Source organism: Podarcis raffonei, chromosome 13 (assembly GCF_027172205.1).
Source record: "Podarcis raffonei isolate rPodRaf1 chromosome 13, rPodRaf1.pri, whole genome shotgun sequence".
NCBI lineage: Eukaryota > Metazoa > Chordata > Lepidosauria > Squamata > Lacertidae > Podarcis > Podarcis raffonei.
Genome location: NC_070614.1, coordinates 53,156,660 through 53,280,964, shown reverse-complemented (window position 1 = coordinate 53,280,964; position 124,305 = coordinate 53,156,660). Strand labels below are relative to the sequence as shown.

The following is a 124,305-nucleotide window of genomic DNA, read 5'->3' as shown; positions in this document are numbered from 1 at the left end:
ATAAATGTTGGAAATGTAAAGAGACTGAAGGTACATTCTTTCACCTTTGGTGGACGTGCCCAAAGATTAAGGCTTTCTGGGAAATGATATATAATGAACTGAAAAAGGTATTTAAATATACCTTCTTGAAGAAACCAGAGGCCTTTCTCTTGGGCATGGTCGGCCAAGTGGTGCCAAAGAAGGACAGAACTTTTTTTATGTATGCTACAACAGCAGCAAGGATACTCATCGCAAAGTATTGGAAGACGCAAGATCTACCCACTCTGGAAGAATGGCAGATGAAAATGATTGACTGTATGGGACTGGCAGAATTGACGAGCAGAATCCGTGACCAGGGAGAAGAGTCGGCTGAAGAAGATTGGAAAAAATTCAAGGACTATTTACAGAAACATTGTAAAATTTAAGAAAGTTAGATGGTGTTGGATTGAAACTGAGAGGTTTCTAGCTGCAATAATATATAAGAACATAGATGGGGAAAAGAAAGGGTTTGAAAAATAAGGTAATGTTATAAGCTGTAATGCTTTAAATGAAGGATTTGCTGAACAAATAATCTTAATTGGGATACAAGAAGGAGAAGTATGAGGAGGTCTGAGAAATTTGTTATTTAAAAGTATGGTTTATGAATTTTATGCCTGTGTTTAATGTTTCTGTTTGTTTTGTTTGTTTGTTTGTTTAAAAAATTGGAAAATTTAATAAATATTCTTTAAAAAAAACAAATAATAAATTATTATTATTATTATTATCAGTATTAGTATTAGTATTAGTATTATTATCATTATTATTATTTTCGTCTTACGAAGCAACCCCATTAGCGGCTAAGAGGATTAGCGCTATTCGCGATTTAGCGGCTTAGCGGCTATTAAAGGATTAGCGGCTAAGCTGCTAAAAGACTATTAGTGGCTTAGAGGCTTTGAAAAAGGGGGGGGGAAAGCGGGGAAAAAATGGCGAGACTCGCAAGACCTTTTCGTCTTGCGAAGCAAGCCCATAGGGAAATTCGTCTTGCGAAGCGCCTCCGAAACGGAAAACCCTTTCGTCTAGCAGGTTTTCCGTCTTGCAAGGCATTCATCTTGCGGGGCACCACTGTACAGTGGTACCTCAAGTTACATACGCTTCAGGTTACAGACTAACCCAGAAATAGTGCTTCAGGTTAAGAACTTTGCTTCAGGATGAGAACAGAAATTCGGCTCTGGTGGCGCGGCAGCGGCGGGAGGCCCCATTAGCTAAAGTGGTGCTTCAGGTTAAGAACAGTTTCAGGTTAAGTACGGACCTCGGGAACGAATTAAGTACTTAACCTGAGGTACCACTGTATAAATTTAATAAATAATATAAATATAAATATCCAGTCTGACCCCCTGCAAAACACACACACACACAAAGCCGGTTGCAGGCTTAAGCCCTGCAGGAGCTACCTGCGAATCATAGCACAGCCAGACTGGGAGATCTGCCTTTTTCTGTTCTCTTCTCCTAATTAACCTCCGTCTCCAAGACCGGTCCTGTGACATCACCCGGTCCAGCTGTCCTGTTTCTACTGGGACATCCCAGAATTACAGAAGCCGCCTCGATTTCTGATTCCGTCCCGGGATGTCCCAGAATTTCAGCCACGGGGTGTGTGTGTGTGTGTGGCGCAAAAAAAGCGCTGCATCTTCCCTGTGTAGGCGGATTGGGGGCAAAGACAAAAGGAGAGCCGAGCATGTGCAGAGTGCCTTTGTCCACCTCAGAGGTAACAGGTGGACATCTATCCTTAGCTGTGGTTCCTGCATTGCGGCGGGTTGGGCTAGATGACCTTTGGAGGGTCCCTTCCGCTGAGTAACCAGGAGCGTCCGACGGAAAGGGAATAATTAAGTGCTCAGTTAATTAACCTTTTCTCAGGTCTCTCGGCCAACCTTGCCCTCGAAGGGAAAAGCTGCGATCAGCAGCTGCCAATGCGGTTTAGTCTTTAACTAGGTAGTGGTGGCAACTCTGAACCCCCCACTAATCTTTAACCTGGATCCGTCCCTTTGGCATCTAGATTTCTCCTTGCGATGCTCCCCCCAAGGCCAAGCCCAGGTGTCCTTCAAGCCGGGAGGGGGGCAGGGGGTAATGGGCAGGCCCCGTCCCCCAGTCTCTTAAATTCCTCTTGAGTCTCAGGACAGAGTTTTATTATTCATTTCTTTATTTGATGCATTTATATCCCCCCGTTTCCCTGCAAGGAGCTCAAGGTTCTCCCTCCCCTCCTCATTTAATCCCCACAACAATCTTGCGAGGTAGGCTAGGCTGAGAAAGGCAGCGGCTGGACAAAGGTCACCCAGTGAGAGTCCCAGTGGAGGTGTGGCTTGAGGAGAGGGCGGGGCCTGTGAAATCTGAGTGGGGGTGGCTTGAGGAGAGGGTGTGGCTTTTGGAATCCCAGTGGGTGTGGCTTGAGGAAGGGCGGGGCCTGTGAAATCCGAGTGGGAGTGGCTTGAGGAGAGGGCGGGGCCTTGTAGAGTCCTAGTGGGTGTGGCTTGAGGAGAGGGCGGGGCCTTGTAGAGTCCCAGTAGGTGTGGCTTGAGGAGAGGGTGGGGCCTTGTAGAGTCCTAGTGGGTGTGGCTTGAGGAGAGGGCGGGGCCTTGTAGAGTCCCAGTGGGTGTGGCTTGAGGAGAGGGTGGGGCCTTGTAGAGTCCCAGTGGGCGTGGCTTGAGGAGAGGGCGGGGCCTTGTAGAGTCCCAGTGGGCATGGCTTGAGGAGAGGGCGGGGCCTTGTAGTCCCAGTGGGTGTGGCTTGAGGAGAGGGCGGGGCCTTGTAGAGTCCCAGTGGGCGTGGCTTGAGGAGAGGGTGTGCCCTTGTGGAATCCCATTGAGGGCGTGGCTTGAGGAGAGGGTGTGGCCTTCTGGAATTCCCGTGGGTGCGGCTTAAGAGGGTGTGCCCTTGTACAGTCTGTGTAGGGGTGTGGCTTGAGGAGAGGGCGTGGCCCTGTAGAGTCCCAGCGGGTGTGGCTTGCAGAGAGGGTGTGGCCTTGTAGAGTCCTAGTGGGTGTGGCTTGAGGAGAGGGTGTGGCCTTGTAGAGTCCCAGTAGGTGTGGCTTGAGGAGAGGGCGTGGCCCTGTAGAGTCCCAGTGGGTGTGGCTTGAGGAGAGGGTGTGGCCTTGTAGAGTCCCAGTGGGCGTGGCTTGAGGAGAGGGTGTGGCCTTGTAGAGTCCCAGTAGGTGTGGCTTGAGGAGAGGGCGGGGCCTTGTAGAGTCCCAGTAGGTGTGGCTTGAGGAGAGGGCGGGGCCTTGTAGAGTCCCAGTGGGCGTGGCTTGAGGAGAGGGTGTGCCCTTGTGGAATCCCATTGAGGGCGTGGCTTGAGGAGAGGGTGTGGCCTTTGGAATTCCCGTGGGTGCGGCTTAAGAGGGTGTGCCCTTGTACAGTCTGTGTAGGGGTGTGGCTTGAGGAGAGGGCGTGGCCTTGTAGAGTCCCAGTGGGTGTGGCTTGCAGAGAGGGTGTGGCCTAGGGTCTGAATAGAGAGGCTTAGAGGGCTGTATTTGACCCACAGGCCTGAGGTTCCCCAGACCACCCCACAGGGATGTGGGCACGAGCTTGTTCCTCACATCCTGTCGCCGTGTCGGCGGAAGTCAACAGTTCACAGGCCTTCCCTGTGGAAGGACCACCCGACACATTATTCCGGTTGGGCGAAGGAGGCCGTGGGCTCAGGGGAAGGGCTGGTCGGGGGGCAGGTGGAAACTGGCGTCCAGGAAGATGCTGAAGGTACCCAGCGTGGTGAAGATGATGAAGGTCCAGAAGAAGAGCCGGTCCACCACAATGGCGACGTACTCCCAGTCCTTCTTCAGCTGCAAGGGAAGGAGGAAGCAGGTCACAGAACAGTCAAATTGGGAGAGACCCCCAAAGGTCATCCAGCCCAACCCCCTGCGAAACAGGAGTCGGAGCTGCTTGACAGGTGTCCATCCAACCTCTGCATAAAAACTTCCAATGAAGGAGAACCCCTCACCTGCGGAGGGCATGTGTTCCACAGCCAAACAGCTCGGACCCTCAGAAGGTTCTTCCTAGTTTTAATAATTTAATAATAATTTATTATTTGTACCCCGCCCATCTGGCTGGGTTTCCCCAGCCACTCTGGGCGGCTTCCAACAAAACACTAAAATACAATAATGCATCAAACGTTAAAAGTTTCCCTAAACAGGGCTGCCTTAAGATGTCTTCTGAATGTCAGGTAGTTGTTTATCTCTTTGACATCTGGTGGGAGGGCGTTCCACAGGGCGGGCACCACTACCGAGAAGGCCCTCTGCTTGGTTTCCTATAATTTGGCATCACGCAGCGAGGGAACCACCAGAAGGCCCTCGGAGCTGGACCTCAGTGTCTGGACTGGACGATGGGGGTGGAGACGCACCTTCAGGTCTACTGGGCCTTTGAGGCTGTTTAGGGCTTTCAAGGTCAGCACCAACACTTTGATTTGTGCTCGGAAACATACTGGGAGCCAATGTAGGTCTTTCAAGACCGGTGTTATGTGGTCTCGGCGGCCGCTCCCAGTCCCCAGTCTAGCTGCCGCATTCTGGATTAGTTGTAGTTTCCGGGTCACCTTCAAAGGTAGCCCCAAGTAGAGCGCATGGCAGTAGTCCAAGCAGGAGATAACAAGAGCATGCACCACTCTGGAGAGACAGTCTGTGGGCAGGGAGGGTCTCATCCTGCGCACCAGATGGAGCTGGTAGACAGCCGCCCTGGACACAGAACTGACCTGCACTTCCATGGACAGCGGTGAGTCCAAAATGACTCCCAGGCTGCGCACCTGGTCCTTCAGGGGCACAGTTGCCCCATTCAGAACCAGGGAGTCCTCCACACCTGCCCGCCTCCCGTACTTCTGTCTTGTCAGGATTCAACCTCAATCCATTAGCCACCATCCATCCTCCAAGTGCCTGGAATCTCTTCCCTTGTAACTTGAATCTGTTGGTTTTGGGGGTTCTGTCTCCAGAAACACCTTTGTTCCCTCTTCCATGTGGAAGATATTTGAAGGTGGCTATTGCATCTCATGATGCAATAGAGAGTCCCATGAACTGCCAAAAGATCAAACTGATCCATTCTGAAGGAAATCAGCCCTGAGTGCTCACTGGAAGGACAGATCCTGAAGCTGAGGCTCCAAGACTTTGGCTACCTCATGAGAAGAGAAGACTCCCTGGAAAAGACCCTGATGTTGGGAAAGATGGAGGGCACAAGGAGAAGGGGGCGACGGAGGACAGTGTCCTCGAAGCTACCAGCATGAGTTTGACCAAACTGCGGGAGGCAGTGGAAGACAGGAGGGCCTGGCGTGCTCTGGTCCAGGGGGTCACAAAGAGGCGGACACGACTAAACGACTCAACAACAACAACAAATTGCATCGCATCTCGGTCTCCCTTTATCCAGGCAAAACACGCCCAGATCCTTCCATCCTTCCCCAGAATGCTTGGTTTCTTCCACAAGAACTCACCTCATCATAGTCATCCTGTTCCTGGAGCTGCTCTGCTATGTAGGTGATGGCGTCCATGGCGGCCTTCAAGTCTGGCGGGAGCGCGATGAAGTGACTGGGGCCGTCAATATACTTCTTCATATCCGTGGGGAATGCCTCTGGCTGGAACCTGCGGGAGATTTGCCGTCAAACCTAACAATGCATATTCTCGTTAATTAGCAAGTCTAGCAGCGGTTCTCAAGCTGTGCGTCCCCGGATGTTGTTGGACTACAACTCCCATCATCTCTGGCCACTGCTCGTGCTGGCTAGGAATGATGGGAGTTGTAGTCCAACAACATCTGGGGACCCGCAGGTTGAGAACCATTGGTCTAGGGCATGGGTAGGCAAACGAAGGCCCGGGGGCCAGATCCGGCCCAATCGCCTTCTAAATCCGGCCCGCAGACGGTCTGGGAATCAGTTTGTTTTTTACATGAATGGAATGTGTGCTTTTATTTAAAATGCATCTCTGGGTTATTTCTGGGGCATAGGAATTCGTTCATTTCCCCCCAAAAAATATAGTCCGGCCCCCCACATGGTCTGAGGGACAGTGGACCGGCCCCCTGCTGAAAAAGTTTGCTGACCTCTGGTCTAGGGGCTAACAACCACAGAGAAGCAAATTCCTAGATAGGCAGACTCAGACCATAGGAATGCGATTGATGGAGAGAGAGAGAGAACTCTGTGTGATGTCATTTCCCCTGTTTCCAGTGGCTGGAAGAAACGAGAGATATAAACCCTTATCCTCTCTCTCTTTGTCCTTTTGCACCATATTTTTGATCGGGATGGATGTCTGTCTCAACTCTCCCTGAGCACAGACACAATTTTACTATTCAACTATGTATTTTGTAACCTAGAAGTATATTTTTGCATTGTATTGTGTCTGCTGCTGTTTGGTGCTGAAAATTAGTGCAAGTCTTTAAGTAAGTAAACCCCAATTTAAACTTAGTTTATGGTCATTCTTTTACCAAGCATGGTAAATTAAAAGTGGCAGCTTTCAGCCTTTCCTAAGCTTCTATTTTCCTGCCAAAGGGTGGTCATCTAAAGCTCTGTCCAGCTCACCTTCCAAATGCAAACATCAAGCTGATTATTCAAGCTGATCCCACACATGTGAGAGTCTGGAAGGATATTTGTAATTAATATATCCTCTCCCACGTAAATCAATTAGTTAGCAGAGCATGAGACTCTGAATTTCAGGCTCGAGGGTTCGAGCCCCACGTTGGGCAAAAGACCCCTGCACTGCGGATGACCCTCCTATGAAAACCTTGAAAGGGTGAGAATGGAAGAAGGAGTCCACCATTGATTAAACAAGCTGAGACCGCCATCTTCCCCTCGCTCAGGCCTACTATTTAAGGGAGCTATTCAAGAGTAAGGGACGCGGGTGGCGCTGTGGGGTTAAACCACAGAGCCTAGGACTTGCCGATCAGAAGGTTGGCGGTTCGAGTCCCCGAGACGGGGTGAGCACCCATTGCTCGGTCCCTGCTCCTGCCAACCTAGCAGTTCAAAAGCACATCAAAGTGCAAGTAAATAAATAGGTGCCGCTCTGGCGGGAAGGTAAACGGCGTTTCCGTGCGCTGCTCTGGTTTGCCAGAAGCAGCTTAGTCATGCCGACCACATGACCCGGAAGCTGTACGCTGGCTCCGTCGGCCAATAAAGCGAGATGAGCGCCGCAACCCCAGAGTTGGCCACGACTGTACCTAATGGTCAGGGGTCCCTTTACCTTTTACCTTTATTCAAGAGTAGCAAATATTTCTGAAATGGGGAGGGCCCTCCTTTGGCAAAAAACCCCAATTAGTCCTGAAAAGTGCCAGGGCGAAGATATTTCCCCATTTGGAGTGACGACAACACTGAACCGGAAAGGGTAGCCCTCGCTCTCAACGGGCTTTGAAAACCTCTTAACTGGCTTTACTGTCAACATGACCAAATCGTATTTGCAATTTGCGAGGTAATCGGGAATGCTCTTTGGACTCTACCTGGCGACGCAATCCTGAATAAAGTCTCACCGACTGGGAGTCTGGGGCGATTCTCCGTACTCGAACCCATAAAGGGAATCCCGCCCCCCAATTCCCACCGCCACAATTTCAGAACTACCTAGCAACAGCCTCTCTCTTGTTCATCCCACCAGTGTCAAATTGCCTGGCACCGGGTCAGGGCCTCTTCACCTGTTGGGTTTGGGGAACAGGAAGTCGTAGGCAGGGGTGCGGATAAAATATTCGTCCGTCCGGCGGTTGCTTTTCACCACGGTCTCTTGTTTGGGGTGTGGGGGCGCAGGTTTCAAGAGCGTCTCTGTCTTGGGGCGCCGCAAGCCCAAATACCGGGGGAGCGTGTGGATGAAGGTCTAGAGAAGGAGGGAGAGAGGAAGAGAGAGTACATTTCCTCCCATTTCCCCCCACATTTCTGCTTAAGGGATGCCAGCAAGGCAGAAGGTATTGGTAAGAAGGTAGTTGTGTCTATAATAATAATAAATTATATTTATACCCCGCCCTCCCTGGCCAGAGCTGGGCTCAGGGTGGCTAACACCAGTAAAAATTACAGTAAGGACATCATACGGGGAGGGGGGAAACCAATTTAAAATACAGGTTAAAATGCAATTTAAAATGCAGCCTCGTTTTAAAAGTAGCCCGTAGATCAAAACCATAAGGGGAGGGAAACATAAGGGTTAGACTGAATCCAAACCAAAGGCCAGAAAACAGAACTATATAGATGCTTTTATATACAGTGGTACCTCGGGTTAAGTACTTCATTCGTTCCGGAGGTCCGTTCTTAACCTGAAACTGTTCTTAACCTGAAGCACCACTTTAGCTAATGGGGCCTCCTGCTGCTGCTGGAGCACGATTTCTGTTCTCATCCTGAAGCAAAGTTCTTAACCTGAGGTAATATTTCTGGGTTAGCAGAGTCTGTAACCTGAAGCGTATATAACCTGAAGTGTATGTAACCCGTGGTACCACTGTAATCGTGCCTGCGGAAACCCAGCCAGATGGGCGGGGAATAAATAAAAAATTATTAGTATTATTTAGTAATCTGACAGCTGATGGTAGTCCCTATGGCCTTTAATGGCTGTGAATCTCTCCCTGGCCTTTTGGCATCTCACACTCATTGCAGTCTGAAAGGCATAAGAATGTAATATGAAGCTTGCTGGATCTGGCCAAGGATCTACTGGATCTACTCCAGCATGCTGCCATCACAGATGCCTCTGGGAAGCCTGCGAGCAGGACCCGAGTGCGAGAGCCACTCCTGCAGTTTCCAGCTACTGTTCTTCAGAAGCATTGCTGCCTCTGACCGTCTTCCAAAGCAACTACTTTATTCTGAACTTAGAAATGGAAAGCGTAATGCTGGTGGTCAACAAAAGAGGTTGAAAGACTCTCTCGAGGCAATTTCAAAAAATGTAGTATAAACACCAACAATTGGGAAACACTGGCCTGTCAGCGCTCCAGTTGGAGAACAGCCTTTATCAAAGGTGTCATGGGCTTTGAAGACACTCGAACTCAGGACGCAAGGGAGAAACGTGCTAAGAGGAAGGCACGCTTGGCAAATCCACACCGTGATGGACTCCCGCCCAGAAACCAACGTCCCCACTGTGGAAGGACGTGTGGATCCAGAATTGGCTTCCACAGTCACTTACAGACTCACTGTTAAAACCGTGTTTATGGGAGACCATCTTACTCGGCTACGAGGGGTCGCCAAAGAAGAAGAAATGTTAGTGTCAATCTTCCCCACATACCTGTCGCACCCAGAAGGGCATCTCATGGGTGTTGGGTGAGCGATGGTGCAAGTTGAGGACGACGACACTGAGGATGACGGACAAAGTCACGAGGCTCATGGTGAACATGAGGTATTTCACGATGATGGGCACCGCCAAGGATGTTTCCGGAACCTTGTCGGCCAGCAGGAGGAGGAAGACGGTGAGAGTGAGGAGAGCAAAGATGGAGAGGGTCATCTTCTCGCCTGAGGAAGGGAGGTGAAGGAGAACATGAGCAGTACTGTTCTTGGGGGACAGGAGGCGGGCAGGTGTGGGGGACTCCCTGGTCCTGAATGGGGCAACTGTGCCCCCAAAGGACCAGGTGCGCAGCCTGGGAGTCATTCTGGACTCACTGCTGTCCATGGAGGCGCAGGTCAGTTCTGTGTCCAGGGCAGCTGTCTACCAGCTCCATCTGGTACGCAGGATGAGACCCTCCCTGCCCGCAGACTGTCTGGCCAGAGTGGCGCATGCTTTGGTTATCTCCCGCTTGGACTACTGCAATGCGTTCTACGTGGGGCTACCTTTGAAGGTGACCCAGAAACTGCAACTAATCCAGAATGCGGCAGCCAGACTGGGGACTGGGAGACCATATAACACCAGTCTTGAAAGACTTACATTGGCTCCCAGTACGTTTCTGAGCACAATTCAAAGTGTTGGTGCTGACCTTGAAAGCCCTAAACAGCCTCAAAGGCCCAGTAGACCTGAAGGAGCGTCTCCACCCCCATCGTCCAGCCTGGACACTGAGGTCCAGCTCTGAGGGCCTTCTGGCGGTTCCCTCCCTGAGAGAAGTGAAGTTACAGGGAACCAGGCAGAGGGCCTTCTCGGTGGTGGCCCCTGCCTTGTGGAATGCCCTCCCTTCAGATGTCAAGGAAATAAACAACTATCTGACTTTTAGAAGACATCTGAAGGCAGCCCTGTTTAGGGAGGCTTTTAAAATTTGGTGAATTATTGTATTTTAATATTTTGCTGGAAGCCACCCAGAGTGGCTGGGGAAACCTAGCCAGATGGGAAAGGCAAAGGGACCCCTGACCGTTAGGTCCAGTCATGACCAACTCTGGGGTTGCGGCGCTCATCTCGCTTTATTGGCCGAGGGAGCCGGCGTACAGCTTCCGGGTCATGTGGCCAGCATGACTAAGCCACTTCTGGCGAACCAGAGCAGTGCATGGAAACACCGTTTACCTTCCCGCTAGAGTGGTACCTATTTATCTATTTGCACTTTGACGTGTTTTCGAACTGCTAGTTTGGCAGGAGCCAACCAGATGGGAGGGGTATAAATAACAACTTCTTCTTCTTCTTCTTCTTCTTCTTCTTCTTCTTCTTCTTCTTCTTCTTCTTCTTCTTCTTCTTCTTCCTCTTCTTCTTCTTCTTCTTCTTCTTCTTCTTCTTCTTCTTCTTCTTCTTCTTCTTCAACACAATCCTCTCCCTTCTTCTGTTTTCCTGCAACCAGCACTGCTGACCCCAGTGGCGGAGGCAGGGCATAGCCATTGTGGCTCATAGCCGCTGGATAGCCTGAAACCTCCATTAATTCATCTCATCCTCTTTTGAAGCCAATTGGGTTGGTGAGCATTGCTGCCTCCTGTGTCAGGGAGTTCCCCAGTTTAACCACACACTGCGTTAAAAAAAAGGTCCTCCGTTTTATCCATACCAAACCTCCCTCTCCCTCGCCTTTTCTCTAAAGAGTCCCCTATGCGAAGGTGTGTTCAACTGTAGAGCTTTCAAATTCCAAAAATGAGGGCTGCTCAAAAGTTGCAGCGCGACTTGGGAAGTCAAAATATATTCCGGATATCATTTAGTTTTGCTTGGGAAGTAAAATGTCTGCAAGGCTGCACAGAAATCATTAAAAATGACCGACAAACTCTTGCAGTTACTAATAGTATTTAAAATTAATATTAATCGTCATTATTATTTAGCATTACCTGACATTTTCAGAAGGTAAGATTAAAACTCGTCGGTTTTCTGAAAGCAGTTTATGTGCTTCTTACTCAGACATAGACTGAGTATTGTCCAATCACAAAAATAATAGCAGATTTGAATTCCTCACACCCACACACATACTTTTAAGGACCCCGCCCCCTGAAGAAATTTGCAAAAATTTAGTTTCACCTCCCAAAATGGCACACCCTGCCCAAACCTTTCCTCCTAGCGGAATCACTCAATTTTTCTCGCCTTTTTCCGAATGCTTTCCCCAGCTTTGCAATATCCCTCTTTGAGGAGGGTGTCAGGCTCATAGCTGTCAACTTACAGATTTGAAAATAAGGGACCAGCAGCCTTGAAAATAAGGGATCAGCAGCCAAAATAAGGGATTTTCAGGGCACAGGTGTGTTCAGCTTCTGAGCCCCTCCAAGCCAAAGGCAGAAAGCCCAGCCAGCAGCCAAACGAAGCCTCACGCGGTGGTTCCCACAGCGCAGCAACCCGGCAAAGGGGACGCAGCAAGGAAAACCACCGTCCCCTCTCCGCTGGGAAGCGCTGAGCAAAGGCGAGTCCCCAGGCAACGCGGCCGATTTGATTGGCACAAGGCATGCAAGCTCCACCCCCCAGTCGTTCTTACTCCTTATTGGGTGAGCAAGGCAGCCAAGCAACCCAGTTGGAGCCTCTCTCCTCCCTGGCCGGCAGGGAGGGAGGGAGAGGAGCTGCTTCCTTTGAAACCCGGGAAATTTAAGGGACATCATCAATAAGGGACAGCAGCGGGACACGGCGCTGGAATAAGGGACTGTCCCGCCAAATAAGGGACGGTTGACAGCTATGGTCAGGCTCAGCTAAGACGCCCATCCCGCAGGGTGTAATAACACCTAACAGCCTGAAGGTGTCGCTCAAGAGTGGCTCTTTTTTTCCTGGCTACCCACCAGCATCCGGCGGGAGATAGAAGACAAAGATGGCCAGGATGGTAATCAAGATGCAAGGGATAATGACGTTGATGAGGTAGAAGAGGGGCTTCCTTCGAATGATGAGGTAGAAAGTGATGTCCTCATACAGGGGGTCTCCCGGGAGGGTGTTCTTGCGGGACGGTTTGTGCCGGATCTCCCACTGCCCATTGTCTGCAGAAGGAAAAGACAGAAGCGGAGTTTACTTGGAGGAAATTGCAGTCAAACATAACGATGCGTGATTCCTACTTGAAGGGGTTAAGACAATAGAGCTGTGTTCCTAGACTCAGTTAGGTCACACCCACTCTTCCACCTGGCGAGGGAGGAAGTGAAGCCTCCTCTTCCTGTTCCTGTCTCGCTCTCTCCTAACTAACCAAGGATGATGTGCCTAAGCAAGCTTTCTGTATTCTCTGCAATTAATACAATTTGTACAATTAATACAAATACAATTCTCAGTGTATCATCTGACCCGTCTACTGCAATTATTAAGTTGGCAGATGACACCACCATAATGGCTTTAATAGCAGGTGGAGACAAATCAGCGTATAGAGGGGAGGTCCAGAAAATATCTACATGGTGCCTAGGGAACAACTTGCACCTTGATATCAGCAAGACAAAGGAGATGGTGTTGGACTTTTGGAGGAAGAGAGGAGAACTAGCCCCGCTGTACATCAGGGAGGGCTGTGTGGAGAGAGTCTCTTCCTTTGAATTCCTAGGAGTTTATCTCAGTGAAGACCTTACTTGGAAAATCAATACAACCCAGGTGGTTAAGAAAGCCCAACAGAGACTCCATCTCCTCAGAGTATTGTGAAAGAAGGATGTCAATCAACATTTGATTATCTCCTTCTAATGGTCCACAATAGAAAGTGTCCTTTCATACTGCGTCACGGTGTGATACGCTGGTTTGACATCAACTGATAGGAAGTGCCGACAGAGGGTGGTGAATACAGCACAACATATTATGGGCTGTCCCAAAGAACGTTGCCTCAGGAGAGTGAGGAAGATTCTCAGGGATGATTCACACCCTGGCCGGCACATTCTTGATCTCCTGCCCTCGGGCAGAAGATATATAGAAGCATGATTGGTCGCACCAACAGGGTAAAGAACGGCTTCTATCCGTGGGCTGCTGAATGAAAAGATAACAACAGGGCAACTGACTTTCAGGTTTGATGGGTGTGCGTCAGTAAACGAGGGGAATTAAGACTAAGACAGCTGAGTGGAGGGTGCTCGTGTAATCTCACTGTATACAAGTTCTACAAGTGACAATAAAGTATTTCAATTTTTTCCAATTTCAATTCCAAGAGTATTCTGCCTATGTTCTCCTTTGCTGCTGCTTGGATAAATGCATGAATCTTACCTTTGGAACTTTTGTAAGTAAAGCATTTTAAACTTACTTAACAGCTTGTTGTCTCTTCATTAGAAGAGGGCTAGAAAGAGGGGAGTGCAGCATGCAACTAAACGGGACAAAAGGATCCCAACCACCTATATTCTCGACACTATACTACTGCTTGACTTTTGCGAATCTAAACTCTGCTACCGGGCATTCTCTGCCGGATCCGGCCCAATCGCCTTCTCAATCGGCCCACGGACGGTATGGGAATCAGCGTGTTTTTACATGAGTAGAATGTGTTCTTTTATTTAAAATGCATCTCTGGGTTATTTGTGGGGCATAGGAATTTGTTCATTTTCATTTCCCCCCAAATATAGTCCGGCCCCCCACAAGGTCTGAAGGACAGTGGACCGGCCCCCTGCTGAAAAAGTTTGCTGACCCCAGGTCTAAGTTGTCTTTTGGGCATCCCTTGGGAGGGTCTAGGGCTGGTTTTACCCTTCCTCGTCTAGCCAGCCCCCGCCACACGCATTTCCCCAGAATCCACCATTCCTCACCGATAAACGTGTTTTCGTAGATGATAATTTCCTTCACCTCCAACCCGTCCTCACCGACCGGGTGGAGAAGGGTGATTTCTGAGGTGTCGTAAGTGTATGAGCGGAAAACCATCGTGCAGTTCTGCCAGTCGAAGGGGAAGTAGGTTACCTGCCGCACAAATACACCACCACCCCAAAAAAATGAGAGAGAAAAAGGCTGTCATTTTTTAAATTTACAGTTCTGTCATGCTCTGTATATTTGTATTTTCTTTTCCCCCCGAGTCGGACACAACTAAACAACAACAACAACAAAAACTAAATTTGGGGGCACTGGGCAGATCTTTGCACCCCGGCAGCGCATATTCATTTTATAGTACAGTGGTACCTCGGGTTAAGTACTTAATTCGTTCCGGAGGTCCGTTCTTAACCTGAAACTGTTCTTAACCTAAAGCACCACTTTAGCTAATGGGGCCTCCCGCCGCCGCCGCGCCGCTGGAGCACGATTTCTGTTCTCATCCTGAAGCAAAGTTCTTAACCTGAAGCACTATTTCTGGCTTAGCGGAGTGTGCAGCCTGACGCGTCTGTAACCCGAGGTACCACTGTATTTGTAACCACATCTCATTTACCGTATTTTCCCACTCTATTACACGCAGATTTTTTCTCCTAAAAAGTAAGGGGAAATGTCTGTGCGTGTTATTGAGCGAATGTGTGGTCCCTGGAGCTGACAAGCGCGAGTGAAGGCAAAAATCAGGCAAATATCAAATCGTCCGGAGAAGGGAAGCCTTGAAAGGAGGAAGCTCTGCCTCAGGGTCTTACTGCCCACCTGCTTCTGTTTCCTTACTGTGTTTGCTCAAACGGAACAAAGAGCAGAGAAAACCCCTCCCCTCCAGGCAAGCAGAGTGGAAAGCAGAGCGTCCTTCCTTCTAATTCCTCTCCGTGCGTCTGGGACTCGAAGGCAACATGCAGGTTGGGGGGGGGGGAGAGAGAGAGCTGGCTGGCTTGTGGGGGGGGGGACTTTTGCCTTCCTTTCCTCCCTCCGGTAAAACCCCTCTCCTGCATTCTTAGCCAGCTGCTTCTCTGCACACCCCTCTCCTTGTCGCTTCTATGTTTTTCCTTCCCTCCCTACTTAAAACGTGGTTCCAATCACGGATCCACATGGATCCTCAGGATCTTTGCATTGAGTCACCCCAAATTCACCATCAGATCACATAGCAATGATCTGATGCAAAAACAGGGCTGCAATGGTGCAAAAACATGGTTACAAAGCACGGATCCACATGGATCCTCAGGATCTTTGCATTGGGTCACCCCAAATTCACCATCAGATCACATAGCATGTCCATGGCTACAGCCTGCACCAAAAAAATCACGCACCCACTGTTGCCTGGGGCTGCAATGGTGCAAAAACGTGGTTACAAAGCACGGATCCACATGGATCCTCAGGATCTTTGCATTGGGCTACCCCAAACTCACCGTCAAATCACATGTCTGTGGCCGCAGCATGAAGCACAAAAATGATACATCCACTGTTTCATTCAGAATTTTTTTTTCTTGTTTTCCTCCTCTAAAAACTATGTGCGTGTTATGGTCAGGTGCGTGTTATCGAGCGAAAAATACGGTATTTATTTTTTATAAAGAAAATCTCACGCACCTGGATACTGCAACTGCTCTTGTAAATGGCTGGCGGCTGCCACCGGACGACGCCTTTGTGGTTCACCAGGACGTTGATTGACAGCGCAATGTCAAAGTTGCCGTCGTTGCTGGACAGGGTGAATAAGGGACAAAAACAAGGTTAAGCCGGTGCTTCAGGCCAATAGCCCTTCTAGTCCGGCCTCCTTTTCACACAGCCACACGCCTGTATGGGAAACCCGCGAGCTGGATCCGAGTGCGAGAGCTCTCCCCCCTATTGTGGTTTAGAGAACATTTCGGTTTCGAGGAAAGGCGAGGAGGAGGTACATCTCCAAGCACAATTCCAAGTGTTGGTGCTGACCTTGAAAGCCCTAAATGGCCTCAAAGGCCCAGTAGACCTGAAGGAGCGTCTCCACCCCCATCGTTCTACCCAGATACTGAGGTCCAGCTCCGAGGGCCTTCTGGCGGTTCCCTCCCTGCGAGAAGTTATGTCACAGGGAACCAGGCAGAGGGCCTTCTCGGTGGTGGCACCCGCACAGTGGAACACCCTCCATCAGATGTCAAAGAGATAAACAACTACCAGACTTTTAGAAGACATCTGAAGGCAGCCCTGTTCAGGGAAGTTTGTAATGTTTGATGTTTTATCGTGTTTTTAATATTTTGCTGGAAGCCGCCCAGAGTGGCTGGGGAAACCCAGCCAGATAGGCGGGGTATAAATAATAAATTATTCTTATAGAAGTCTATACAAAAGTGCCTGGCATGGAGAAAGAGGGCAGAGACATGTTTTTCTCCCTCTCCTCCCGTAACGCTTGAACTTGTGTGGAAGCTGAATGATGGGAGATTCAGGACAGGACTTTTTCACTTTTAATCTGCGGTACTCCCTGCCACAGAGATGGGCACCGACGAGAATGGCTTTAGAAAACGATTGGACCAGTTCATGGAGGAAAAGGTTTGTCAATGGCTTGAGAGCCGAAGAAGAGGCTGCTGATTCAGGCCAGTGGCCCATAATAATAATTTAATAACATTTTATTATTTATAACCTGCCCATCTGGCTGGATCTCCCCAGACGACCATTATGAGAAGGCCGTATTATGGCATTATATGGGAAGGCAAGGGATCCCTGCTGGGAGCAGCTCCTCCCTTCCCCGCAGGTCTCTTCCTTTTGACAGCGCCAAGGTTCCTAGTCCTCATCGCCACTCACTTGTTCATTAGGACGATATCCGGGAGCCAGACCTCGTCCGAGAAAAGCCTGACGGAGGTGATGCCGTCATAGTCGTCGGGGTCCCAGACGAGGCGGTAGTCGGTCCATGTCTGGTACCCACAGAGAGAGAAAAAGATGTGTTTTATCTCGAGAGGGTCATTGGAGGAAAGGTAAGAGGAAGGTTATTGTTGGTGCTGACCTTGAAAGCCCTAAACGGCCTCAAAGGCCCTGTAGACCTGAAGGAGCGTCTCCACCCCCATCGTCCAGCCCAGACACTGAGGTCCAGCTCTGAGGGCCTTCTGGCGGTTCCCTCCCTGCGAGAAGTGAGGTTACAGGGAACCAGGCAGAGGGCCTTCTCGGTGGTGGCGCCTGCCCTGTGGAATGCCCTCCCAGCAGATGTCAAGGAAATAAACAGCTATCTGACTTTTAGAAGGCATCTGAAGGCAGCCCTGTTTAGGGAAGCTTTTAACGTTTAATAGGTTATTGTATTTTAGTGTTTTGTTGGAAGCCGCCCAGAGTGGCTGGGGAAACCCAGCCAGATGGGCAGGGTATAAATAAATTATTATTATTATTATTAATCGCTCCTGGAAAAGTTCCAGTAGACAAAGCATTGCCCGATGGTTTCTGAACATCCTCTCAAGCAGGCAAGTCCAAAGTCTGTTCCGGGGGCCTAATCCAGCCCGCTGGTCGATTAAATCTGGCCCCTTGGGGTAAAATTGTAGCTCAACAACTTCAATCCTAAAAAAAGATCAGAAATCTGGCCCTGTTTGAAAAAGTTTGGGCACCCCTGGGAGAATTCTGTGCCTTTGGAAATGCAGTCGGAGGAGAAACCCCTTGGAACAAAACTGAATTTGGATCCCTTTCTGGCGCTTACCCCAAAAGGGGAGAAGTGTTCGTTTGTCAGGGAGGCAAAGAGAGAGAGAGAGATTTCATTTCCACCTACCAGATCCAAATAGACTTTGGTTGTGAGTTCCTCGTCTTTCTCTGCCTGAAGAAACAAAGAAGAAAAGAAAAGGATTGTCTGATTTTTCAGAGCACTAACGGTTGGCCCAGTCGGAGGGACCACGTTTGCAAGAAACCAATCTTTCAGTATGGCGGCAGCTACACTCGGAACTCCCTGCCACTTGACCCCTTCACGGTACTCTATTTGGCACCTGCTAAAAATATTCTCATTCAGGCAAGTTTTTAACCTTTTAACTTTGCGCATATTTTAAACCAGAGGTGAGAACTTTTGCAGCAGGGGGCCGGTCCACTGTCCCTCGGACCTTGTGGGGGGCCGGACTATATTTTTTTGGGGGGGGGGAATGAATGACTTCCTATGCCCCACAAATAACCCTGAAATGGAATTTACATAAAAGGACACATTCTACTCATGTAAAAACACGCTGATTCCTGGACCGTCCGCATCGTGCAGTGTATAAACGAAATCATATAAATGAAACCCACCCACCCTGACAATCTATGCAATAATTTGCAGCCAGTTCCTGCTGCACTGATGCTTGCAAGCTTGCAAGCATACTCATCATCGTCGTCATCAAAATAAATTAATTCTTGCCCATCTGGAGATTGAAGGTGTTATAAGAATTCTAAGGTCTCAAATATATAAAGTAAATGTTTACAAAGGTACAAGGCAAACACATACATAAGTATATAAACCACGTGTCTGAAATAGTACAGGAGAGCAAGACTCTCCTGTGACACACTATTTAATTGGGGTACGCGGCAGCTAAAAAAGCCAATGCAATTCTGGGCTGCATCAATAGGAGTATAGCATCTAGATCAAGGGAAGTAATAGTGCCACTGTATTCTGCTCTGGTCAGACCTCACCTGGAGTACTGTGTCCAGTTCTGGGCACCACAGTTCAAGAAGGACACTGACAAACTGGAACGTGTCCAAAGGAGGGCAACCAAAATGGTCAAAGGCCTGGAAACGATGCCTTATGAGGAACGGCTAAGGGAGCTGGGCATGTTTAGCCTGGAGAAGAGGAGGCTAAGGGGTGATATGACAGCCATGTTCAAATATATAAAAGGATGTCACATAGAGGAGGGAGAAAGGTTGTTTTCTGCTGCTCCAGAGAAGCGGACACGGAGCAATGGATCCAAACTGCAGGAAAGAAGATTCCACCTAAACATTAGGAAGAACTTCCTGACAGTAAGAGCTGTTTGACAGTGGAATTTGCTGCCAAGGAGTGTGGTGGAGTCTCCTTCTTTGGAGGTCTTTAAGCAGAGGCTTGACAACCATATGTCAGGAGTGCTCTGATGGTGTTTCCTGCTTGGCAGGGGGTTGGACTCGATGGCCCTTGTGGTCTCTTCCAACTCTATGATTCTATGATTATGGGATAGACCGAGTTGCAGAGATAAACAGTCGTGGGGGAGGCGAGCTCTTAATTTGTTATTATATCTGTACTTCAAGTCCGATTTGGCAAATCTCCCCTGAAAGACGAATGTTTGATGCAACCTGTCTGAGAAAATGAATGAGCAAACGCCTAGATTTTATTTCATCGGAACTGAGAGAAGATGGCGTCTGCCACCAGAGAAGGACTTTTGGATTGATTCGGCATAAACACCAGCGTGTGAGGACATATTGCAAACAGTAGACTTATCAGCTGTCAAAAAAGAAAAAAAAAAGGGAGAGTCATACAAACTTCACACAGAAGCATATCACTGCTCACTTCAGCTCACCTGTGGAAACAGCTCAGAGGCCATGAAAGAAGGATGACAACAGGAAGATTTAAAGAAGGACCTATTGGAAACTCATGGCAGTAGAAGCGTGAGATGATTGGAACCCCACTGAACTTAGAATCATAGAATCATAGAGTTGGAAGAGACCACAAGGGCCATCGAGTCCAACCCCCTGCCAAGCAGGAAACACCATCAGAGCACTCCTGACATATGGTTGTCAAGCCTCTGCTTAAAGCCCTCCAAAGAAGGAGACTCCACCACACTCCTTGGCAGCAAATTCCACTCTCGAACAGCTCTTACTGTCAGGAAGTTCTTCCTAATGTTTAGGTGGAATCTTCTTTCTTGTACTTTGGATCCATTGCTCCGTGTCCGCTTCTCTGGAGCAGCAGAAAACAACCTTTCTCCCTCCTCTATGTGACATCCTTTTATATATTTGAACATGGCTATCATATCACCCCTTAGCCTCCTCTTCTCCAGGCTAAACATGCCCAGCTCCCTTAGCCGTTCCTCATAAGGCATCGTTTCCAGGCCTTTGACCATTTTGGTTGCCCTCCTCTGGACACGTTCCAGTTTGTCAGTGTCCTTCTTGAACTGTGGTGCCCAGAACTGGACACAGTACTCCAGGTGAGTAGCATGGGAAGCCGCAACAAAAAATTATAATTTGGCAAAATATTTGGACTTTATGTATTTGTATAATTTGGAATATTTAATGTGATCTGATTGGATTGTTAAAATGGAAAACTCAATAAAAATTATTATTGTTAAAAAAAAGAAATACTACAGGAGAGCAATCCTGAAGCCATTTTGACTCTCCCAATGACCATTGTCTTTTCGCTTGCAAATCCTGTCTTAAGGGTGCGTTTGTGTAGGAATAGGGTGAGCCTGTGACCTGGACTCAGGAACTAAAGTATTTACCATCACAAAAGAATGGCCAGGCTGCCCAGGTAAAGCAATCAGGGACCATTATCAGGTACCCTGGCAGACAGGATTTCCGCTGTAGACCACCTCCTTCTGTGATGTATGCATAATGTTTTGGGCTACAGGGTGGGCAATTTCAAGAGTCTATATAAGGGCTTGCACACCATTGTTCTGGGTTCTCCTCCCTCCTGCGTGTGGGGGACCCTGTTGCAACAGTTCAACTAAGATTAGACTTACTAGCTGCTTTGCTTCTCAATATTCTCTGTTATTTTCTCCTACCAATAGGGAACCCACTTAAGGACTCTATACGGGCTCTTGGAGACCCCATAAGGGAATCGGAGCAGGTTTTTTCCCCTTATAAGAAGACTAAGTTTTGGTGTTTTTTTTACCAAAGACTAGGTTTTTAAAAATAAGACTAGGGTTTTTTTAATCAAAAAATTAGGTTTAAAATTGAGGCTCGTCTTATATACTGAGGGATGTTTTCTTAATTTGGAGTCCCCCAAAACATGGGGGCGTCTTATACACGGAAAAACAAGGTAAATTATAATTTGAATTTGCTGGTGTGTGACTCTATCCCATGGGTAGGCAAACTAAGGCCCGGGGGCCGGATCCGGCCCAATCGCCTTCTCAATCCGGCCAGCGGACAGTCCAGGAATCAGCGTGTTTTTACATGAGTTGAATGTGTCCTTTTATTTAAAATGCATCTCTGGGTTATTTGTGGGGCATAGGAATTCGTCCGTTATTATTTTTTCCAAAATATAGTCTGCTGTCCGCCCCCAAAGTCTGAGGGACAGTGGACCGGCCCCCTGTTGAAAAAGTTTGCTGACCCCTGCTCTATCCCAACTAGAAGTAACGGAATAACGGAAGTCTGGAACGGCAGCAGAAACTGCTTTTATTCTATCTCGCTGTTTCTTGGGAAGGAAATTGGGACCATTCTTGGAGGGAGGATGAGCTAAGAGGGACAGGAAGACCTGCCTTCCTTTGTCCTGGGTGGCTGCAGGATTCGGCTATTAATAGCCAGGATCTTCAGCTGTCGAGCTGCCGCCGTTAACTCTTTCCTGGCCCAAGCCCAGAGGAGACATCGAATCACAGGATTGTAAAATTGGAGGGGACCCAAAGGTCATCTATCCCAACCACTCTGGCCAGACCCCGCCTGGAGTCCTGTTGCGTCCAGTTCTGGGCGCCTTAATTTTAGACGGGTGTCGACAAGCTGGAAGGTGCGCAGAAGAGGGTGACCAAAATGATGAAGGGTCTGGAAACTGAATTTTAGGAGGAGCGGTTGAGGGAATTGGGTGATGTTTAGCCCAGAGAAGAGAGGATATAAGAGCCATCTTCAAAAATCTGAAAGTCTCCTGAAATATACTCGGAGTTGAGTGTGGATTTCATGCTCTTTATTCAGCTCATAGTGGTGAGGAGGAATGGAAGTTCCCCCAGAATGTCTGCTTTATATACATTATATACACAATGGGCCCCACGTGATTGGCTACCGGGATTCTCCTGTAGGCCAATCAGGTTGCGGATTCACTTCCACCTGGAGCTGGATTGGGTGGCTCCTGTGGACCAATCAGACTGCTGCATTCTGAATCCTATTGTTCTAGGACCAATCAGACTGCTGCATTCTGGATCCTATTGTTCTAGGACCAATCAGACTGCTGCATTCTGAATCCTATTGTTCTAGGACCAATCAGACTGCTGCATTCTGGATCCTATTGTTCTAGGACCAATCAGACTGCTGCATTCTGGATCCTATTGTTCTAGGACCAATCAGACTGCTGCATTTTGGATGCTATTCAACTCAGTACATAACAGCTCGCTTCTTTTTTCTTACACTTCCAACATACATTTGTCCCAGTTTTATACATTCTTGCAATCTGTACATCATTTTCATCTAATTTCCTTTCCAAAGAGAGCAGTCTGTAAATTGTAAGTCTGTTTTCCACAATCTTCCCCAGTCTTCAGACAGTATATTATGGCCTATATCTTGTGCCATAATATTTTATCATAAGTGGTGGGAATGTAGAGGGGGAAAAAGAAGAAAATGTTCAAATTAACATTTGCAAAAAACAACAACACCAGAAGCATTTCTGTTAGGTATTGTAGGAAAAGACCTGCCAAGGAAAATGAAGAACATATTTTACGTATGCGACAATGGCGGCCAGAGTCTTAATAGCACAAGGATGGAAGAATGAAGAAACCCCGACAAAAGATCGGGGCAAGGGAAATTGATGGACTATGCAGAACTGGCAAAATTGACGTATAAATTGCGTGACAAGGACAACTGTGACTTTAAAGGCGGTTGGAGGATGGATGGCAGCTAACAGATTGAGGTTGAATCCTGACAAGACAGAAGTACTGTTTTTGGGGGACAGGGAGCGGGTTGGTGTGGGGGATTCCCTGGTCTTGAATGGGGTAACTGTGCCCCTGAAGGACCAGGTGCGCAGCCTGGGAGTCATTCTGGACTCACCGCTGTCCATGGAGACTCAGGTCAACTCTGTGTCCAGGGCAGCTGTCTACCAGCTCCATCTGGTACGCAGGCTAAGACCCTAGCTGCCCGCGAACTGTCTCGCCAGAGTGGTGCATGCTCTGGTTATCTCCCGCTTGGACTACAGCAATGCGCTCTATGTGGGGCTACCTTTGAAGGTGACCCGGAAACTGCAATTAATCCAGAATGCGGCAGCTAGACTGGTGACTGGGAGCGGCCGCCGGGACCACATAACACCGGTTCTGAGAGATCTGCATTGGCTCCCAGTACGTTTCTGAGCACAATTCAAAGTGTTGGTGCTGACCTTGAAAGCCCTAAACGGCCTCAGTCCTGTATACCTGAAGGAGCGTCTCCACCTCCATCGTTCAGCCCGGACACTGAGGTCCATCGCCAAGGGCCTTCTGGCGGTTCCCTCCCTGCAAGAAGCCATGTTACAGGGAACCAGGCAGAGGGCCTTCTCGGTGGTGGCACCCGCCCTGTGGAACGCCCTCCCATCAGATGTCAAAGAGATAAATAATTACCTGACATTCAGAAGACATCTGAAGGCAGCCCTGTTCAGGGAAGTTTTTAATATGTAACGCTGTACTGTTTTTAACACTGATTGGGAGCCGCCCAGAGTGGCTGGGGAAACTCAGCCAGATGGGCGGGGTATAAATAATAAATTATTATTATTATTATTATTATTATTATTATTATTATTATTATTTAAAGAGGAATGGGAACCTTTTACAAACTACTTAAAAAAGAACAACAAATGAACTAGACTCCTTGGAACTTACTGTTGCTAGTTGGGATAGCTCAGTCAGCAGAGAATGAGACTCAAATCCTTAGGGTCCTGTGTTCGAGTCCCATGTTGGGCAAAAGTTTGGTTGGGCAAAAGTCCAACTCTACAATTCCATGACCAAACATTAGGAAGAAATTTATCGTTTCTCTTTATACTTTTCAAGTTTATACATTTCATTACTTTTACAATTGAACATCTCAAAGTTTGACTTCCTTCCACCTCTTTCTGCGGCTCCTGAAATTTATTTTTTTAATATCTTCTGCATGTCCACATTCAGTTAATTTGCTCATTTAATTATCTGCTTTAAATATATACTCTTATGAACCTGCAGGTTATTACAAACATCCTGCCAATGTTTTCATCTCTTTGCAATTTATCTGTAAATATTCAATAAACCGTTTCCATTCTTTTATAAAAAGTTTATCTTGATTTCTTATTCTTCCGGTAAGTTTCGCCATTTCTGCATATTCCATAAGTTTTTGTATCCATTCTTCCTTTGCTGGGACTTCTGCTTCTTCCAACTTTGGGGCAAGTAGCATTTTTGCCGCCGCAGTATAGCATACATAAATAAATCCCTATACAATTTAGGTAGTTCTGCCCCTATAATACCCCAAAGAAAAGCTTCTGGTTTTTGTTTTGCAAAAGTTATTTTGAACATCCTTTTCAATTCATTGTACAGTCATACCTCGGGTTACAGACACTTCAGGTTGCGCGTTTTCGGGTTACGGACGCACTGAAACCCGGAAGTACTCAAACAGGTTACTTCCGGGTTTTGGCGCTCGCACGTGCGCAGAAGCACTAAATTGCACTTTGTGCATGCGCAGAAGCGCTGAATCGCGACCCGTGCATGTTGTGGACGCTGCAGGTTGCGAACATGCCTCCCGCATGGATCACGTTTGCAACCCGAGCGTCCACTGTACAGTGGTACCTCGGGTTACATACGCTTCAGGTTACAGACTCCGGTAACCCAGAAATAGTGCTTCAGGTTAAGAACTTTGCTTCAGGTTGAGAACAGAAATCGTGCTCCAGTGGCGCGGCGGCAGTGGGAGGCCCCATTAGCTAAAGTGGTGCTTCAGGTTAAGAACAGTTTCAGGTTAAGAACGGACCTCCAGAACGAATTAAGTACTTAACCCGAGGTACCACTGTATATCATTTCCTGGTAAGCTTTAACCTTGCTACAAGACCACCACATATGATAAAAAGAACCTTCTTTCTCTTTACATTTCCAACACTTGTTTGATTTAGTAGATTTTTGCCAGTTTACTTGGTGTTAGGTAAAGGTAAAGGGACCCCTGACTATTAGGTCCAGTCGCGGACGACTCTGGGGTTGTGGCGCTCATCTCGCTTTACTGGCCGAGGGAGTACAGCTTCCGGGTCATGCGGCCAGCAGGACTAAGCCGCTTCTGGCGAAAAGGAGCAGCGCACGGAAACACCGTTTACCTTCCCGCCGGAGCGGTACCTATTTATTTACTTGCACTTGATGTGCTTTTGAACTGCTAGGTTGGCAGGAGCAGGGACCGAGCAACGGGAGCTCACCCCGTCGTGGGGATTCGAACCGCCGACCTTCTGATCAGCAAGTCCTAGGCTCTGTGGTTTAGACCACAGCGCCACCCGCATCCCTTACTCAGTGTTAGATACCAGCAATATACCATTTTCACACAATTTAGGAAGAACTTTCTGATGGCAAGAGTCATTTGACTGCGGAACGGACTCCCTAAGAGGTTTGGAGGTTTCGAAGCAGCGATTCGATGGCCACCTGCCAGGGATTCTTTAGCAGTGATTCCTGGTTGGATTGGATGACCTTTGGGGGTCCCGACTCTACAATTCCAGATTCTACGAACCGCCTGCAATGCAGGAATCCGCCCCATATTTTGAACATCCGGACAGGTTCCGTTTAAAGGAAAACCCGGGTTGAATCTAAAGAGACCGACTCTCTGCGTCACTGTGACATCCACCAGATTTGCACAGCGCCCCTTCTGCACTGTCGCCCCCTGCTGTTCCCCCACGGTATTGCGCCAACATGAAAAGGAAGCCAGGCTGCCCTCTGCAGGCAAGAGCAGCAGGGTTCTGATTGGCTGCCGTGCCGCCACACCTCCCCCTGCTGGCAGCTCCAAGTCCTGCACCCTCTCCAAGCTGCAAGGTCCAAAAGACCCTTCGCTCACCAGGCTGATCAGCTGCGAGAGTGACATCCCGATGCGGACGGGGACTCTTTCATTGACGCTGCGGACGGGCAGGACCGTTGTGGAGTAGTTCTGGGTGAGTTTATCCACCAGGCGGCCCTCGACTTCTGAGCAGCTCACAACTGGAGACAGAGAGAGAGAGAGAGAGAGAGAGAGAGAGAGAGAGAGTCTCAGTTTGTCTTCTGCAACCGGGCAGATCACAGCCCATTGGGAAAGTCCAACGTTGGAACGGAACTGAGGAGTTGTAAGGGACCCCCAAAGGCCATCTAGCCGAACCCCCCGCAACGCAGGGATTGCATCTGAAGTATCCCCACTGGACATCCAGCAGACCTCTCTTTAAAATCCTCCGACGAAGCCCAGATTTGTGGCATTGGAAGCAATTTTTTTAAAAAGGTTGTTTTTTAAATTAAATTTCAGTTTTAGAATATTCACTTGAACCGCCTTAAACTATCAACGGCTTCCCTTTCCGTGGTTCATTTTGCACAACAGAAATCCCTGCGTATTTTACATAAACTGAACCATTCGGTACTCCATCCCTCAAAATTTATTTGCACTGTTGAATTTATCTTCACGCGGCCGGCGTTTTCAAACGGAAGGGATCTCCGAGGATCATCCAGCTGAACCCCCTGCAATGCAGAAATCACTTCTTCTTTTTATTGACTTAAAAAAAAAATTATACAGACAGCAAAACAAAGAGGGGTAAATTAACATTGCCTTCTACCGATAAGAAATAATAATAACTATTACAATAATGAAAATACTAAAAATACATTTACTTCCCCTTTGGAACTTCTGTTCTGGTTACAATATATTGCTGTTCTATAAGGATCTATTATATCCTTTGCTGTCCTATATATTATTTTATTTCCCAAATTCAACCTAACCCTCCCCTCCTCCCCACGGCCTCTCTTCACCTGTGTGAGCAGAAATCACTTCTATTTAGTGCCGACGGCGTTGTCTTGTCTCTCCACCATTTCTGCATCCTGGATCTGCTAACAGTTATTAGGATCCTCGTATAATAGTTATTTTACATTTATCCTGGTGTCGAAACGGCTAACTTACCTTACTTCTGGCCTAAAATGTGGAATTTGCATTGTATTATTTGCACCTGAGCCTATCCGCAATTTATTTATTTATTTGCTTGCTAAATTCATACCCCAACTGCTCCTCCAAGAAGCTGATGTTCACGGTTCTTCCCCTCCTCATTTAATCCTCACAAGCCCTGTGAGGTAGGCCAGTGAGCGGGGATTCGAACCCAGCTCTCTCGCGGGTCACGGTGCGGCACTCTAACCACTGCACCGCACTGCCTCTCTTTAGGCATGCTGTAAACCATTCGGAGGTTTGTTTGAAAGAAGCAGCAGAATCGTTATAATAATATTTTGGATGAAATATAATAATAATAATTAATAATAATAATAATAATATAATCGTTATAATAATATTTTTGACCGCCATTTAAAATGACACTCTTTGGCGCTGAATTACCCAACAGCAAGATAGAGAACAGGGTTAGGGCACCGTCAAAGCACAGAAAAAACCCAAGATTTTCCAAATAAAATAATAACAATTTGGCATTTGGTAATTCAAGAAAAGCATCGATGCAGTTGTAGAAACTTTGTAGGACTTCATTATTCTCCATGCAACGCTTCCCTGAGATATTTCGTTCTCCCTTTATTACTCATCCATCATGTCAGGAAATCAGATCGGGTGCACTGCCACGAATCCCTTTCATTTCATTCCCCGAATTTCTCAACTTTATATTCTTTTTATGACATGTTAAGGAAGGCGCAGAGATCTTTCCAGGGCCTCTGGAAACCCCGAATCAATAAACAAGCCTGCTCTCAATTCTCCAGGTTGCAAATATATATATATATTGAGCAAGGGGGGAGTTTCCACAATGATCCGAACGGAGGTTCTTTCGCTCCCTTCTCACACTTAAATATTTCTTTTCATTCTCCTCCTCCCCATTTTCTCCTCACCCTGTGGCGGGAGGCAATTTTGAATTTATTGCCATTCACGTTTTATGCTGCATTTTACGCCGTGTTTTTCGTTGCATCCATTGTTTTAAATTTGTGGTGGGGGAAAGGAATTATCTGTGGGGCTGAATGTAGGTATGTTTGTATATATTTAAGGATTGTATGAAATGTATGCTTGTATATTCGCAATATGTGTGTATTAATGCTGAATTATTTTCACAATAAAAACTTATTGAAAAAATAAGTAAATTTGTTGTTCGCCGCCCTGAGCCCGGTTTTCTGAACCGGGAAGGGCGGGGTACAAATAAAAATTTATTATTCTTATGGGCTAGGGTGGGGGATTCGAATCCAGGCCCTGACACCCTAACCATTGCACCAGCTGCCCCAAACCCCTCTCCCACATCTCAGGCTGAACTTTATTAGGAGGAAAAAGCAAAACACTCACCCAGGGCGCAAAGAGACCACAGGAGACCCCAAAGGATGGCTCGGCCGGCCATGATATCCCTTGTTTATCGGCAAGGTCCCAGAAGATGTGACCCCCACCTAGCCACCCCCCAGCCCCTTCCCCCAAAGCCATACAAGAGCATCTTATTGGCGTTGGCACCTGTCAGTCAACGGGGAACTGGAACGGACAGCAGGGTTTGTCCGGCCAGCGAAGATTGTGTTACGGGTTGGCATCTCACAGCTGTCGTGGGATTTCCGGCCCGGCCACCTGTTCCCAAAAAGGCCCTCCAGAAAAGGCCTTTATTTCATGTATTTATTTAAAAGCCTCTCCGGCTGCAAGAATCGCAAACCAGACCGTATAACCAGCTCGGCCGAACTTTGAGACCAAGTTGCCAGACTCTGGCAGGCAGCATTTATGAACCCGGTTCCAAAATGTGGAAGTGAATCGTTGGAGAAACTGGAGCCGGAAGAAGAGAGCAGCAGGGATTGGGGAAACCGGGAGCCGGATCCTGTTTTGGGAGTTTGGAATGGGGAGGGAGGGCCAGAGATGGAGTCACACTGGACTGGAGCCAAAACTATATATATACCGTATATATGGAAGAGGCGATAGGTTCCAGCCCAGCTTTGCGTCGGAAAAGGACTCCGGTTCAATCACTAGGAGCAGATATAAGCAGCTCAGGAGAGGCCTGCTGGATCTCAATAGCCCACCTAATCACAGAATCGTAGGGAACCCCAAAGGTCATCCATCCCAACCCCGCTGCAATGCAGGAATCTTTTGCCCAATGTGGGATTTGCACCCACATCCCTGAGGTTAAAAGTCTCACGCTCTACCAACTGAGCTAGTCTCTCTCCAGCATCTCGCCCTCAGAGTGGCCAAGCAGACGCCCATTATGTGAAACCAGGATTCGAACCCAAGTCCAGCTCTCCCCTCCCGTGGCCCCTAACAACTGCCCTTCAAAAGCAGAGCCATCGCGGCTAGTAGCCGCCCCATAGCCTTTATCCTCACTGGGTTTCTCCAGTCCTCTTTTAATGCAGTTAGTTTGGTAGCCGTTGCCGCCTCAAGTGGCAGGGAGTTCCGCAGTTTAACAACGCGCAAAGAACTCTTCCAGCATTCAGCTGCGTGGGACGCCCACGAGTCCGAGCAAAGGAGGGAACCTTAAAAAGGTGGCCAGGGAGGAAATCCCCAGCATGTCTGGATTGTAGAATGGTCGAGTTCAGAGGGGCACCCAGGGGTCATCCAGCCGAACCCCTGCAATGCTGAAATGACGGCTGACGAATCCCCAACAGGCGGCCACCCAAACCTCTGACGGAGGAGAGACGTCACAGAGTCGTACAGTTGTAGTGGGCCCTCCAAAGGTCATCCATCCCAGCCCTGCCTCCAGATACTCACAGAGACAAGCCAGGTAGAATAATAGAAACTTTCTTTTTATTATTATTTCCAGAGTGCAGGACAAAAGGGGTGGGGGGCAAGGAGACTCTCGGCCCATTGCACCAGGTTTATGGAAAGGGGAGGTTTTTAATTTATTGCTGAGAGGGAGCCGGTTTCTCATGCAAGGGAGTCGGGGCCAAAGGCAGAGAGGATTCCTGCAATTATTGCTTTTCTGTGCTGGTTAAAGGGGAGGGGGGAGGAGAAGGGGGGAGTGGGGGCGGAGCCAAGGAGGCCAAGCCCCGCCTCCTCCAGCGGTTGTGAAGCATCCATGGTTTGTAGCAGAACAGTGGCACACATCTGGGAGCCAAAAGGTGGGGACTTTCTGATCCCAAAATTAAACATTCCCCAAAATGCACTTTTTCTGATTTCCGATCGAGACGGCCCAACTCAAACTCCCAAACAGGGAGATCTGAAATTGGGAGGGGAATTTATTTCCAAAATATTGGTTCTTCTGCAAAGAGATTTGAAATCCCATTTTTCCATTTCAGAGCTGGAAGCAAAATGAAAAGGGTTTTGAAATATGGGAATCGGTGACTTTGCTTTTCATCAGTGCTTTTTTGGGGGGGCAGAGGGTTACGCAAACCCCTAAACGTTTTGTTAATCATCGCACTTTTGTCCACATATAGTCTTTTTATTTCCCCCGATTTGAACTATAAAACGGTGGTTTTCTTGAGTCAAAACGAGAGGAACTTCAGTAATCGTTGCAAGTTAGCCACAAGAGTGAAGATATATTGAGAAAAAGTTAAATGATGATAAAAGTGTGTATTGGCAATAATTAATATGAAATTGAAATAAGGAATATATGGGGGGGTCGGGTCTATAGTGTTAAGAGCAACTTATGTTTTATGGTTTGCTAAGAAAATTTTGTGTTTATTGTTATTCCTGTGTGTAATCCCGTATCTGTGTTTTTTCTTTTTTTTGCTGTATCAATTAAAAAGAGAGAGATTGTGAGCAACCTGAACATTTTTTAAAGAAAAAAAAGCACTCCTTTTCAGAACATCCCGGTTCCTTAGCCAGATTCAAAATGAGAGGGGTTCTTTGGGTTAATTTTAGCTTTATAACTTCTCCCCTAAATTTGATTTTTGTACTGGGCCAAGGAATTAGGATGTTGCGGAAAGCGAACACTCACATTCCCAGATTTCAAAATGCTTTTGTTCCCCCCCCCCACGACAAAAAAAGGGGGGCGCAGATTTCAAATCCAGCTCAGAAATCAGAGTGGAGTTTGGAATGATTTTTCATTCTGGAATCCCTTCACAACATGGAAGGGACACCGAGGGTCATCCAGACCAACCCCCTTGCAAGGCAGGAATCGAACTCGGAACCACGGAACCACGTTTGGGCCTGGCAACCTCTGGAGAAGTTGGAGAACGGAGGGGGAGGAGAGGCGGAGGGAGGGAGGGAGAAAGGAGGCTGTGCGGAGAGAAGGGAGTGGGGAAGACGCAGGGAACCCCACAGATGGGTAGGCAGGAGAGGGGTGTTTAATGCCAAAGGAGACCAGGCAGAGTTGGACTCCGAACCCTCCCTCTCCCATGGCCCTGTCCTTCGGCTGAGGCATTAAGGTGGCTGGGAGGAAGGAGATTATACAGAATTATATACACAGTACAGCCTTCAGATATAAAGTTTGCACGCACAAAAAAAAGTGGGGGGGAAAGAGGTTAGATTTCGAACCCGCAACCTTTCATGCCAGCCAGTTGCTCTGAACCGCTTGCTTGGTACTGGTGCAATCGCGACGTCTGTACGTGCAAACACACACACACACACACTTGTTCAAGAAATGTGTTGCAGGAAGGTGAAGGCAAGAATTCATCACTCAGCAGTGAAATGGTTAAAGCCGCTGCAGGAAATGGGGCGTTATAGAGTTGGAAAGGAGACCCCCCCCGGGTCCAACCCCCCCTGCATTGCAGGCTGAAGAATCCCAAATAGGTGGACCTCCAACCTCTGCTTAAAAACCTCACGTGAATCATAGACGTAAGAGTTCCTGCAATTCCAGAATCGCAACTAAAGAAATGTAATCATAATAACAACCATCGTTGGGATTTTTTTTCTTGTCGTTCGAATCACTCGGTTTGGGTCCTTCTCTCCGGATTATCAGAAAGCAAGCTCGCTCCCTCTCCCGTGATGGGACAGCCTTTCAGATACAGTGGTACCTCAGGTTACATATGCTTCAGGTTACATAAGCTTCAGGTTACAGACTCCACTAACCCAGAAATATTACCTTGGGTTAAGAACTTTGCTTCAGGATGAGAACAGAAATCGTGCTCCAGCGGTGCGGCAGCAGCAGGAGGCCCCATTAGCTAAAGTGGTGCTTCAGGTTAAGAACAGTTTCAGGTTAAGTACGGACCTCCGGAACAAATTAAGTACTTAACCCGAGGTACCACTATATTTGATGACGGCTGCCACACGTCTGAATCTACACAACTCCATTTGGTCAGGAGGAGAAAAGAGATGCTGCGATGTGTTGTGTGTGTGTGTTTGCGCATGGAAGAGATCATTTGCGCACAACCCCCCGAAAGAGAAAACCAAGCAGCTCACTCAAAACATTGCACCAGTCGATCGATCCATGCGCTTCCCACTGGCCCTACACACCGCCCACTGGTGGCCGGGCGGAGAATTGCTCCCCTGTGGGCCTTTTCCTTTTTCCGGGCAGCTGTCGCCCCCTTGTGGCCGCACCTTGCAAAGACACCGTTGCGCCCCTGCTGGATCCTCAGCAGAGAAATTCCTGAGTTCTCTTGAACCCTGTAGCCAGTGGACAGGAGGGGATAAGGAGAGGGGTCGGCCTGGTTTCAGACTCGAGGGCGGCAGCGGGTGCCCGGGACACCTATGGCTCTGGCTGGGCGCGGTCACCACCAGGAGGAAGACGAGATAGGTAGTCACTGCCGCATATGGCTCATTAAAGCGTCGGGCCTGATCATGGAATCGTAGGGTTGGGACACCCCGAAGGGCATCTAGCAGGTCCCGCGTGCAAAGAATCCCCTGGATATCCCGTTTGTTGGTCCCTTCCTGCTCTCTGTTGGCTGGACAGAGATCGGATCTCTCTTTCAAACATGGCTCGGTAAGGGTGGAGCAGGGCGAGGCGAATTTGGAACCCGGGGCCAAGGGGTGTGGTGGGTGGGGAAGGCATTGCGGAACCCAGGCCCGGCTTTCTGGAAGAGGGTCTAATGCAGCCTGGCGCCCCAGATGTTTTCGGACTATTCCCATGGGAGTTGTAGTCCAAAAAGGACCTGGGGGCGCCAGGTTGGAGGAGGACGGTCTAGTGGTTTCTGAGATTTGAACCTGAGACCCCAGGGCTTTTTTGTGGTGTGGGGGGCAGCTTAGCTCAGTGGCTGTGTGGAATTAGAACATGTGTCCATGGATGGGCAGGAAGGATGGGGGAATGGGGAACAGGAAACAACCCCCCTCCATTCTTTAGCTGGGATTGGGATTGGGATTGGGACACCCCAAAGGTCATCCAGCCCAACCCCATGCAACGGTCCCAGGTTCATTTTCTGGAAGACAAACGCAGGGCAATGCAAGATGCATTTTAAAAAAACTATTCCACATCCATCCACTCCCCACCCTAGAGACCCCTCCGAACCCCACAATAAACCCTATCCCCACCCCCTCGCAGAACACGGGTTCGAATTGGCTTATTCCCCCCAAACCCCGCTCAGTCTCGTTCATTTATGGCCTGATGAAATCCTGAAATCGGATTGGAGTATGGCGAATCTGGGCTCTGGGATGCAGGAAGAAGAGACAGGGTTGGGGTGTCAAAATGGTGGTGGGTTTTTTTGGGGGGGCGGGCGCAGAGTTTTATGGCATGCACCCTCCCCCGAGTTATTGGCTATTCGTTCCCCAATAAGGTCCATGCGCCAGGAAGATCATCGAGATGTTGCAAATCATGTTTTTTGGGGGGTGTCCAGATTGCGACCTCCACCCCCGCAGGCCAGTATGACAGTGTCGCCACTCAGTGGCCAAATATGGTTATTGCATTTTCTTCTTTTGCAGTGGAAGCTGGGAAAACGCCCCTTGGCGTGAACGCAATGCTGCCACCCGGTGGCCGGAGGGGGGTATGACACTTGTTAGTTTCGCAGGCTGCAAAATGTTCTTGGTTCCTGATAGCGCAATGTCGGCCCCCGGTGGCTGAAATCAGAAATACAGTCTTCTTGCTGCAGAACACGGGGTAGTCCTTTGCATCACGAGTGTCCGGAACTGGCATTGCAATTTTTATTTTTTGTTTTTGTGGGGGACTGACAGTCATTACGTTTTTCATTTTAAAAAAGTGCCCACAAACGAAGAAAAAGATTCCACTTATATATTTTTTTCAATTGCTCCAAGAGAACAGTGTTTAGATGGTTTCGCTTTGAAGGTTCCTCCCCAGTTTTTACATCCTGGGACCTTCTGGAGGCAGAAGACAGTCTCAGCTACCTGAGCTGGTTAAACCAAGAGTCAACTCGCCCCCCCATATAACCACCTGCCGCTGTTATTCACAAATCCTAAAAGACCAGCATCGAAATTATATACACCCTGCAACGATTCCAGATTGGAGAATGTCGCCCTCCAGTGGCGGAAAAGGGGATAGCACAGTTGTCACGAAATCGAAAAATCCCCCCCCTCCAAACCCCACCCCCCGAGTAGGAAACTGTTGTTTTCCATTGGCTGTTAGAAGAACGTCGACACGCTTCTTTTAAAAACACTTCCTGCAATCCTTCTCCCTGAAGTTGTGCCGTCGGCCTTGGCGAAGACGCCCTCGTCTCGCCGTTTTGGAAGACTGTTATGGATCGGTTGGGTTGCAAAAAACGCCGCTTTTATCCCTGACGAGACGCAACAACTTCTGCAATAGGGAAGCCGGAAGCCCCATACACAGTGGATTTGTCACAGTTTGGAAGAAGAAGAAAAATCCCGGCGTTGCAATGTCGCCCCCGTGTGGCCGGAGGCCGTATTGCACCTGTAAGCGCAAAACGGAAGACTTATTTTTTTCCCCCTCGTCCAAGTTGGCGGCCGACGACGGACCTCCTCCTTTCCCGGCCGGATCCTGTCCCGGTCCAAAGTCCCGCGGAGGCGGAAGACAGCGAGAGAGAAGGGGAAACACATCCTGAGAGAAGATGGAAGATCCGTGAAGGTGTGTTTGGGAAGGTGTTTCTCAGCCGGCAGCCGTCTCGGAGGTGTGTGGGGGGTTTGTGTGTGCAGGCGGCTTGCACGGGGGAAGTGGGGGGCGAAGGAGAAGGGGCACCCCCCCATTCCTCGGGGCTACGTGGCTTCCGCCTTGGAGATCTCTTTGACGGGCGCGGCGGCGGCGGCCTCCTCTGCCTTCTTTGCCAAGCCTGGCTCGACCACGTTGTGTAAGGAAGGCTCTCGATACAAGGCCACTGCGGAGGGAAAAAGGGGGAAGGGGTTAAAATGGCGCCGGACTACAATTCCCATCAGCTCCCAGTCGCGGGGGACCAGAGTGGCTCCCCCCCCCCCCCGTGAAGGAAGACCTCGCCTGGGCTCCAGGAATTTCTCTAAGCCGCGTGCCTCTTTGGGCAAAGGCGGCAGAGCTGTGCGGCGCGCAGTTGCCATATTTTTCGCCCCATAGGGCGCACCTAGTTTTTTGGGGGAAAATAAAGAAAAAAAATGTATTTCCCCCCAGGCGCGGGGCTGGGGCGGGGGAAGCCCGAGCTTCCTCAGCCCCCAGAACAGGCTGCTCTCCGCAAGCCGTGGGAGCCCGGCGGGAACTCCCGCGGGCTCCCATGCGGATAGCTTACTGAAGCCTGGAGAGCGAGAGGGGTCGGTGCGCACCGACCCCTCTCGCTCTCCAGGCTTCAGCGAAAGCCTGCATTCGCCCCATAGGACGCACACACATTTCCCCTTCATTTTTGGAGGGGAAAAGGTGCGTCCTATAGGGCGAAAAATACAGTAAACGGCGGAACTCCCTGCCACAGGAGGCGGCCACCAAAATTGGCAACTTCCCTTTAGATATTTGAAGATGGCTCTCCGATCTCCTCTTTTCCAGGCTAAACACCCTCAACTGTTCCTTTTTCAAGCCCCGGTCATCCTTCCAGCTTGCCAGTTTCCTCCTTCGTACAATAAACCTGTGGCTCAAAAACCGGACTAATCCTAGCTTATTTGGCACGCTGCGGTAATTCTGGTTTGCTCACGAGTCAGCAGCGAGGTTGGCTGGCTTCGGAGAAAGTCTAGACTGGATCCCTAATGGAAGGAGGAAATGGGCCAGATTTAGGTTTGATGCATAGCTGTCAACTTTTCTCTTTTCTTGCGAGGCATCCTATTCGGAATAAGGGAATTTCCCTTTTAAAAAAAGGGAAACGTTGACAGCTATGGTTTGATGAGGCCTGAGCCACTGAAGGTAACGGGGCCCTTGATATGTTCAGCTGTCCTTTGTCAACAACAAATGGTCGCTGTTTTTATTTTGTGCTGAATATATGCTATATGGTCATTTATGGACCTCATAGGTATCTCAAGCCATTTGCCCATGTTGCCCTGCAACCAGTCCATGCAGAATGGAGGCACCCTATATATAGAAAGGAGCAAACCAGGGATATTTTAGGGAGCAGGCGGGGCCATGACTTACACCATAGGAGCCTACACAACACAGGTTTTATTTTATTTGTTTTGTATCTTACATTTGGGGACGCGGGTGGCGCTGTGGGTTAAACCACAGAGCCTAGGACTTGCCAATCAGAAGGTCGGTGGTTCGAATCACCATGATGGGGTGAGCTCCTGTTTCTCGGTCCCTGCTCCTGCCAACCTAGCAGTTTGAAAGCACGTCAAAGAGCAAGTAGATAAATAGGAAGGTAAACGGCGTTTCCGTGCGCTGCTCTGGTTCGCCAGAAGCAGCTTAGTCATGCTGGCCACGTGACCTGGAAGCTGTACGCCGGCTCCCTCGGCCAGTAAAGCGAGATGAGCGCTGCAACCCCAGAGTCGTCCGCGACTGGACCTAATGGTCAGGGGTCCCTTTACCTTTTTATCTTATATTTTGGAAACGTACATTCAGTTTCCCCCCCTTTAAATTTCTTGGGGGCCCCGAGAGAGTGGGGCCCTAAGCTATGGCTTGCTTTGCTTATACAGTGGTACCTCAGGTTACATACGCTTCAGGTTACAAATGCTTCAGGTTACAGACTTCGCTAACCCAGAAATATTACCTCGGGCTAAGAACTTTGCTTCAGGATGAGGACAGAAATCGTGCTCCGGCGGCAGGAGGCCCTATTAGCTAAAGTGGTGCTTCAGGTTAAGAACAGTTTCAGGTTAAGAACAGACCTCCAGAACGAATTAAGTACTTAACCTGAGGTACCACTGTACGTAAATCCGGCACTGGCCCTCTGCCCTGTCCATCGTCTTTTCCTGACAAATAAAATTCAGAGTCCGTTTCTCAGGACTCTCTCAGCTAGGCATCTAAAATAGCCTTTCCCCCCCGCATCTGAAGCAACTAGGAGGAAGATGGAAGGACAGACCGGCTCAGAGGAAGGCTGGGAGCGGATCGGAGCTTTCCTTCTCAGCTGTGCAAGAGATCATGTGCACCGGGAGAAGAGGCGACGCCAGAGATCACTCGCACGGCATTGAGACCCGGGGCTTTCTCTCCCAAACGCCCCCCCGCCTCTGCTCACCTTCCAGCAGTTTGGGCAGGAAGTGGGCGGCGGCTTTGGTCTTCTTGACTCGGTTTCCCTTCATCACCTGCCCGTCTTTGTTGATGCCCAGGTACCACGACCGCCCAGACTCCCTCTGGCGGTAGAGCGTGGAGGAATACATGACGTAATAGTTCTCAAAGACGCACTCCTTGAAACGGCACTCGGCGGTGAAGTGAGTCTGGAGCGGGGAGAGGTTTGTTAGATTCATTGATTTTAAAAAAGACATTTATATACTGCTCTCTATAAATGTGCCTGCACTGGTGGTTCAGTGGTAGAATTCTCGCCTGCCACGTGGGAGGCCTGGGTTCGATTCCCGGACAATGCAACAGTGTTTTAGGAACGCAGTTTGTGCTGTGGGTTAAACCACAGAGCCTAGGACTTGCCGATCAGAAGGTCGGCGGTTCGAATCCCCGCAATGATGGGGTGAGCTCCCGTTGCTCGGTCCCTGCTCCTACCAACCTAGCAGTTCGAAAGCACGTCAAAGTGCAAGTAGATAAATAGGTACCACTCTGGCGGGAAGGTGAACGACGTTTCCGTGCACTGCTCTAGTTCGCCAGAAGCAGCTTAGTCCTGCTGGCCACATGACCCGGAAAAACTGTCTGCGGACAAACGCCGGCTCCCTCGGCCAATGAAGCGAGATGAGCGCCGCAACCCCAGAGTCGGTCACGACTGGGCCTAATGGTCAGGGGTCCCTTTACCTTTACCTTTACTCTATAAATATGTGCAGGGGTTAAGAGAGAGACTAGGGTTCGAATCTCGCTACAAATCTTGCTGTGTGACCCTGGGCCAGCCTGAGATACATCACGGGGATGCTGTGGCTGGGGCAAACCACATGGAAGGGCGGGGTACAAATAATAATAATAATAATAATAATAATAATAATAATAATAATAATAATCTCCATCGTTCTACCTGGACACTGAGGTCCAGCTCCGAGGGCCTTCTGGCAGTTCCCTCCCTGCGAGAAGTGAAGTTACAGGGAACCAGGCAGAGGGCCTTCTCGGTGGTGGCGCCCGCCCTGTGGAATGCCCTCCCACCAGATGTCAAAGAGAAAAATAACTACCAAACTTTTAGAAGACATCTGAAGGCAGCCCTGTTTAGGGAAGCTTTTAATGTTTAATAGGTTATTGTATTTTAGTGTTCTATTGGAAGCCGCCCAGAGTGGCTGGGGAAACCCAACCAGATGGGTGGGGTATAAATAATAAATTATATTATTATTATTATTTTGGGAACTATTTATGCCCACTTGAACTCCGTGGAAAAAAGGTGGCCGACAAATGATATGAACAAATAAAGGAAATCACAGCTGCTTCCAACAATTGTACAGAAAACCGTATGATAAAAACCATATCAAATGTTAAAACCAGAAATCAGCTAGCCATTGTGCCAATACAGTGGTCCCTTGGTTCTCAAACGTCTTGGTTCTCAAACAACTTGGAACCCAAATGCTGCAAACCCGGAAGTAAGTGTTTTGGTTTGCGAACTTTTTCCGGAAGCCGAAAGTGCTCCGTTTTGAGTGTTACGCTTCCGATTTGAGTGTTACGCTGAAGTCTGCCTGTTTTTGCTATTTATTTTGCGTTTTTGTGGCTTTTTTGTTTTGTTTTTGTGACTGTGTGGAACCCGGTTCAGCTACTGATCAGTTGTGTGACTGCAGTACATTGTTTATTGCTTTCATTTTATGGATCAATGGCCTTGTTAGATAGTAAAATTCATGTTAAATTACTGTTTTAGGGGTTGTTTTCCAAAGTGTGGAACGGATTAATCCATTTTGCATTACTTTCTATGGGAAATCACGCCTTCGTTTTGGAACGTTTTGGTTTTGGAACTTTTGGAACGGATTAAGTTTGAGAACCAAGGTACCACTGTATTTATTCTTAACCGCTTACATAGGCCTGGCAGAACAGAAAAGTTTTCAGCGGGCCTTTAAAAGTTGGCCCTGACCTTGGCTGCTGAATTGCTATTGACAGGGAGTTCCACAGGCTGATGACACTAAAGGCTTGGTTTTTTGCTGTGATTCCTGCATTGGACTAGAGTACGCCTTTCAGCTCTAAAACTCTATGTACACAGATTGTGCTGCATAAGAAAACACTTTATTTCATTGCTGAGAACAATCAAACAAAATGCAATGTATCTATATACAACAGATCAACCATTAAAATGTATATATATATAAAAAATCAACTATTTTGAAACCATTATAAACCCCTCCGGCTCTCTTGGAGGGAAAGCTGGAAATGTAATAAAATACCACTCCAAAAAGAGGGGGGGGAACCATTTAGACCAGGGGTGTCAAACTCAAATTCATTGGGGGGCCGCATCAGCAGTTTGGTCACCCTCAAAGGGCCGGTTGTTCAGGCAGCCGTTGGATCTGTCACATCACAGGATGGCATGCGCTCAATATAAAAACAAGTGGAGGTTTCCTGAATGCATGTAAAGTGTAGGTTTCCTGTGTAGAACGGCCGGCGCCGCTAGAGGGCAGACGTTCTCTGGCTTGTAGGCTGCCGCGCATGTGCTGAAGAGGCGGCTTTCTTGTGTCAAAAAAAAAAAAAGCGCGAGAATAAAAGGTGAAGGCCGGCGGCGGCTACACGGGCCACATGACGAGGTCTGGCGGGCCGGATTCGGCCCGCGGGCCTTGTGTTTGACACCCGTGATTTAGACAAACACTGGCTTGTTTTGACAGCTGCCTGCCACTAGGTGACGCTGCCCAACACCAGATGGACACCCTTATTAGCTCACCCACAGGGGACTGTGGGCCTCTCCAGGACACCTGGGTCCCCATCCCAGAATCGTGAGGCCGAAGGCGCCAACAGATCCATAACGTTAATGAGAGCAAAGTGTCCCGGCCGATAAAGCACCCCAGCTACTTTTATTCCCCCCCCCCAAGCGGCCAGCCGCCATCATTTTCACTGCCAAATTTCTTCAAAGCTGTTTAATTGGCATTAAACGGGCGTCTTAAGACTCGCCAAGAGATCTGTGGGGAGGAAAAGTCCCTCCCAAGAGATTTCCGCAGGGATAAGGAGATGGGGAGGTTATTTCACCCCACAGATCCCTGGCCTATCTCCTTTAGCAGGCGTGAAAGTTCAGTTTTTGCAGCCTTTTCTAGCATTTTTCTCTCCCCCCACAAATTAAATAATTTAAACAAATTAATACAAATTTAAAAGCTGACATCCCAACCCCTTTTGCCCCTCTAGTTTCCTTCCCCTTGTGCTGCTCCCAGTTTTGAATGCCTGACGTGGATTTTTTTCAATTTCGTTGTTCCGTATGGGGCAACAACAATAAAGATTGTCGTATCGTATAAGATTTCCAACCTTCAACCCCTCTCCCTACATGTCACCTGTTTGACTATCAACTTCGGCTGAGGCTTTTATACATTATACATTTTATACATTTCCTGTGATGAGGCTGCATTTTAATGTTGTATTTTAATCTTGTTTTTAAGTTGTATTCATTCAACTTGTTTTTATTATTGCTTGTTAGCCGCCCTGAGCCCGGCCTTGGCTGGGGAGGGCAGGGTATAAATAAAATTTATTATTATTACTATTATTGTTATTATTATTATCACCTGCCCTCAAAGCAGTCAAGCAGATTAAATCTTCCTTTATGCATCTGTAATAATCATTAATCAATTTTAAAATATCCCTTTTCCGGTAGCTCTTGAATAATCCTATTCCCTCCCAGGCAGCCTTATTGTAGCATATAGGACGGTGGTTGGGAACCTCAGTCCTGGGTGCAGAATGTGGCCCTTCAAGCATTGCTTTCTGGCCCCGGGGAGCCTCCCCTGGCCACGCCCCCTGCCCCAAGCCACACCCCTCTCTGCTCCTGATTGGCACCTCCCTTTAGTGCCCCCCTAGCTGTGCTTAATCTCTGATCCCAGGACCGAGAGGGGTGTGTCGAGAGAGATTTCATATTCATGGCTCCACCCACTTTTGTCGCTGGCTCCGCCCAACACAGGCAAACGGCCCTCACGAGCCTTCCGGGAAGGGAATGTGGCTCTCTGGCTGAAAGGTCCCCGAGGCGTCGGGAGAGCTACTGCTGCGCTCAGGTCCTGTTTGGGGAAACCTGTGAAAATCGGACGCTGGACTGGTTGGGCCTCTTTGGTGCGCAGTTAAACGGTGGAACTCCCTGGCACTGGAAGCAGTGACAGCCACCAGCCTGGGCGGCTTTAAGAAAGGACAGGGCAAGAAGGAATAACGTAAAAGGGAAGATTAAGAAATGCTAGGATGCGAAGATACAAACCGGGAAACCAGGAAGCGGGAGGGAGGGAAGTCGACGCTTGGAGGAGCAATGTATAAAGTGAATTTCAAGAGTACAGTGGGCACTCGGGTTGCGAACGTAATCCAGGAGGGATGCACGTTCGCAACCCTCAGCGACACGTCTGTGCATGTGCGGGTTGCGATTCGGCGCTTCTGCGCATGCGCAAAGTGCGATTTAGGGCTTCTGCGCGTGCGCGACCACCAAAACCGGGTTTCGGCGGGTCCGTAACCTGAAAAAACGCAACCTGAAGGGTCTGTAACCCGAGGTATGACTGTATGTTGAAACGGAAGAAATGGAAAAGCAATAAAAATATTATAAAAAAGGAAGGAAGGAAGGAAGGAAGGAAGGAAGGAAGGAAGGCAGGAAGGAAGGAAGGCCTCTTCGTGACCCCCTGGACCAGAGCACGCCAGGCTCTCCTGTCTTCCACTGCCTCCCGCAGTTTGGTCAGACTCATGTTCATAGCTTCGAGAACACTGTCCCACCATCTCGTCCTCCGTCGTCCCCTTCTCCTTGGGCCCTCCATCTTTCCCAACATCAGGGTCTTTTCCAGGGAGTCTTCTCTTCTCATGAGGTGGCCAAAGTCTTGGAGCCTCAGCTTCAGGATCTGTCCTTCCAGTGAGCACTCAGGGCTGATTTCCTTCAGAATGGAGAGGTTGGATCTTCTTGCAGTCCATGGGACTCTCCAGAGTCTCCTCCAGCACCAGAATTCAAAAGCATCTAAAACCCCTTAAATTCTGGCCTTGAAATGCACAGTGCATACAGAAGAATGGAGGATATTTGCCGCCATGCCTTTGTGCATTGCCTTCCCTCGCCTCTCCTTATGCACTGATTTTCCTCTTCTTTTTGGGGGTGTCCCGAGAGCCTCTTTCTCCCTCTCCCCAGCTGTGCCACCCCCCTTCTCCTGCCCCCTCGTGGCTGTGCTGCCCCCCTTCTCCTGCCCCCTCGCCTGCCCGCTCTCCGTCCCTCCCTCCGCCTCTCTCCCTCGCTCTCACAAACCCAGGCAGCCAGACATCACTTTCTGCCACGTTCATCCTTTCTGACAGGCACCATCTTCCCAGGGAAAACTCCCTCCCTGTCAGCTGTTCCACGCTCCCCACCGGATCGGGGTCACCTCTCCAGGCGGCGGATAAATGATTCATCACGGCCCCCCCAACCCTTGCCGCCTCCCCCGGCCCCCAGCCTGCACCCAGTGCCTCCCAATCCAACCTCCCTCTCCGTTTTCGGAACGGGGACCCCCCCAAAAAACGCCACCCCTCCGAGGCGGTCGCTGCCAGGACTTTGCCCACAGATGTGTCGCTCGGCCACGGGCCACACTGCTGCAGGCAGGGCGCTTCCCGGTGGGGAGAGCAAATGGTGGGGGGTCAGGGCGCCTTGGCATCTGCCGGGCTGGGGGACGAGGAAGGGGCACCCAGAGGAAGGTCGGCTGAGCCTGGCAACCGGCCGCCTTTTAGAAAAGACACTATTTTATCTCAGACAGTGAGCGCACGGGCCTTTGAAGCACATTCCAAGCGCATGATTTGCTCTCTCCAGTGAATTCTGGGAACTGTAGTTTCCCGGGAACTGTAGTTTCCTGGCGCCCTTGGCCAACGGTGGCTCCTCCTGGGGGGATTGTTGTTTTTGTAGGAATGCCCTGTGCTTTGCAGCCAAGATTGGGGGCAGATGGAAGGAAGCGCTGGCACGTTGTTAAACTGCGGAACTCCCTGCCACAGGAAGTTGTGCTGCCCCCCCCGCCAGGTGTGAATATCTTGGTCCATTACGGTTGGTACGGATGACGGACGGGGGCTGCGCTGTCTTCTTCTGCCTGTTCCCGTTCCCAGCAGCCCTCTTGGGTGCTCAGTCGGAAGAGCACGATACTCTTCGACGCCGGGTTCTGGGTTCGAGTTCCACATTGGGCAAAAGATTGCTGCATTGCAACGGGTTGGACTAGATGAACCTCGGGGGTCCCTTCCGACGCTGCCGTTCTGCGATCATGGGTCGATTTGCAGACGGATCTCCGGGTTTTAAGGCAGGGAGGGGGGGTTGCACAGGCACCCGTGAAACGAATCATGTACAGTAATTATTTCCCTGGGAGGGGAATACTTTCCCTCTCTCTCTCTCTCTCTGAACTGCAATTAGCAGCTGCCCTCTTTAACGAGGCCTCTGGAGAGAGAATTCCCTGACCCCAATTGGAAGGGAGAGCATCGCTTCCCCAAGCCCACATCTGACCCCCTCGCCACTTGCCTGGGCCCATCAAGCTCTCTCTCGGTCGGCCGCCCCAGCCCTTGAGCTCTGACAACCTTCTTGACCCCCACTAAGCACACAGCGAAAAAATTCAGAGTGTGTGGGGCCGCTTGAGGCTGCTGGAGCCATTCCTAGCTGTGGGGTTTTTTGTGGGGGGACTCTCAGAGGGAGCGGCGCCTACCATGCAGACTCCATCTGCAGACATCAGTAGCTCCTTCTGGAATCGCAGAAGTGTTGAGTTCGAAGGGACCCCCAGCGGTCATCCAGCCCAACCCCGGCAATGCGGGAATCTCAGCTAAAGCATCCATGACAGATGGCCGTCCAACCTCGGATGAAAAACCTCCAAGGAAGGGGAGTCTGCCAGCTCCCGAGGGAGACCATTCTGGCTCTCACGGCCAGGAAATTCGTCCTGAGGTTTAGTGGGGAGGGACGCGGGTGGTTAAACCACAGAGCCTAGAACTTGCCGGTCAGAAGGTCGGCGGTTCGAATCCCCGCAACGGGGTGAGCTCCCGTTGCTCGGTTCCTGCTCCTGCCAACCTAGCAGTTCAAAAGCACGTCAAAGTGCAAGTAGATAAATAGGTACCGCTCTGGCGGGAAGGTAAACGGCGTTTCCGTGCGCTGCTCTGGTTCGCCAGAGGCGGTTTAGTCATGCTGGCCACATGACCCGGAAGCTGTACGCCGGCTCCCTGGGCCAATAAAGCGAGATGAGCGCCGCAACCCCAGAGTTGGCCACGACTGGACGTAACGGTCAGGGGTCCCTTTACCTTTACCTAACGTATTGGAGCAAACTCATGCATCTGGGGGCACTTTTCGGGATGTGAGAAGAGCTTGCTGGATCAAACCAGTGGCCCCTCTAGCCCAGCAAACTAGTGGCCAATGAAAAAAACCTGCAAGCAGGATTCGAACGTAGGACCGGCACTCTCCCCTTCTGCGCGTTCTAGCAACTGGCATTCGGAAGAATTGCTTTCTTCGGACCGCAGAGGACGTCAACAGCCCTCTCCTCCTTCTCTGCAAATTTGCCCCGTCCTCTTTTAAAGCGGCCCACCGCCTTCTCCTGTTGCGGTGAGTTCCGCAGGTTCAGCTGCACAAAAAAGGTACTTTCTTCCCCCCCCGTCCCGAATTTTCCAGCACCCGTCGGCAGGAGGAATCGAACCCCCCGGATACTCACAGAGGTATAGAGGTAGCCCTCAGCGTTCATGGCGACGTACTGCCCCGATTTGGTGCTCTGGATAGCGACCACGCGTAGTCCCACCGGGATCAGGTTGAAGAGGGCTGCGGGGAGAGAGGCAGAAAGGAGGTCGCTGTCAACACCCAATGAGGAACAGGAAGAGGGTTTTGGGGGGGTCAAGAATAGGGGTCAGCAAACAGATTTAGTCCACCCCCGCCCCCTAGTTGTCAGAAGGCTTTTCTAACTGGGGAGGGGGGTTTCCCCCCAAAAAACTGCCCATTTCAATTTCTAACGCTTCTCAAGGTCCGTTCTTCTCACATGAACTTTGAAAGGTGCTACTAGCCCTTGTGAAAATTCGCCGGCATCCGAGTGCGAATGCAACCTTCCGAATGCAATTTTCAAAAATTCGCTTCATTATGCTTCCTAAAAAAATCTACGCGTTGCTCGATTGCGAGGAACCGAGCCGGAAACTTTGCAGCAGTTTCCCAAAAAGATAAAATAATACAATCGCTGGTAAAAAATGAGACAGTATATGAAAGCTCTCAAAAGAGTTAAAATAAAAACGGATCAAAACCTTGCCTAATATTTGCTTTTTTTGCAAGGCTTTCCCCGCAACTTAATGATCCTTTCCTCGTTTATTTTCGCAGATATCCACCTTTCCAAACACCTCCTTAGTTTGGAGAGGTTTGTTGCGGACGTCGCAGGAGTGCCGAATTCAAAACACGGTTTTGGTTCGAGAAGCGAGGATCTGGGTCGTTTCTCAGAGAAACCGAATTCTTCCCCCTATCCTAGTTGGGACCCTGGACCCATGTGCCCTTTAGAGAGAATCCTAGAACCACAGAACCGTGCAGCTGGAAGGGGACCCCCTGAGGTCATCCAGCCCAACCCGCTGCACCGCAGGAACCACGGCTTAGGAATCCTAGAACGGCAGGTGGCCAACATCTGCTTAAAAACCTCTGAGGAAGGAGAGAGGAAATATTGGGGGGCAGAGAAGGAACCCCATGGGCAGAACTTGTGAATTCTGCTGGCGGCAGCGGCAGCAGGAGGAGGAACGAGAAGAAGGGTTGCTTTGGAAAGGGACTCAGACCACGGGGAGCGAGTTCAAGGTGGGCGGCAGGCGGACCTTCCGAGAGCCTCGGCTTCCTTTAAACGCTCACTTAAATGCGAGAGCATGAGGGGGCGAGGGGGGTGGCGAGATTTGCTGCGGCCGTGGCTGCCGCTAGCCTCCCCACGGTTTTGTATTCGGGTCTAGCGCAGGGTGGAGGGGAGCGATGTGCTGGAAGCAGCCCAGGACGGGATGAAATGCAAGGAGCAGGGATCATCAATCATGTGTCCTCTGAGGACGGGCTGGCTCAATTATGCTCAGATAGAAAGCCAGGAATGGACAGGAAGAGAAGGCGGGAGGAAGGGAAGACAGATGGCGCAAGCCAGCGAGGGAATGAGCCAGGGAGGCCGCGGCTGCAGATGGGGGGGCCGTGTGGTCAGGCGAGGATGCCCCCAGATCCAGCCCCCTGGGGGAAAGAACAGGCAGGCTTAAATTCACAAATGGCCCGGGAATATATCCCAGGTCTTGTCCCAAACCGGGGCCAGCATAGGCCATGACACCCCCTGCCCCAAAAAAGGACCCAACCGGCAGGTGGAGGGCCCAAATATTTCTGAGTCGTTGGCTGACCCCCTGCGCGGTTGCGTTACACGGGGTTGGGCTGGATGCCCTTTGGGGTTCCCTTCCGGCGGTACGGTTCTGAGGCGGCCTCCTCCTTCTCTGACTCTGCGAACTCGGCAAGGAAGCGCCCTGAGATCTTGCGATGAAAAAGGTATATGATTCTAATAAATAAAAGGAATAAGGCGCTGGCTCTTCGGCGCCACCTGCTGTCTGGCTCCCTGCTGCCCGCCCTACCCCTGCTGTAAAGGGACTAAGCAGAAGCCTCCTGCCCCGATCCGTTCTGGGATGCGCAGGTGGAGGGTCAGAGCTTTCTCCAGATCTCCTGCCGGGGCTTTGGGCGACGGACGTGGGTCAGGCGAGGGGTTCCCCCGGCCCCGCCAGCTGCCCTTACTGAAGCCGTTGGTGTCCTCTCTGGTGCCGTCAATACTGCCGTCGGGGTGGACCTGGAGATAATAGCCGTGCCTGCAGAAGAGTTTGGTGACGATGCCTTTCAGCTGCGGCTCTGCACCGGAAGGGAGGTGGAAAAGCAAGCGAGACATGGTAAGAAACAACACTTCCGCCTTCCAATGTGAACCGACGCAGACCCTCCAATCGCCGTCTAAGGCCTTTCTCTGCGTGCCCCCAAACTCCACAGCAAAACCCGGAGGGTGGCAGCAAGAGAGCGGGGCCTTTTCTGTGGTGGCTCCCTATTTGCGGGATGTTTTCCCCAGAGAGGCTCGCCGGCCACCATCCTCACATATTCATTTATTCATTCTTTTATTCATATGCTGCCTTTCCCTAGTTCAAACAATGCTCAAAGCGGCTTACAACAGGACAAGATTTACACAATCAGCAACATAACAAAAGTCATAAACCATAAATAAAACACATCAAAAAGAATACACAACCAAATGGAAAACAATTTCCACATAAATCATAAAATCTAAAACGAAGAATATAGCATTAATATCAACCGCAATTTAAAATGACGTAGATGAAAAAATAAAAGCAATTAAACAACAACAACAATAATAATTTATTATTTGTACCCCGCCCATCTGGCTGGGTTTCCCCAGCCACTCTGGGCGGCTTCCAACAAACATTAAAAATACATCAAAAACAAAACAAACCAAACACAAAAACATATCTTTTGGCACTGGTCAAAAACGTTTATTTTCCACTAGGCTTACTCTTCAGCCCCGCTGAGATTTGAACCCAGGCCTTTGCAGCCTGAAACACGAAGCATTGTGTTGCAGAAGCCTCCCCTCCTTCGCTCAGAAAACTGCAGAGGTGGAGGGCATTTGTGAAAACACAACGAAAAACTGTACAGCACCTAGCACGGCGCATCGCAATTCCTGCCATGCGCATTCGGACAAACGATTAAGGCTACTGCCTGATGCAGGCCAAATCTTGTCTAATGTCCTTAGCAGCCCTAAACGTTTTGCAATGGTGCAATCATGTCAGTTTTTCATTTTTCAAGCTGCACGTCCGTCCCCCTTCCTTTAGTCTCATTCACCCTACCACTGTGCTCCTCCGAAACCCACTTCAATATGCCAACACGAGGCATCCAGAACCGGACACGGCCAACTCCAGACGGTCAGCCCTGCTCCCGTTAAAGTGTGGAGAAACTGGGATTTCATTAACGCGGCCTGGAATCGTGTTAGGCTTTTTGGCTGCCGCATCACGCCGGTGGCTCAAGCTTAGAATCCTAAAAATTGCACTACAAGTCGTAGTTTAATGGTGAATTCCAGACATAATGGTTTGGATTATCGTAAAAGACGCAGGAGGAAATGATTAACAACAGGACCCACAAAGGGGAGCAAGGGAGGTCCAGGAGATTCTTTCGAATCTTGTTTCTCTGTTGCATGTTCGATATGTGACTGTAAAGTTTTAATCTGAAAAACCAGCCAACCAACCAAACAAAAATGCCGTATTTTTTGATCCATAAGACGCACCTAGTTTTTAGAGGGGGAAAGCCCCAGTTTTTTGAGGATCAGCTCAAAGTTATGCAGCTTCTTTTGCAAAGCGGAAACCCCCAGTTTTTTGAGGATCAGCTCAAAGTTGTTGAGCTTACTTTGCAAAGGGGAAAAAATCCTGTTTTTATGGGGTTCGACTCACAGTTCTGCAGCTTCTTTAGGAAAGGAAAAGGAGCCGTTTCTACAGTTTCTAGACAGATAATCTAATCAGCCAGTCCCACATCGCTGGGGAAAAAAGCAGCCTCCATCTGCAGAACATTCAGCAATGGAGGCCTGGGCAAGGGGCCGGAAAGGGAGCCAGCGATCGACCACATACTTGCTCCCTAAGACGCACAGACATTTCCCCTTACTTCTTAGGAGGAAAAAAGTGCGTCTTATGAAGCGAAAAACACAGTGGTTTATTTATTTATTTATTTATTTATTTATTTATTTATTTATTTATACCCCGCCCATCTGGCTCGGCTTCCCCAGCCACTCTGGGTGGCTTTCAAAAAAATATTAAAATACTGTAATATATCAAACATTAAAAGCTTCCCTAAACAGGCCTGCCTTCAGATGTCTTCTAAAAGTCTGGTAGTTGTTGCTCTCTTTGACATCTGGTGGGAGGGAGTTCCACAGGGAGGGCGCCACCACTGAGAAGGCCCTCTGCCTGGTTCGCTGTGACTTGGCTTCTCGCAGGGAGGGAACCGCCAGAAGGCCCTCAAAGCTGGACCTCAGTGTCCGGTCAGAACGATGGGAGTGGAGATGCTCCTTCAGGTATACAGGGCCTTTGAGGCCGTTAGGGCTTGAAAGGTCAGCCCCAACGCTTTGAATTGTGCTTGGAAACGTACTGGGAGCCGATGTAGGTCTTTCAAGACCGGTGTTATGTGGTCCCAGTCACCAGTCTGGCTGCCACGTAATAAAAACAGGCACATTGCAACCTCACATCCGACCCCCTCGCCACTTGCCTGGGCCCATCAAGCTCTCTCTTGGTCGGCCGCCCCAGCCCTTGAGCTCTGACAACCTTCTTGACCCCCACTAAGCACACAGCGAAAAAAGTCAGAGTGTGTGGGGCCGCTTGAGGTTTTTCTTTTGTGGGGGGACTCCCAGAGCGAGCGGGAGATGGCATTTTTCCATCTCCGCCGTGCTAAGCAGTTGGTCCCTTCCCTTTCTCGCCCCGACCTGGCCACAGTGATCCATGCGATGGTCACCTCCAGGCTTGACTACTGTAATTCGCTCTACGCGGGGCTGCCCTTGAAGGATTAGTTGTCTCCTGCATTCCTGCACATGCCCCCCCCTCCCTCTAGGGAGCAGACCTCCCTAGACCCCATCCCAGGCTGCGAAAGGACCCAGGAGCCCTGGCTCATGTGCTCTGACCATTCAGCCAGACTTCCCCAACCTTTATGCCTTCCAGTTTTGGACTACAACTCCCATCAGCTTCCAGTGAGCACAAATGTGTTGGGACTAATAGTTCCTGTCAGTGACATTTCCCCCCACCAGCCAGTAGGAATGTTTTGGACTACAATTGTGTTTTATTCTGTGAACAGCACTGAGATCGTACGATGAAGGCTGGTATATAAATCTAGTTAATAACAATAATACTATGTTAAGGGACGCGGGTGGCGCTGTGGGTTAAACCACAGAGCCTAGGACTTGCCGATCAGAAGGTCGGCGTTCGAATCCCTGCGACAGGGAGAGTTCCCGTTGCTTGGTCCCTGCTCCTGCCAACCTAGCAGTTCGAAATCATAACAAAGTGCAAGTAGATAAATAGGTACCGCTCCAGCGGGAAGGTAAACGGCGTTTCCGTGCGCTGCTCTGGTTCGCCAGAAGCAGCTTAGTCATGCTGGCCATATGACCCAGAAAAACTGTCTGCGGACAAACACCGGCTCCCTTGGCCAGTAAAGCGAGATGAACACTGCAACCCCAGAGTTGTTCACAACTGGACTTAACTGTCAGGGGTCCTTTACCTTTTGAGGGGGGAAATTTCAGGGTGAGATCCTATTCCACAGCCCAGCTTGTTGGGGTGGAAGTCCCCTGAGGGTCCATGTGGTCAGTAAAAGAAAGAAGTTTCAGCAAAGTAATTTGGAGCAAAACAGCGGTTAGTAGATTCAGGTAGGTAGCCATGTTGGTCTGACGCAGTCAAAATATATAAAAAATTAAAAAATTGTCCAGTACCACCTTAGAGACTAACTAATTAGAGAGCCAGTGTGGTGTAGTGGTTAAGAGCGGTAGTCTCGTAATCTGGGGAACCGGGTTCGCGTCTCCGCTCCTCCACATGCAGCTGCTGGGTGACCTTGGGCCAGTCACACTTCTCTGAAGTCTCTCAGCCCCACTCACCTCACAGAGTGTTTGTTGTGGGGGAGGAAGGGAAAGGAGAATGTTAGCCGCTTTGAGACTCCTTAAAGGGAGTGAAAGGCGGGATATCAAATCCAAACTCTTCTTCTTCTTCTTCTTCTTCTTCTAAGTTTGTTCTTGGTATAAGCTTTTGTGTGCATGCACACTTCTTCAGATACCATGCACACAAAAACATATACCAAGAACAAAGTTAGTTGGTCTCTAAGGTGCTAGTGGTCAGTAGACCATGATCTTTATTGTTGCACAACAGGTCCCCACAGGAGTAAAAAAACCTGAGAATGGGGTGACATCCTGTTTTAAAACTTCACTCTTCCTCCCAGAATACCCTTTGAGAGGCATCATTGATACATCATCACTACATCACTAGCATGTCACAAAAAGTGAGGAGGAATTAAAGAACCTTTTATTGAGGGTGAAAGAGGAGAGCGCAAAATATGGTCTGAGGCTCAACATCAAAAAAACCTGAAGATCATGGCCACTGGGCCCATCACCTCCTGGCAAACAGAAGGGGAAGAAATGGAGGCAGTGAGAGATTTTACTTTCTTGGGCTCCATGATCACTGCAGATGGTGACAGCAGCCACGAAATTAAAAGATGCCTGCTCCTTGGGAGAAAAGCGATGACAAACCTAGACAGCATCTTAAAAAGCAGAGACATCACCTTGCCAACAAAGGTCCGTATAGTTTTCCCAGTAGTGATGTATGGAAGTGAGAGCTGGACCATAAAGAAGGCTGATCGCCGAAGAATGGATGCTTTTGAATTCTGGTGCTGGAGGAGACTCTTGAGAGTCCCATGGACTGCAAGAAGATCAAACCTCTCCATTCTGAAGGAAATCAGCCCTGAGTGCTCACTGGAAGGACAGATCCTGAAGCTGAGGCTCCAAGACTTTGGCCACCTCGTGAGAAGAGAAGACTCCCTGGAAAAGACCCTGATGTTGGGAGAGATGGAGGGCACAAGGAGAAGGGGATGACAGAGGACGAGATGGTGGGACAGTGTTCTCGAAGCGACCAGCCTGAGTTTGACCAAACTGCGGGAGGCAGTGGAAGACAGGAGTGCCTGGCGTGCTCTGGTCCAGGGGGTCACGAAGAGGCGGACACGACTAAACAACAACAAATATAAGGGTTACGCAAGTTCAACATTAGGTCACTTTATCAGACACCTTTCCCAACACCTCTTAATTCCCCATCACCCAAAAGAACAGTCAAACTCTTGACATCTCCTTGCCCTCAGGACTTTTCTGGAGATGGGCTTTCAGAACACCTGACTTGCTCAACTGCCTCTGGGGATGTCTAATGTTGCCCCCCTGGTCACTCCCTGGGTGGGGGGCCGTGAATGCCCTCTCACGCTTGGGGAATTATGGCGGGATGTCCTGTTCCTGCTTCTTGGTTCATGGAGGGAGGTGGAGCCCAAATTCACCTTTCTTTCAGGGTAAAAATGGTCTTGGAATGAGGAGAGTTGGTTAAAGTATGGATTTTCTACGAACTTATAAACCTAGATTTCTTCCCTGCACTGTTAAATTGAAAGGATACATTCAGGCATAATATCTGGAACATTGTGACACCTATACATTGGTACCTCGGGTTACAAACACTTCTGGTTACAGACTCTGCTAACCCAGAAATAGTGCTTTAGGTTAAGAACTTTGCTTCAGGATGAGAACAGAAATCGTGCTCCGGCGGCGCAGCAGCAGCAGGAGGCCCCATTAGCTAAAGTGGTGCTTCAGGTTAAGAACAGTTTCAGGTTAAGAACGGACCTCCGGAATGAATTAAGTACTTAACCCGAGGTACCACTGTAAAGATGTGCGCCCCTCCATGTCATTTCCATAACAACTATAATAATACAATGGATGCTTGGGTTGTGAACGTGATCCGTGCAGGATGCACATTCACAAGCCACAGTGTTCACAACCAGCAGCGGCGCGTCTGCGCACGCGCGGATTGCAATTCGGCGCGTCTGCGCATACGCAAAGTGCAATTTGGCGTTTCTGCGCATGCACGACCCCCGAAACCCGGAAGTAACCCGTTCGGGTACTTCTGGGTTTCGGCGGGTCTGTAACCCGGAAAAACGCAACCTGAAGCATCTGTAACCCGAGGTATGACTAATATAACTCCAATCAGACAGCAGGAATGTGTTGGGCTACAACGCCCAGCGGGAATTTTCTGGGAACTGCAACTCTCATCAGCCCCCAGCCCTGAGGTCCCTGGGCAGGTTGCGACAATTAAAATGCAGCAATGCTATTGAAACACAATAGTGTGCGATACAAAGTTCAAAACCATTTAGAGCCATAAAAGGTAAAGGGAAAGGGACCCCTGACCATTAGGTCCAGTTGTGGCTGACTCTGGGGTTGCGGTGCTCATCTCGCTTTACTGGCCGAGGGAGCCGGCGTACAGCTTCTGGGTATGTGGCCAGCATGACTAAGCCACTTCTGGCGAACCAGAGCAGCGCACGGAAACGCCGTTTACCTCCCTGCTGGAGCAGTACCTATTTATCTGCTTGCACTTTGATGTGCTTTCGAATTGCTAGGTTGGCAGGAGCAGGGACCGAGCGACGGGAGCTCACCCCGTCGTGGGGATTCGAACTGCCAACCTTCTGATCGGCAAGCCCTAGGCTCTGTGGTTTAACCCACAGCGCCACCCGCGTCCCTTAGAGCCATAAAAACGACTGCTCAAAACATCCCCTCGAATGTCTCTGAGGGTGGAGGAACTGCCAAAAGGGCCCCCTCTGCTGATCTCAGCACCCTGTTCTCACAGTGGCCAACCAGACGCGCATTATAGGAAACCCACAACCAGGATTCGAACACAAGACCAACACTGTTCCCCTCCAGTGTTTTCCAGCAACTGGGATACAAAAGCATCGTTGTCTCTCTGACCATTGTGGCAGAGCTGAGCCGTTAGAATTTGTCTAACTCTCTTTTAAAGCCGGTGGCCTCTTGTGGCGGAGAGTTCCACGGTTTAACTCTGAGCTGGCTTCCTTTTATCTGCCCTGAATCTTCTGAGGAGAATTGGGCTGCGAGAAATTCCCCTTTAGGAGAGGTTCCCTTGGTCCTCTGGCTAATTTAATGTTGAGGTTTAACATACACACCAAAAAAAACCACACACCCAAAAAGCTACAGACCCGAGGCGTGACTTTTGCACAAAACAAAACACACATTTAAGACACGCACGGAGCGCACATCTTAGGACATCTCTATTCCAAACAGATCTCTCTCCCCCCCCCCCATTCTTGGCCTGCTTCAAGCTCAGAAAATCACTCTTTTTGTTCCTCCGGCGCTCCCTCCCTCCCTCTCCGCCTTTTGACAGGCCTTGGAAATAATTCACGAGCCATTACAGAGCGAAAGGGGTATATTCTGGGCGCCGGCATCTGGGATATGACAACGCAGGGGAAAGACTCTTAAGCAAATTATACTTAGGGAAGAAAAATGGGTCCCTTTTAACGAGACGCAGCGAGAGATTTCCCGTTTCATCAACGTCGGGGGAGATTTGAGCATTTTAATTCTGCTGTTTCCCTTAAGGAAAAGGGGGAGGGCGAGAACTCTGGGAAGGGGCTCAGATCTCCCCAGATCAAGATGGAAAGGGGAAGGGACTGGCGTTGAGTTTTAGGGGGGTTGGTTCATGCATTTTTTGGGGTGTGTGTGTGCAAAACCAGGCTTGTTCCAAAATAAATAAATCACAATTTATTTGGGGTTAGGGCAAGGGGTGCAGGACGCCTGGGTTCCCAGGAGAAAAGTGCAACGTATTTTTTTTACTGGGGGCAAACAATTGGATTTTGCCTCCCACGGTCATTTAGTTTCCCCCCCTCGCTCTATTTCCCGCAGGCAAACGTCCCATCGCAGTGATGAATCAGTCTAGTTGTATATGAATGTAATCTTTTTAAGTGGTGAGGTGTCCACACTTCTCAGAGGCACTTGGCCCAGCAAAGGATGAACTGCAGATTTCCAGCAAAACATCTCCTTCCCTCTCCCTTCTCTATCCATGACTCTGGGTTTTTTCTCGCCTGCGGCTGATAGTGCCTTTAAGGGGGGGTGGCTGGCGATTCTCCCTCCAACCCCCCCACCAAAAAAAGATAATTAGCAAAGCAACTCAGACAGCTCCTTATTCATCATCTTCTGCAGCCTTCACCTCCAGGTCTCCTGACCGGTGTGACGTGCCCATTTCACACACGGGGACAACCGAGGCCGAGAAAGAATAACAGAGCGGTGGAGTTCGAAGGGACCTCTGAGGGTCATCCAGTCTGACCCCCCAGCCATGCAGCAATCACAGCGAAAGAATCTCCAGCAGGCGGCCAACCTCTGTTGAAAAATGGAGTCCATCAGCTTCCATCTAGCCGACCATCCTGTTCTCAAAGTGAGAAACCAGATTCACACGCCCCCCGCCAAAAGAAGCCCATATTCAGGACCCAATAACAATGGCCATCAATAGCTTTCTCCCCCTCCAACAATTTGTCCAATCCTCTTTTAAAGCTTCCAAGCTGGTGGAACATTGCTGCCTCTTGTGGCAGGGAGTTCTGCGGTATAACTGCGTGAAGGAGGACTTTCTCTAATCTGCCCTGAAATCTCCCATCCTTCAGCTACATTGGGCAGCCCTGAGTTCCAGCACGACGAGAGAGAGGGATAAAAACTTTTCCTCTCTGCTTTCTCCTCGCCAGGTATAATTTTATACGCCGCTCCTCTTCCGTGCGTTTTTTAGCTAAAGGAAAGAGTTCTGAACGCCGTCACCTTTCCTCCTCTCCACCTTTTCCAAATCTTTTCCAGCTCTGCAAGAACTTTTTAGCGCCAGAACTGTACTCCAAGTATAGTCGCACTGTAAATTTGCAGAAAAAAAGGCAGCGTGATATTTTCTTTTTCTCTTCCCGATTCTTTTTTGAAAAGGAGCTTGTGATAAGCCCTGAGCTGTGGTAGGACTGGAACTCGGAACTTTAGAAGAGCCCAGCTGCTAGATCAGGCCAACCAGATGCGCCGCAGAATTGTGGCGTTGGCAGGGAACCCCAAAGGTCATCCAGTCCAACCCCCTGCCACGCAGGACTCGGGGAAGTCCGCAAGCAGAACTCTTTCTACTTGGGTCCCCCTAACGACTGACATGTTCAAGGCCGCAACGTGAGAACCCAGCAACGACCTCTGGTGATGTCCCGGGGCAGGCCCTGGCGATGTCAACCAGCGCAATGCGTTGAGCATTAACCTCCGTTGCCGAGAGTGTGGCATTCAATTCCTTCCTACCATTGAGCCCTGGAGACGGAGGTTAATGGGGAGGACACCCCCAATGCAATCATTTCCAACCTCGGCTGAAGCTTGCAAGATGCAACCCCCAGTCTGCTGAATAATAACGTTGTGGGATTTTGGGGGGTCAGTCTGGATGATGCCCCAGGGTCCCGTACCCAGCAAAGGTTGGAATCCCAGAGGGCATTCTACTGCTGAACTAGCCAGACAATATTCTTAGCTGCAATGTTTGAAACTCAGATATATGGCCGCCAAACGGCGCCTTAATCCTAGGTGCTTTTCCCCCCCTTTACAATGAAATTTATTATCATTGTTGTTTGTTTGTTCCATTTCTTTACTGTTCTATATTTCCAAGAAAACAACTCAAAGTGGTTTACAACACAATAAAACATCAACTAAAACAAATTATAGCTTCAAGGAAAATATTTCAGATCCTTCTCTCCGAATTTCAAATCCTTCTCCCCAAATTGATTCACCTACTTAATTTATAGGGCTGCCCCATAATAGAAGGACTCTAGGAAACCAGGGTGGTGTGGCGGCTGGAGTGTTGGACCTGGGAGATCTGGGTTCAAATCCCCACTCAGTCAGGAAATTCACTGGGTGATCTGAGGCCAGTCACGGCCCCTTCACCCACCTCACAGGGTTTGGCTACCCGATGGAGAGGTCCGTCGCCTGGCAACCAGAGATCTCCACATGGTCGCCACGGGAACCGCGGCAGCCGCAAGATGCGCCTGGGGGATTTCTACCCCCTGGTGATGTCGCAGCGACGTTATTCAGCGTGATGTGTTGACCATTTACCCCCATCGCTGAAAGTGTGCCATTCAATTCCTTACCACTATGGAGCTTTGGAGACGGAGGTTAATTGGGAAAAGGGGAAGACACCCCAGAGATGCTATAATTTTCAACCTGGGCTGAAGCTTGCAAGATGCACCCCCAGTCTGCTGAACTGTTGTTGGTTTGAGGCGGGGTGAGTCTGGATGATGCCCAGAGTCCCTTTTCTGTACCCAGCAAAGGTTAGAATCCAAGAGAGGATTCTATCGCTGATCTACCGTATTTTTCGCTCTATAAGACGCACCAGACCACAAGACGCACCTAGTTTTTGGAGGAGGAAAACAAGAAAAAAAATATTCTGAATCTCAGAAGCCAGAACAGCAAGAGGGATCGCTGCGCAGTGAAAGCAGCGATCCCTCTTGCTGTTCTGGCTTCTGGGATAGCTGCACAGCCTGCACTCGCTCCGTAAGACGCACACACATTTCCCTTTACTTTTTAGGACGGACAAAGTGAGTCTTATAGACCAAAAAATACGGTAGTTTCTTTGTAAGATGACACTCAGGTACTCTCCTCAGCACCCAAAAAGAACGACCCAGCTTGCCAGAGCTGCAAATACGTGCGGGGTCCCGCCAGGCCTTTTCCCCAGCCCCCTCTCCCAGAGCAACAGCCTGAGTTCTGAGTGCGAATTGAGCCAGAAACCAGGCTGGGAGCTGGCGACACAGAGACCTGCTTGCTCTGTGCTGGACCTAAAACTGCGAATGACAGAGAGGCGAGATCTTTTTTGGGGGTGCAAACGCCAGGAACCCCTGCACCTTAGGCTTGGGTTGTATATATGTGCCGATGCACAAACCGTATAGCCTACAGACACTACGGTCTCCATTGACCTTCGTCCCGAGGGAAACCGAACCCCAGGAAAGCGGGATTCGCTCAGAGATTGGTGCTGCGTGGGAGAACGATAGTGGTCAAAAAATTAAAGATAATCTCATGGCCTCTTCTGGAGAATCGAGCCCCTCAGCCTTGGAGGGGGGCAGGTGAAACCCCCAGCCCTGGGGTGTCTGTTTGGCAAGCCTTTTCCGTTGCCACCGACATTGTGGGTGCAGAATATTGGGACCACGCACACCCAGGCGGTTCCTGCTTGCCTGTCTCACATCTTCTCTCCTTCCTTCCTCTCCCTTGTCACACTCCCTCGCTCTCCCTCCGCATCTGCAGAGAGAGGGAGAGGGAGAGAGAGGAGGAATTTACAAGGTTACGCAGATGCAGAGGTGCTCCTGATCACAGGAGGCAGGAGGGAGAAATCCCTAGGCGGTTTGGGGGGAGGCGGAAAAGGGAGCAAGGGTATTTTCCGGGGGAAGCAAAAGGACGGGGGTCTGAGATTTGGCCTGGGATAGGGGGCTGCTATTGCGACGGGCTGCAAATTCAGGGTGCGGGGGAAAGCTTAGCAGTCCCGGTGGGTGGGTGTATGTGTCATATGGTTTCGGGGCTGGTAGCGGGCCCCCCAAAGGTCATCCAGCCCAACCCGCTACAATGCAGGAAGCACAGACAGAGATTGCCCGGAGGACGACTGTCCGGCTCCTGCATAAAAGAGGGGCTGTAGGGACCCTCGATCGCAGAATCCTAGAATTGTAGGGCCCCCCAAAGGTCATCCAGCCCAACCCGCTGCAATACAGGAAGTACAGCCATAGAATCCCCGGCAAATGGTTGTCCAGCTTCTGCATAACAGAGGGGCTGTGGGGATCCTCGATCGCTGGATCCTAGAATTGTAGGGCCCCCCAAAGGTCATCCAGCCGATGCAGGGAAATGCCACGGAAAAGGGAGCTAGCGGGGTTTGGGGGGAGGCGTGATTGGCACCGGGGAGATTGGTTTCTTGGGGGGCCAGCAAGGCGGAACCAGGCGGGGGGCGTTGTGGGCGGACACATCAAGCAGGATGTGGTTTGGGGGAGCAGGGCGTGTCATTCAAAGCTGAGAATTTAGGAATCAGATGAGATGCTGGAAATAATTGGGGGAACAGTGGCAGGAAGAAGTAAGGTTCTGTGATGTTAGGATGTAAAATCGAGGGATTCAGAAGGGTTTGTGGGGTTTTGGGGGGGCACAGATTCAGGGAGCAGGGTGGGACCAGAGAGGCCCATGCGGACTAGAATATTGGGCGATCTGGGAGCACGGCTATCACATTCAGGACATTAAGGGAAGAGATGGGGTGTTCCTATAGAGATTTGGGACGGAGCCTGAGCCCCACATCCAGGACGTTGCGTTGGGGGCAGAGATCTTTTCCAATCAGGACTGAGGACAGAAATATATAGCGTGCAGTAGAAAGGAAGGAAGAAACCAGGGGAATAAATTTATCCGGATAATTATTCCCTTCCGCCCTTCCTACAAGCAGACGGTTCTTAAATACACAGACGCGGGGTCGTCTCTCTCCCCCCCCCACGCTTCTTCCAACAGCTTTGCAAAGCTCCCTTCCTCCCATAATGTATGCAGATATATTTAAATGGATTTAATTTATTATAATAGCCCCGGCTGCCTTTGCAGCTAGCCTGGAGCATGCAAGGATAGAGAAATGGGAGGATGAAGAAATAAGAGGTTCCCATGGCCTGTTTCAGGGATGAGGGGGGTGAGTTTGTTGCTAAGGCGAGAGGGGGGCAGGAGAGGCGTCTGGGCTGACCTTGTGGGGATGGCAGTGGGGTGTGTGTGCCCCCAATGGGAAGATAAAGAGGGAAGCCTTTTGCAATGGGGTAGGGCAGCCCAGCCACGGCTGGTGGGCCACGCCTAAGCCACACCGTCCGGGAAATTTGGCACCCGCCGCCTAGAGAGGCATCCATCATGTTTATATCCCAATCTCCGAATAAGTTCCCAAATAAAAACCCGGCGAGGGAGCGCCGCGGCGGTTCCCTCCAAGCCTCCATAAATATATTTATTCCTGGCAATAAAAACCGCGTCCCTTTTTTTAGACGCCTCCAAACGGATCGCTTTCCCCGATGAGGAAGCCGGGAAAGTGCCCGCGAGGTGGAAACGGATACCCTCTCGGGGAGGCCTCGGGCCTGGAGGGTGGTTCCCCCAGCCTGACCGCAGAGCAGGGAAGGAACCGCAGGCAAAGGGGGGTTTTTCCTCCTCCCCACCCCAGACGGGACCCGCCCTACTCTTTGGACGTGCTTTTGCGGCACTTCCACCCACTCGAAGGCCTGGGGTTTTTCAGAAGCCACCCTTGCCCGACACGGGGCCGGCTCACCTGTTGGGCAATGAAAAATGGGGGACATTTGTCCCACGCTTGGTTGCGAGGTACAGTGGTACCTTGGGTTAAGTACTTAATTCGTTCCGGAGGTCTGTTCTTAACCTGAAACTGTTCTTAACCTGAAGCACCACGTTAGCTAATGGGGCCTCCTGCTGCTGCCGTGCCGCCGGAGCACGATTTCTGTTCTCATCCTGAAGCAAAATTCTTAACCTGAAGCACTCTTTCTGGGTTAGCGGAGTCTGTAACCTGAAGAGTATGTAACCTGAAGTGTATGTAACCCAGGGTACCAATGTAAAGGTAAAGGGTCCCCTGACCATTAGGTCCAGTCGTGGCTGACTCTGGGGTTGCGGCGCTCATCTCACTTTACTGGCCGAGGGAGCCGGCATGCAGATTCCAGGTCATGAGGCCAGCATGACTAAGCCGCTTCTGGAGAACCAGAGCAGCGCACGGAAACGCCGTTTACCTTCCCGCCGGAGCGCTACCTATTTATCTACTTGCGCTGGTGTGCTTTCGAACTGCTAGGTTGGCAGGAGCAGGGGCCGAGCAACGGGAGCTCACCCCGTCGTGGGGATTCGAACCGCCGACCTTCCGATCGGCAAGTCCTAGGCTCTGTGGTTTAACCCACAGCGCCACCCGCGTCCCTACGGGGGCTGGGAGAGCCACCGTCAAAGATCTGGAGGGCTTCCCCACGGAAAGAGGAGAGAGATGGTTTCCTACTGTCCCAGGAGAACCCAAACTTTAAGGGGTTCAAATGACAAAGAAGGAGATTCTGAATGAACATGGCGGTGACCGTGGAAGATGGCACGCTCTCCTTTAAGCAGAGATTGGGTGGCCATTTGTCAGGGGCTTCTCAGGCTGTGGCTCCTGTACTGGAGGGGGCTGGACTGGATGACCTCTGGAGGCCCCTTTCAACTCTAAAATTCTTTGAAAAGGAGACAGGGGCTGTGGGTATGTTGAGAAGGGCAGAACCAAGAAATTGTGCCCCCCAAGGAAGAGTAGAAGAAGGGAGAATGGGGGTTTCACCTGCGTGGAGACAGCTTGGAGATTCTCCTTTCCAACCCAGCTGAACACCATATATGCAGTAGGCGGCTGGCGGCTGGCAAATGCTTGTGGAATCCTAGAATTGTACAGTTGGTAGGGGCTCCTGAGGGTCATCCAGACCAACCCCGTGTATTCAGGAATCGCAGCAAACGAATCCCAGGCAGGACAAACCATCCAGTTTCTATTGAACCCTTTTGCCTGCTTAGCTCAGTGTTGTTCACACTGGCCCCCAGGGTTTCACGCTGCTGGAGAGATGACCACTAGGCATGATGGCCACGCTCCGCCCTCACGGCCGGGGGCAAACCATGCTTCCAAATCCCAGTTGCTGGAAACCGCAGGAGTTGGGTCCTGTGTTCGAATCCAGGTTTCCCTTTCGGATGCTGGGCTAGAAGGGTGACTGGCCTGATCTGACAGGGAACTCAACCGGGCGCCTTCTACACTCCAAGCAGCTGTCCTTCCCCACCCCACTGAGCCACAGATGATCGCTTCGGCGGATGACCCCAACAACCCCAGAGAACGGACACAAAATCGGATACCCGCGTGCTGAATGAACCCGGGTCTGATCCGGTGACGGTCGTACCGATGCGAGAACGCCAAAGTCTCTGCCCCAGGGAGCTTACAATGCGCAGGAAGGAGGCTTCAAAACAGTTGCTCTCCATTTGCCGGGAAATCAGGTTTTGGGGGGCTTGGTTTTAGGTTGCTATGGGGTTGGGTTTTTGGGGTGTAATATGCAGAGGGAAAATCTGGGTGTTGTGGGCTGAGGGTGGCAGAGAGAGAGTCTGTGGGGCTGAGTTTTTGGCCGGCTCCCACGGCCAACGTTGTTCTGCCAGCTGCAAGGACACCACAGGGTAATGAGGTGCCGGCTGGGCGCCAAGAAATCAGGAAGGGAGAGGAGGCGAGGCGAGGTGAGAGATGTTCTGGATGCCAGCTTGAAGCTGGCACGTGCCGCAGGCCAAGTACCCAAGGGGGGCACAGGAGACTCGGTGCTGCGGGCGGGCAGGGAGATGAATATAGAGAGGGCAGGGAGTTTATTATTGAGAGCATCGCACCAAAGGACGGGGAAGCCCAGCATCCTGTCTCCTTCTGGACCGTCTGGAGGGGCTGGGAGCTGGGGGCACTGTCATACAGTGGTTCCGCTCCTTCCTCCTGGGCCGTGTTCAGAAAGTGGTGGTGGGGGATGAGTGTTCAGACCCCTGGGCTCTCACTTGTGGGGTGCCTCAGGGGTCCGTCCTCTCCCCCATGCTTTTTAATATCTACATGCAACCGCTGGGAGAGATCATCAGGGGGTTTGGGCTGGGTGTTCATCAGTATGCGGATGATACCCAGCTCTACCTCTCTTTCAAATCAAAACCAGTGAAGGCGGTGAAGGTCCTGTGTGAGTGCCTGGAGGCGGTTGGAGGATGGATGGCGGCTAATGGATTGGTGTTGAATCCTGACAAGACAGAAGTACGGGAGGCGGGCAGGTGTGGGGGACTCCCTGGTCCTGAATGGGGCAACTGTGCCCCCGAAGGACCAGGTGCGCAGCCTGGGAGTCATTCTGGACTCACCGCTGTCTATGGAGGCGCAGGTCAATTCTGTGTCCAGGGCAGCTGTCTACCAGCTCCATCTGGTACGCAGGATGAGACCCTCCCAGCCCGCAGACTGTCTTGCCAGAGTGGCGCATGCTCTAGTTATCTCCTGCTTGGACTACTGCAATGCGCTCTACGTGGGGCTACCTTTGAAGGTGACCCGGAAACTACAACTAATCCAGAATGCGGCAGCTAGACTAGTGACTGGGGGCGGCTGCCGAGACCACATAACACTGGTCATGAAAGAGCTACACTGGCTCCCAGTATGTTTCCGAGCACAATTCAAAGTGTTGGTGCTGACCTTGAAAGCCCTAAACGGCCTCGGTCCAGTATACCTGAAGGAGCGTCTCCACCCCCATCGTTCAGTCCGGATACTGAGGTCCAGCTCCGAGGGCCTTCTGGTGGTTCCCTCACTGCGAGAAGCCAAGTTACAGGGAACCAGGCAAAGGGCCTTCTCGGTGGTGGCGCCCGCCCTGTGGAACACCCTCCCATCAGATGTCAAAGAGAACAACTACCTGACATTCAGAAGACATCTTAGGGAAGTTTTTAATGTGTGACATTTTTGTGTATTTTGGTCTCTGTGGAAGCCGCCCAGAGTGGCTGGGGAAACCCAGCCAGATGGGCAGGGTATAAATAATAAATTATTATTATTATTATTATTATTATCTCTGACAGTGGGCAGCCCACGCAACCCCTGCCAACTCCACCTTGCCTCCGAGGAGACCCGCAGGTAGACTGCGTCTTGACATGGGGGTGCAATCGAGCGTTCTCCTCCGGGTATTTGCCTAAACCCCGCAGGCCCAAGCTGCGGCGGCTGCGGTCTCTCTTGAGAGCCGATTCCAGAGTCGAAAGGGACCCCAGGAGGTCATCCAGCCCAACCCCCTGCTAAAGCATCCACAACAGACCTCAGCTCAGAAACCTCTAAGGAGGGAGGCCCCAGCAGCGCTCACTGCCAGAAAGTTTCCCTGTACGTTGAGTCGTAACCTCCTTTCTCGTAGCTTGAAGCCGTGGGTTCGAGTCCTACCCTCCAGAGCTAGCTGTGTGTTGTCTGCACGGGCTGGCAGCATCCAGCCCTACCTGGGATTCAGGCAATGCAGATGAGCCGGCCCTGAGCCCATGGCCTTTCGCTTAAGACGCAGGAACACAGACGAATACGGACATAATGTTAATAAGTCAATATTGCCCACACTGACTTGCAGACGCTCTCCAAGATTTCAGAGGGAGGGGTGTCTCTCGTACCAGGATAGTCTGTGACCGATTGAAGATGGGACCATTTGTATTTCCCCCCCTACACCTATGCCCCTAGGGGTCTATTCCATGGGTAAGCAAACTAAGGTCCGGATCAGGCCCAATCGCCTTCTCAATCCGGCCCGCGGACGGTCCGGGAATCAGCGTGTTTTTACATGAGTAGAATATGTGCTTTTATTTAAAATGCATCTCTGGGTTATTTGTGGGGCATAGGAATGCGTTCATTTGCCCCCCCCAAAATACAGTCCGGCCCCCCACAAGGTCTGAGGGACAGTGGACCGGCCCCCTGCTGAAGAAGTTTGCTGACACCTGGCTCTATTCTGCAGCATGTCACTGATGCAATAAGAGCGCATTAGTGCCGGGTTTATACCGCATTTATGCTGCGCTGTCCGCACATCGTTCCGCTTTAGCAATTGCCCCGCGATGTGCCGCCCGACGCTATTGGCATTCTTGCGCCGCAGCAAGAAAACACAACGCAAAATCACAAAATGAACCGGAACGTGTGCAGTTTGAAAAGGCATTGCAGGGATGTATCAGTGTGTCCACGCAAAAGATTTTTCCAGGTGCAAATAGTTTTGAAAGGAGGATCGCAAATAACTGCCCACTAAAAGGATGTTCAAATGGGGCTTTAATCTACTTAAATACGATTTCTGCATTGCTGGGGGTGAGGCTAGACAACCCCTTGGCCTACAATTCTACAATTGTAATGTATAATTTTTCTAAAGTCTCAAGCCAGAGCACATTTTGTCCCGGCGCGCTCAATACGGAACAGAAATGACCTTTTCACACATGCAGAGAAAATATGCATCGGATGTGAGTTGGAGCCAGGAACTTGCAAATGTGAGGAAGGGTTTTTCAGAAGAGAAATCGGGAAATTGTGACTGCTCTCAAGGAAGGAAGGAAGGAAGGAAGGAAGGAAGGAAGGAAGGAAGGAGGAAGGAGGAGGGAGGGAAGGAAGGAAGGAAGGAAGGAGGGAGGGAGGAAGGAGGAGGGAAGGAAGGAAGGGAGGGAGGGAGGGAGGGAGGGAGGGAGGGAGGGAGGGAGGAAAGAAAGAAAGAAAGGAAGAAAGAAAGAAAGAAAGAAAGAAGGAAGGAAGGAGGAAGGATGGAAGGAGGGAGGAGGGAGGAAGATAGGAGGAAGGAAGGGAGGGAGGGAGGGAGGGAGGGAGGGAGGGAGGGAGGAAGGAAGGGAGGAAGGAGGAAAGGAAGGAAGAGAAAGGAAGGGAGGAAGGAGGAAGGGAGGGAGGGAGGGAGGGCTGCCTGTTCATCCGAACAAAGAAGAGTCCTGCTGCATCAGGCCAACGGCCCATCTAGCCCAGCATCCTGTTCTCACAGCGCTGAACCCAGTGGAAAACCCGCAGCCGGGATTCAAACCCGCAACCAACGGTCTCCCTCCCTGCGGTTTCCAGCATCGCTGCCTCCGGCCGCGGGGGCAAAGCGTAGCCATCCAACCATAGCCCTCTACCCCTCTCTGAGTTTGTCCAACCCTCTTTTAAAGCTGTCCAAGTTGGTGGCCCCAACCGCTTCATGAGTCGGGGAGTTCCACGGCTTAATTACGCTCCCCCCGGTTTCAAAAGCAGCCCAGTAAAGTTGGGCTTCTAAGTTCTTTAATGAGAGAGGCCCAAACACCCCCCTCTGTTCCCGGTGCCGCCAGATCAGATAACATTGCAAATTCAGCCCAGGCTGAGCGAAGAAGGGGACCCAGGTGTCCTGGAGCCCGGCTCCTGCGCTCCTTCCTTCAGGGCTATGATTGCGCCTCTAAATACCGGTTGCTGAACATCACAGGTGGGCACAGCACTCTGTTGCGTCCGTGTCCTGCTCTCTGGCTTCCTACTGAGACATCTGGTCGGCCGCTGTGATAACAGGATGAGGGCCAGATGGGCTGCCGGCCTGATCTAGCGAAAGGATCTTCCAATCTTCTTCTTATGCCCCCGTTTCCCCTTTGAGTGGGTGAGAAACAGCTCAAGAGGGAAGTTCTGGCTAAGGAGGAGGTTCTGCGCCCCGAACGGAGGCCAGGTCCCGAATTCGAATCCTGCTCGGAGAAAGATCGTGAGCTTCATTCAGTGCCCAATGGGGGCAGGTCCACACAGAGAGCCAGAGTTGGGTAGCCAGGAACCCTGGGAGAGACCAGGGTTCGAATCCTCAGCCATGAAGATCACAGTCTCTCAGCCTAACCGACCTCACAGGGTCGTTGTGAGAGTCAAATGGGGAAGGGGGAAAAAACTAGGATAGCTCATGTGGCTTTAAATCTGCATTGGGTGCTGTGGGTTCGCCTTGGCCCGTATCCTAAGATGAACTGAAGGAATAAAAGGTTCCTAGTATGAGAGGCAGCGGTGGTGTAGTGGTTAGAGTGTCGGCCTAAGACCTGGGAGAGAGACCAGGGTTCAGATCCACACTCAGCCACGAAGCTTGGGGGCCAGCCATGGCCTTCTCTCAGCCTATCCTACCTCGCAAGGTTGTGGCTGGGATGAAGGGAAGAAGGGAACAGCCCGTTGCGTCACCTTGAGCTCCTCGGATGAGAAAAAGGCAGGATATAAATGCAAAACGAGAGCATTACAGGTTCTCTACCTCTACAGACCAGAAGAGTCCACAACCAGAAGGAGGAGGAGTATCAGGAAGAATGGAATAAATTTAATGATTATTTAGTTAAATTTGATAAGTTAAACTCACTGAAAACAGCTTGCAGATACTTAATGGGCTAAGGATTTTATTTATGTTAAGTGATGAATTAATATGTTTAATTCCATAAGGTGACGATCTAAGGATGTTAATGCTTCAGTTAAATTTTATAAAAATTGGGATTTGGAAAAGCGTTAAAAGGACATGCAATTAAATTCAACCAAAGGGAAGCGAGGAAGTCACTTAAGAAAGTTAATAACTGTAATTTTTAATGAGGCTACGATTTATGTTTGTTTTTCTTGTGTGTTTGTTTATAATATTGTGAAAACTAATAAATTTTTTGGGAAAAATAAATAAATCACCTCATAAACATCAAAAATAAAAAAATAAAAATAAACACACAGCCTCGATTGAAAGTGATTCGAACCCAGCACCCTCTTTCCTCATTGGCGCTGCTGCAGAACAGACTCTCGTCTCTCTCTCTCTCTGCAGCCTTCTTCCTCCCTTACACACTTGCAAGATTTAGCAAATTAAAAGAAGTACACGTTTGTAACACCCCGATTGTCACACACTGATCTCCTCCCACTCCGAGACACATTACTCATCGGCAGAGGGTCTTACTCCACATCCGTTCCCATTTACACAGCAGCAGCCTGTCCCTGAGCCGTTTCATGCGCCGAACATGCCCGTCTTGGCTGCTTAATGGCGCACCGGAAAATACAGAAGGGTCCGGCAGAATATTTTAGATGCCCGTAAAGCGGGGAATTGCAGGAGACAGTGCACCGCAAAGTACCTTTGCTTTCACACAGTCACAGAACACTACGGGTCAGAAGGGGACCCGAGGGTCATCTAGTCTGACCCGCCCCCAGCAATGCAGTTATTGCAGGAATCGCTGACAGGTGGGCACCCAAAGTCCACCACCTTCTGAGGAGTCCATTCCACAGTCAAACGGCTGAAATCTACCCAGCTCTACCTCTCTTTCAAATCAGAACCAGTGAAGGCGGTGAAGGTCCTGTGTGAGTGTCTGGAGGCAGTTGGAGGACGGATGGCAGCTAACGGATTGAGGTTGAATCCTGACAAGACAGAAGTACTGTTTTGGGGGGACAGGAGGCAGGCAGGTGTGGAGGACTCCCTGGTCCAGAATGGGGCAACTGTTCCCCTGAAGGACCAGGTGCGCCGCCTGGGAGTCATTGTGGACTCACAGCTGTCCATGGAGGCACAGGTCAGCTCTGTGTCCAGGGCAGCTGTCTGCCAGCTCCACCTGGTATGCAGGATGAGACCCTTCCTGTCCACTGACTGTCTCACCAGAGTGGTGCATGCTCTGGTTATCTGTTGCTTGGACTACTGCAATGCGCTCTACGTGGGGCTACCTTTGAAGGCGACCTGGAAACTACAGTTAATCCAGAATGTGGCAGCTAGACTGGGGACTGGGAGCGGCCACAGAGACCACATAACACCGGTCTTGAAAGACCCACACTGGCTCCCAGTACGTTTCCGAGCACAATTCAAAGTGTTGGTGCTGACCTTGAAAGCCCCAAACGGCCTCAAAGGCCCAGTAGACCTGAAGGAGCATCTCCACCCCCATTGTCCAGCCTGGACACTGAGGTCCAGCTCTGAGGGCCTTCTGGCGGTTCCCTCCCTGCGAGAAGCCAAGTTACATAACCAGGCAGAGGGCCTTCTTGGTGGTGGCACCCGGCCTGTGGAACGCCCTCCCACCAGATGTCAAAGAGAAAAACAACAACAAAACTTTTAGAAGACATCTAAAGGCAGCCCTGTTTAGGGAAATTTTTAATGTTATTGTATTTTAGTGTTCTGTTGGAAGCCGCTAAGAGTGGCTGGGGAAACCCAGCCAGATGAACGGGGTATAAATAATAAACTATTATTACTGCTAAAGTTTAGCTGCAATCTCTTTCCCCGCAATTCGAATCCGGCACCCACATGCGCCACAGAGCAAACTACGCTGCCTCGTCCCGAGGTCTTTCTGCATGCTGAGCGGATGAGTGACAGCCCAAGATTCTAGACCTCATGGTTTTTTTTATCAATGGCTGCTTTCGAAAGGGCCTCATGTCAAGAATAAGGCCATTGGCCCTCTGCTAAGTCAGCACTGCAGGATTTTAGGTCTCTCCAGCCTTGCCTGGAATTTGAGCAGTCAGGATTTGAACCCGGGACCTTCTGCGCACGCAAAGCAGATGCTCCGAGCTTCAGCCCTCCCCCTGCAGAGAAGATGCCTGCTTTGACCCACCTCTGGAGATTCCTGAGGAAGTTCAATGCAACACCCCCAAGGCAAAAAGATTGAGGTCAGAACAGGGACACAGGTTAGCAGCCAGCTAAGAGATTTTACTTTCTTGGGCTCCATGATCACTGCAGATGGTGACAGCAGCCACAAAATTAAAAGACACCTGCTTCTTGGGAGAAATGCGATGGCAAACCTAGACAGCATCTTAAAAAGCAGAGACATCACCTTGCCAACAAAGGTCCATATAGTTAAAGCTATGGTTTTCCCAGTACTGATGTATGGAAGTGAGAGCTGGACCATCAAGAAGGCTGATGGCCGAAGAATGGATGCTTTCGAATTCTGGTGCTGGAGGAGACTCTTGAGAGTCCCATGGACTGCAAGAAGATCCAACCTCTCCATTCTGAAGGAAATCAGCCCTGAGTGCTCACTGGAAGGACAGATCCTGAAGCTGAGGCTCCAAGACTTTGGCCACCTCATGAGAAGAGAAGACTCCCTGGAGAAGACCCTGATGTTGGGAAAGATGGAGGGCGCGAGGAGAAGGGGACGACAGAGGACGAGATGGTGGGACAGTGTTCTCGAAGGGACCAGCATGAGTTTGACCAAACTGCGGGAGGCAGTGGAAGACAGGAGGGCCTGGTGTGCTCTGGTCCAGGGGGTCACGAAGAGGCGGACACGACTAAACGGCTCAACAACAACAACAAATAGAGGCGGTTTTGTTGTGTTTCTCTTTCTGCCATAGGGTAGAAAAGAAGTCACCTTTCCCCAGAAGCAGGACGACAGGGGCAAACTTATTGCAGTCCAAATGTCCCGATATTCCAGGGATGGTCCTGGAATTGCAGAAGCTGTGTCCGTTTTCCGATCTGATCCCACAATTTCCCCCGCTTCTCCTGTTCCTTCCCTTCCACGTCTCAATTAAAAGTGACACACAAACTCTCCTGTCCTTTTTGGAAATAGAAGCCTTTGCTCTTTCTCTGTAGATGCAAAAGCAGACTCCTCTTTATTCCGAAAATAAAATCCCTGCACCAAACGAAGTTGGCATATGAAGCCCTTTTGAAGGAAAAGGCCACCAATCTGCTTCAAATTCTTTAATTGCAACGCTTCCGCAGCCAGCCTTTTTTAATAGGAAACACAGTGGAACGTTTAGTATTCCTTTCTTGTAAATGGAGCCGTCTACTCAGAAGTAAGCCCCACTGTATTCAATGGCGTTTACTCCCAGGTAACTGGGTAAAGACTGAGTAGCCTTGCACTGCAATCCTAAGCGTTTAAGTCCCACAGAGTTCAATAGGATTTACTTTCCGGTATGTCTCTGATCAATTGATGCTTTTGAATTCTGGTGCTGTAGGAGACTCTTGAGAGTCCCATGGACTGCAAGAAGATCAAACCTCTCCATTCTGAAGGAAATCAGCCCTGAGTGCTCACGGGAAGGACAGATCCTGAAGCTGAGGCTCCAAGACTTTGGCCGCCTCATGAGAAGAGAAGACTCCCTGGAAAAGACCCTGATTTTGGGAAAGATGGAGGGCACAAGGAGAAGGGGACGATGGAGGACGAGATGGTGGGACAGTCTTCTCGAAGCTACCAACATGAGTTTGACCAAACTGCGGGAGGCAGTGGAAGACAGGAGGGCCTGGCGTGCTCTGGTCCAGGGGGTCACCAAGAGGCGGACACAACTAAACGACTAAACAACAACAACAACAACAAAGGATTGTATTTATGTTAACTGATAAAATAATGTGTTTAATACTATAAGGAGAAGATTTAAAAATGTTAATGTTCAATTTAAAGTATATAAAAACTGGGTTTTGGAAAACCGTTATGAGGATTTGCAATGAAATTCAACTAAGGGGAAACAAGGAAGTCGCTTTACAAAGTTAATAACTGTTATTTTCAATAAGGTTATGTTTGTTATGTTTGTTGTTTTGTGTTTTTGTTTGTCGTTAATATTGTAAAAATCAATAAAATTTTTGAAGGAAAAAATAATACAACAATCCTGCGAGGCAGGCGAGCCAGAGAAATCTTCGTTGGCTCAAAGTGACGGATGTTAATGTGTATTTAATGTGGGAACAGCTTTGTGATGGAGCATGAGACGTCCCTATTCTCAATGGAGAAATGTTGAAATGTCGGGATGCGATGGGACTTTTCGTAAGACAGTGGTACCTTGGGTTAAAGACGCTTCAGGTTACAGACACTTCAGGTTACAGACGCCGCTAACCCAGAAATAGTACAGTGGACGCTCGGGTTGCGAACGTGATCCGTGCGGGAAGCACGTTCGCAACCCACAGCGCCGCATCTGCGCATGCGTGGGTTGCGATTCGGCGCTTCTGCACATGCGCAAAGCACAATTTAGCGCTTCTGCGCATGCGCAAAACCTGGAAGTAACCAGTTCCGGTACTTCCGGGTTTGGCGCAGTGCGCAACCCGAAATCGCGCAACCCGAAGCGTCTGTAACCCGAGGTATGACTGGGTTGCTTCAGGATGAGAACAGAAATTGTGTGGCGGCGGCAGCGGGAGGCCCCATTAGCTAAAGTGGTACCTCAGGTTAAGAACAGACCTCTAGAACGAATCAAGTTCTTAACCCGAGGTACCACTGTATGGCACCCTGTCCGAGGCCAAGACTGGACCGTCTCAATTTGTGTCCGTCTCGTTTTGCCCATACCAATCTAAATCTGGTACTGAGTGCAAATTCTGAAGCCCAGCCTCTTCCGCAGGTACAGGAAGGGGCAGAGAAGTCCCAAGGCTGGATGTGGGTGCCTGCACGGCCTCTGAGCCCTCCCCACAACTGGCAGAGGCAGAATCGTATATACACACCCACCCAAAAATACACACGTATCATAGAATCTTGAAAGTTGCAAGGGACACCTGAGGGTCATCCAGTCCAACCCCGAGCAATGCAGGAATCTCAGCCGAAGCATCCATGACAGATGTCTGTCCGATCTCTGCTGAAAAACCTCCAAGGAAGGAGAGGCCATAATAATCTCCCGAGGGAGACAGCTCTTACTGTCAGAAAGTTCTTCGTGATGTTTCGTCGGAATCTCCTTCCTTGTAACTTGAAGCCACAGGTTCGAGTCCTACCTTCCCGAGCAGGAGAAAACAAGCTCACTGCCTGTTCCGTGTGAAAGCCCTTGAGATATTTGAAGGTGGCTCTCAGATCTCCTCTCGCTCTCCTCTTTTCCTGGCTAAACGTCCCCAGCGCCTTCAACTGTTCCTCATCAGGCTTAGTTTCCAGACCCTTCCAGACCCTTGGTAGTTGAAATAACCACATTTCCCCTCTCTGCTCCATCACTGAGCTCCACCTCCCTTTGCCTCTAAGGTCTCCCTTGTGCTGCTTTTCAGACTGTAAGCCTGTTGGGGCAGAGACCGCCCCTCATTTTAATTTTTCGTTTCTGCAAAACCCCACATGCTCCTGATCTCAGGTCCACAGTATGAATTTTGCTCATTTATTAAATTTCATACACCGCCCCTCGCCCGCAGATCTCAGGCCGGTCCGCCACACAAAAATACGAGATAATAAAATAATAGGCAGGCTCTTTTCATGTTCTTATATGGGAATAAAGGCCAGGAAGTGTCCCTTCCCACTGGGAATATTACTCCAGCAACCTGTGGTTGGGTTTTAGCAGGCTATTGCCTACGTCGTATCAACCACATCTTTGCCACCAATGAGGACCAGTGACTTGTGCGCCCTCCAAGTCAGGGCTCAGCAAACTTTTTCAGCAGGGGGCCGGTCCACCGTCCCTCAGACCTTGGGGGGGCAGACTATATTCTTTTTCAGGGGGGGGATGAACGAATTCCTACGCCCCACAAATAACCCAGAGATGCATTTTAAATAAAAGGACACATTCTACTCCGGTAAAAACACCAGGCAGGCCCCACAAATAACCCAGAGATGCATTTTAAATAAAAGGACACATTCGACTCATGTAAAAACACGCTGATTCCTGGACCGTCGGCGGGCCAGATTTAGAAGGCGATTGGGCCGGATCCTGCCCCCGGGCCTTAGTTTGCCTACTCATGCTCCAAGTGTCCCAATTTTCCTGGGACAGTTCCGGAATTACGGAAGCCATCCTGGTTTCGGATTTACCGTATTTTTCGCCCTATAGGACGCACTTTTCCCCCTCCAAAAATGAAGGGGAAATGTGTGTGCGTCCTATGGGGCGAATGCAGGCTTTCGCTGAAGCCTGGAGAGCGAGGGGGGTCGGTGCGCACAGAACCCTCCCGCTCTCCAGGCTTCAGGAAGCTCTCCGCAAGCCTTGGGAGCCCGCGGGAGTTCCCTAGGCTTGCGGATAGCAGCCTGTTCTGGGGGCTGGGGTCGGGGCAAGCTTGGGCTTCCCCCGCCCCAGCCCCATGCCTGGGGGAAAAAAATTCTTGATTTCTCCCCCCCCAAAAACTAGGTGCGCCCAATGGGCCGGTGCGCCCTATAGGGCGAAAAATAGGGTAATCTCAAAATGTCCTGGATTTCTTCCTCGCCTCCTCCACCTTTCAGAGAACACCTAAAAGTGATGTGCGGCTGTCGTGTTTACACTGATAACAAATATGCACAAATATAGGATTGGGGGCACCTGGCTTACTAGCAGTACATGTGAAAAGGATCTAGGAATCTTGGTGGACCACAAGCTTAACATAAGTCCACAGTGTGATGCAGCAGCAAAAAAGGCTAATGCTGTTCTAGGCTGCATGATGTCTGGTGTCAAGATCAAGAGAAGCAATAATAATAATAATTTATTATTTATATTCCGCCCATCTGGCTGGGCTTCCCCAGCCACTCTGGGCGGCTTCCAACAAAATATTAAAATACCATAATGCATCAAAGATTAAAAGCTTCCCTAAACAGGGCTGTTTTAAGATGTCTTCTAAAAGTCTGGTAGTTGTTCTTCTCTTTGACATCTGGTGGGAGGGAGTTCCACAGGGCGGGCACCACCACCAAGAAGGCCATCTGCCTGGTTCCCTGTAACCTCACTTCTCGCAATGAGAGAACCGCCAGAAGGCCCTCGGCGCTGGACCTCAGTGTCTGGGCTGGATGATGGGGGTGGAGACGCTCCTTCAGGTATACTGGGCCTTTGAGGCCGTTTAGGGCTTTCAAGGTCAGCGCCAACGCTTTGAATTGTGCTTGGAAATGTCCCCCTTCTTCTGCCTTGGTCAGATCACACTTGGAATACAGTGTCCAGTTCTGGGCACCCCAATTTAAGAAGGGCGTCGACAAGATGGAGGGCGCCCAAGATGACGAAAAGTCTGGAAACCAAGCCATATGAAGAACGGTTGAAGGAATTAGGTATGTTTAGCCTGCTAAAAAGGGATGCAGGTGGCGCTGTGGGTTAAAGCACAGAGCCTAGGGCTTGCCGGTCAGAAGGTCGGTGGTTCGAATCCCCGCGACGGGGTGAGCTCCCATTGCTCGGTCCCTGCTCCTGCCTACCTAGCAGTTCAAAAGCACACCAGTGCAAGTAGATAAATAGGTACCACTCCGGCGGGAAGGTAAATGGCGTTTCCGTGCACTGCTCTGGTTCGCCAGAAGCGGCTTAGTCATGCTGGCCAAATGACCCAGAAGCTGTACGCCGGCTCCCTCAGCCAGTAAAGCGAGATGAGCGCTGCAACCCCAGAGTTGGCCACGACTGGACCTAATGGTCAGGGGTCCCTTTACCTTTAGCCTGCTAAAGTGGAGACTGGTTAGCATCTTCAAATATCTCCTGGGCTGTCACATGGAGGCTATGACCTGAACCAGTGGATTCAAGTCACAAGAAGGAGATTCCAGCTAAATATCAGGAATAACTTTCTGATGGGAAGAGCCACTCGATAGTGAAACGGTCTCCCTCAGGAGATGATGGTCTCTCCTTCATCGGAGGTTTTTAAGCAGAGATTAGATGGCCCACCTGTCATGTATGATCTAGTTGAGATTTCTGCAATGCAGAGGGTTAGAATAGACAACCCCTGGTTTCCCTTCCAATCCTACAATCCCACAATTCTCTGATTCCTGCTAGGATACGCGTCTTTACGCCGGCTTTTGACACCCGAGGTGCACGTTTTTAAGACCCAGTATTAAACGGTGTCTAATATTGTGCTTTAATACCCTGGGACCTTGGGGGTCAAGGGCAAGCAATTAGTAATAATAACCCTTTCCCATTTTTTTGCAAAATGTCTGCTGCGCGGCTGGCTGTCCTTTTGAAAAATTAATCCCTCTTTGTGGTTTTAACTCTTGTTTTAATTACGAGTTACGCGAAGGCTCCTTACGCGTCTCAGAGACGGGTGCAAAGGTTTTAAGATACAAGGCGTGCGATTAAACGAAGAACAGAGGAGGAAACACCTTTTAAAGGAAGAAAGATATTGAGAAAAACAAGACGCTCGTCTCCCACAAAGTTCCACGGAGAGATCCGCGGTTCAGGGATGTGGAGGCCTGCATCGCCTGTCACTCTGTCATTCGCCAAGACATTTGAAGGACAAAATTGCAGAGAGGGGAGGGGGCTTCAGGGTGGCGGAGGGGAAACAGCGATTCTCTTTCCTATTCGGCTGTTGCAATTCCCCATAAAATACCCCTCTCTCTTTCTTTCTTTCTCTCTTTCTGTCTCTTTCTGTCTCTGTGTTGTCTTTTGAAATCCACCCGTTTCCAAAGAGGAACGCAGTGACTTGTCAAATGTTCAGCTGGATGGGGCGTGTGTGGAAAACGGCCACAGGAACCCGGCCCTTTCCGTAGAGAAGAGTCTATATTCTTTGGGGGAAACGGCAGGTTGCGGCCCAAGGTATCCGTGGGGTGTCCCAGCCAGGCGGACCCTCGCCACTGGCACAGCCCCACGGGCATCAAAACGGGGCCACGGTCCTGCGAAACAGAGCGGAAGGATGGAAGAGAGAGTCCTCTGCGGGGTCAGATCTCTTCGCTTAGCTCTGCGGTTCCGTTTTGCAATTTCTAATATCCTTTTCCAGGGGAGATTTTTGCACCCTGGGCCGGGGAGAAGGGGTGCAAATGCCCCAGCGGGGCACCCAGGAAACACCGCAAACTAGGGGTCACCAGGGCACGCAGATTTTGAGGGATGGAGCGATCTCGGTGGTGCGTCCATTAATGTGGACAAGGATCCTCGAGGCTTTTCTTCAGAGGCCACCATGACTGACAAACTCCCTCGAGGGAACGCGGTTTTGGGGGAACTGCTAAACAACACAGCCTTAAACCATCTCAAGCGTCAAATTCCTGCTCAACTATTTGCCTGGAAGCAAGTCCCATTCAACTCACTTCCGAGGCCGTTTTGTGATTCTCAAACTTTCGGGCGTTTTCCTCCTTCCTCCCCACAACGTCTAAAACATCTTATGGCAGAATAATTCGCTTTAGTGGAAAGCAAAATCCATGCGGAGCTTTTGAGTGTCGAGTGAGGGGCCACCCTTCCCATCAGGCCCAGGAACCCGGATCAATAATGTTTAGTACAACCTGGAAGTAGGGGGCGAGGCAGGGAGACGGATCAGGCCCCTAGCCCCTGAGATCATTCAGTCTGGCCCTCTGCAATGCAGAGCTTGCCGCCCAAATCTTTTGCTTTGCCACTGGCTGGCCGAGGAAGCGACCTGGTCCTAAATTAAGACCACTGGGGAAGGTTCCTCTACAGGCAGCCCTCCCTGGAGCTGCTGTCAGGATTTGAACCCAGCACCTTCCGAGTGTGGAATTTGGGCTCTGCCACAGAGCCCCTTACAGACCCTTTCCACATCCAGCCCGGTGGCTTCATTCCTCTTCTCGAGCTTTTGAAATAGAAATTAAGGACTGCAGCCGCCCGCTGTAGCCACTAGGGAAGACAGCCTGCCTCCCCTTGCCCCCTGCCTGGGGGCCAGCATCCTTTCCTGAACAGGCCAGGAGCAAGAGGTCTATATAGACACGACCACTTCGGCTAATAATAAGCCTTAAATATAATTCCCCATCCCAGCACAATTAGGTAGCGTTTTGAGAATAAGCAAATATAGGATTTCACATTTGGGCGTGATAAACCCTCGGATTCCAGGACTCGCCAGCTGCGGTTTCATTTAGAGACCTTTAAAATTAATGGGCTATCTTTTTCCAAAAGCCGTAAAAACCCAAACAGGGCGTCGTTCCGTATTCTACAGAGCATCGCAGCTCGTTTATTCGGATTTCCACACACCGGGTCCTGCTGTTCAGCCCTGAAAACCAGGCGCCTTGATCAAAAAGCCAGACAGGGCCTCTGACCATGCGCGGAGTGCTGCAAACTCAGGAATTCTCAGCTCTAAGTCTGGACATTGGCCCATCATATTTCAGACAGATGGTTTCAGGGAGACATTTTTGGACCACAGCCCTGACAACTGGTCATAGTGGTTAGAGTGGGGACTGGAATACGGCGACCCTACCAGGCGAGCCACAAATTCCCCCCACCGCTGAGGTTTAAAGGCCCGGACTCGGTGACAGGCGTCCCCACAGTTCAGAAACGGCTGCAAATAATTGTTACTACGGATTCAAAAGCTTGCTAACTTTCCTCAGGCAGGGAAGATGAACTAAAAGATTGATTCTTCCGAAGACTCGACAACAGAAGCCAAAACATTTCCCAGCAGGAAATAGTTTGACGAACTTTAAGCTGCAAAAACCAGTGCCGAAATTATTTATTTCTTCAAAATTACCCGCCCACCTTTGCAGGGACTCCTTCACACATTCCACTGTCCCGTACGTCTGTACGGTATAAACTTGCCTGCTATTTATTTCCAGGTTCAGGTGGACCAGTTAAAAGTCAAATAAATCTGTACTTTAATAACATTTTCAGCCAACAGGGGGCACCGGGCACCCCACTCCATAGAAGCCCCTCCAGGGTGCGCCTGAAATTTGTGGGTTTATACATTCGATATGTGCCTTTCAAACCTAAGTTTCTAGTCTTCAAGAGACTGAACTGGCTTTTTCCTGCAGCAATGAGTCCCACAGCTATCCAAGAGATCGCAGAAACAGAAGATCACCCCATTGCAGAACGGCGCCCCCTACTGCTGACCCAGAGGAGACAACGCTTCTGTCAAGCCGCATAACCAACGCCCCCTGCAGGAGACCCATGGAAGCGCAAGGTTGAAAACAGCGCCTCCTGCTGCTGAACCCAGGGCCCTGCAACTCACAAAGGACAGTCCATATTTACAACAAATGTGCAAAGCCGTTGACCCCGGGATATATATTAGGGGTACCGCCCAGTCCTGTGGAAACGGAAGCCCTCTCCTCGACCCGCCACAAACGGTCTGCATTAACCGCAATGGGACGGCGCCCCCTGCTGTTGACCTCCAGGCACTGCAGTGTGCAGATAACTCACACCCCAACAAATTTTGGGGAGCAAGGGTCCTGTCACTGCAGGGCTTTGGGGCAGAAGAACACACTCCAAACACAGCAGGCCGTGATTGGCGTGTTTCGAAGGCATTTGCATCACACACCTATCCAGAGCCTTGGCCCAGCCAGTTCAACATTGCCAGCACTGGCCGGCAGCGTCTCTCCAGGATTTCGAGCCAGGATCTGACCCAACGCTGCCACCTTCTGCACTCCAAGCAGTTGCTCCACCGCCCAGCTACATTCATTGACAAACCAATATTCTAGACCTCATGGCTCCCCCTTAAGACCCAGGCAAGACAGGACCAGATAGCTCAGGACTGGCCGGCAGAAGCTCTCCAGGATTTCCAGACCCGGGCAGGCAGCATCCTTCTGCACTCGGAGCAGTCGCTCCCCGGCTGAGCCACAACCCAAGACCCACCTCGTGCCTGCCCGCCCCTCCTCCGGAGAGATCCATTATCCGGGACCCCCTCTCCGCAAAGGGATGGAGGGGGGTCGTGTAAAGTGGGGAGGGGGCGACTTACCGGGCGTTTTCTCCAGCCGCCCCTTTCTCCCCCCGCACAGTCTGACTTTGGAGATTAAAATGAGCAGTTGCTTCTGGCATAAAGACTTGGTCCCTCGAGGGCAAACCTTCCTCTGCGTGGAGACGGGCCGGCTCGCCACCGGGTCGCGGATCTCCCGTTTCTGCCGGATCAAGGAGCTGGCTAAGGCGGCCATGCCTGCCCCATCCGGAGGCGAGCAGGACTAAGGGGGCGAGGGGTGTTTTGGGGGGCGAGGGGGCGCCCCTCCTCTCTCTCTCTCTCCCCCTCCTCTCCTTCCACGCCCTCTCAGGTCAAGGCGTCCCGGCGAAGATGCGCTGCGGATCCCGTCGCTCCTCGGCCGGACGGCGCGGCTGGCAATCCGACGGGGCGGCGGCGGCGGGTTCGAGACCCGCCAGCGGTTCCCCCCAAAAAAGGGAAAATAAAAAAAAACCTGGGTATCTCCTCCTCTTCTGTTTAGGGTGACTCCAAGGTGGAGATCGCTTCCCTCCTCCGGGGCAGCCCCGGGAAAAGGGCGCCCCCCTCCGAAAGAGAGGGGGGTCTCTGCCGACGGCTGGCTCCCCCTCTCGTGCTAGGAGTGGATCCCATGATGGATCCCTCGCCGCCGCCGCCTTCGCCGGAGTGCCGTCTCCATCCCGGCTTCCGCTGCGCTTGGAGGGAGGGAGGGAGGGATGGATGGATGGATGGAGGGGGGGCGGGCGGGGAGGAGACCCCGGTGTCCTTCAGAGCTTCAGAGGTTAATTATGTGTGGAGAGGGAGGGAGGGAGGGAGGGAGGGAGAAGCCCAGGGGGTGGGCAGAGAGAGAAAGAAAGCGAGAGATCTCCTGGATCGAGGTGGGGGGGGGGAGTTGATCTGGGTGTGTTAAGGGATAGACGGAGGAGAAGAGAGCAGAACAGGGAGGGGTGGGGGGAGGGAGGGAGAGAGGGATTCTGTCACACACCCGTGACAAAGCTCGGGGGGGGGGCGAGATAGTGCCCCAGTCTGTTAGGCACCCTTGGGCGTGCGGGGGGGGGGCGTGGAACGGGAGAAAGTCTTTATCGTCCAGGTAGCCCCCTCCCCATATAAAGGTGTCTTTTGATTTTTTTGGGGGGGGGGTCCGTCTTCCTCTCCTGGGGCGTTGATGGGGGGGGGGAGACGTCCCTTTCTGTCTGCGGAAGGAAGCCGGGAGAGTTCCCCCCCCCCCAAGAAGAATTAATTGAAATTAATCCGTAGCGATTGGAGACGGGGGGATGGAGGGTCCGGGGTTTGGACGCGCATCGTTATGGGTGGGGGGGTTTAAAGGGTGGGGGAGACACGGGGGACACCCCAAAAGGGTTTCCCTCGCCCCCCCCCCCCGCCGTGGGGTGAAGCTCAGGATGGGAATGTAATGAGTCATGGCAAGAAAATCTCCGCAAGGGTCGCGCTGACTTTGGGAAGGGTCCCTGGAGGCGGGTGGGGTGGGGTTTCCCTGGCTCAGTAAGGGGTCTTGGGGTGGGAGGGGGTCGTGCAAGGACTCAGCACAAGCGACACGTGCGCGCCCCCCTCCCGCACCCCCCCAAACCCCCATTGCACAGCCTGGCGGCGCATCCCATGTGGGTCAGCGCGCGATTGTCAGCAGCGCCCCCTGCAGGCGATGCGACGCGTCTCCCGTTTCCCGATAGGAGAGGAGCGGGCGCCCCCCTAGCGGAGGGTCGTATCCGCACCGCGCATCGAAAGCGCGTTTGGAACACGTGTAGAGCGCGCTTGGCTTCTCTCCTCCCCAGAATCCTGGAGGCTGTAGTTTACCTTTCAGGGAGCTATAATTCCCAGCACCCCCTTTGGAAACTATAACTCCCAGGGTTCCACAAGGGAAGCTTTAAATGCGTGTTAGATGCGGGCAACGGGGGTTGGGGGGTGTTTGGTGCTTAGAGTGTAGGGTTACTAGAACCAGGGAGAAACCAGGGTTCAAATCCTGACTCCTGGGGTGACCTTAGGGTTGTTTGGGGGGATTAATTAATGCCTCGTGCGAGACAGCACCTAGGTGAGGTCAGTACACCTTTCAGACAGGTAAACCATCTCAAACAACAAAGGGGAATCTGAGCATGTGCAGAGTGGCTTTGTCTCAGCTGGCCACGGGGAACAGGACTTCCCTTGAACCTCTCCTTTCTCGGCCTCAGTTTACCTTCTGCTAAATGGGAACAATTGCTACCCATCACAAGAATACCTATATTATCACAAGGATACCACAATTGCTACCTATAACCACGGTAACGAACAAAACCAACAACTCCATTCCCACAGTGTTTTTTTTTTAAATGAAGGTCTAAACAAGGAGCCCCTGACCATGTGCAGAGTTCAGTTCCCATCACCACCGAGCCTGTTCCCCATATGTCTCTCTTCCAGAGAAGAGAGGGAGCAGAAAGGTGTGGTTTCTGGAAGGGATTTGATCTCAGCAACACTTTAGGATTTGTGTGTGTACAAATTAACCGCACCGCACGCCCCTTAAATCACCGGCCTCCCGGCTGCGTTTGCCAGAGGCGAGGAGAGAGAGCCTTTAACAGATCGATGGAACTGGGACAAGGACTAATGGCTGCATATTCCCACCCTGGGAGCAGTCAATAGACATGGAAATTAGGGAATCTCTCATCAGGGAGCTATAGGTCTCCAGCAGGGGGGAGAGGGAGGAGGCGAGGGGGGGGGTCGCCAAAAAAGGCCCCCTCTGCTTTTGAATCCATCTCTGTTTGGAATGGGGGAGGGAAGGAACAGCCAGAGACGAGGAAGACTGGGTAGGGGGTCCATGTCTCTGTTGCCCCCCTTTCACCTGGCTGCCCCTTGCCCTCTGCCCTGGATAAAATGGTGGAATTGTAGAGTTGCACCCCCCCACCCCCAGGGTGATCTAGTTCAGGGCCGGATTTCGGTTTAATGAGTCCCTAAGCTACTGAAGGTAATGGGGCCCTTTCTATGTCCAGCTGTCCTTTGTCAACAACAAATGGTCCCAGTTTTTGGGGTTGAATATATGGTCATTTATGTACCTCATAGGTATCTCAAGCTATTTGCGCATGTTGCCCTGCAACCAGTCCATGCAGAATGTAGGCACCCTATATATAGAAAGGAGCAAACCAGGGATATTTTAGGGAGCAGGTGGGGCCCGTGACTGACATCCTAGAAGCCCACACAACACAAAACCCTGCTGCTGTCTGTAGGTTTTGTTTTATTTGTTTTTAAATTTTAACCTTACTACAAGACCACCATATACACAGGGCCAGATTTAGGTTTGATGAGTCCCTAAGCTACTGAAGGTAATGGAGCCCTTTCTATGTCCCCCTGTCCTTCATCAACAACAAATTGTCCCAGTTTTTTGTGTTGAATATATGCTATATGGTCATTTATGGACCTCATAGGTATCTCAAGCCATTTGCCCATGCAGAATGTAGGCACCCTATATATAAAGGTAAAGGGACCCCTGACCATTAGGTTCAGTCATAGCCGACTCTGGGATTGCGGCGCTCATCTCGCTTTACTGGCCGAGGGAGCCGGCATACAGCTTCTGGGTCATGTGGCCAGCATGACTAAGCCGCTTCTGGTAAACCAGAGCAGCACACGGAAAGGCCATTTACCTTCCCGCCGGAGCAGTACCTATTTATCTACTTGCACTTTTGACATGCTTTCGAACTGCTAGGTGGGCAGGAGCAGGGACCGAGCAATGGGAGCTCACCCCGTCGCGGGGATTTGATCCGCTGACCTTCTGATCAGCAAGCCCTAGGCTCTGAGGTTTAACCCACAGCGCCACCTGCGTCCCATGCAGAATGTAGGCACCCTATATATAGAAAGGAGCAAACCCGTGATATTTTAGGGAGCAGACGAGCATGCGGGGTCCATACACATCACAAAACACTGTCTTTTTGTCAGAGGAAGACACCCCAAGCTCTTGAGTTATGCCAACATTAGACCTGCCCCAAACCCACCAAGAAAGAGGTGTTGCTGTTTTCCAGATCATGTCCTGTTTACCTCTGGTGTGCTAGGTGCTGGACAGGACACCGCGAGCGACTTAGATTGACAATGCCCTTTTGCAAACCTTCCTCTGCTAGACGCCGGCCACCAGTGATTTGGCCGCTTGCTTCAAATCAATACCTGAAACGCGGAAGCACCAAATTCTGCTTTGTTGGCCTCCGAGACGCCTAAACTCTGTTGCCTTCTCAGCCTTCGTGCCAACCCTCAGTTGCTTCTCTTCTCCGCGGGGCTGGTTCAGAGTTTCCCCCCAGCCAAACTGACCTTCCCTCCTTCCCTCACAGAAAGCTGCTTTTGAGCATTCCGTCGACGGCACCAGAACCACCTGCGAACATTCTGTGACATCAGAGAAGCTCCGCGAATCGCTGAAGGGCGATTGCCAGTAACAGACATCATATGAGACTGTATTTTAATGTTTTAATGTTGTATTTTAATCTTGTTTTTAAGTTGTATTTAAATCAGTTTGTTTTTATATCGTGTGTTAGCCACCCTGAGCCCGGTCTTGGCTGGGGAGGGCGAGGTATAAATTATTATTATTATTATTATTATTACTACAGATTGCAGTGAGGGTTTCCTGCCTATCATAAACAAGAGATTTCCTTTCATCGGCTGCAAATATAATGTTTCCCAAAGTCCTGCTGCTCCCAGGAGCCAGCCCAGAGCCTATGAACAACTCTATTCCATCTTAGTCACACAGTTCTGGGCAGCTCAGTTTCAGAAGGGGATGGACAAGCTGGAAGGTGGGCAGAGAGGGCGACCAGGATAACCAAGGGCCTGGAAACCATGCCTGATGAGGAACAGTCGAAGGAGGAGGGCATGTTTAGCATGGAGAAGATGTGATAGCCATCTTCAAATATCTGAAGATCTGCTGCCACTTGGGAAATCAAGCAAGCTGGTTTTCTGCTGCTCTGGAGGGTAACCGGGACCTCCTCTCCTGGTCTGCCCTGCAGAGGAGCTTAAGGTCCATGAATAGCCACAGTTTAGCGGTCCCGGGCCCTAAGGAAGTCAGACTATCCTCCACCAGGGCCAGGGCCTTCTCAGTGATGGCTCCGACCTGGTGGAATGCTCTGTTCCAGGAGACCAGGGCCCTGCAGGATTTAACCTCCTTCCATCGGGCCTGTAAGACAGAGCTATTCCGCCTGGCCTTTAATTTGAATTCAGCCTGATCTTTTATTTCCCTTCCCTTCCCTCACCTGCTCTGAGACCCCACAGCTAACTCTCCCCTGGCCTCCTCGCTGGCCCAAGTAGGACCAATTCAGCCAGCTAGCCCTGGGGATTATCTAATGCTTATTTCCCCTAAACTGATTTTTGAATTTTGAATTTGATTGTTATTCATGTTTTTATACTGTATTTTATGCTGCTTTTGTAATTAAGTGTTTTAAATTTGTTGTTAGACGCCCTGAGCCCAGTTTTTGAACCAGGAATGGCGGGGTATAAATAAAAATTTATTATCATTATTATTATTATCCGAACTGATGGATGCAAATGACAAGGAAGGAGATTCGGACGAAACGTCAGGAATAACTTTCTGATGCTAAGAGCCGTTTGACGTCGTAGGAAACTCCCTCGATGGACTCTCCTCCCTCGAAGGTTTCCAAGCAGAGGTTAACCTGTCCCAAGGCTCCTCTAAGCTGCGATTCCTGCATTGCAGGGGGCGGGTTGGACTAGATGACCTTTGGTGAGCCCAGCTCTGAAACTGTACGAGGTTCACCCTGAATACGAGGAGAAGAAAAAACACCCTGGCGGGTTCCTCCCTCTCTCGGAAAGCGGTGGGTGTGCTGTGCGTCGTGGGGCCTCTCTGGTGTGCGCACTGTGCCTCGTGGTTTCTTTGGCCTCCCTTCCACACACGGCATTAAAATTTCATACAGGTTTCGAAAAAACAAACAGGAGGAACAGAGCAACGGAGTTATTATGTAATGCTGCTCAAATAAAGCCGGATGGGTCCCTGTGTACGCCTGCATCCGTGCATGTGTGTGTGTTTGATGTGTTCTCTGTGGGGTGAACCGTATATGTGTGAGTGGGGGCACCCATCGCCTCCAGAGAGAGGAGAATCTCGTGGGGGGGTGCGCAGCTTGGAAGCGCATTACGAAACAGCCCTGAACCGGAGGCGAGCGCAGAGGGCTCTTCATCTGTCAACACAAGGATTCCTGACCTCTCCATCTCTCCCACAATTTGGGTGCATCTGGGGTTAGCCACGCTCACTGGGGTCAGAGGGACACCCGGAACTAAGCTGAGATTTGTTCCAGGAATTTATGTATAGGTTGGGGGGGTGTTTCCCCTCCAGCAGATATCATGCACATGCAGCCCACTACCAAAACCAGCACAATCGCTTTTGTGACTTTGGTGATTTGTCCCCACAAAACACTTCATCACAATTTCTTCCTATCTATTCAAAGGGCCTTTGCTGCACGATACCAAATGTAAGAACTCACTGATCAATGGATCTCTGTACTGGCTCACTGGGAAAACTTCAGAAATTCATATAGACAGGTGAGCTCAGCTCCTCAGCAGCCCCTCTGCCTGAGTGATAATTCCTGGCCTCCTGATACCTGAGTGCCAGACAGGTAGCCATTCCAGAAATACCAAACCCAGATGAAGACAAAAGGGTGGGATGAACTTGGCTGGGAAACAGGGAAATGTAAATATCTCTTTTGTTACACTTGATGGGTGTTTGGTGGAGGGCAAGGAGAACCACGGGGCAGGGTCCAGGATGCTCAGATTACGGCCACCAGACCTCCCCTTTCATGATGTAACAGTGATGTAGTTTGGGGGGGTGTAACATAGGGATGAGCAGCTAATAAAAGTTTGGGTTCTCTTTTGTTCGGGGCTTCCATCTTGTTGCACCTGGTGGCAGGTGGGAGTCCTGTCGCGACAGTCTTCAATCAAGACCAAGCCTACTGGCTGCTGTTTTGCTCTGGTCTTCCTGGCTGGGGTCCTTGTTTTATGTCCAAGGGAGCTCTCAGATTTCTCCGTTAACAGGTTTGAAGCCCCAACGCAACAGAGCACCCGTTGAGCCCTACAGCTGGGCCGACTGCCGCCTCCTGTTCCCCCAGTGGCCAAACTTTCCCCCCCAGGGAAAACCCAAAAGCAGGATTCGAACACAAGAGCCACTCTCTCCCGTCCTGCTTTTTCCTGCTAGTGGGAGAACACAGCCATCCTGGATCATGGCCAGTACTGGATTCACATATAAGCTAAACAAGCTATAGCCTAGGGCCCCACTCTCTTGGTAAAGGGATCCCTGACCATTAGGTCCAGTCATGGCTGACTCTGGGGTTGCGGCGCTCATCTCGCTTTATTGGCCAAGGGAGCCGGCGTACAGCTTCTGGGTCATGTGGCCAGCAGGACTAAGCCGCTTCTGGCGAACCAGAGCAGCGCACGGAAACGCCGTTTACCTTCCCGCCGGAGTGGTCTCTATTGATCTACTTGCACTTTGACATGCTTAGAATCATAGAATAGAATCACAGAGTTGGAAGAGACCACAAGGGCCATCGAGTCCAACCCCCTGCCAAGCAGGAAACACCATATAGAATCATAGCTTTCAAACTGCTAGGTTGGCAGGAGCAGGGACCGAGCAACGGGAGCTCACCCCATCATTGCGGGGATTTGAACCGCTGACCTTCTGATCGGCAAGTTCTAGACTCTGTGGTTTAGACCACAGCGCCACCGCGTCCATCACTCTCTTGGGGGCCCCAAAAAAATGTAAAGGAAAAAAACCTGGATGTACATTTCCAAAATATGAGATAAAAAACAAATAAAATATAAACCTACCTATATCAGCAGTGTTTTGTGTTGTGTAGGCTCCTAGGATGTGTAAGTCATGGCCCCGCCTGCTAGCCTGCTCCCTAAAATATCACTGGTTTGCTCCTTTCTATATATAGGGCACCTACATTCTGCATGGACTGGTTGCAGGGCAACATGTGCAAATGGCTTGAGATACTTATGAGGTCCATAAATGACCATATAGCATATATTTGACACGAATAAACCGACAATTTGTTGTTGACGAAGGACAGCTGGACATAGAATGGCCCCATTACCTTCTCAGGGCCTCAACAAATTTAAATCTTTTCTCGCAGCCATCGATAGCCTTACAAAGTGGTCCACCAAGACACTAATCCCCTTTCAAAACCATCCAAGCTGGCAGCCATCGCTGCCTTGTGGCAGGGAGTTCCGCAGTTCAACTCTGCGCCACGTGAGGAAGGACTTTATTTTCCCTGTCCTCAGTCTCCCAACATTCAGCTTCAATGGTGTTACGAGAGAAGGGGAAATTCTTTTTTTCTGCTGTCTGCTTGCTCCACATCACAACTGCCTGTCACAGATGAGAATCTTGCATTTTAGAGGGTTGGACTAGATGACCCTTAGGGTCCCCACCCCCCAATCTACAATTCTATGGTTATTATTTTTCTCTTGGGGGCATGCAAGGGGGTTGGACTAGATGACTAGATGACTAGATGACCCCACGGGGTCCCTTTCAACGGATTGACAATACGACAACACTCACAATTTAGGAGCGGATTGACGTAGACTTTCTCTGGACAAACGCATAGACATTTGGAACCAGTTTCCACGCTACGTCATAGGCCATTAATAACCCTACTGGGACGACATTTATTTCTTTATGGTAATCTGCGGAAGTGTAATTGATTGCACTTATTGTATATACTCCATTTTTTGTATTTTTCTTTCTCACACCCTTTCTCCTCCCCTCTTGTAAGTGAAACTCAATAAAATATCAACCGAAAAATGTCTACAGTGACACAATTAAAGGGATTAAAACAGGCAGGAGCAGTGCTTTTTTCCTTTAAAAAATGTTTAGGGGTACTCTCATTTTCTAAATTATTTTATAAAAATTCTGCTTTATTACCATTTGGGCCATAGATTCCTACCCAATATATATATTCTCTCCCCGAACTTCAATTTGAACTATTATCATTCTTCCTTTTTCATTAATTTGGGCTCCAGGGCATCGTTTTCCCTACTCATATTGAAATACTGCCCCTCCATGAGGCCGAACTTAGAGTCACAAAATGTTTAGGGTTACGCGTCCCCAAACTGTGTCCCCCAGGGAAAAAAGCACCGGGTTTGAGCCTTTATAAATATCGCAGGTTAGAAACAGTGCCTTTGCACACTCTTTCAACATCTGTATTTTTGTTTTGTTTTTTTTCCCAATTTTTTAATTAATTTTCACAAGCCAATGCGATTCTGGGCTGCATCAATAGGAGTATAGCATCTAGATCAAGGGAAGTAATAGTGCCACTGTATTCTGCTCTGGTCAGACCTCACCTGGAGTACTGTGTCCAGTTCTGGGCACCACAGTTCAAGAAGGACACTGACAAACTGGAACGTGTCCAGAGGAGGGCAACCAAAATGGTCAAAGGCCTGGAAACGATGCCTTATGAGGAACGGCTAAGGGAGCTGGGCATGTTTAGCCTGGAGAAGAGGAGGTTAAGGGGTGATATGATAGCCATGTTCAAATATATAAAAGGATGTCACATAGAGGAGGGAGAAAGGTTGTTTTCTGCTGCTCCAGAGAAGCGGACACGGAGCAATGGATCCAAACTGCAGGAAAGAAGATTCCACCTAAACATTAGGAAGAACTTCCTGACAGTAAGAGCTGTTTGACAGTGGAATTTGCTGCCAAGGAGTGTGGTGGAGTCTCCTTCTTTGGAGGTCTTTAAGCAGAGGCTTGACAACCATATGTCAGGAGTGCTCTGATGGTGTTTCCTGCTTGGCAGGGGGTTGGACTCGATGGCCCTTGTGCCTCTTCCAACTCTATGATTCTATGATTCTATAAACAAACAAGACAGACAAACAAACACAAATCACAATCTTATTAAAAATTATTAACATTGTTAAGTGACTTCCTCGCTTCCCCTGGGTTGAATTCCCATGCAAATCTGTTCAACATCTGTATTTTGGGACGCCTTGTTTCTCAAGAAAGCTTAGTCCATGTGACGGCAGGCAGGCAGGCAGGCAGGCAGGCGTGGCGGTGAATTATGCAGAGGGCGCCGGGAAAAGCTCTCCCTCTCTGCCCGCCCGCTTGGGTGACAAACCAGGTCTTCTCCACTCCGAAATGCCCTCTCCATCTTTCTGCCTCTCTCTCTCTGCAAGGCCTCAGCCCCACAGCTCAGGCTCATTAAATTCTCACACACGGATGCGCCTCTCGCACGAGGAGGGGACAGGGCTGGTGCAGACAGCTGGTTCAGCCCCAAACCGCTTTGCCCAGGGCCTGTGGTGACATTTGGCAAGCGGCAGAGAAGCACATGGCCGCCCCACATCCCGGGAGACGCCGAGGAAAGTCTCTTTCGGATCCTGTCTCTCTGCTATTATTCATGACGAATGCTTCTTAGTTCACGTTCCCAGTTCACGTTCTTAGTGCCACGTTCCCAGCTCCTGGAGAAAGGATACTGGGTTTGAGCACCATCGCCTCTGAGCATGCACAGAGTGCTTTTTCTCTGGGTGGGTGTGCGAAGGTTTTTTTTGGTCGACACCGTTTTCTTCTTGTTGTTGTTGTTTAGTCGTTTAGTGGTGTCCGACTCTTGAATACAGTGGTGCTTACTTCTGAGTAGGCAGCGTGAGGCTCCATTTACAAGAAAGGAATAATAAACGTTCCACAGTGTTTCCTATTTAAAAAGGCTGGCTGCGGAAGCGTTGCAATTAAAGAATTTAAAGCAGATTGGTGGCCTTTTCCTTCAAAAAGGCTTCATATGCCAACTTCGTTTGGTGCAGGGATTTTATTTTGGGAATAAACAGGAATCTGCTTTTGCATTGACAGAGAAAGAACAAAGGCTTCTATTTCCAAAAAGGACAGGAGAGTTTGTGTGTCACTTTTAATTGAGACGTGGAAGGGAAGGAACAGGAGAAGCAGGGAAAATTTTAGGATCAGATCAGAAAACGGACACAGCTTCTGCAATCCCAGGACTGTCCCTGGAAAATCGGGACATTTGGACTGCAATAAGTTTGCCCCTGTCGTCCTGCTTCTGGGGAAAGGTGACTTCTTTTCTGCCCTATGGCAGAGAGAGGAACACAACAAAACCGCCTCTATTTGTTGTTGTTGTTGAGTCGTTTAGTCGTGTCCGACTCTTTGTGACCCCATGGACCAGAGCACGCCAGGCACTCCTGTCTCCCACTGCCTCCCGCAGTTTGGGCAAACTCATGTTGGTCGCTTCGAGAACACTGTCCCACCATCTCGTCCTCTGTCGTCCCCTTCTCCTTGGGCCCTCCATCTTTCCCAACATCAGGGTCTTTTCCAGGGAGTCTTCTCTTCTCATGAGGTGGCCAAAGTCTTGGAGCCTCAGCTTCAGGATCTGTCCTTCCAGTGAGCACTCAGGGCTGATTTCCTTCAGAATGGAGAGGTTGGATCTTCTTGCAGTCCATGGGACTCTCAAGAGTCTCCTCCAGCACCAGAATTCAAAAGCATCCATTCTTTGGCCATCAGCCTTCTTTATGGTCCAGCTCTCACTTCCATACATCACGACTGGGAAAACCATGGCTTTAACTATACGGACCTTTATTGGCAAGGTGACGTCTCTACTTCTCAAGATGCTGTCTAGGTTTGCCATCGCCTTTCTCCCAAGGAGCAGGCGTCTTTTAATTTCGTGGCTGCTGTCACCATCTGCAGTGATCATGATGGAGCCCAAGAAAGTAAAATCTCTCACTGCCTCCATTTCTTCCCCTTCTATTTGCCAGGAGGTGATGGGACCAGTGGCCATGATCTTCGTTTTTTTGATGTTGAGCTTCAGACCATATTTTGCGCTCTCCTCTTTCACCCTCATTAAAAGCTTCTTTAATTCCTGTCTCTCTGCTATTATTCATGATGAACTCTTCTTAGTCTAGACTTCCCAGCTGCTGGAGAAAGGATGTTGGGTTTGAGCACCAGTGCCTCTGAGCATGCGCAGAGTGCTTTTTCTCTGGGTGTGTGTGCAAAGGGTTTTTTTTTGTCAATGCCGTGCACAAAACGAGAGGGGTGTTACGGCGACGGAGGAAAGTTTAAAGGCAAGAAGCGAAACGGTAGGGTAGGAATGCAGAATGACTACAGTTGCACAGGGGTCAAGAAGCAAAAGAATATCTGCATTATAATAATAATTTTTATTTATACCCCGCCCTCCCCAGCCAAGGCCGGGCTCAGGGCGGCTAACAAGCAATAATAAAAACAAGTTGAATGAATGCAACTTAAAAACAAGATTAAAAGACAGCATTAAAATATTGAAACATTAAAATATTAAATAATATTATCTGGTTATCAAGGCGCTACTGAAATTCGAAATGCCTGCGTCCTCCTCTGATTCCGCCTGGTCATTGGAAGAACCTTCCAATGTCAAGAATTTGGCCTCTTGCTCTTTGTCTCTCTCCTCTCCCCTCCTTGTTCCTTTTCCTTTTGTGCCGTGACTTTTTCAGACCGCCAGCTGAATCCTTTAATCTGCCGACCTGGAGATTCAAACCTCCTCTCTGCTACCTGGAGGTCTGGCTGGCCAACCTGGAGACTTCAGATCTGACAACGCTAGAAGGCCCAAAGCTGAGCAGAGAACCCAGGAGTCCGAGTCCTTTCCAGAAGAGGAAGCGATTGAAGAGGCACTTAAAGCGGGAGAAGACGGCTCTCCGGAGAGCTGTAATTAATGGGTGCACCGATCAAATTTTCATAAGTGTTTCTGTTCGCTGACAGCTCCCTGTCCAGTGGCCAAAGGCTATTGGCTCAGCCCCAGCCAAGACAGGGACCTGAAGGCGGCTACTGCCCCCTGATGGCCAAAGTGGGAACTGCGTGTGTTGGGTGGGGCAGGACTTCTGGCTCTGGCGGACACCCGAACCCCGAAACCTGATGTGCAGAGTGGATCATAGACCGAGCCCCCCTAAATGGAGCAGTTTCCATAGGTTTGGAGCCAGCTGACGATTGCAGCCTTTCTCAACGTAATAACTTAAGGCGAAACCTGCCGGATCAAGTGCTGCCTCCTGTTCCCATGGGGTCCACATGCCCCATAGAACCTACAAAACCAGATGGACTGTGCCTGGACCTGGAGGTTCCACAAGGAGACCAGAAGAGCCTGCTCCTGGATCAGGCCAGGGGCCCATCTAGGCCAGCTTCCTCTTTTTATAGTGGCCAGGCAGCTGCCCCAAAGGAAACCCGCAAGCAGGATTCGAACTCAAGATCCCTCTCCCTTCCTGTTGTTTCGAGCAACTGGGATTCAGAAGCATCACTGTCTGGAGGCGGTTGGAGGATGGATGGCGGCTAACAGATTGAGGTTGAATCCTGACAAGACAGAAGTGCTGTTTTTGGGGGTCAGGAGGCGGGCAGGTGTGGAGGACTCCCTGGTCCTGAATGGGACAACTGTGCCCCCGAAGGACCAGGTGCGCAGCCTGGGAGTCATTCTGGACTCACAGCTGTCCATGGAGGCGCAGGTCAGTTCTGTGTCCAGGGCAGCTGTCTACCAGCTCCATCTGGTATGCAGGATGAGACCCTCCCTGCCTGCAGACTGCCTCGCCAGAGTGGTGCATGGCCTGGTTATCTACGTGGGGCTACCTTTGAAGGTGACCCGGAAACTACAACTAATCCAGAATGCGGCAGCCAGACTGGTGACTGGGAGCGGCCGCCGAGACCACATAACACCAGTCCAGAAAGACCTACACTGGCTCCCAGTACGTTTCTGAGCACAATTCAAAGTGTTGGTGCTGACCTTGAAAGCCCTAAATGGCCTCAAAGGCCCAGTATATCTGAAGGAGCGTCTCCATCCCCATCGTTCTGCCCGGACACTGAGGTCCAGCTCCGAGGGCCTTCTGACGGTTCCCTCCCTGCGAGAAGCAAAGCTTCAGGGAAGCAGGCAGAGGGCCTTCTCGGTGGTGGCACGGTGCTCAGAAACGTCTTGAGAGCCAATGAAGGTCTTTCCAGATTGGTGTTATGTGGTCCCGGTGGCTGCTCCCAGTCCACAGTCTAGCTGCCGAATTCTGGATTAATTGCAGTTTCCAGGTCACCTTCAAAGGTAGCCCCATGTAGAGCGCATTGCAGTAGTCCAAGCGGGAGATAACTAGAGCATGCACCACTCTGGCCAGACAGTCTGCGGGCAGGGAGGGTCTCATCCTGCATACCAGCCTCTCTTCACCCCCTCCTTGGCCTGAAATCCTCCATTTGCAGTGGCAGTCTACCTCCGAGTCTCAAATGCTGGGGGAGTCAGTGGAGAGCCCTGCTTGTGGCCTCCCTGAGCTGTCCACCGTCGGAAACAGTATACTGGGTTTCACCATCCTTTACTGCGATCAATCGGGTCTGTGTTCCAGACCCAGTGGCTATAAACACCCCCTGCAAGAAAAAACCCCTCACACCATCTCCTCTCCACCCACCCACCTAGCCAGAGCCAATTTCATGATTGATTAGCTGGGGAGGGGTCCTTATCCCCCCCGCCGCACTTATCCCGAAACACCCCCTTCCATGCCAGAGGCCTTTCCAGAGGTTCCCTGGACCTGTTATGCAAAGAGCTCCGTGCGAGGCAATGAAATCCATTAGCGGAATAATGGACCACATTCAGCGTTTACGTTCCTGCTATAAAACCCTCATTTTCTCTCTCCCTCTCCCGCTCTCCGATAATAAATAATAAAGATTTCTTTAAAAAAAAAAAAAGCTTTTCGCAGCTCTGGCCTCTTCCAAGGCAATTTGCTAATTGCCTAGACAGAACTCCCTGGCTCGGCTCGGCGATATCTCAGCCTGCCAGGGGGGTCAGGGCCTGTGGGGAGAGCTATAATTTAGGAAAAAAACTGCACCCACCGGGCAAGGATTCCCCCAAAGTAGTGGGTTCAGGGGTTCTGTTGCAAACAACCTGCATCTCTGCAGGGCCCTGGTCTCATGAAACAGAGCGTTCCACCAGGCCGGGGCCAGTGCTGAGAAGGCCCTGGCTCTGGTTGAAGCTAATCTAACTTCCTTAGGGCCCGGGACCTCTAGGGTGTTGCTATTTATGGACCTTGAGGCTCTCCGTGGGGCATACCGGGAGAGGCAGTCCCGTAGGTACGAGGGTCCTAGGCCGTGAAGGGCTTTCGAGGTCAAAACCAGCACCTTAAATCTGACCCTGTACTCCACCGGGAGCCAGTGCAGCTGGAAAAGCACTGAGTGAATATGCTCCCATGGCAGAGACCCCGTGAGGAGCCTCGCTGCAGCATTCTGCACCCGCTGGAGTTTCTGGGACAGCTTCAAGGGCAGCCCCACGTAGAGCGGATTACAGTAGTCAAGCCTGGAGGTGACCGTCGCATGGATCACTGTGGCCAGGTCGGGGCGGGAAAGGTAAGGGACCAACTGCTTGATGCGGCGAAGGTGGAAAAATGTCGCCTTGGCTGTTGCTGTAACCTGCGCCTCCATGGAAAGGGAGGCGTCAAGGATTACACCATAACTCTTAACGGAAGGCAGTGGCACTAATTGGGCCCCCGCAAGAGAAGGGAGTTGGTCCCTCATCCCCATGCCATCCCGACCCAGCCAGAGGACCTCTGTCTTCGAAGGATTTAGTTTCAATCGGCTCCCACGAAACCATCCAGCCACAGCTTCCAAGCATCTGGTCAGTGTGTTCGGGGCTGAGTCGGTGTGGCCATCCATCAGCAGATAGAGCTGAGTGTCATCAGCATATTGGTGACAGCCCACCTTAGAAACGAACGTGAAAATAGCGTGCAAAATTCATTATATGTGCGGGGTGGGCACAGGTTGCATTGGCAAAACTGTGTATTTTCTGCAAAACTGCGTGCAGGAAAACTGTGTATATTCAAGAGAAACCCACGCTTAAATTCTGATGAATTTTCTTTCTTTTCTTTTTTTCTTTTCCCCCGGTCAAATAAAAATAAAAATAAAAAATCAATACAGGGTTATAGTGCAGCCTGGGTGTTTTTTTTACACAAAGTGGCTTTCAAGGCACAAGTGCTTGCTCTCCCTAACACGGGTCTAATTTAGCACGGTTTTCTTTCTTCCTATCAGGACGTTTTTAAAAGTGTAACGTATCTGCATAGAAGTCGATTCTGCATGCAATTCCGCACTAGATTTGCGCTAGTTCTAGAAGTTTAACAGTGACTTTTCTTATTTGAACCCGGAAACGACATGCCTAAATTCTGATGAATTTTCACAGTGACTCTTTAAAAACACAATCTGTGTAAGAACACAAGAAGGACCTGCTGGATCAGAGCTTTTGGTTCTCACAGTGGCCAACCAGATGTCCATTATGGGAAACCAGCGAACAGGATTCGAACACAGGATTCGCCCTCCCCTCTCCTTCAGCTTCCAGCAACTGGTATTCAGAAGCATTGCTTCTTCCAGCTGTGGTGGCGGAGCAGAGCCGTCCTGGCTAGTTGCCATCGATAATAATAATGATAATAATAATAAATTTTCTTTATACCCCGCCCTCCCCGGCCAGAGCTGGACTCAGGGCAGCTAACACCAATAAAATCACAGTAAAAACATTATAGGGGAAAAAGAGGGGGGGACACACAATTGAAAATACAGGTTAAAATGCAATTTAAAATGCAGCCTCATTTTAAAGTAGCCCATAGGTCAAGACCATAAGGGGAGGGAAACATGAGGGTCAGACTGAGTCCAAACCAAAGGCCAGGCGGAACAGCTCTGTCTTGCAGGCCCTGCGGAAAGATGTCAAGTCCCGCAGGGCCCTGGTCATTTGTGACAGAGCATTTCACCAAGTCGGGGCCAGTACTGAAAAGGCCCTGTCCCTAGTTGAGACCAATCTAACCACCTTGCGACCTGGGAACTCCAAAGTGTTGTCATTTGTGGACCTCTCCGCGGGGCATACAGGAGAGGTGGTCCCGTATGTACGTGGGTCCTAGGGCTTTAAAGGTCAAAACCAGCACCTTAGAGAGAATATTATGAAAATGATATACAGGTGGTACATGACACCAGTCAAGCTAGCAAAGATTTACCACTTGCCCGATAATAAATGTTGGAAATGTAAGGAAAATGAAGGTACATTCTTTCACCTTTGGTGGACGTGCCCAAGGATAAAGGCTTTCTGGGAGATGATATATAATGAAATGAAAAGGGTATTTAAGTATACCTTCTCGAAGAAACCAGAGGCCTTTCTCCTGGGCATGGTCGGCCAATTGGTGCCAAAGAAGGATAGAACTTTCTTTATGTACGCTACAACAGCAGCAAGAATACTCATCGCAAAGTACTGGAAGACACAAGATTTACCCACTCTGGAAGAATGGCAGATGAAAGTGATGGACTACATGGAGTTGGCGGAAATGACTGGCAGAATCCGAGACCAGGGAGAAGAGTTGGTGGAAGAAGATTGGAAGAAATTTAAAGATTATTTGCAGAAACACTGTAAAATTAATGAATGTTAAAATGATGTTGGTTTGAAATCAAGAGGCCTTAGCAACAAGGTTAATAAGAATATGTAAAAATGGAATGATAATGGATGAAAATATAAAGCTATAATATGTTGAGATATTGAGTTAAGTTAAAAGAAAGAGGGTAAGGATTTGCTGAGTTAATTATGTGAATGGGAATACAAAAAAGGGAGGTGTGAGGAGGTCAGGGAAATAAGCTAAGGAAAATTTAAAAATTTGAAAAACTGACTTGTTTTTAATTATTTTTTTGTTTGTTGTGCTTTATGTATTTTTGCATTTTTTGCATTTTCTTTTTTGTCTTTTCTGTATCTTTTTTGTTTTGTAATCTTTACCTTTTTATAAAACCTTAATAAATATCTTTTTAAAAAAAAAAATAAAGGTCAAAACCAGCACCTTAAACCTGATCCTGTACTCCACCGGGAGCCAGTGCAGTTGGTAAAGCACTGGATGAATGTGATCCTGTGGCAAGGACCCCGTGAGGAGCCTCGCCACGGCATTCTGCACCCGCTGGAGTTTCTGGCTCAGCTCCTCCTCCTCCATGAATTTGCCCAATCCTCTTTCAAAGCCATCCAGGTGAGTGGCCATCGCTGCCTCATGTGGCAGGGAGTTCCGCCGTTGAACCCTGCGCCACACAGCAGAGAAATTCTTTTTCTCGCTTCCGAACCTTCCGCCGTCCGGTTCCTTTGCGTATCCCCACGTTCTGTTGCTACGGGAGAAGGAGGAACACTTCTTCAACGCCAGGCGCGATTTCGTCAACCTCGATTGCATCGCCTCTGCTTCTTCCCCTTTCCTCCGAATTAAAAAAAAGTCCCTCCCTTTGGGTCGTCTGGGTTGCTTTTTCCTGAACTTGGAGGAGACTGGGAAAAGGAAAATCGGATTTGCACATGTGATAGGAATTTTATGGTCTTAGATATATGGCAATGTTCATAAGCGTACCAACCAAGCACATACATAGATCAGCAAACTGGAAAAGCCTCCCCATTGTCTTTTCCTTCACAAATCCTGTCTTAAGGGTATGTCTGTGTTTGAATAGGGTATCTGAAGAAGTGTGCATGCACACGAAAGCTCATACCAAGAACTAACTTAGTTGGTCTTTAAGGTGCTACTGGAAGGAATTTTTTTTTTTGTTTTGAACAGGGTGTGAGCCTGTGACCTGGCCCAGGAACTAAGTATTTATCACTACAAAAGACTGGCCAGGCTCCCCAGGCAATCCAATCAAGTAACCTGCCAGACAGGAGATAAACGACGACAGGAGAAAAACAACATTAAAATTTCTGTTTTAGACTGCCTTTTCTGTGATGTAGGTATGATGTATCTGGGGGGTGGTCTTAGGTTACACCCCTTCTGTGATGTATGTATGTTGTTTCTGGGGGTGGTCTTGATCTACAGGGTGGCAATTTCAAAAGTCTTTATAAGGCCTTGCGCACCATTTTTCTGGGTTCCTCCTCCTTTCCTGCATGTGAGGGGAGCACCCTGTTGCAACAGATCAATAAAGATCAGGCTTACTAGCTGCTTTGCTTCTCAATATTCTCTGGTTGGCCTCTGTTATTTTCTCCTACCAATAGGGAACCTATGTAAGGACTCTATATGGGCTCTTGGATACCCCATAAGGGAAAAGGGCAATTTTTTATTTACAACACACATCCCTAGGTGTGCGTGTAAAGGGAGGACAGCTTTGCGAATCACTTTTCCCTGCCTGCCCTTCATTAATTCCAATTCCCAGGTCTAATATTTATTTTCTGCAGCGCTTGCTGAATCAGGGACTTGCGAAATGTGGGAAAGAGATGCAATAAATTTCAGGCGGCCGGTGTCTTTGATCTTGTGGCTTCCCTCTCTCTCTCTCTCCCCCCTTATGATGCAGCTAATTTTTTGGGGGGGAGGAGGGCAGGTGGAGGTTAACCTCTCCGTGTTTCTCTATTAAGCTGCTTCCCCCTGCTGGCGATGATGTCAAAGTGAGGCCTAATATTCATTATTCCAGGGCAGGGCCTGAATAAATCCCTTGTTATTCTGGACCACGTCCGAATTTGCTTAGAATTTAAGCCTCTCTGATCATCCTTCTGCCGCCTCGATTGATTTGGGGGGTTGGGGGTGGGGAGAAAGACGCTCTTCCGTCACGCTAAAACTCAGGCATCACCCGCCACACTTGACGGACAGGGCGGTCAAAAGGAAGCTCTTAATCACGCCGCTAATTGGCTTATTAATTAATTAGAGAGCTGCGTGGCCGGTCACCGGCTTAAGTAGCGTTGGCAAATGAGATTAGGCGAATTCTTGGAAGGGGAAATTCTCTGCAAGCGCCAATCGCGCCATCGTGCAGTTTAAAAGCGAGCAACTTGCTCCCAAGAATCCTGGGAATTATAGCTTGGCCCCCCCCGCACCGAGCTAGAATTCCCGGCGCCCTTAACAAAACTATGGGTCCCAGGGTGCTTTGCGGCGAGCCATGTGCCTTTGAATTGTTTGGTGTTTTAGCTTCTAAAGCAAAGGTGCCTATGGATCTTAAACTAGGATATACAACAGAAAATGCTATTTGGAATTATTATTGGAAAGGACTGCGCTGCATTGCAGGGGGCTGGTGACATGAATAAGGATAATGCTTATTTTAAACATGTGTTTTTTACAATGTCCTAGGCTTTGTTGTCCTTGCCAACAAAGGTCCGTATAGTTAAAGCCATGGTTTTCCCAGTAGTGATGTATGGAAGTGAGAGCTGGACCATAAAGAAGGCTGATCGCCGAAGAATGGATGCTTTTGAATTCTGGTGCTGGAGGAGACTCTTGAGAGTCCCATGGACTGCAAGAAGATCAAACCTCTCCATTCTGAAGGAAATCAGCCCTGAGTGCTCACTGGAAGGACAGATCCTGAAGCTGAGGCTCCAAGACTTTGGCCACCTCATGAGAAGAGAAGACTCCTTGGAAAAGACCCTGATGTTGGGAAAGATGGAGGGCACAAGGAGAAGGGGACGGCGGAGGATGAGATGGTGGGACAGTGTTCTCGAAGCGACCAGAAGGAGTTTGACTAAACTGCGGGAGGTAGTGGAAGACAGGAGGGCCTGGCGTGCTCTGGTCCAGGGGGTCACAAAGAGGCGGACACGACTAAACGACTAAACAACAAGAGGCTTTCTAAGTTTTGGGAGAAAGTATTGGATTGCATAAACCTGACTGTGCAGAAAAAAGTTAAAATTCTCAAAGGAAAATATTCTTTTGAATTACATGCCTTCTATATAGAATTTGACAATTGGACACTGTAAATGGATTTTTCGTGCCGAAAGACTGATATCGATGCACTGGAAAGATACACTTGTTAGTCAATGGACTGAATACATGACAAAACTTGCAATTTGTGAACAGATTGCTTACAGACATAGACTTTGTATGGACAAGTAGAACGATATTTGGAACATATTTATAAAAAGCATAGGAGTTTATAAATAAACCATGAAGGTATTTAGATAATAACAGTTGTGTACCTAGATACTAGGCAAGCATGCGTGGAATTAAAAGAGCATGGGACAAATTCATGGAGGAGGAGAGGGCTATGACAGCTACTAACCATGACGCCTGTCTTCTGCTTTCACATTGATGCTCCTGGATGTGGGATAAATCAACTTGCTTAACTCTAATGCACGCATGAAAGGGTTAAAACCATAGAGCAAGCTGTCCTGCCAGGCTTGTCCCACTTTCCTCATTTCCACCACGTGAACTCTACCAGTAAGGAGGTCTAAGGTGCCTGCCCTTTCTTGCTGCTGTATGCAAAACCACATGAATCTGACCTTTGAAGAATTTGTAAGTACAGTAAACCATTTTTAACTTACCAAATGTGCAGTCTCTTTCTATGCTACAGGAAGTGGGGAATTTTGGAAGCATCTTAGAAGGGGGTATTGCCCCAAATCTGGACCAAGCCATCCAGGGAATTTTCCTTTCATTATTTCGCCTATATTTAATTCTTTAACCAAAATACAGTGGTCCCTTGGTTCTCAAGCGCCTTGGTCCTCAAACAACCTGGAACCCAAACACTGCAAAACCGGAAATAAGTGTTCCAGTTTGTGAACTTTCTTCGGAAGCCGAACATGCTCCGTTTTGAGTGTTACGCTTCCAATTTGAGAGTTATGCCAAGGTCTGACTGTTTTTGCTATTTATTTTGCGTTTTTGTAGCTCTTTTTTCTTTTGTTTTTTGTGACTGTGTGGAACCCAGTTCACCTACCAAATGATTGATTGATTGTGTGACTGCAGTACATTGTTTATTGCCTTCATTTTATGGGTCAATGCTCTCGTTCGATAGCAAAATTCATGTTAAATGGCTGTTTTAGGGGTTGTTTTCCAAAGGGCGGAACGGATTAACCCGTCTTGCATTGCTTTCCATGGGAAAGCGTGCCTCGGTTTTTGGAACGCTTTGGTTTTGGAACGGACTTCCGGAACGGATTAAGTTTGAGAACCAAGGTACCACTGTACAAATAAATAAGAATAATAATTTATTATTTATTATTTATACCCTGCCCATCTGGCTGGGCCTCCCCAGCCACTCTGGGTGGCTTCCAACAAAATATTAAAATACCGTAATATATCAAACATTAAAAGCTTCCCTAAACAGGGCTGCCTTCAGATGTCTTATAAAAGTCTGGTAGTTGTTCTTCTCTTTGACATCTGGTGGGAGGGAGTACCACAGGGAGGGCGCCACCACCGAGAAGGCCCTGTGCCTGGTTCCCTGTAACCTCACTTCTCGCAGGGAGGGAACCACCAGAAGGCCCTCAGAGCTGGATCTCAGTGTCCGGGCAGAACGATGGGGGTGGAGACGCTCCCTCAGGTATCCTGGGCCTTTGAGGCCGTTTAGGGCTTTCAAGGTCAGCACCAACACTTTGAATTGTGCTCAGAAACGTACTGGGAGCCAATGAAGGTCTTTCAAGACCGGTGTTATGTGGTCCCGGCAGCCGCTCCCAGTCACCAGTCTAGTGGGCGCATTCTGGATTAGTTGTAGTTTCCGGGTCACCTTCAAAGGTAGCCCCACATAGAGCGCATGGCAGTAGTCCAAGCGGGAGATAACCAGAGCATGCACCACTCTGGCCAGACAGTCTGCGGGCAGGGAGGGTCTCATCCTGCGTACCAGATGGAGCTGGCAGACAGCCGCCCTGGACACAGAACTGACCTGCTCCTCCATGGGCAGCGGTGAGTCCAGAATGACTCCCAGGCTGCACACCTGGTCCTTCGGGGGCACAGTTGCCCCATTCAGGACCAGGGAGTCCTCCACACCTGCCCGCCTCCTGACCCCCAAAAACAGTACTTCTGTCTTGTCAGGATTCAACCTCAAATACAAAAACAACACTGGATACCAGTCGCCAGAAGTCACAGGAGGGGAGAAGGCTCCTGGGCTTGCAGGTTTCCCATGGGGGGGTGGAATCCGGTTGGCCCCCATGAAAACAGAATGCAGGACTCGATGAGCCCCACTTTGGCCTGATCTGGCCGGCTCTGTTCTTAAATCTGTCGCAGGAAACCCCCCCCCCCCATCATTCAGTTTGTACAAACTTCACACACACTCACACTCACACACTACATACGCTACGCTTCTGTTATAAATTCATAGAAAATCAACCATACATCGGATTTGCACTCTTCCACTTTTATTTTACTCCATGAAGGAAGGACTACAAAATGGGGAAGGTTTGATACAGGGCAGCCATAATCCCTTGAGCATACCAGCACATCCACAGGAGCCCTGCCCAGTTGCTATGCCAACCCTGATGGTCCTAGACAGAAGACCATCAAGATCACAAAGTACTTGCACCTGGAAAGTGTTAGGATATTTCCATTCCACCTTAAAAGGGAGCCGGATGTTTGTGTCACAGCCTGCGCATTTCCTGTTCACAGGATGTTTATGTTTTCAGTTGCTTTCGTTTTCTTCCCTTCTTGTTGCCTGAGCAGACCGGAGCAGGCGGTCATGTTTTTCTTTGTTCTGATCAACGCTGAATAAACTTGGAAAAATGTTCTCCTGCTGTGCATCTTTCGCTGTGTGAATTCTGCTGATAGTGTGTGCACCAGCCTAAGAATGTGGCAATGTTTTCTGAGGCTTCGTGTCGCTAAATGCAGATACTGCGTGTCTATGGGAGATCGATGGATCGTCCGGCAGCCGGCTTGGGGGCTATGATGGACTTTATCTCACTGGCAGTATCTCAACAGAAAGTACTCATGGGGAGGGGGGAAGGGGGAACCAGCCAGGTGACAGGACACTCAGGTTACCACCAACTCCTCCCTCAACCCCTCCTTTCTGTAATGTATGCATGATGTTTCTGGGGGTGGGCTTGACCTAGAGGAGGGGAATTTCAAAAAGTTTTTATAAGACCTTGCACACTATTTTTCTGGGTCTTTCCTCTCTCTCGCAAGTGAGGGGAACACCCTGTTGCAACAGTTCAATAAAGGCCAAGCCTACAGGCTGCTGTTTTGCTCCAAGTTATCCTGGTTGGTGTCTTTACTTTTGTCCAAGGGAGCCCTCGGATTTTTCCGGTAACAATATGATGATTGCATTGCAGTAGTCCAAGCGGGAGATAACCAGAGCATGCACCACTCTGGCCAGACAGTCTGCGGGCAGGGAGGGTCTCATCCAGCGTACCAGATGGAGCTGGTATACAGCTGCCCTGGACACAGAACTGACCTGCGCCTCCATGGACAGCAGTGAGTCCAGAATGACTCCCAGGCTGCGCACCTGGTCCTTCAGGGGCACAGTTGCCCCATTCAGGACCAGGGAGTGCCCCACCCCTGCCTGCCTCCTGACCCCAAAAACAGTACTTCTGTCTTGTCAGGATTCAACCTCAAATACAAAAACAACACTGGATACCAGTCGCCAGAAGTCACAGGAGGGGAGAGGGCTCCTGGGCTTGCAGGTTTCCCATGGGGGGGGTGGAATCCGGTTGGCCTCCATGAAAACAGAATGCAGGACTCAATGGGCCCCACTTTGGCCTGATCTGGCCGGCTCTGTTCTTAAATCTGTCGCAGGAAACCCCCCCCCCATCATTCAGTTTGTACAAACTTCACACACACTGACACTCACACACTACATACGCTACGCTTCTGTTATAAATTCATAGAAAATCAACCATACATCGGATTTGCACTCTTCCACTTTTATTTTACTCCATGAAGGAAGGACTACAAAATGGGGAAGGTTTGATACAGGGCAGCCATAATCCCTTGAACATACCAGCACATCCACAGGAGCCCTGCCCAGTTGCTATGCCAACCCTGATGGTCCTAGACAGAAGACCATCAAGATCACAAAGAACTTGCACCTGGAAAGTGTTAGGATATTTCCGTTCCACCTTAAAAGGGAGCAGGATGTTTGTGTCACAGCCTGCGCATTTCCTGTTCACAGGATGTTTATGTTTTCAGTTGCTTTCGTTTTCTTCCCTTCTTGTTGCCTGAGCAGACCGGAGCAGGCGGTCATGTTTTTCTTTGTTCTGATCAACGCTGAATAAACTTGGAAAAATGCTCTCCTGCTGTGCATCTTTCGCTGTGTGAATTCTGCTGATAGAGTGTGCACCAGCCTAAGAATGTGGCAATGTTTTCTGAGGCTTCGTGTCGCTAAATGCAGATACTGCGTGTCTATGGGAGATCGATGGATCGTCCGGCAGCCGGCTTGGGGGCTATGATGGACTTTATCTCACTGGCAGTATCTCAACAGAAAGTACTCATGCGGAGGGGGAAAGGGGGAACCAGTCAGGTGACAGGACACTCAGGTTACCACCGCAACTCCTCTCTCAACCCCTCCTTTCTGTGATGAAGGTGTGATGTATCTGAGGGGTGGTCTTAGGTTACACCCCTTCTGTGATGTATGTATGATGTTTCAGGGGGTGGTCTTCATCTACAGGGTGCCAATTTCAAAAGTCTTTATAAGGTCTTGCACACTATTTTTCTGGGTTCCTCCTCTCTCCTGCAAGTGAAGGGAGCACCCTGTTGCAACAGATCAATAAAGGCCAAGCCTACAGGCTGCTGTTTTGCTCCAAGTTATCCTGATTGGTGTCTTTGTTTTTGTCCAAGGGAGCCCTCGGATTTTTCCGTTAACAAATCCTAGCGAGAAACAAACAGCCAAAGCCATCGGCACATGCAAATCTTGTGTCCTCTTTTTCCTGGCTTAATAAGGAATCCCTTTGCCTCCGCCACCATCTGTCTGGCCCCAGTCAATTTCATAACCAGCCCCGTTAAGCCGCAATTGGTTGTTGTGTTTTAATTTCCCACTTTTCCCTCTTCCGAAAGCCAGGACATCTCGGCTCGCCCGGATTTCCATCGGCCTCCCAGGGTCAAAACTCTCTCTTTTTTTCGGGAAGAGTGCCAGAAAGGGGGCTTTAAAGATTAGCGCTGACATGAGGGATTTGAGAGTCGCCCGGAAGACGGAGGCAAGGCCAGAAGGGCGAGCGAAGCAGGGCTTGCAACTCCCCCTCTCTCACACCCACATTTTGCAGCCGGGGAGGGCGGGCAGAGGCAGGATTCTGCAGGAGGGGGAATTTTCGCCTGCAGCAGATTCTCCCCTGGGGAGGGACAAACTGCACCCTGAAATAAATAAATTAAGGTCTTATGTATATAATAAAGAGGTAAAGGGACCCCTGACCCTTAGGTCCAGTCGTGGCCGACTCTGGGGTTGCGGCGCTCATCTCACTTTATTGGCCGAGGGAGCCGGCGTACAGATTCCAGGTCATGTGGCCAGCAGGACTAAGCCGCTTCTGGCGAACCAGAGCAGCGCACGGAAACGCCATTTACCTTCCCGCCAGAGCGGTACCTATTTATCTACTTGCACTTTGACGTGCTTTCGAACTGCTAGGTGGGCAGGAGCAGGGACCGAGCAATGGGAGCTCACCCTGTTGTGGGGATTCGAACCACCGACCTTCTGATCGGCAAGTCTTAGGCTCTGTGGTTTAACCCACAGCGCCACCCACATCCCATTATGTGTATAATAAAGATTCATAAATGTACCAGGCAAAAACACATACATAGATATATAGGCCACATGTCTGAAGCTGCACAGGAAAACAGCCATGGAGCCATTTTGACTCCCAGGCTGACCAGGTGTTTCCTCTGCAAGGTCAAATGGAAAAGCCTCCCCATTGTCTTTTCGGTTCACAAATCCTGTCTTAAAGGTATGTCTGTGTATGAATAGAGTGAGCCTGTGACCTGGCTCAGGAACTAAGTATTTGTCATTGCAAAAGACTGGCCAGGCTCCCCAGGCAATCCAATCAAGTGACCATTAACAGGTAACCTGCCAGACAGGAGGTAAACAACGCACTCAGATTTCTGCTGTAGACCACCCTTTCTGTGATGTAGGTATGATGTTTCTGGGGGTGGTCTTGGACTCCAGGGCTGGCAATTTAAAATGTCTATATAAGGGCAGACACACCTGGGTTCTGGGTTCCTCCTCCCTCCTGCGTGTGGTGAGTGAGGACCCTGTTGCAACAGATCAATAAAGATCCGGCTTACGAGCTGCTTTGCTTCTCAATATTCTCTGCTTGGCCTCTGCTATTTTCTCCGACCGATGGAGAACCTGCAAAGAACTCTATAAGGGCTCTTGTGTTCCCCATAAGGGAAGAAGGGCAGATTTTTGTTTACAACAGCCCGCAAACAGATCCTCGCTTGACCTCTGGGTGCCCCACAATCATTTTTCGAGGTGGGTGGGCAGGGATGAGATTAAGGCCCTGAGATCTTTGCTCCAACCTGCTTTCTTTGATAGGGATGCCTGATTTCTCCATTTGCATATGCAAATAGGGCTTTGCTCTTTCCTGCCCACCCCCCTTCCCTTTTTGGGACTTTCTGACAGAGGATTGCATTTTCATAATCCAGGCAGGCTCCCGGCAGCTTCCAAAACTCCCAGCTCTCGACCTGCCTCATTGTAAGCCTCTGAAGGCTTAGAAAGTTTCATTCTGGTTCCGCCAGACGGGCTAGATTTGAAATGAGCAGCTCAAGAGCCAAACCATCTTCTTCTTTGCCGATCCCTCGTAGCCGAGTAAGATTGTCTCCCATAAACACGGTTTTAACAGTGAGTCTGTAAGTGACTGTGGAGGCCAATTCTGGATCCACACATCCTTCCACAGTGGGGACATTGGTTTCCCGATGGGAGTTGATCACGGTGTGGATTTGCCAAGCGTGCCTTCCTCTTAGCATGTTTCTCCCTTGCGTCCTGAGTTCGAGTGTCTTCAAAACCCATGACTCCTTTGGTCAAGGCTGTTCTCCAGCTGGAGCGCTCGCAGGCCAGTGTTTCCCAGTTGTCGGTGTTTAAAGCTATGGTTTTCCCAGTAGTGATGTATGGAAGTGAGAGCCGGACCACAAAGAAGGCTGATGGCCGAAGAATGGATGCTTTTGAATTCTGGTGCTGGAGGAGACTCTGGAGAGTCCCATGGACTGCAAGGAGATCAAACCTCTCCATTCTGAAGGAAATCAGCCCTGAGTGCTCACTGGAAGGACAGATCCTGAAGCTGAGGCTCCAAGACTTTGGCCACCTCATGAGAAGAGAAGACTCCCTGGAAAAGACCCTGATGCTGGGAAAGATGGAGGGCACAAGGAGAAGGGGACGACAGAGGACGCGATGGTTGGATAGTGTTCTCGAAGCTACCAGCATGAGTCTGACCAAACTGCGGGAGGCAGTGGAAGACAGGAGGGCCTGGCGTGCTCTTGGTCCAGGGGGTCACGAAGAGTCGGACACGACTAAACGACTAAACAACAACAACATGTTTTTACTGTAATTTTACTGGTGTTAGCTTCCCTGAGCCGGGGTATAAATAAAAATTATTATTATTATTATTATTATTATTATTATTAGGCAGCTCTTATCTCCTCTCCACCACTGCCCTCCTTGCAAGAATAATTTGATTTTTCACAAGACTAATTGGAAAAATTGGGTTTATAAAAGCAATCATCTGGCGCCCTCTGCAGGCAAGCCTAGAAAACACACCAGCAAACCTTCATTGGATGCTAAGGGCTGCCTTCTGCAGCATGGACCTGGGCGCTGGACTACAACTCCCATGAGCGCCTGCCAGCATGCCAGGACATTTGGACAATCTGTCCTAGGGGGTTGCAGTGTGTGCATGCAGCCGTTTTCAGTTACCTGGAGACGAAAATGTGGAGGGGGTCATTCCATGCCAAATCACCTGATTTTAATACTCAGCCATGCTCTCACAACTCAGATTTTCTTTTTAAAAAAAATTATGTGCAGATACGTATGAGATAACCTCAAATTAAAAGATTTTTTGGTCCAAAATCGGGTGCAGGAGAATTTTTTTAAAATTCTGATTTTCAGGCGATTTAGGCTAACTCCAATTTCTGCATCTTTTTTTGGGGGGGGAACCTGTTTCACTTATTTTTCAACCATTTGGGCTTATTTGGGTATCAAAATAAAGCTAATTGTGGTCTCTTTCAAAATAAGGTATTCAAATGGTATTAAGTGCCGCAGAAAAGGGTCACCGACCATTCAAAGCGAATTTTTGTCTTTTTATTCCCAGTAGGTTTGATAAGCTATAGCGTGCAAACCACAATTATCACATGTATCATAGGTTTTTTTTTGTAAAATGGGCTAACCATGTACTTGTTATGTTTTAAAAATAAGGAGGGTGTTTTTTTGTGGTTATAAAATAAATTGATTCTGATGTAAATTTTTCACCAAAAAAATTTATTATTATTTGTACAGGTTTAAGGTCGCACTGGACGCGGGTGGCGCTGTGGGTAAAACCTCAGCGCCTAGGACTTGCCAATCGAAAGGTCAGCAGTTCGAATCCCCGCGGCGGGGTGCACTCCCGTCGCTCGGTCCCAGCGCCTGCCAACCTAGCAGTTCGAAAGCACCCCCGGGTGCAAGTAGATAAATAGGGACCGCTTACCAGCGGGAAGGTAAACGGCGTTCCGTGTGCTGCGCTGGCTCGCCAGATGCAGCTTGTCACGCTGGCCACGTGACCCGGAAGTGTCTGCGGACAGCGCTGGCTCCCGGCCTCTAGAGTGAGATGAGCGCACAACCCCAGAGTCTGTCAAGACTGGCCCGTACGGGCAGGGGTACCTTTACCTTTACCTTAAGGTCTCACTGAGCCTGAAATAATTCACACATTCGTGAGAATAGTTAAAATTGTACCCTCTTAGGTTACAATGTCATCTGATATATTTTAAAAATTAAGTTTTATTGATTATTTAATTAAAGAAAGCACACGGCACCAGGTGATTTGGTGTGGAATGACCCGGAGGAGAGAGAGGAGCAGGGGTTTTTTGGTTCAGGGCGGCCAACTTTCCAGTTAGTATCTTTTACTGTGCCTGCAAAGCGCAGTGGGATCAGCATGGGTTAGCCCAGCAATCACGCCCTGTTCCTCATCCAGAGAGAACATGAGCTGCTCCTATCTCCCCACTGGACTGCTGCCGAAAGCACAGGAGCCGTCACAGCCACGGTCAGTTGGCAACCCCTCTTTTGTAAATCAAGAATTCGGTAGGGCGAAGAGCAGAAAGTTCAAACGCCTCTGTGTATATTGAAGACTTGGTTGTCCAAAAATAAAAATAAAAAAAGGAACTCAACCTGGAGTCCTCCAGCTGTTTGGGTCTGAAGGACTGGGTTTCCCAAACCCCAAAATCTGACTGTGCAGTCAGTCTGAAACGGGCCCCCAAATCCCCATTTTTCCTTCTCCAAGGGTGCATTAGCTAAAAACCATTAACTTGAGCTCTTGAGTAAATGTATAACAAGAACCCAGCTGTATAAACAAAGCTCTCTCCTTTATCAGTCCGTAACGCCTAATGAATGGCCTTGTCAGTTCCAAAGTGGAGCAGGGATGGCACATCTGGGTCTTATCTTACATCCTGACCACACTGACACACAGACCTTCTCAGCCCCCCAGGAACGGCGCCAGGAGTGCTCTTAGAGTTGGTGACCTTTTTACCCCATGTTACGGAAATTACAGGGGGGGCACATCTTTAAAGTTAAATATTACAAATATTATGCCTGAATATATCCTTCCAACTTGACAGCTCAGGAAAGTCACCTAACTTTAAAAATGATATAAAATCATCTCCTTTCCCAGTTCACCCCATTCCAAAGCTATTTTCCCCTTGAAAAGGGACTCCAGGAAGTTCCCAGAGGTGACAATTGCTGAGCTCATTGTTAGCCAAAGGAAGCCAAATCTCATCACCTGACTCGCCTCAGGCTCCGGACATGCAAAGGAACTTCTATTGTACTTTTGGGTGGTGGGTACTTAAGACATATTTGTCTATGCTAATCTTATACCTGAGTCTTGCCCTCCCATGTCTGCTTATGCTAATCTTGTGCCAAGGACTTGTCTGGACATGTTTGCCAAGGTTAACCCCTCCCCTTCAAACTGTATTCTGGGATGTGGTGGGAAAGTTTTAAAAGTCTTTGTCGCCCCGTCCTCGGGGTTCAAAATTTGCTCTTTGAACCTATTGCGCAATAAACTTTGGTCGACAGCTATTTGCTCCGGCTGGCTGGACTCCTTCCTTTATTCCGCAGGGACCCGCGGGCTCTGCCCGACCAGCTGGGGGACTGAGCAGCCTCACACCTAGATTTTTCCTAACACCCAAGATAAGGAATACAGTGGTACCCCGCTAGACGAATGCCCCACTAAACGAAAAATACGCAAGACGAAAGGGCTTTCCTATATTTTTTCCGCTTCACAAGACGAATTTTTCTATGGGGCTGTCTCGCAAAACGAATTTTTTTCCGTGGTCTCCCTTTGTTTTGCCTTTTCTGAAAGGCGCTAAGTTGCTTATCTGTAAATTGCCGCTTATCCGCTAATCTGCTAAGCCGCTAAAAGCCTAAGCCGCTTATCTGTCAAATACCGCTTATTGGCTGATCAGCTGATAAGCGCTACTCCGCAAGACGAAAATCCCTGCAAGACGAAGGCACCCGCAGAACGGATTATTTTCGTCTTGCGGGGCACCACTGTACAGGAACAGGGACACCCTTTTATGGTCAAGAGTACCGGAACAGGAACAGCTGTTTATGGTCATGGATGTCAACTTACGTGTATAAGCTGACGTGGCTGGATTTCTGGGGAGGGGTCAAGGGGACCAGAAAGGGTATATAAGCTGTGTGTAACCGCTCTTTAAGTGCTCTTGCTGTGAGCTGACCACGCAAGTGCCTTCTGCTATCCAGAGAGCAGAATAAACTCTTTCTCTGAACCAACCCTCGGTGTCATTTGACTTCCTTCCTCCCGTCCGGGAGCAACGCTCACCCTACCAATTAGTAAAGTCCAATAAGGCTACAGGTCTACAACTCCCATCTGACTGGGTGCAGATGGTGGGAACTGTAGTGCCAAACAGGTTGGCGGAAGCTGATATAGCCATTTCTACCCGACACAGACCAGCCTCTTCTGCCCTGCTCAAATGGCAAAGTTAGTCGTCCTTTATTGCATATTATTCACCTCGCGTACAAAGATCGGCGCCGAATATAAGACACAATTTCTCCCAAGGCCTACGAAGCACGTTCCACTTATTACGAAAAATCTCATTCTCGTCCTTCGATATCGATTTTAGATCCACGATTTCAAGATGTCGGGACCAAATCTGACCGAAAAGTTTGGCCTACAAACACCCGTGTTTGGCATTTCCGTTAAACAGGGTCGTTCAGTTGTTTTACTCAAGAGTAGATTCCCTGGAGTTAGTAAACATAACTAATAAATTGACCGCCTACAAACGACCCTTCTGCAAAAATGCGATTGCCGCAAGGATAGCGACGTGATTCCTGGGCTCCCAATTCGCAACCGCCTTGACCAGCATGCCCAACAGTCAGTGATTATGAGAGTTATAGGGCAGCCTTGGCCAGCCGGGTGCAAATCGATCTGTTTTGGACTACGGTTCCCATAAGCCACCAGCACCAGCCTCCTGCAACAGCGGAGGCTGATGGGAATTGTAGTCCAAAGCACACCCAGAGGTCGCCAGGTTGTGGGGCAGGGAGACTGTTTGATGGAAATAATCGACGGTTTGGGTCTCCGACCCAGGGCTTTACCCAGCCCCAAAGAAGCAGGAGTTGATTTGTTAAATTTTTAAGTGCTTAGGTAGCGGTCGGGGGCATTAACAGTCCAATGGCAGCGCCCCCCCATCCCATACAAGAAATCCGCTGGCATTTAAATGGGAGAAAAGCTCAGCAAAATATTTTCGACAGCCCCACTGAGTCGCCCTGTGGCCTTTCTCTTTGGCAAGCGCTACACCGGTAGAACAGCAGCCTGAAGTTGCATACCCAAAAGCAAGAGGAGCACCCCAGGCGCATTGCATCAGTTTTTTACATCGGTTTAAGGCACAATTGAAGGTTGTGGGGTGCAAAGTCCCGTCTCCCCGATCCTATGGCTCTGCCCCATTAGATTTGCGTCCCTCTTTCCTGCCCCCCATTCCAATGGTTTGCAGCCTTCCTCTTAATCTGGGGGACTTTTAGCACGCCAGGCATACGGCTCCCGTCATCCCCGACCGCTGGGTGCGCTTGCCAGGGCTGGGAGAGTGTGGGAGTTGTAGTTCAGGACCCCACAGATGTGGGGAAAGGGTGGACAGGAGAGGTTGCGATAATTCAGCCGTCCACTTTCGTTTAGGGCCCCGTCTGTGCCGTTGTCTTCCAAGCTCTCTTATTCCGCCTTAGCCGTCCTGGCTCCGCCCACCTCCGACAAGAATCCTGGGAGTTGTAGTTTGTTAAGGGGGCCAAGAGTTGTAAGAGACCCCTGTATTCCCATCACAGAGTTATAAGTCCCGGAGTTCCCCGGAAGAGGTATTGATTGTTAAACATCCGAGAGGAATTAGGGAGGAATCTTCAGACAACAGTCAGCAAATTTAGCATACTATAGTTCCCGGGATTGTTCGGCGGGGGAGCCATGGCAGTTTAAAGAGGTATGATCTTGTATTAAAGGTATGGTGCAATGAGGCCATGGAAAGAGAATTCAGGAACCTCTCCTTGGCCACATTGAAACTGCCGTGGTTTTGGGAATTCTGGGAGCTGAAGTTCGTTACGGACAGTGCTTTTTTCTGGGGGTAAGCATAGCCCTAAACATTTTGTGAATATAATGGGAGAAGAAACTATTTTTTAAGAAAAAAATAGTTTCTTCTCCAGCACGGTGAACCGCCAGTTCCATTGCTGTCCTCTGATGGCAGCCTTTTGTCAATTTACTGTATTTATTTCCCCCGATTTGAACGATAAAATGGTGGTTTTCTGGAGTCAAAAGGAGGGGACCCCTAAACATTATTTTTTTAAAGAAAAAGCACTGGTTACGGGTTTTCAAGAGTTACTTGGAGACCCCTGTATTCCCACCCCGGAGCTACGATTCCCAAAGAAGGGAGACGGTTTGTTGAACCCCTCTGGAATTTGTAGCTCTATGAGGGGAATGGGGGTCCCCTCTGAACCCTCAACACCGTTAATAGCGGACAGCTCCCAGAATCCTTTGGGGCAGCGGTTCACAGCCTGTGGGTCCCCTGTGGACTACAACTCCCATCATCCCTCAGCTCTGAGGGATGATGGGACTCGTAGTCCAACAACCTCTAGGGACCCACAGGCTGAGAAAGGCTGCTTTGGGGGGGTAGCCATGATTGCTTCACCAATGGGCGAAGGCGGCCATCGTCGGCACCATTTTTCTATCTGAAGCCTGTTCTGTGGACGGAATCACGGCGCCGCGGGGGACGCACTCTGCTCCCTGAAGGCCTTGGCCAACCGCTTGGCTTCCTTGGCGCCCTCCACGGCTCGCCGGAGGAACCGACACGGGTCAGCCCTCACCCAGGCGACCTCCCGGGCCAGGCCCTCAAGAGCCGGCCGAGCGAGCCCTTCCAGAAGGTTCCACTGCGGCAGGAAGTAGCTGGGGAGGCGCCGGTGCGCCAAGCCGGCGGAGAGGTCGTCCAAGAGGCCCAGCAAGGCATGCGCCGCGTTCTCGTCCCGGCCGAGGTAGCTGGACGGCAGCCGCTCGCACGACCACAGCGCCAAGGTGAAGAGGTGGTAGGGCCCTAGGCCTCCGCGCAGGTCGCAGCCCAGCATGGCCATGGCGGCCCGGAGGGCGCGGAGAAGGGGCGGGGGCAGGATCCGGCGGAGGTGCAGCTCGCTGGCCGAAAAGGCCAGGCGCCAGGCACCGAAGGACGCGGACGGTATGAGGTAAAAGCTGCCGGCCGCTTCTTCGTCCGTCATTTTGCCGTCCCAGAAATGGGCTTGTGCCAGCCACGACTGGGCAACTTCCGGCCAGCCCTTGAAGGCCACAACCGGGAGGATGTCGTAGAGGACGCGGCGAAGCCCGACGCGGACGATTAGGGAGGTGACGGAGCCGCGCCGCTCGACCCGTATGTCCTCGTCGGTGGGGAAGGAGTGCGAGAGCCACTCGCAAACCAGCTCGGCCGACAGGTGGGCCTCGTCGCCCGAGCAACAGTCCGACCAGCAGTTCAGCGTCTCGGGGCCAAAGGGCTGGAGGCTGATCTGTGCGTGGCCCGGGGGGCTCTGCTTCATGTCCAAGGTGACGGGGACCCCGGCGGCGCTCAGAACGGGCACCAGGAGGGTGAAATCGGCGTCATAGTCGCCCCCGGCGGAAAGAGGGTGAAGGGTGCCAGGATCAGTGTGGACGGTGCCCCGCTGGGCTCCGCCGGACAGAATCAAGTAGCGGTTGATGGGAGGAAGTTTCCCCTCGGATTTCTGGACCTGACCTGGCAGGAGGAAAAAAGAAATAGGAGACTTGAGACCCCTGTTTGACCCCTTCATTTTGGGGGGCCTGGTTCACCCAGCCCTCCCTTAGCAAATGGTTCTCCCTCTGCCTGGAAAGACCCCCACGGATAGTGTCCAAGGAAATTCTGGTCAGCTGTTGCTCTTGGCATCCGTCTGTCTTGAGAGACAATGGAGTGTGCCTCCAGGGGTGAAGTCAAACTAGCAATGGAGTGCGCCTCGGGGGGGGAGTCAAACTGACAATGGAGTGTGCGTCCGGGGGTGAAGTCAAACGGACAATGGAATGCGCCTCTGGGGGTGAAGTTAATGGAGTGCACCTCTTGGGGTGAAGTAAAACTGACAATGGAGTGCACCTCCGGGGGGGGAGTCAAACCAACAATGGAGTGCACCTCTGAGGGTGAAGTCCAACTGACAATGGAGTGTGCCTCTGGGGGTTAAGTCAAACTGACAATGAAGTGCACCTCTGGGGGGGGAGTCAAACCAACAATGGAGTGCACCTCTGGGGGGGAGTCAAACCAACAATGGAGTGCACCTCTGGGGGGGAGTCAAACTCACAATGGAGTGCGTTTCTGGGAGTGAAGTCAAACTGACAATGGAGTGTGCCTTTTGGGGTGATGTCAAACTGACAATGGGGTGCATCTCTGGGGGTCAAGTCAAACTGCTTTGTTAGCAGCTCCGAAGTGACTTCCCTGGGGCACAAGTCTAGACAGTGGGGGGGGGCAGGCCTGCCCAAACGACAAGAACCCCCTCTCAGTCTCGCTGATATGGTCCAAAGGAAAGCAGAGCAAGATGTTTGACACCAGCCTGGCTGCAGGAGTTGCCGGAAGGAGACATACAAGGCCTCATCCAACCATCCCAGGGACTCCGCTCCACTATCAGCTCCATCTGGTGTGCGGAATGAGACCCTCCCTGCCCACAGACTACAGTGGTGCCTCGCAAGACGAAATTAATTCGTTCCACAAGTTTTTTCTTCTTGCGAGTTTTTCGTCTTGCGAAGCACGGTTTCCCATAGGAATGCACTGAAAATCAATCAATGCGTTCCTATGGAAACCGCCTTCAGACCAGGTCCGGGGACAGTCTGTCCCCCGACCTCTTCTGAAGGCTGGGGGGGGGGGACAAGGGCTTTTCTTCCCACCGCCAGCCTTCAGAAGGCTGTTCTGAAGGCTGGCGGTGGGAAGAAAAGCCCTTCTCCCCACCTCCCACCCCGCAAGCTCCGGGGACAGGAGGGCTTTCCTCCCAACTGCCAGCATTTTAAAAGCCCCCAGGACAGCGGAGACTTCTCCGCTGTCCCGGGGGCTTTTAAAATGCTGGCGGGCAGCAGCGCAGCGTTCGCTGCCACCCGCCAGCATTTTCAGATCGCCCCGGGACAGCGGAGAAGTCTCCGCTGTCCCGGGGGCTTTTAAAATGCTGGTGGGCGGCAGCGAAGCGTTCGCTGCCGCCCGCCAGCATTTTCAGATCGCCCTGGGACAGCGGAAAAGTCTCTGCTGTCCCAGGGGCTTTTAAAATGCTGGCGGGCGGCAGCGAAGCGTTTGCTGCCGCCCGCCAGCATTTTCAGATCGCAGCCATCCGATGGCTGCCGGTGGGGCGGAGAGACCTTCTCCCGCCGCCAGCCTTCAGAGCAGCCTTCCGAAGGTTGGCGGCGGGAGGAGGTCTCTCCGCCCCCCCGCCTGCCTTTGGAGGAGGTCGGAGGACAGTGGGGAAGACGCGCTGCGCTTCCCCGCTGTCCCGGAGATTTCCCTATGGGCTTTCGTCTTGCGAAGGAAGCCCATAGGGAAATTCATTTTGCGAAGCGCCTCCAAAACGGAAAACCCTTTCGTCTAGCGGGTTTTTCGTCTTGCGAGGCGTTCGTCTTGTGGGGCACCACTGTATCTGGCCGGAGTGGTGCATGCTCTGGTTAGCTCCCGCTTGGACTACTGCAGTGCGCTCTACGTGGGGCTACCTTTGAAGGTAAAACTACAACTAATCCAGAATGCGGCAGCTAGACTGGGGACTGGGAGACCACATAACACCAGTCCTGAAAGATCTTCATTGGCTCCCAGTACGTTTCTGAGCACAATTCAAAGTGTTGGTGCTGACCTTGAAAGCCCTAAACAGCCTCAAAGGCCCAGTAGACCTGAAGGAACGTCTCCACCTCCATCGTTCTGCCCGGACACCGAGGTCCAGCTCTGAGGGCCTTCTGGCGGTTCCCTCCCTGCGAGAAGCCAAGTTAAAGGGAACCAGGCAGAGGGCCTTCTCGGTGGTGGCACCCACCCTGTGGAATGCCCTCCCCTCAGATGTCAAGGAAATAAACAACTACCTGACTTTTAGAAGACATCTGAAGGCAGTCTGGATCAAGAACATTTTTAATGTTTTATGTTTTATCCCTTTTTATTACTATTACAGTGGTAGCTCAGGTTACATGCACGTCAGGTTACAGACTCCGCTAACCCATAAATAGTACCTCGGGTTAAGAACTTTGCTTCAGGATGAGAAGCGGGAGGCCCCATTAGCTAAAGTGGTGCTTCAGGTTAAGAACAGTTTCAGGTTAAGAACAGACCTCCAGAACGAATTAAATTCTTAACCCGAGGTACCACTGTTTTAATGTTCTGTTGGAAGCTGCTCAGAGTGGGTGGAGAAACCCAGCCGGAGGGCTGGGGTATAAATATATTATTATTATTATTATTATCATTATCATGATTATAATTATTATTTGTGTAGGGTTTACCCCTGAGCCTTTTCTTCTCCCAAAAATATCCCACAAGGCAGCGGAAGTTTGGGATCAGAGTTTTCCTACATTGGCTCCCTTCCCAGGCTGACCGTCTCCCTCTGTCCTCCTCTCCCAAACACCTTTCCCCCTTTCCAGAGTCCAGCCACTCACCCAGCAGGGAGAAAACCTTATCCTTTGCACGGTGCAGTTCCGGGGCGTCCCGGACGCCTGGGTCCCTGGCCTCGTATTCTTGGATGAGCTGGTTGATCTCTTCGATGCGTGCCCCGGAACGGAAATCCAGGTCTGTGAGAGGCTTGGCAGGGGCCGGCTTAGGGTTGGGAGGGTCCCCGAAAAGGGACGCCATCCCCCAACTTTCCAGCAGGAAGAACAGAGAGAGGGAGAGAGAGAGAGAAAAGGCGGGATGATCTTCTCACAACCTTCATTGGAAGAGAAAAATGACTTGATAAGGAGGTAGGATTCGGCTTCTGCAGCCAGTGCTCCCATTGAGACTGGTGGGGCGGGGAGGCGGAAAGACCCCCAGTTCATTCTAGGTTTATTTAAAGCATGTGAACGCTGCAAAAAGTGGGCAGTGCTGTGTAGTGGTTACAGAGTTGGACTAGGACCTGGGAGAGAGACCCGGGTTCCGATCCCTACTCACCGGGAGACTCACTGGGAGACTCACTGTGGTGGCTGTTTCTGACGAATATTAAGAAATAAATTCACGGCTGGCAAAATCCCACCAACATTTGACTTTGATTGGCACCGACTAGTTTTTTAAAAAATGTTTAAAATTATTATTTTTAAACCAACAACCAAACACAAGTATTGAAACCTCCCCCAGGCGGCTGATACATTGGGTATACATAATCAAAAATAACATATTCAAATCAACCATATGTACAATTTTATATACGTTAACACTCCTCCATCCACAACGTTTATTTACCTTCTAACATTTTGATTGCCCCAAATTGTTCAAACCTACCCAAATAATTCCAAAATTGATCCTCCTCTTTCTCGCTGACCTTAAACCCTTTCATTCAGTGTATCTTCACAGTTAGATATTCTAAAATTACAATATTATTCAATTTTTTCCTCCGTTGGTTCACCCCTAGCTCCTCTGCATTTTTCCCAATTACTCGCTATAACCTGCCTGGCTGCAGTTCCCATCAATTTTACCCATTGACATTCCTCTTTTGTTTTTAACCCAGACTAAGAAGAATCATTAATTTAGATATTCCTACCCACAATTCCCGATTTTTCTATACCTGATTGGTACCGACTAGTAGACCTCTTTGTTATTTTCTGGCCCGGCTTCGAACTGAACCTCTTCCTCCTGTTCCGACATCGCGCAAAACGTTTTGATTACTTCGTCAAGAAAAAGAGAGCTGCGCTTTATCCAGGCTGCTCGGAACTGTAGCCGGGGTGAACTACAGTTCGCAGCACCTGGTTAAGCTACAATTCCCACGGATCGTTTTAGGCGGTGATGGAGGAGAGAGAGAGGAAATATGCTTTTCCGCGTCTGGTGAGACGCAGGTGGAGGAGGGTGCTGGCGGGCGGTGCCACCCCTGGGCTCCTTGCCAGCCAAAAGGTAGGCAGGTAGGTGGGTGGGTAGGTAGGTGGGTGGGTGGCAGCTAGCCGAGGGCCGGCTCAGGTGGGTGCGCTCGCCCTCGGGGGCCAGACTCCGCTGCAAATATCTCGGATCTGGACGCGCAAGGGCGGGGAATGGCTCTGCCGGCGCTCCTGGGCGCGCGATGGAGACCATCGCACAGGTAAAAGGCAGGTGCAACGACCCCTGTCCCTCCCTCCTTCCTCTCTCCCTCTTCCTCCTTTTCTTTTCCTCTCCTCCCCTTCCCTCCCTCTCCCTCTCCGGCTGCTACCTGCTCCGCCGAGGAAATCCAGGAAGCCCCATCCCGCTCACCTGCAACTCACCTGCCCAAGCGGATGGCGCGCCCACAGCCAGGGAAGCTCAGCTCCTAAGCACCCTGGGAAATGTAGTTTTCCCCACTGACTCCCGCTTCCAGGCGTGTCCCAAAGCATGCTGGGAAACGTAGTCTTTCCCCCCACCTTTTTCTTTTTAAAGCGCTCTCAAAAGGTTCTCCAAGGCACCTTGGATAGTTTTGTCCAAAACGAGACATTTTCGTGGGGCAGGAGCGAAGTCTTGGCTCTATTTTCTATATCCAGGGCTAATTCAGTGCAGTCCTAACAGCCCTGGGACGTTTATTTTTCTCTCTTGGTTCCATCCAGCAGCAGTTGTAGTTTTTAATGTGGGTTTCCAAAATACCTGCCTCGTGATTCCTGCCCGCCTAGCCCTTGGGGTCCTTTCCAACTCTGCAATTCTGTGATTCTATGGCTGCAAATACCTGCATTCCCAGGTGAGGTTACTTGGCTGCCTGAAGCCTGAAAACTGCCTTGTAACTGCAGCAGTTTCCGTATAGTAAAAGCTCTGGTTTTCCCAGTAGTGATGTATGGAAGTGAGAGCTGGACCATAAAGAAGGCTGATCGCCGAAGAATGGATGCTTTTGAATTCTGGTGCTGGAGGAGACTCTGGAGAGTCCCATGGACTGCAAGAAGATCCAACCTCTCCATTCTGAAGGAAATCAGCCCTGAGTGCTCCCTGGAAGGACAGATCCTGAAGCTGAGGCTCCAAGACTTTGGCCACCTCATGAGAAGAGAAGACTCCCTGGAAAAGGCCCTGATGTTGGGAAAGATGGAGGGCACAAGGAGAAGGGGACGACGGAGGACGAGATGGTGGGACAGTGTTCTCGAAGCCACCAGCATGAGTCTGACCAAACTGCGGGAGGCAGTGGAAGACAGGAGGGCCTGGCGTGCTCTTGTCCAGGGGGTCACAAAGAGGCGGACACGACTAAACAACAACAACTGCAGCAGTACTACAGTAGTACCTTGGTTTTCGAACATAATCTGTTCCAGAAGACCATTTGAGTTCAGAAACTAAGGCGCAAAGGGCGGTCTGCATATTTAATAGAGAAAATTGAGAAAAATAACATACACACTCAGTGGAAGCCGTTTGACTTCTGAGGTGCATTCGAAACTAAAAGTATTTACTTCCGGGTATACGGCATTTGAAAACTGAAATGTTCATCAACGAAGACTTTCGAAAACCAATGTACCACTATACTTTAAACCTTTCCCCACTCAAAACCCACATACAGTGGTACCTCGGGTTAAGTACTTAATTCATTCTGGAGGTCCGTTCTTAACCTGAAACTGTTCTTAACCTGAAGCACCACTTTAGCTAATGGGGCCTCCTGCTGCTGCCGCGCCGCCGGAGCACGATTTCTGTTCTCATCCTGAAGCAAAGTTCTTAACCTGAAGCACTATTTCTGGGTTAGCGGAGTCTGTAACCTGAAGTGTATGTAACCCGAGGTACCACTGTACTGAGATATATACCCTCTCCCATGTTAAAAGAATTTTAAGGTCTCAAAAATTGAACAAATGTAGATCATTGCACAAGGAAAACACACATACATAAATATATTGTAATAAAAAATTAAAGGTCATATATATATATATATATATATATATATATATATATATATATGGACCACATGTCTGGAGCAGCACAGGAAGACTGTCCTGAAACCATTTTGACTCCCAAACTGACCAAATGTTTCCTCTGCAAGGAGGGAGGGGATGAGGGAACCTTCCCATCGTCTCAGGAATTGGGAAATCACCATCTCAAAGGAATGGCCAGACTACCAGGAAAGGCAATCAGATAAGGCATTATCAGATAACCTGCCAGACAGGAGATAAACAAGGCACTTGGATTTCTGTTGTAGACTGCCTTTTCTGTGATGTAGGTATGATGTATGGAGGGGTGGTCTTGCTCCAGGGAAGGCAATTTAAAATGTCTATATAAGGGCGGGCACACCTTTGTTCTGGGTTCCTCCTCCCTTCCTGCATGTGAGGGGAGCACCCTGTTGCAACAGTTCAATAAAGATCAGGCTTACTAGCCGCTTTGCTTCTCAATATTCTCTGGTTGGCCTCTGTTATTTTCTCCTACCGATAGGGAACCCACTTAAGGACTCTGTACGGGCTCTTGGATACCCCATAAGGGAAGAAGGGCAGGTTTTGTTTACAACACTGTACTCATTAGGCCTGGCACCCCTGGCCAGATCCTGTTTCTTCAAATTAAGAGCTAATTTCACGTGATTCATTGCTGCTTTGCTCCTGTCAGGGCACCTAAATGCAAACCAGGCCTAAACGCAAACCAGAATCGCTGCGCAACACACAACGCTTTCGCAGAACGGACGTGCGGTCGATGGTTTTGCCTTTTATTTCCTTTCCCAACCCAAAGGTGACTCAGGCCGGGGCGGCCAGGTCCTCGTCCTCCTCTCTTGCGGGTTCCCATTTCGGATGGGGCCCCTGCTACTGTTTCACTGGGCGGTACACCCAGTCCGAGACGGCGGCCGGCTCAGGCCAGGAATACCGCGGTTTGGCGCTGGGGGTCTCTGGCGGCGCCGTCCCTGGCAAAGGGCCGCCGCCGATGCTGTGGAACCGGGGTGCCGCCGGTGGCGACAGCGGGCTGTTGAGCAGTTGCTCTGGTTCGGCGCGCGATTTCCGCCGGGAGGATTCCCGAGGCTCATACTCGACCGGCTGCTCTTCCGGCGTGGTCACGATGGTCCCTCGCCGCCGGTAGCTTCTCTCCGGGCTGCCTGACCGGCTTGCCGGCGGCGTTTGGGGGTGCACCGGGTAAATGTAGACTTTGGTAGGCCTGCGCCCCGTCGTCCCGGGGTATTCGGCCTCCGGCCCGGAGCGGTACTGGTTATCGCTCGCCGGCAACCTCGAGAAGTAATCGGGGTTTACCGCCATGCTGTTCCGGTGATCGTTGCTGCTGCCCGAGGCCAGCATGGGGTCGGAGGAACCGCAGGCAACGTCCCGGCATCGGGTGACCGGGGAGGGCGCTGAGGACGTTCGTGGGCGCTGCCGGGGGTCGCAGTCGCAGGTGCAGCACCGCAGAGCGTGGCACGGCAGGTAATCAGGGCAGGGGCGCCGGCCAAGGCGCTGATGCTCTCTGCAGGGAAAAGGTTCGTTCTGCAAGTTCATGGTGACCTTCAGCGGCTCCAGGGTGCAGTGGAGGCAGCGGCGGTGCGGCGAAGAGCTTTCTCGCCGGCGTCGACGAGGGAGGGTCTGGTCGGACCACTGCGCCGCCAGCCGCCGGGATTGGGTTCTCCTCGTCTTGGGGGTGGTGCACATCTTTGACGTCTCGGGTTCTGGGAAGAGAAAGCAAAGCGGCCGCAGCGGCAAAGATTGAATTCTCTTAAAATGTTGCATTCGAATAATGGCGAACAACTGTCCTGCTGTTTCAATGGGCTTGTTTATCATATACTATGGGTAGGCAAACTAAGGCCCGGGGGCCGGATCCGGCCCAATCGCCTTCTCAATCCGGCCCGCGGATGGTCCAGGAACCAGCGTGTTTTTACATGAGTAGAATGTGTGCTTTTATTTAAAATGCACCTCTGGGTTATTTGTGGGGCATAGGAATTCGTTCATATTTCCCCCCCAAAATATAGTCCGGCCCCCCACAAGGTCTGAGGGACAGTGGACCGGCCCCCTGCTGAAAAAGTTTGCTGACCCCTGTCCTATACAGTGGATCCTAGGTTCTCGAATGGCTTAGTTGACGAACAAATCGGCTCCCGAACGCCGAAAACCCGGAAGCGAGTGCTCTGGTTTCCAAATGTCTTTCGGAAGCCAGACGTCCGATGCCGCTGTCGGCTATTGTTTCTGGGGTGCCTGCGCCAATCGGAAGCCATGCCTTGGTTTTCAAACATTTCGGAAGTTAAACGGACTTCCGGGACGGATTAAGTTCAAGAACCAAGGTTCGACTGTCTTTGAATCAGGGGTGTTTTGACTCTCCTTCGCTGGAGGTTTTTGAGCAGAGGGTAGCCAGTTGCCTGTCAGGGATTCTGTAGCTGTGATTCGTGTGTTAAAGGAGGCTGGACTGGATTAAAGTGGGTTGGACTAGATGACCCCGGGGACCCCTTCCAATTCTGCAAACCTATGGGTCTATTACCTCACAAGCTGGACCGTCCTTCATTGCAGGTTTTTAAACAGAGGTGGTGTGCCCATCTCATGGGCTCTCAAATTTCAGCAGCAACCGTGCAACACTATAATTTTGCACCACCTGCCCCTCGAATCTCCGATCTACATCACGGTTGTGGCGCCCCCTGCAGGTTGGTGCCCAGTACAGCCAAAGTTTGTCGCTCTTAAACCGCCTCTGGCTATCTTCCTAGCGATTCTTCACCTGGGATTCCTGCACTTCAGGGGGCTGGACTAGATGTCCGCTTGGGAACCCATTCCGACTCTTAAGATTCTACGAATGTAGTAATGTATTTCCATTGCTGTACTTTATGATCAGTTTCATTCCTGATGTTTCGCCGTTGTTGTTTTTTATCTGAACCGGCCTTGGCCTCCCTCCTTAAAACTTTATTTTACTTCAGTAAGATTTATGTACCGCTTGGTTGTGAAGAACGGACAAACCTCGAAGCGTTTTATGAAAACACAGAGCAAACCGTTAACATTACCGGTTAGAAAACAGATATCCGTTAGAATCAACGGTAGCTAAAATAAATAAATCGAGGACTTGTAGCCTCTCAGTGTCTGCGTAGACGGGCCTGATCAAAAACGTTTTGCAGCTGAAAGGAGTACAGTGATGGTTCCTGACTAAGGTCAAGTGGCGGGGAGTTCCAAAGTGTACTTAAAGATCAATTTCTGACAAGTGCGGAAACTCTTCAGTAATATTATGGCTAGCGATGATAATCTTTCAAAATGGCAACCAAAGGACCATTGGGTTCCAATGCAGCAAACGAAAGGTTTTGGGAGGGGAGTATGGGGTTCCTCAGGGTTTAATCTTATCCCCATTGCTATTCAACATCTACATGCCTGGGATAAGGCTCAGTCAGTAGAACAAGAGACTCTAAAATTCAGGGTTGTGGGTTTGAGTCCCACACAGGGCATGTGGGCTGCTCTCACAGGGGAGACTTCACCTGATGCCTTCATTATACACCTTTAGGCACCAGGCAAAAACTTTCCTCTCAGGCCGGCTGACATTCCATGCCCTTTTAAATGTGGTTTTTTTTGGGGGGGGGGAATTATAGGTTTGTTTCTGTTCATATTTTTATTATTTCGTGGTTTTGATATTGCAATTTTGCGTTGTGCACTGCCCTGAGATCGACGGATGAACGGCGGTGTACAAATTTAATGCTATAAGAATTGTATGGTCTCAGATATAAATTGAATGCTCACAAATGTACAAAGCAAACACATACATAAGTATATAAACCATGGGTCTGAGATGGTAAAGGTAAAGGGACCCCTGACCATTAAGTCCAGTCGCGAACGACGCTGGGGTTGCGGCGCTCATCTCGCTTTACTGGCCGAGGGAGCCGGCGTCCAGCTTCCGGGTCATGTGGCCAGCATGACTAAGCCGCTTCTGGCGAACCAGAGCAGCGCACGGAAACACCGTTTACCTTCCCACTGGAGCGGTATCTATTTATCTACTTGCACTTTGAGGTGCTTTCAAACTGCTAGGTTGGCAGGAGCAGGGACCGAGCAACGGGAGCTCACCCCGTCGCGGGGATTCGAACCGCCAACCTTCTGATCGGCAAGTCCTAGGCTCTGTGGTTTGTACCACTGCAGCACCTGCAGAGCAATCCTGAAGCCATTTTGACTCTCCCAATGCCCTCAAATAATCCTCTGCAGTAAGGGAGGAAAATGCGGAAAGCCCTCCCATTGCCTTTCACTTGCAAATTCTGTCTTAAGGGCATATTTGTGTAGGGATAGTGTGGCCACTGGTCCCATCACCTCCTGGCAAATAGAAGGGGAAGAAATGGAGGCAGTGAGAGATTTTACTTTCTTGGGCTCCATGATCACTGCAGATGGTGACAGCAGCCACGAAATTAAAAGACGCCTGCTCCTTGGGAGAAAAGCGATGAAAAACCTAGACAGCATCTTAAAAATCAGAGACATCACCTTGCCAACAAAGGTCCGTATAGTTAAACTCTGGTTTTCCCAGTAGTGATGTATGGAAGTGAGAGCTGGACACTAAAAAAGGCTGATGGCCGAAGAATGGATGCTTTTGAATTCTGGTGCTGGAGGAGACTCTTGAGAGTCCCATGGACTACAAGAAGATCAAACGCATCAATTCTTAAGGAAATCAGCCCTGAGTGCTCAC

The 124,305-nt window shown here is 50.1% G+C and overlaps 4 protein-coding genes and 1 non-coding gene across 6 annotated transcripts in view; 1 reads left to right on the top strand and 4 right to left on the bottom strand.

Annotated features, from left to right (window-relative positions):
- Nucleotides 1-3,328: 3,328 nt before the first annotated feature.
- On the bottom strand, nucleotides 3,329-28,267 carry CHRNB1 (cholinergic receptor nicotinic beta 1 subunit). Its single transcript, XM_053362221.1, has 11 exons — nucleotides 28,184-28,267; nucleotides 25,745-25,884; nucleotides 17,661-17,705; nucleotides 16,718-16,827; nucleotides 15,539-15,647; nucleotides 13,909-14,056; nucleotides 12,007-12,198; nucleotides 9,146-9,369; nucleotides 7,587-7,762; nucleotides 5,413-5,560; nucleotides 3,329-3,784 (listed from the first exon to the last, which is right to left on the bottom strand). The coding sequence occupies exons 1-11, from the start codon at nucleotides 28,233-28,235 to the stop codon at nucleotides 3,644-3,646; spliced, it is 1,485 nt and encodes a 494-aa protein (XP_053218196.1). The 5' UTR covers nucleotides 28,236-28,267; the 3' UTR covers nucleotides 3,329-3,643.
- A 5,969-nt stretch (nucleotides 28,268-34,236) lies between these two features.
- FGF11 (fibroblast growth factor 11) lies at nucleotides 34,237-79,203 on the bottom strand. The gene is made up of 5 exons (XM_053362244.1): nucleotides 78,511-79,203; nucleotides 46,909-47,019; nucleotides 44,855-44,958; nucleotides 37,192-37,390; nucleotides 34,237-34,956 (listed from the first exon to the last, which is right to left on the bottom strand). The coding sequence occupies exons 1-5, from the start codon at nucleotides 78,701-78,703 to the stop codon at nucleotides 34,838-34,840; spliced, it is 726 nt and encodes a 241-aa protein (XP_053218219.1). The 5' UTR covers nucleotides 78,704-79,203; the 3' UTR covers nucleotides 34,237-34,837.
- TRNAG-GCC (transfer RNA glycine (anticodon GCC)) lies at nucleotides 37,467-37,537 on the top strand. Its single transcript has one exon. It is a non-coding gene; the product is annotated as a tRNA-Gly (tRNA).
- A 33,174-nt stretch (nucleotides 79,204-112,377) lies between the features above and the next one.
- On the bottom strand, nucleotides 112,378-117,312 carry TMEM102 (transmembrane protein 102). 2 transcript variants are annotated; one of them, XM_053362224.1, is made up of 3 exons: nucleotides 117,097-117,312; nucleotides 116,283-116,548; nucleotides 112,378-113,409 (listed from the first exon to the last, which is right to left on the bottom strand). In XM_053362224.1, the coding sequence occupies exons 2-3, from the start codon at nucleotides 116,473-116,475 to the stop codon at nucleotides 112,391-112,393; spliced, it is 1,212 nt and encodes a 403-aa protein (XP_053218199.1). In that variant the 5' UTR covers nucleotides 116,476-116,548; nucleotides 117,097-117,312; the 3' UTR covers nucleotides 112,378-112,390. The 2 variants fall into 2 exon arrangements, with proteins under 2 accessions (XP_053218199.1, XP_053218200.1); XM_053362225.1 differs by lacking the exon at nucleotides 117,097-117,312 and having other exon boundaries at nucleotides 116,283-116,606.
- A 3,073-nt stretch (nucleotides 117,313-120,385) lies between these two features.
- LOC128400166 (uncharacterized) overlaps nucleotides 120,386-124,305 on the bottom strand; it is a 7,793-nt gene continuing 3,873 nt past the window's right edge. Inside the window, exon 3 of the mRNA XM_053362227.1 lies at nucleotides 120,386-121,345. Within this exon, the coding sequence (XP_053218202.1) occupies nucleotides 120,501-121,345 (845 nt within the window). The 3' untranslated portion in view covers nucleotides 120,386-120,500. The remainder of the gene's footprint in view (nucleotides 121,346-124,305) is intronic.

Excerpts from the sequence above, each read along its gene's own strand:
- CHRNB1 (XM_053362221.1), bottom strand. The coding sequence starts at position 28,235 with ATGGCCGGCCGAGCCATCCTTTGGGGTCTCCTGTGGTCTCTTTGCGCC. Across the intron at positions 14,057-15,538 it reads AGAGCAGTTGCAGTATCCAG|GTAACCTACTTCCCCTTCGA; the intron begins GTGCGTGAGATT and ends TTTGTGCGGCAG. Across the intron at positions 7,763-9,145 it reads TGCCCTTCTGGGTGCGACAG|ACCTTCATCCACACGCTCCC; the intron begins GTATGTGGGGAA and ends CTCCTTCTCTAG.
- FGF11 (XM_053362244.1), bottom strand. The coding sequence starts at position 78,703 with ATGGCCGCCTTAGCCAGCTCCTTGATCCGGCAGAAACGGGAGATCCGC. Across the intron at positions 44,959-46,908 it reads AGAGGACACCAACGGCTTCA|CCCTCTTCAACCTGATCCCG; the intron begins GTAAGGGCAGCT and ends CTCTCCCCGCAG. Across the intron at positions 34,957-37,191 it reads CCTGCCCAAACTGCTGGAAG|TGGCCTTGTATCGAGAGCCT; the intron begins GTGAGCAGAGGC and ends TTCCCTCCGCAG.
- TMEM102 (XM_053362224.1), bottom strand. The coding sequence starts at position 116,475 with ATGGCGTCCCTTTTCGGGGACCCTCCCAACCCTAAGCCGGCCCCTGCC. Across the intron at positions 113,410-116,282 it reads TAAGGTTTTCTCCCTGCTGG|GTCAGGTCCAGAAATCCGAG; the intron begins GTGAGTGGCTGG and ends TCCTCCTGCCAG.